Consider the following 144,179-nt stretch of genomic DNA (forward strand, 5'->3'; position numbering starts at 1 on the left):
ATTTAAAAAGCCTTTTTTCCCCTTTCTGTTTTTGTTTTTAAATTTTAAAACAACCCAAATTTTAAAAAATGTTCCAACTCCCAAAGCGGGAACTATGAAAACCCCCTAAAATAATTTAAAATTTTCAAATCCATCTGTTCAATTTTTAAAAACATGCTCGTTCAAAATATGTTGATTTATTTTTGGCTGTTTCTTGGTAATTTTTTTTTAGTTCCCAAAATTTTCAGGAATAGGTTTAAAATTTAAAACCCGGTTTTTTTGGGGCCCAAAACCCAAAAACTTTAAAATTTAATACGGGACAAAAAATAGGCGCAGATATTTTTTGGCAATAAAAAATATCCGAAAAAAGTTATACACGTTGAATTAAATTTTTTAACATAAAACATTTTGGGGTACCCAGGTACCAAAAGTGACAGAACAAAATTTAAAATTTCCCTTTTTAATTTCTTTTTGATTAAAAGAAACCCCAAGGGGTTTAAAAAAATCTCTTCCCGGGGGAAAAATTAAATTTATAAATTAAAAATTATTAATTTATTTATTTTCGCAGTTTTCACGCTTTTTGGGGAAAATAAGAGGGAGTCCCATTTGGTTTTTATTTGTTTTTAAATTTCACTGGTTTTAAAAATACACAAGAAAACAAGAAAAACAAATAAAAAACCTTAAAATTTTTTTTTTTTCAGGGAAAATTTTTAAAGGCCCCCTCGTCTTAAATTTCACATCCTAATTTAAAATGTTTTTCTTTTCCGAACCCAATCAAAAAAACATTCGTTTAAATTCAAAAAAGGGACTTTAAAAATTTAAACAAAAAAATCCCAGATGTCTTTTCTTTTAAATTGTTCGGCTGAAAATTTAAAAGTAAAAAGAAAAAATTATAAAATGAAGGGAGTTTTTCTTTTAAAAATTTGTAAATTGTATTATTTCGGGAAAGGGAATGAACGAAGATACGCACGATTTACAGGGTGGTTTTTTAAATACTTTTAAAATTCACGTTTTATGTGAAGATAAAAATTTCTTTTTTACCTTCATGATTTTTTGATTGGTGATAATAAATTTCGCTTTTTTTCGTACATTGGTTATGAAATCCCCTTTACGCTGTTGATCCCCTATAAGCAGCATATTGAAAAATTTAAAAAAGCAAATACTTGAAAATTTTAGGCATTTTCATTAAACCGGTTCCCCCCGTTAAACGAGTCTGTCCACCACCCTATCTATATTTTTAATAACATTTTTGTCGGAGAAATGATCAATTTTAAAAAGGTATACTGACTAACATGCTTTACGAACGCTTCCCCTTAAAAAAGAATTTGCGATTGGGGAATTCATATTTTGGAAATTAAGTGTTGAAATTAACGCCCTTTTTATTAACATAATTGTGTGTTTTTCCCAATATAAAGAAAATGGACTTTTTTCAGCATCAATGTATCAACTTTTGGGAAAATGGGAAAAATCTATGATAGCCAAGGGTCATCAATGGTTTGCAAAACTACACAACTATGGTACGTGAATATTTTCGTATTTGTTTTTTTTAATTCATTTTTGCCATGACTAGGTCAACACCAACAAAGTAATGGGAAACGTCATTACTGCGAATTCACTTATATTCGTGGGCATGAAATTTCGTGGTTTTATCAAAACGGGCATTTTCGTGGGTTCTTAAATTCGTGGATTTTAGTTTTCTTGTTAAAAAAAAAATTCAGTAACCTAATGCAAAGTAATCTTAAACTTAATCGCCGAACATTTTTACTTACAACATGTACATAATTATCTTTACTTGTCACACAGCGGTTGTCAATAAATTTAATCCTTGCCTGAGATCTGGGCATAACTTTAATATAACAACAACAACAACATTTTATTTGCATAAATGTTATAACAACATTATAGCCATAAAGTATATATAATGTTAACAGTGATACAAGTTCAAATATAAAAAGTACATAAAAGTTAGCACGGGAAGTATAAAAGAATTTAATTTCTCTGTCTATTACACGATGCAAAATAAACATATTTGCCTAAACCAATTAATTCTTTAGATGACTTTGTTAATAATAAATTTTCAAATTTTCTTAATGAAGGCCATCTACAGTAATAATGTTTTAAATATTTATTCCTAATTTCTGTGTGTTTGGGACAAACCAAAAGAAAATGATTGAATATAGCACAGTTACTGCCGATAATTGACTGCAATTAACACATTTATGTGACATGATATGCACCTCCATTGGACACACTGCCCCTGTAATTCGCCGAGTGTGTGTAGTTAATGCTTAATGAAGGTCCGATGTAAACATCGCATAATTTATACGACACCTGGCACGTTTTAACTAGCGAGTTTAAAAATTTACACCCTGAATTGGTCTTAACATATTTGACAGTAACACAGCGACTGTGTAAATTTACATGCATATAAATTATTCTCGGTAAATAACACGAGTATATGTGGATCTTGTAAAAGTCGGTGGCGTCTTTGATGTTTACGGAATAGCATTCGCACAAATACCGATTAAAATTCATATAAACTGGATCATTTAAAAACGACAAAGGAAAGTACAATAAATCTGTTTTAGCGATCGTATTTTTTTTATAGTTTTGTGTACTTACGACATTAATATCAAAGTCTTTTTTTTTTAAATTAATAAGAGCAAACTGACATTAGCGCTAATTATTGCACTGCCTGGGTTCCCATATTTACTCGATTATGTCAAGTATTCTTGTTAACAAAATCAAGTCTTAGTAGACTACAACGATCAAGTATGTATATGCGACTTTTGTGACAGTAAATTCAAGACATATAATCGAATTTCTTTCAAGTTTCTTAAATATTGCAAACGGATTTAATATGTCACTAACCTGGTTATCTGTCTGTACTACATCCATTTAACGAAATATAGGCCGGGAAAGAGCCGACGCATGTTTGTGATATATAGAACAGAGACAGGGAAAGAAGTATTTGTTGGGATAAAAGTTCGTCGGATCTTAAATTCGTGGATTGACCTACCCACGAAAACCACGAAAATTCGTGCCCCACGAATAATAATGATTTTTTAGTATTTGAAACTATCTTCACACAAAGACTTTGCATTTTGTTCCCGATTTTACAGTTTTTACCTTCATTGTACTTTTTTCAAATAATAAAACATTCAAATGTCCCACTCGATAATTGATACTTTCAAAGTCACGAGAAATCCACCATATAACCCGCCTTTGTTAAGACAACTTATAATATTTTATTTAGCAGAAAATTAAGAACATTGTGTTATGTTTTCTTGTCAACACAGTACATCTGATGGTGTTTCCGAAAGCGAACAACTCGGATGGATCGTTTTTTGGAAACGTACAGTACATTCATACAGACTCCATAATAGCGTCATTAGGTTACCCCTTTAAAACAATATTGGATAGAGATATACAATGGATTGTAAATTTTGAGCCACGTCAGTTTGCTAAACTAGTTTTCACTAACCTAACATTATCTGAGGTATGCATGACAATCACATTATATCTATCTTATACTTATAAAATTGAATCTTAATAAGTATGTTCAACAACATTTAAACAATAGAAAAATCCAAAGAAACAAAAGAAAAACAAACAAAAACACAGCAATGTCTGTGATAGTGTTTTGTGCCAAATTTGCAAGAAACATTTTTATTCGATATTTTACTATTTTTACGCTATTAATTTAGGGAGTGGTCATTTTAAATAATGTGTCTACAGTTTTAAATTATATGTTTTTAAGAAAACAATTTTAGTATAATGGACGATACCTGCAATAGTAAAAACAATTTAATTGATTTAAAAATCTACTTCTAAAATTACTTTTTCTAATTTGTCTCATAATGATTCCGTTAAATTTAAACGCGACACTTCCTCATTACAACACTAAACGAACACTTCATAGAATTATTAGATACATTTACACAAATGTTGTTTTTGCAGGTAGTTATATATATTTGAGATTGCTACATGATATTTTTATTCAAGCAGTGTGCACTTATTGTTAAAACATCACAAGAAAGCAACAGCAGATTCGCCATAGATGAGCTTTTTAACGAAGAAGTATTTGTAATAGAAACAAACAAAAATCTGTTGTTTTTATCAACTATTTCCAAATCGATATTGTCACCTACAATCAAATTCCGGGCAATTGTTACCGCTGAAGGTACATTAACATATATATATATATATTATTCAAGTTAAAATACATCAGTCATTATTTGAAATATAAGCTTTGTTGTTTTTACTCTATAATTGTTTTTATTTATGCTGAAAAATGACAGGCTTTCAAAAATTTATTTTGACATTTTCTGTCTGAAATCATGTAACTCCGTGGTATATTATATAGAAGTGCCATTTCATCGATGCTTTGTAATTATGTCTCTTGTTTTATAACGGATCAAAAGGAAGGAATATGTTCGTTTAGTGTAAGTATTATTCTCAACAGTGCAGTCAAAAGACTTTCACATTTCGCAATTACTTGGCGCAACTTTGGTTTTCACAAAGACTTTGTCATTGTAATGAATACAACCTTATTTAGTAGCACCTTTGTCATTTTTATTTCACATGACTGAACCTCTTTATATAAAGATCGTATTAAAGCATTTTTATAAAAACAAATCGAGTGTTATTAAAGACACCTAGTCTTCTTTTAAACAAGCAAGATATTTGAACTGACGTATCCTTTGATATAATATTTAATTGTGACGGATAAAACAGAATTACCATGAAAGCGCCCCACAAATATACTTTGATCTTTAACATTATTGTCTGAAATAGTTAATATACATTCAATGTTAGAAAGCTTTGTTGGTCCCATATTTTGTAAATTTAATGGTTATAATAAAAGGAGAGTCACATTGCTTTTAATATGATTAGAAAACTCAATGAACTTGTGTACTTTTGTAATGGTCATTGGGTTTACTTTTATGTGTTTATACATTTTGATGTTAAACTTATTTAACCTTATGTAACCATAACAACTTTTAGAATTTCACTTGGCGGTGATTCATTTTATTTACACTGTCACGTTCATAGGAACATGGTGGGGCTTGGTGCACCATTAACCGGTTTGAATTCCCCAGCAGTACTTGTACTGCTGACCGTTCAATTGCGGCGCCCCACTGTGTTCCTCAGATGTATGTCTATGTTATTTCATACTGTTTTGGTGATATTTTTGCCTGTGTTCCTTGTTGTTTTCTCGTCTATGGTTAGTAACTTCTCCTTTGCCCCTAGTCTTATTTCTTTAACTAACCACCCATTTCCCGGGTCTCCTGTGCCCTTTGACTTCGCGGGCGTTTTATTCAATCATATATTTGTTTTTTCTTTGAGTTCCTTATCACCTACAAATTATTTCCTATTATTCAATCATTTTTTTATCTTTGAATTCTTTATAAGTTACAAATTAATTATCGTTTTAGTGATTGACCTGTCCGTGCTCTGTCAGTTACATATTTATTATCATTTTAGTGATAAGACTGCGTGCTCTGTCTTGTGCCCTGTCCTGTTTTTGTTTGGGGTCCGCCTGGGCTCTTTGCCACTGGTTGTTGTTGCTGGGTCGTGTGTTGGTTGCGTTCAGTGAACGCCGCCTTTTCTTGTTGATCTTGTTTATCATATTTTTTGGTTACATGTAATTACAAACTATAATGTATTTAACCAAAATAACATCGTAAATGTACACTTTCAAAATATTTTTGTTTCAGAAATGTTTATCTAGAACTTAGCAATTATCCTACATCAGTTTTGTTCCATATTTAATTTCAAATACTCTGGAAGTAACTGTTTCAGACTGTCGTCAATAACATGGTTGTCATGGACTTTTTCCTTTCCTTCCAGAAACTCCAGCCTGCTTTGAACTCGATTTACTTGAACATTCGAAAAGACATTTCAAAAGAAGAAAGGAACTTTGCAAAGAACCAGTTATGTTCCTTACATCCCTGTCGTATTTAAATCTTAATCAAAATTTCGAAGAAATGTTTACAATTAAAGCCGGGGAACATCAAAGCATTGAACTTACCTTCATTGATTTTAACACACCGTGTTATTACGATCACGGTAAGTAAATTCGTAAAACAACTAAACGTTTGAAATTATCTTTTGATTGACAGAGGTCGAAAATATATGTAATAGGTAATAGGCTTTGTTCGATTATTAAGATCTTTGTGCTGTTCAAAACACACACGTTTTGTTTGTAGACTGTGGCTGTTTCTAAATTTCAAATTTCATTATCTATTTTCATGATTCACTATTGAATGACGCTTAATTCGGTGCTAGTGTCTGTGAACAGTATGTCGCACATTCCAGTTCCGTCCGTGAGCAGTCTCAATCAAATCGAGTCTGCAACATTTTCAGTTTATTTGATTTAGACATTCTTTTGTTGTTTTTCTTTCTCAATATGACCGATTTTAGAATTTAGAAATAATGCGAAGAAATTAAGTGATCACGGTTTTTCGTTTCTAATATATTTCGTCTGCGAATTATGCCCATCAACAACTGGTGCCTAGATAAAAGCTTTGGCATGAAAAATAAAAAAAATAAAACAATCCCCCACCCCCGAAAAAAACAACAACAAAACAAAAACGCACACACTAAACAACAACAACAGCACACGCACAAAATAGTAGACCAGGGCCTTAAAGAACACAACAAATTAAGAATGAAGATGAACATTTCCTATAAGGATGTAAACAAAACAATATTTATTGCATGTGTTACATTGTCTTTAAAGAGAACTTGAGGTTTACTGGTTTGCTTTTAGTTTGAAGTGAGCATTTCACACAATGCCATGTTATACCAATGAAACACACGTTCATTTCAATGTAATGTTACAACACAATATAACACGTCACCAACATAAAACCCTGAAAGTGCAAATATTAAAAATTCCATGTTATAATTAAATATATGGTATTATACATGCATTACAATTTCCTTAATATCAGTAATCCATTCCATCAACAGATATGTGAAAAGAAATAGTGCATGAACTATATCTATCTTATATGAATTATGTGGATATAAAATGCAAATTTAAATTCATTATCATAATATTGTACCCACATCAAATGACCATTTTACCGTTTACGTAACAATAAACGAGAATAGTACATATTGTACATTTAGTTTCAAAATATAAAATCAATAACCTATATGAACATAAAAGAACATACCAATTGTGAATCAAACTCTCTGCAAATACCCCAGTCACTCACACTGTGAATTTAACTGTTTGTACTCAAGTTACTGTAAATTACAAACACCAGTGCTTACCAAATAGAAACAGTGGTTTCTAGAAACAACTGAAAGGCGAAAATGTATGATGCTATCTTGAATGCATACACTTAGAAATAATACAAAATTGATCTAAATATCTTAATATATCTGCACCTGTTTCCATTAAAAATCAATGCTTAATTTATTGGCATTGGAACTTACAAGAACAAATGAATAAAACGTGCCAAATACCATTTCTCCAATCTTTAAGTAAAAATACATCTACTTTATATCAGAATAACCAACACATCTGATTTCTTCAAAAATTGCCCTAGCTTTTTGAGGGAAATAAATGACTGACTTGCTGCTAAAAGGGACATACATAATTCAAGGAGGCAGTAATTTCCAAGATATTAAGGCTGAGCACCACCGCCTGACTAAAATTGAAATAAACCTTGTGGAAAACTAGCATGTAATTGTTCATTTAACACAATTTTTAAGTATTGTAGCTCACCTGAGGACAATGTCCTCAAGGTAAGCTTTTGTGATGGTCCATTGTCCGTCGTCCAATGTCCGTCCGTGCGTGCGTGTGTCAACAACTTTTTCTCTTAAACCACTTGGCAAAATTTGTTGATTTTTTGCACAGATGTTCCTTGCATGACGCTCTACCAAAGTTGTTCAAAGAATAAAATTCGATAGAGAACTCTGGTTGCCCTGACAACCGAAACATTGCTTTACTAAATATCTTAAAACAAACTTGAAAAGAAACTATTTCCTGTAAAAAACCAAAAGAGCAAAAGCTAGATATTTGGTATGAAACATCTTCTAGCTGTCATCTACCAACCAAGTTTGTTCAAATAAAAGCCATAGGGTCAAAATTGGCCCCGCCCCAGGGGTTATTGATTTTCCTTACATGTATATAGTAAAAGCTTAAAAATGTTCTTGTGAAAATCCAAAAGAGCTTATATATTTGGCGTGAAACATCTTCTAGTAAATGTCTACTAAGTTTGTTCAAATAAAAGGCCTAGGATCAAAAATTACCCCGCCTCAGGGTGTAATTAATTTTCCTTTAATGTATATAGAAATAACTTACAAAATCTGTTTTCGACAATCCGAAAGCACTATAGATAACATATTTGGCATGAAACATCTTCTAGTGGATGTTTACCAAGATTGTCCAAATAAAAGCCTTAGGGTCAAAATTGGCCCCGCCCCATGGGGTTATTGTTATTCCTTATATGTGTATAGTAAAACCTAAAAAACAAATCTTCTTGTGACAATACAAAAAAAGAGGTAGAGCTTAGGTATTTGGCATAAAACATCTTCTAGTAGATGTCTTTCAAGTTTGTTAAAAAATAAGTCCTAGCGTCAAAATTTAAAATAAAAGCCCTAACGTCAAAATTGGACTCGACCTTGGGTCATTGATTCTTCCAGAAATGCATATAGTAAAATTTTATAATCATCTTGTGAAAATCCAAAAAAGGTAGAGCTTAGATATTTGGCATGACACATCTTCTTACTTGTAGATGTCTATCAAGATTGTTCAAATAAAAGCGCTTGGGTCAAAATTAGCCCGCCCAAGGGGGTCAATGATATTCTTTATTATATGTTTATAGTAAAGACTTTAAAATCTTCTTGCGACAATTCAAAAACACTATAGATTAGATATTTGGCATAAAACATCTTCTAGTGTTTGTCTACGAAGTTAATTCAAATAAATGGCGAAGGGATCAAAATTGGCCTCGAACAACCAAGTATATTACAACAACCAGAACAACTAATTGCAACCAATGAACCCTAACCAATTAAGCTAACCACAATTAAATTCAACTAACTTTAGAAAAACAACAAAACTCCCGTCAAAACAACATTATTCTCTTCTGTAAAACGCTTCACACATTAAGTGTGCCTTCCGATATGCCCCTAGATTTTTTTTTAATTTGGCCTTCACCTTCCCCAAATCTCGTATCCCTTTCCCTCCTTTACTTTGTAGGTCTTTTATCAATTAATTGTTTTCTTTTATTTGCTTGTCGGTTACTGTTATTTCTTTTTAAGTGATTAGCATGTCCGTGCTATGTCCTGTTTTTGTTTGGGGTCCTCCTGGGCTCCTTGCTACTGGATCTGTTACAGGGTCGCAGTTTGCGTTCATTGAAGCCGCCATCCCTTGTTGATTTTGTTTACTATATTTCCCTTAACCGATGTCAATTTCCCCCATCGCATGAAAAATAAAAAAATATTCGCAAGTATAACGATTTGACATTTACATGCAGAAAGAGTTTATACACCGCAAATGCGAACGGCAAAATGTTTGAAAATAACTGTGTATTGAAATATGATAGTTCCACGACACATTCGTGTATCGCTGTAGAAAGACATTAACTTGTTGTGAAAAAATATATATCTACAGATAAAATGTATGATTATTCTGACAATGTGAAACTTTTGTCTTTGTGTTTTATAACTGTATTAATTTGCTGTCTCTGTATGTTGAAATTTCCAGCACAGAAGAGAATAATAAAAACCCTTCGTCAAGGTAACAGTTATCTTTACTATTAGATAACCTATCGAGAAAATCAGTTTTTCCTTTTACAATACCTGTCACTTGCCTGTATTTTTTTTCTTCTTCGTTTTCTATCATCAACATATGAAAGTATATTACGAAAGCACATTAAGGTGACACAAAAGCCATTATCTGAAGCTTTTTGAACTTAATTGAAAAATAACTTGATAAAATTATCAAATCGGCATTGACATTAACTTTAAACGAGTACAGTTTGCTCTCGCCGTATTGAAACGACTCTGTAACAAACATATGCATATTCAAAAGATCAGGGAATACTAAAATAAGTGAGTGTTTTACGGCCAAAGGCCGTCTAAAATCGGTTTGAATCCATATAAAATTTACAGGGAAGGACTGAAAATAAAAAAAAATCATTGGTCATTTTAAAATAAACAATAAAATTGGCCATTCTAAAATCAAATGTTAAGGATCGTTCTTGCCATTCTTTAATACAACTTTCAGGATAGTTATCAAATAAAAATATTTCTTGCCATTACAAAATAAAATGTAGAGGATGGTTTCTAAAATAAATTTTACAGGATAATTTTTAACTTTCTAGTTAAATTGCTCTGATATTCATTTTTGCTCATCCTCTGTAGAAAAGTATGGAAAATACAACACAGATTCATTTTTTAGATCGTTTTCAAATTTATTTTACAAGTATATCTGTTTTGTTTCCTTTTTGGTTTTTGTTTTCTACGGTAAGTATCATTCCTTTTTAATTACTTTTTCAGTTTTGTATCCCCCTTCAAGTTCCCCGTCCCTTTGTCTCAATCCACCCATGATTTTTGTAGCCCTTTTAAGCAATATTCTTGTCTGGTGACCTTGTTGTTTTCTAAGAATTCTTATTTTGACACTTCATCCGTGACTTGCCTGGGCCCCTGTTCTGTCTTGTATCCTGTGGCTGGGATCATTGCCTATGTTCATGCGTTTTGTATGGGGATTCGTTGATTCAATGCTACACTTTCCTATTGATCTTGTTAGATGCAGAGAAAGCAATTTTTAGAACAGGATTTGCTATCAAGGATGCTGATGGAGAGCATGAGTTTTGTTCAACATTTCCACCGCCAGAAACATACAAATCAAAAAGTTCAGAGATTTATATACATTTTCGAGTTTTGCATGGAGTACGACTTGATGCTGGAGCAGTCAAGGGGCAAGATGAAGGATTTCGGATACAGTATAGAATATCAGACCATTCTCTTCAAAGGTACACAGATGACGAAGAAGAATATGGATCATCAGGCGTGTATGGTAATACTTTTTTTGTAATTTACAATTAATACTAAGAGGATATTTTTTCGTTTGCATGAAATATGGAATATATTTTTACTCAACATGATTAAATTCCACATATTTCACGAAAATCAAAAAAAAGCCTTCTTATTTAATTTCATTATCAAAGAAAAAAGGTAACGAATTCCCTTGTTTGCTACGCAATTGCAATTGTACAGCACGTAGTAAAGATGCGCCTTGTTTCGCACGCGATGTTTGGCGCTATATTGTGACGTTACGTAAACAACTTTAAACGTCTGTACAGTGTTAATTACTGAATTTAAGAAATTGGTGTTCGGAATTTATTTTCTTTGTAAGACCATTTTCTATATTTCTAAATAGTTTTCAAAACAAAATTCAACAAAAAGTGTTTTTTATTTATCAGATTTTTTTTAACAAAATGGCGAAGATCCATAAAAATAAATTTGATTTTGACACTTTCATGTTTATATTTCATATTTATTTTTCACAAATGTGAAACATATTTGACTGATAAAGCACCATATTTCATGGGTAAAATTAAATAAAGAATTATATTGTTTTATCTGTAAAAGAAATACTGTCATATTTAATACTTTTGAAACGGATATTTTTAAAGAAGATATTGGAAGCCTACCATTTTATAAATAATGCATAAGAATTTTTGAGAAAAAGAAATGTTACATTAATTGTAAAATGTATTTATATTAAAGCCTGTTCAGGGCATTTCCGAAAGTGCTATACAGTACTTTCTAAAGAGGTTTCATGGGACATAGCTAACACTGAATGCATTAAGCGCAATGAACATCTTGTGACTGTTACATCACGCAACGAAATGAATTACGTCCAATACTTACTTCGAAGTAGGTTACTAGTATATCAGCAAAATAGGACGGAAGAGAACGAAGCTGCTGATAAACAGAAATTTCTTAGAGCACATATTGGTATTTCTTCTTTATTTCCTATGGAATGTGATTCGTTAATAGTATATCTTTCGCATTCTACTTATAACAACAGGGCTTGTGCACATTATGCTTATGGTTTACTTAGTTGACTGAAGAAAAGAACATTCTATCCTGTCTTTTTAGCCATATACATATATTGTATCGTTGTGTATTTATAATACCATGTGACAAACACGTTTCAAATGAGACACTTTATAAGATTTTTTTAGATCCAGTAATACATATACTAAGCTTTTATAGGAGAGGACACAAAATTGTACCTTTGTATAACGGTAACAACACAACTTTTTTTTGTACATGTACTCTCTTCATATTTCAAATCGTGTATGGTAAGCTATAGACACTATTGGATTAAATTATATTAAGAATGTGAACACTTTTTTGATTTCTTATTATTATATCCTTGAAATACATCCAAAAACAAAAGTAAAATATGTTTGCTGATACATTTAACTTTTTTATGTTTTTCACTTCATAAGGTTTGAAAAGGGTTAAGGACAAACAAAGAAGGACGGATTTCATCTGGATTACCAACTTCAACGTTACTTTCAGTGCTTGGTAATATACTAAATACTCAAATACTCAAAATACTGTTTATCTGATATTATTACAGGGAATTGAATTAGACCTATTATTTGTGTTATTTCCTCCATCCCTCAGTCCGTCCAATCAAATGTTTTTACCGCGCTTTGTCTATGAAACTTTGTGATTCGCATATCATTCAGCCTGAGTTAATGGCCAAGGTTTATCTATATACTATTTGAAAAGGGTAACATTCATTTTCGCGCTGTTTGCAAGTGTCTACCTAGTGGATATTAATGAAAGGTTATGGAAAAGGTCTGTACCACCCAATAAAATGCGTATAATATAGACATTTTTTATTTAGATTAGATTCAAGTTGTCGCCTTTGGATGGCGTTATTGTGAGATACGAGGAACATTGTTGATACGACTTGATGTATTGATAAATTTTACTTAAGTCACTAAAGTTGGTAGATATTATGAGAAATACTGGAGAAAACAATCACAAGTCCTACATAATTCACCCTGCCACTATTCTATAGCTTGAGAACGAATTTTGTGATTGAAATTTCAGTGATTTTCATATCTTAGATAAATCGACAACTTTCTCCATAACGACTTTCTCCATAGCGTTAATCTGAAAAAATTGATTATTTATTGTCCTGATCCGTAATTTAATTATATGTATTTTTTACATAACAAATAAACGTATTATTATACATTTATTGAAACTTTAGATTAGCTCCCATTTAAACCCAGTCAGTATCGATCAACCCCTAATTTACGTCACATCCGGCATATTCTTATGGAAGAGCCTTTTTTATTTTGCTAGATTTTATGCCTGGTCTTACTTGATTTTATGAATTTGAGCATATATTTCCATGATTTGCTTCACTTTAATCCTATGAGTTTGAGCATAATTGTGCATAATATGCTACACATGAATCTTATAATTACAGTTATTGATGTTACAATTCAAATTCGTATGCAAATGGTTAATTGTATTTAAATTCATATACTATCATATCTCAAAAGCATATTTATATTGTCAGTGCTGTTCTGCTTGACACTTATTTTTGTGAAGTTAATAAGTGGAGATATCAAATTCATTGTAATTCGACTTATGTAGCACAGATTAATAAAACGCTTCATTCAAGTGTTTTATAATCTTACGGTGGCAAATATCACCTTAACGAAATGTGATTGTTTAAATGTAAATGATCTTTACGTTGTTTTTTCTGAAATGTTTTTCAACTTTTTAGTATTGCATACCATATCCATTGCTAATTACTGTATCAATTTATGTTTCCCACATGCTAGGAAGACTTATATATAATATGTTATTAACTCTGAGACTTGCTGTTAACTATTGCAGGAAATACGGACAACCTTCAACCGGGGATTGTACTTTGACTTCATTCGAGAATTTTAACGACAGGGAACTTTGGGAGACTCAAAATTGTTTTAATAATATAGCAGATTTTTACATCTGTGAGAAGCCATTTTCACCGGACAGGGAGAACCCAAAGCGTATATTTTATAATTATGTTGAAACATTTTTCGCAACTGGAATTCAGCATTGTCATGTTTTTCAAGTCTTACAAGTGTTACTATGACCGTTAATTATAACCTCTTATGGTATAATTATTCTTATCGTTGTACATATCGTTGTAAGTCTTTCCGGCAAACCGGAACATGTCACACACTTATAGTTGTTCAAGTATGACAGACGTTTTCTAGATTATATATCACTTTTTGGTGTTTCGTTTTTGCCTTACAATTCCATAAAGCAATTCCATGAACGACCAGTTACATCTTGTGAAAGATAGTAGTTATTAATAAGCAAATATAATAATTCCACTAGGCACGACAGACAAATAATGAATATGTTTTTTAATAAGTATGTTTGTATTTTAATTTATTATGCTTTCTAGATAAATTCAAGGAAGATGTGTGTAATGGTGTATACATGAAGAAAGACCTAATTGCGTCCCCACACTCTGGTAAATCTTGTCAAAATTGGCGAATGCTATCTGCCAAAGCTAAAAGTGATTTTAACACCAAGTTTTATTCTTCACGATACCATTTACATGATTCGAACATGTGTAAGGATACGTACGCGCAGGATATTATTTGGTGCTATGTCATTGATGCTGGCGAATACAGAAGGGAACCGTGTTTTTTGCACCGTAAGTTTACTTGTAATTGGAAATAAGTCTGAAAAATTTATTATAAAAAAATCGTGGACTTTGAGATAGAATTGTGCGTGTGTGTGATGACTTCAATTGAAAAGTAGATTCAATGTTAAAAAGTGCTCTGCATGTTTTGTATACGGAGACTCTAAAGTGATATACATATTTTTTTATTTTAGTCGGGTTATAACGGATACTTATTTAATTCTAGCCATTTTTAGTAACTTTTGTGATTTCTTTATTATATATAAATGATTTGCGCGTTGTAATGACATGTTATTAGGTATACACGGAATGACTTTTAGTGTAAACATAATGTTATCTCTGTTCTTTTTTAGTACATAATAATTCCAAAAAATGCTACGAAATAATATGTTTAAATTAAATGTCCTTTAAATAGCCGATGAAATTTTTATAGTTTGCTATCAATATGTTGAAACGTTTGATATTCACAAAATGTGTTCATGATAATATATGTTCTATTTTTACATAATTATCCCTCAATTGGAAAAAGAAAATGATTTGGACAAAGGTGTTATCAATATGACTGAAAAGATATTGCCTTTGGTAAATTGCTCTGATGGATCTTCAATACCTACAGTAAATTGGTGTGACAGGAATTTTGACTGTTTAGACTATACGGATGAACTGTCTTGTCAAATTTCTACGAAAGGTTTATAAGAGTTCAGCATACTATTAAACAGTTTTAAACAAATTAAGCCTAACTTAGTCTAAACTAGCGTTTATCCTGTTTTGTAAGAATAAAAATCAATACGTAAAATGAATTTGTTACAGAAGATGAATTATGAATTATGATGTGACAGAACGGCCACTAGAAATAATAATTTAGAAAACAGTTCAACTGGTATTAAGACAGTAAATTACATAACTTTCCTGACACTTTGCCTCTTTCCTTGGTGGGTTCAATAATACTTCTCATATTATATTGTCAACAGATCACAATCTCACGAGTATTGGCAGAACAATGATAAAGATTGATTTTCCACAAAAACTGCAACCAGGGGCATACTTCAACTGTGAAAAAAGCCTGGAATGGATATCTATGCTTGCTAAATGTGATGACGTCATTGATTGCCTTGATGCTTCGGATGAAGTCACTTGTTCTCAAAGCAGTATTGGTATTTTGCTTTTTGTAAACGACTTTTATGAACTCATCTAAAATCCACCTCTGAAAACTGACGAATTTGTTATCAAGGTGTCGCTGTTGTTAAAATGTGATCATGAAATTTTGTTACGGACCTTTGTTTTTTTTTGTTTTGTTTTTTTTGTTTTTTTTGTAAATTGCAATTTATCTCTAACCACTGATATAAAAATCAAGTTTGGATCAGTACCCAGTCACTAGTGTGAAAATCTTCATTAGTTTTTATCAAGGACAATTGATCAGTCCGTCGTCCGTCTGTCCTTTAACTTTAATTTTTAACGACATCTCCTCATAAACCGCTTAGCAAATTTCATCCAAACTTCACAGAAATGTTCCTCTGGTAGTCAACTTCTAAAATTGTTCAAGTAATTTAATTCCAAGCAAAACTCTGGTTGCCATGGCAACCGAAAGAAACACTTACAATATCTTCTACTGGAAAACCGAAAGAGCTAAAGCTTAAATATTTGGCTTGAAACATTATCTAGTCTGTGTCTACCAAGTTTGTTCAAATTAATGCCCTGGGGTCAAAATTGGCCAATCCCCAGGGGGTCGTTGATTTCCTTATTTGTATTAATACAAACTTAAAATAATCCTCTTTTAAAAAAAACGAAATAGCTAGAGCATAGATATTAAGCATGAAATATATTCTAGTAGGTGTTTACCAAGTTTGTTCAAATAAAAGCCCTGGGGTCATTATTTTTCCCTTTATGTATATAGTAAATCTTTTTTTTTTAAAGTTTCTTTAAAAAAAAAACATAAGAGCTAGAGCTAAAATATTAAGCATGAAAAATCTTCTAATGAGTGTCCACCAATTTTGTTCAAAAAAGAGCCCTGGGGTTAAATTTGGCCCCGGCATGGGGATCATTGATTTTCTCTACATGTATATAGTAAAAACCATAAAAAATCTTCTTTTAAAAGCCCAAAGAGCTAGATGTAATATATTAAGTATGAACTATCTTCTAGTAAGTGTCTACCAAGTTTGTTCAAATAAAAGCCCTGGGGACAAAATTGGCCTTGCCCAGAGGGGGGGGGGTATTGTTTTTGCCGATATGTGTATAGTAAAATTTGAAAATATTCTTAGAGATAGAGCTTAGATATTTATCATGAAACATCTTCAAATGAGTGTCTACAAAGTTTGTTCAACTTATAGCCCAAGGGTTTAAATTGACCACGCCCCCGGGGGGCTATTTAGGTGATCGGTTTCATGGCCATCATGGCCCTCTTGTTTTTTTTGTTTTGTTTTTCTTTTTTTTTGTTGTTTTTGTTTGTTTTGATATTAAACTGCTGTTTAGAAAGTTATTTTTATAAGAAATTGAATTGTTCGATTTGATACAGGACATAGTTCGGTAATGAGAGAACAATGCGATACATTCACCGTATATTTTAATGTTTACAACCTTGTTCTATGTGTGCAGCATGCGATGACAACACATTCTCATGTGATGGCGGAAATTGTATAAAATTAAGTCAAGTGTGCGACTTTATACAGGACTGCACGGATGGAACGGATGAATTGTGTGGTAGGCAGTTAATTTTAAATGATTAAAAGGGTAGTAAAATATATTAACATATAAGTTTAAAAAAAATAATTAAACAAACATTTATCTTAATGCATGTTCAATCTATTTATGTTAGTTTTCCGAGTTGAAAGTTTGTTGTCCTGATACTAGAAATTAATATCATAGAGACTTTTGTTAATTTTCCTCTTTTTGATAGTTTCGCTAAGGCATACGGTCATAAACATGTCATTCATGAGCGTACATTCAACACTTTAAAGAAAATAAGTATCATAAAAACATACATTATATCACATTTGATACATTCTGTTTTATGAACACATTTAAAACCTTTAGTTTATTTGATTTATACAGAATTTATTTTAGTTCGATTGTGTATAAAGCTTTATGCTTATAGACACACTTTCGAATCCGTTCCTGGAACCAAACAGTACTGAACAATGTGTGTCTCAAGGAAACAACGACTTGCCACTGACGGGGTTTGAACTCATGCGGCTAGCGATCATTAGATTACTAGTCCGACGCTTTAACCACTCGGCCATGCCGTATAAATATGTAACTATACGTGTATAAATTTAATATTTTGGTCAGACTCAGACTTCAGTAACTTGTTCCTGCATGTTTCATTTTTTTACGCATATTGTGTCTTTTACGTATACTTGAAGAATACCAATCGTGTGTTGAGGACGAATTTCGTTGTGAAAATAAACAATGTATTCCGTCGAAGAAACGATGTAATGCTAAATCTGACTGTTACGATAAAAGCGATGAACTTGATTGTGGTATGTATATGAAATTGTTATTGCATTTAAAATTTATCATGAGTAGTGATAACAGTTATCGAATGATAACAAACGCGTGTTAGCCATATATCTACTTTAAATGTCCATTGTCTATATGCCTGTTTCAAACGTATATTTATTAATCAGATGGAGTTTTACTTGATAAAAAATGTTACTTAAAATTATTAAAATACAAAAAGCTCTGTTAATGCAAAAGTAAAAGAAAACAGCAACAAATATAATGGTCAATTCAAATAAGCGCTTTTTGCGATCACGCGGAGATAAAAGCTTGCCCAATTGTAATGCCGCAATCCTTAAAGACAAATCCTCAGTCACAAAGGGATCAAAGAATGCGTGATGATAATAAACATTTGATATCTTACAATTATAGATTCCTGTAAAGAATCCTTTCTCTGTGCTGATGATTATAAATGTATTCCTCATCGACTGACGTGTGATGGCTACTCTGACTGTAGGGATAGAAGTGATGAATTATCTTGCTACGTCAAGCCTCCAGTTTCTGGAGATTTCAATAACACATACATATGGTTAGGGGAACAAAAGCTTAAATTAGGTAATGTAGGTGAGTAAAATTCTTAGATAAAATTATTGTAATCTCTTAATTCATCTTATAAAAGTGTCCAGAACAAAACTGGAGACAGCTAGTGTCGAATTATGAGTGTACGATGTGTATCAAAAGTATGACAAAAGTGTCCTGTATAAATAATAACGCGCTGTGTTTGTGAAGATGCCTTGTCAATTTTTCTTTTAGTGATATATTTGTTTTATTTATTAATTTTAATCAAAATGCCGATGTTCTTTAATAAGAAAAGCAAACGAAATTGAGTTTTTTTTCCAGGTTCCTTTGGAGAAATTGCAATAAATATGTCGCATTGTGGAAACTCCTTATGTGTAAAAATTATCTTTAAAGTCTGAGAAAAGGGTTTTCTCTCTTTAAATTATAATTTCATTAAATGGTATCTCATATAATTTTGTTTTTTATTTAGAATTATTAATGTATATCTCAAGAGAAAAACATTTATATTAAACGCAGTTTTATTGTTGCTGTTATTTTAGTCTGAAGTTTGTGCTATTTGCAAACTACTTTGATTCACGTTCAAATGAGTTCAAATAATTCTGCTTCACTTTCACAAAAACTGCCTAGAATTCGTTATTGTTAATATTTGTGCATTTCTGTTCTGAACATATTTAAGGTTTTAATCATTTCTAATTGTTTCTAATGTAAAAAAAATAACACCAGTTATCGATTTCAGACCATGTTTTGTACAGGTTTGGTTCTTTATAGTTATTTTTAGATTTATAAAGTATAGACTTTATATCATATGTTTACCATAAATACATCTGAAAAAGAAAGGATAAAAACCAGTGCCTGTTCAAGTCGAAATGAAAGAGGTTATGCTCTTCACAAAGCTATGGTCTTAGATCTTAGTATTATAATCAACGTGTCACTTAATTTATTTGAACTGTGTCACGCATGCCGCTTTTCACAAAACCACCTTTACGCCTTTATCAAATGCACAATTTCATTTATTTTAGAAAATAATAAGTTAAATGAATTGAGTTTAGGATTTAATTTATTTCAATTGACTTTAAATAATTTTTTTGAATGATTCTTAAAATTCAAGTATCATGTTTCCTTCAGCCCCAATACGACCATTTACCAGAAATAGCAACAGTAATGATGGAATACTATATTTATTTTCAAAAACTTTTTAAAAAACCTCTTATCCGAGGTATTTTAAAAACTAAAAGTATACTTTAGCTTCAACTATTATTGAGAAGTCTCGTTTCAGATTATTGTCTTATCCAGAGTTTGGATTTTGAATTTTGAAACATAGCAAATGAGTGTGTAAATAACATAGTTTCAGTAAAACTTAATAGTATTTAATTTATTTCTTCTCAATGACTCCGTGTGCACTTGAATAACAGCATCTTCCTTTCCTTTCTTATATCAATTACTTTGTCATCATAATTGTTAGTAACCAATTTTCATGTTCTAAATAAATTTAAATGTAACCTTCAAATGAAAATTTATACAGAGGTGTTCATTGTAATGAATATGTAAAGGGAACACAAGTTTATTCGCATGAAAGTCCATTTATCAATAAAAAGAAACTACAAATAAAAATTTTGAAAATGCAAGTCAGAGGCAAAATGGGCTGACTTCTTACAGACTTAGCATGATTGTGCTTCTCTGCCATGGACATTCTTTTCATAATTTAATACACTATGTTAACATTTATATCAAAAAATCAAACGTATAGTAACACTTAGCCTACCGAGGCGCTTGCACAAATGATTCCGAAGATTTTGGGCATAACTTTAATGATTCAGCCTCGGTAAATCACGGTATTTACCGTGAACCAGAAATGGTTTTAAATGTGGTATACAAGGACTGTTTACCGTGAGTTGCTAATTAGTCCCCTACCGGTTTACCGGAGGGGACTTTAGGTTTACCCTCCGTCCGTCTGTCCGTCCGTCCGTCCGTCAGTCCGTCCGTCTGTCCGTCCGTCAGTCCGTCCGTCCACAAACTGGATCCCCGATACGCAAAAAGTACTGAAATAATTTTAATGAAACTTGATATATGGATAGATGACAGTATGGAATTATGCACGTCTTTTTCTTTTTTCTTTCCTATTTGAAAAAATTTCTGGGTTGGGGTATGGGCAACAAAATAGACTGAAAAATATGGCAAATTTTAAACACATAAACCTGGAATCCCGCGATAAAAGCAAAAAGTACTGGAAAATATTTTTTATGAAACTTGGGAATATAATGGATAGATTGGGCAGGTCCTGGAGAATTATTGCCGTCCTTTTTTCTTTTTCTCCTATGTTTGAAAATTCCCTGGTTGCTATGGCAACAAATAGTCTGAAAAAATATGGCAAATTTTATCAACAAAACCTGGATCCAGTGGATAACACGAAAAGTACTGAAAATATGTTTATGAAACTTGACCATAATGGGTAGATGGCAGTATGGAAATTTTATGCCATCCTTTTTTTTATCTTCCTTGTTGAAAATTCTGGTTGCTATGGAACAAATATACTGGAATTTTCAAAGATTTCCTGATTCTAGTTTTTTAAGTTTTTTCAACTATAATTCTTTAATTTTCTTAAAGGTAATGTTTATTCAAACTTTTTAAATTATAAGTTTGCTTGTCATCAACCACATCATAATGTTGACAAGGTTTAAACTCTAGCACAAAAAATTTTCAGAAAATTACCTCCCCCTTTAACTTAAAATTTTCATGGAAAAAACATTGTTTTTTTTTTTTAATAACTTCTTTTTCTGAATGTATCTACTTCAAACTTCATATAAATGTTTCTTCAATTGTCCCTCAACATTTTGTGAGGTGTTCAATACTCCTAAGCGACTATTTCCAGAATTAATGCCCCTTTTGAACTTAACTTTTTTTTGAGAAATTGGTAATTTTTTACCTGGAATGTTTAAAAATAACTTTAGAGTGTCCTTCAGTCCGGTCTGTTTTGTACATAAAAATGTTTTCCTGTGAATCAAACTTTTAAAGAACTTTTTTTCAACCCAAATTTAGCTTAAAAATAAGGAACCTTTTTTAAGTTGGGAATGGGGGCCAATGGGGGCCCTTTCAGAATGGTTTGCTTTGGGCTAAACCGGTAGGGGGATTTATGGGTTGCTTGCCATACTAATGAATAATTGCTTGTTATTTCTTGAATTTCTCCTTTTATTATTTGTCATCACCTATCGTTTATAGAGTAATGCACTCCTTTTATAATATTATAATTTTTCATCACATATCTTTTAATAAAAACTACAAAATACTTTGCATCAATCATTCCTCTTTTGACAGTAAAACAAATTATAATATAAAAAGCAATTGCCACTATACAAGCAACAAACAATTAATACAATTACAGTAATGAACTAACCCAATTTTTGTCGTTCTTTTTTTTGAATTCCCGTGACCTTTCATTAGCCAATAAACGGGTTATAGCATTCTCTATTATAATTCAAATAAGTGTCTAAAACCAAATTTATGGGAACAAACAAGTGGCAACAACCAAGCATTTTGAGTAACTTACCTTGAAACAACGTCACAAAAAAAATATTTCAACATGAAGTAAATTTAAAAGCTATGTTTACCACTGGTTGTATGGTTTTTCTATGTAAGATCTGACTTTGAGTGAGATTGACAATTTCTAAGTAATAACGTATCAATGCATAATTTATGTTCAACATTCTCTTTCCTATTTAGATATTATTTGGAAGCTCACATCACTAGGATACGAATCTGGGAGAATCACCTTTTCAAGTAACTCGATATTTCTTACTGAAAACGAATTTTTGCACTCAGGATATTCTTGTTTTATTAAGGTAAGTTCAAGTTTGCAATTATTTGTTCATTAACTGATGTCTACACATTTGTAATAAAATGCATTTTTATTTTTGGTTGCTTAATATTTGAAAGCACTTTTCTCATGGCACATATCAATTTCAATCAAGCCTAAAAGTCTTATGGAAAGTCTTTCGTAAACAGTCAAAGGCACTTGCCATCTTATTTTTAATTCCTTTACAAATAATTTCAACTCACCAAACTAAAACAACTAAAAAGGTGTTAAAATCGGTATTAAATTAATTAAAAAAATATTGAACAAGAGGCGGTTGACGATTTTTATTCAAACTGAATGTTTTTCAACAAATAAATCGCCATGCAAAAATCAAGATCTAGCAATCGGTCAAAGGTATCAGCCTTAAAAGTCGGTAAATTAGCTAGCCCCCCCCCCCCCAAATAAAAAAAATAAATAAATAATTAGATAAACATTCACGTACACACACATATACGAGACATTAGGAAAATTTAAACACAAGAGATATTGTTTACCTAATTGTAATAAAACAACAAAAGCAATAATAATAATAATTATTATTATAATTGATAAGATTCGTTATTTGCGTCATGTACAAAAAAGAATGTAAGGTGTATAAGATAAAAAATAACCATAATGCATTTACGTTTGTTTTCTGGAGAATAAAGTTACATTGATATACTTCTAGAATATCATAGTGATTTGCAAGATAAGTCATATTATTGTACTATTTTGTTTCACAGTCAGTATGATATTTCTATCGCAGGTAAAAACAGATTGTAGTTTTAAGTTTCGTGAAGCTGCCCTTGTAGACAATGTAGACAGTAATGACTTTGCGTATCCGTTCTGTGACTGCACAATAGATACATTAAAAAATAACAGAGTTGAATTTGACAGGTATGCGTTCAAAACATAATTATTTCACTCAAAAACATCGTAATACATGAGATTTTGAAAATTTAAATTTAGCTTTATTAATATTTTTATCTGATTTGCTGATAAAAATTATCTTATATATTTTTGGTTGAAAGAAATAAATTGAACCTTTCCTGAGATAGAAAAGGCTAGAAAAAAATGTGTCATATTATTTACGAAAAAATATGATACTACAGGACATAAGTGTTTTTATGTGCTTATAGGCTCTCAACTGAAAGCAATGGTTCTTTAAAAGTGCTCACTTTATCATATTCTATAGATTTTTAAAAATTAAATCATGTGCAGACGAACCATAGACATTTTCAGATATGTAAATAACATATTTTTTTCTTTTTCAATGCCAATAATTATAGTAAACGTTCTTCTTTTGTACTTTCGTAACATTTCGTACGTTGTGAACAAGAAAGTTCAATTAAATAGGAACATGTGTGATTTGTTCAAGACACGGCAAATTTATTACTTCTAAATGATGAGCAAAGACTGATTTGAAACACATTTTTAGTTAGACAGTAAAAACAAACATGATATTAAGAATGTAAAATGATAAATATTGTAACATAAATTTCAGCTTTGATTTTGTTTCGGTGACAAGATGCGATGGAAGTGAAATAACAGACTTACATGCTGTTAAAGAAAGTTTTTATTCTAAAACACTTCGACATTTTAGTGTGTATCATCGTCCGACAAGTGCTTTCTTGCGCCAAACATATATACCATCGTATTGCACTAACGGTAAGAAAACCTAATTAAACGTGTACGAAATTGGTGATGTGTTTGATATTCACGCTGGCGTTCTGTTGCCCTTTCATCATAACTCATTGAACCTGGTTTAAAGGTTAAATTAAATGTCTTTTTGTACTTGTTCATAGTATATGTTAAATTTGATCCAACACATAATTAAATCATATACTCCACTATTGACCCAACAGATTTCGGACGCAACCAACAACGCCTTCGCTTTATTCATAGCGAAGCATAGGGTACACACTTGTAAATAATAAAATATATATTTTAGGATTTTCTGTGCGGCCGTGTTTTATATGAATAATTTTCTATCTGTTTACAAAAGAGTTTTATTGGTAAAATGTCATGAAAACGAGAGAACCGGTGTTCATGCAATTAATTTTTATACCTATATCTTCGAATTTAAAAACAAGCTATTTACTTAAAGTCGTTTCAATTTGAATTGATACCACATTCATGACGGCATTTATACAATTTTGTTAATCAGGTAACACATTTTACATTACAATAGATTGATTTATGAACTTGTTGAATTGGAAACCACTTTTCACAAGTAAAACTAAACAGGCTTGTTGAATTGAAAACAACTTTTCTCAAGCACTGTTGTAATTTCAGATTCATTTCTTGCGGAAACGACTACCACCTTCCACAGATTAACAATCTTAAACTTTTTTAAATGATAATGACATTTCCCAATCGATTTGTCATAAATAATTGCAAAATATCACATTATTTATGTGGAAACGTAAAAATATAATTTAGATTCGTTTAAGCATCAGTTGGCCGACGACCACGCCGTACATTTTCGACAGATTATTGGAGATGGGAAATATAACTATAACATCAGATAGCCTCCTAGAAAACTAGGATAGAATGTAAACATTTGCACGATCTTTGAAACCACTGAGCAGTACAATGAAAGCAATGCAACGCAATATGAAATTAGGCTCAACTGCGAACTTGGCAAGTGCTGCTTAGCGGCCTCGTTTTTCCTTGGATAGGGATTGTTCCTCGAATAATGAACAGGACCTGGTCAATTTTTTACTTGGATACATGCCAGGGGCAACAGGACTATAGTTCAAAATGGTTAAGTATTGACGACCATTTTCTCGATAGTGAGTTGACTTGTCTCTCCTGACAAACAAAGTGCTATTGTCACGGCAAACGGAGGAAAACTCTAAAAGTTTAATGACAAAAGACTGAAAAGTGTGGGAAACCGCCAGATTCCAACAGTTTACGAGCAATTGTGAGGAAAACTCAAGCGCGATACGAAATCGTTTGATTTCACATTGCAGCGATCACAATTATCTCTTTGTCAGACTATAATTCCAGTTCTCATAATGATGGAATTTTTCAAGAAACAAAATGTTTCAATGAGTTAAAGGACTTGACTGGTGACGCGTAAAATATCCTAGCTCAAGCAGGAGTAAATGCAAATGACGAAAGAAAAGAAAAAAATAAAGCGGGACTTATTGCCGTCAAACCGACCACTGTGCAAAACTATCAGCGACGATATTGTTTGATAGGATTCGAGAGGTGAAGGATTCCAAAACGAAACTAACGTCAAATGAAATAAACAAGAACCATTTTTTGCTCAAGTTGGGGCGCAGAACCGATCGGTGGAAAATCAGGACGGCTTCAATTAATTTTGAAACCAACGATCAATAAAAAAAGGAAAAGAAATCATGAATGTAAGTAGAATTTTTGTAGCACTTGAAATCAGTGTTTGTTTTTTTATTCGGGAAAACGGCGGAAAAATTATCAATGTGGGAAACTATCATGCCAGACAAATGGATTCCAAACATACTAACAGCTGTACACTTGAAGTGTTTCGGACACCAAGGCAACTGCATATTCCTACTCCGTTTTCTTTTACAGCAGACAAGAACTATAAACGGAACTAAATTCTTAGAAAATGTTGTCATTGAAAAAGTACTTTTTCGTGCTCTTCTACAATGTCGACAGAATGATAAAACCGCTTTTCTCTTATCATAGGTCAATTGGTCACACACGCACATACTTCTCTGATGAATAACGGCTTCATGCAGATACGTATTGTTCGTGTATAGAAAATGTCCGAGATACAGTACACTTACTCGATAAATTAGGCTTAACAGGAATGTTTTCAACATCTGTACTCGAACCATGCAGTACAATAGTTTCCTTAGAGTTTTATTTTGTATAGCGCTTCAATGACGGTTCGATAAGCAACACATAAATTTAATTGCATTGATATGTTACACACTAAACGTACGCCAATACGCAAATTTGCAAAATCTCATTGGAAAATTGAATGCCACGGACAACGGAGTGCAATGTTCAATTATCCATATAAAACCGCCGAAAAGTAAAAGACCATATCCTGAAACGTCACGGCGGAAATTTGACAGTTTTATGACAGTTCCACATACAATTACACCTTCAAAAGAGTGGTTGAGGACAGATACAAGCCAATTATTATTAAAGAACCTGGTTTAATAATCTATACCGACTCTTCGAAAACAATATACGGCATCTATTTCAAAACAAATAATCTGACACTAAAAGATATTGGTCAAGCGATGAACAAAAATTGCACATTAATATTCTTGAATTAAGATCATGCGAAATTGGTATATACACGTTCTGCAAAAATTTAACCAATGAACATGTCTGAATTGTTTCTGGTAATAGTACAAGCTGGGCGTTTATTAACAATTATGGCGAAAACGTGACATCACTAATCGCATAGTTCGACATCTGTAATTTTAATGCATTCGAAGAAAAATACATACTATCTCGGAGTTACTATTTACATGCTGATAAATTGAGCAGATCGGGCAAAAATAGCACAGAAAGGTCCATGCATAGATCAAAGGCTTTTTAATTAATTTCTTAAATAATTCCCGAATATGAGAAAAGATCTATTTGCTTCTAAGCTAAATGCAAAAGTTTTATTGTAAGTGTCTAGATATTCTAACCTAGATGCTTAGACTACATATGCCTTTTCATTTAAATTGTGTGATCACCAATATTATAGTCTTGCTCCTGTAGCTTACTTGGGGAAATATTACAAAATATTACAAAGATAGAAAAGGGTTCACATAAGCGATAATAATAGTTCCAGTATTGCGATCTCATTTAAGGTTGTCAATTCTTATATCGCTGACCAAAGGTCCATGTTATTTACTACCAAAAAATATGATAAACAAGATCGACAAGGAAAGGCGGCATTCAATGAACGCAGCCCCCACCAAAGCCACAAAAAATGCTAAAATTAGAACATTTATAAGTAAAATCGTATCCTGTCAGAAAAACAAGGCTGAATGCCTTTAATATATTTGGAACATAGGCACCACCTGAAGACTCACAAGTCCTTATCATCAAATCCTGGAGTGACAGCACGCGTAAGCGTAAGCACTATAACACATTTAATACGCAATTTTACCTTTTTGCAAGGAACAAGCAAATCCCTTCAAACCGTCTAACAGTATAGTAATAAAGAGTCTCGTGGATTTGTATTCACGAGGTAAGTTACACGACTATTAGTACTGCTCGTTCAGCATAGTTATAGCACTTTCGCAAAAATAACGGGGAAAACATTCATAACGATGAAATAATAAGCAGATTCAAGAAAGAAATTTTAAATCTAAGTCCACCATATCCTAGCTATAAAACAACACATACGTAGCTCAATCACTCTGTCACGGTTGGATAAAACTGACAATGCATAGATCAAGCATTCTAAGCATAGAACTAGGGCTGTTTTTTTCTGTCTGTGCATTCAGAAAAGGAATGTTATTGACAGGTGTCAACCAATATGCAGGGTGGAGTTTTGTATCAGTATTTGCAACATTAAATAATAAAACTTTGATAAATAAAAATCTATTTAATTTCAAAACAATGATCTAGAGAGCTAATGTGGGGATTTACCTTAGAGACTAAGAGTATATGTACATTATATGTATCACATTCAAACATGCTTATTATATGTTGGATATCATAAGGATATTACTGACAAGGACAAAAAATATATAATTATATTATATTTTGCTCTCAATATATTATTAGCAATATATAGTCAGAATAATCTGTGGGGCCAATAAGGGAGCTTATGTGTTAAAAATTATATAAAAAAATAAAATTGATTGATTAAGCGATACTTACTTTTGGAAAAGGGAAGGCGAAGGTGGATCATAATTGTATCCGACTCAAAACTCTCATATGGCTCATACACCAACCTACAAGCATTCCGTACTTGTTCAAGTTATAATCAATATTAAAGTATGAATTACCCAAGTCGTTTCTAACTGCGTGAGCTTAAATTATGTTTTGTGTCGGCTAAAATTATTTTCAACCTTCGCCTTTCATTTTCCAAAAATAAGTCCAGCTAAATCAATCAATTAACAAATGAGCGCCATATTATAGTCAATTGGTAAACATAGTTAACATATCTTTTTTCTTAACTCATATGATTGTATGTGGATTGTTTTGTACGGGACTTGCGCATTCATTCGTTGACAAGCATGAAACTGTTTCATTCAAGGTTTAATAATTAAATTTGCGTATTTTTTCTTATTTTTAAATCTTAAAAATATCGCCAAATTATGCGTAAGCAGCTTAAAATGCCATTAGTTCAGTAAAATCATCTTTCATCTGTCTTTAGATAACAAAGTAAACGATAATGCTGTTACATAAACCAGTTTTGTCCCCATTACCAGAATTTAAGTTCTGGCTTTATTATATTTAAATTATATTATATTTTTAATATTTTTGTTTTAAATAAATGCTTTTTTGTTTAGAGTACAATGCGACCGTATTTGGTGAATTTTTTCATTGTGAAAGAGACGGCAAAGCAATATCAGAGTCGTTGGTGTGTATTTATGCCGAAGACGAAAGCGGTTACATGACTGGCTGTAGATCTGGAGAACATTTACAAAATTGCGGTAATAAAAACATTTATAAGTTATCAAAATTAATGTATTTTTTCTAGATTTCATAATTGAAATGTCCGTTGTGTGTAATTGACATGTTTAGTTAGATTATCTTTGTAGCTAACATAATCTAGCAGAAATATTCCTTGGTTGACATTTGGTTAATTATGCCTCCTTTCGAAGAAATGATGGTATATTCAAGGAGGTCATACCATGCGCGCGCATCCTCAAAATTCTTATACCACGAACACTTTTTCAACCGGTATTTTGAACAAAAAAAAGTCATGTAAAGCAATCAGAATAGATTTGAATTTAATTTCTTTTGCAAAGAAGATGTCCTTACTTCTAGATTTGATATTCTAAATGCACAACTCTTCCCTTTCTCGTCAGTATTTCGCTTTGAATGCGATTTTGATTCTGGATACTGCGTACACCCGGCGATGAAATGTTACAGAAAATTGAGAAATTTTCGATTAAACTGAAAGTTTCACTCAACTGGAAGTTATTTTATTGTAGAACCTGTTTCATAAATATATTTTCAATCTTTGTTATTAAAATATTTAATTACAAATAATTGTAATAACGGGGCATAATAAAAACATCATCTGTCACAAATAAGACAAGAATTTTACTTACAAAAAATAATATTTATTGTTATAACGAGACATTAAAAAACATTATCTGTAACAGATTGGGAAAGACTTTTAATTACAAATAATTATTTATTTATATTTACATTTATTTATAGCTCATTTAAGAAAATAAATGTATGCCAATTATGTCGCGAATTCTTCTCCAAACAACATGATGGTTGATCTTTGTATAGGCATGTGCTTTTTTCTGAGTACCATTATTTGAACGCAAGTTTGAATGCCATAGTGGAAAATGAGAATTAAAAGAGAAATATTCCCGATAAATTTTGTATTAACGACCTCTTATTTAGGAGTTCAGTGCTTCAATATGCATTAGCAAACCACCGTGCACCTATAACGATTATTTATATTATATCAAAATAAACTATTCTAAACTAATGATTAATATTTCACATTACATCAAGTTGTTTATGAAGAGTTGTTGAATAGCAATATAAAATATTGATTTTGCCATACTCAGAATGCGTACGCACGAAATGCAACATCCCTTTCTATGGAAAACTTGTATCGTAAAACGTCCTTAATGCTCTTAGGCAAACAAGTTGTTAAAATTGTATGATAAGAATATTGTATAAAGTAAGGTGAGAAAGTAAATTTCAGGGTGGTTAAAAAAGGAAATATATTTTGGTTTTGAGTGTGCTATAATATAGCAGGGTATGGAGTAATATAATAATAATAATATGCATGTTGATGTTATCATCATTAAAAAGTTGCGAACGGCTGATGACGTTACTCACATTTTGACAACACTCAAACTAAAATACCCTATAACTTTAACAGAAAAGCTTTTCTGAAGGTATAGTTTGGAACATTTAATGATGAAATGTTGACGTTTACTATTTGTATGATAAAAGGATTTATTATCATGAGAAAATATAAGTTTTTGTGACTTTAATATAATGCCGCATCTCATCGGAGAGTGTCGAAATTCACGTGATGTAAAGCTTGCAAAGGGCCAGAAATTTATGAGCATGCTCCTTTGGATGTTGACTATGAATTCATAACATTGATTTAATCGAACACAGTTGGGATATCTTAAATATAGATGAATACTTACCGTCCGTCAATTGTGTTCTCTGCGCCGACATGTATATACTAGTACGGCTGTCGAGGGTTAAACGGCTCTCTGCCCATTTGATTGTACGGCGACATGTCGTTCAGATATCCGTAGGCCTACGGCCCTTATGATTATTTTACTGCACATCTAAACTCCATACCGTGTTATATTATAGCACAGTTGACTCAAAATAAAGATATATTTTCTTATTTAACCACTCATAAATTGTCTCACCTTACTTTATACAAGATTATAATCATACGAGTTTTAACAACTAGCATTAAGCCTTTTTACGATACGAATTTTCCATAGAAACGAATGTTGCATATCGTGCATACGCATTCTGCGTAGACAAAGGTTATAAAGAAAGAATATGTAATATCGGTATTCAACAACTTTATAAACCACTTGATGTTATTTGAAAGATTAACCATTAGTTCAGAATAGTTTATTTAAATAAATAAAATGTGCACGATGGTTTGCTAGAACATATTTAAGCACTGAACTCCAAATTAAGAGATCGTGAAAACAAAATTTATGGGCAATATTTCTTTTTCTATTCTCATTTTCCACAATGGCATTCAAACTTGCGTTCAGAGTTATGAAGTTTCGTATATATTTGATTCCATTATGAACATCATAATGTCTGTTTCCTGTAAATGGTTCATTTTAAGACATTTTTCGTACAAAGGAAAAATATCAAAGATTGAAAATATATTTGTGAAATAAATTCCACAATAAACTAACTTCCAGCTGTGTGAAACTTTCAGTTTAATCGAAAATTTCTCAATTTCTGAAACATTTCAATGCCGGTGTACGCAGTATCCAGAATCATTATCGCGTTCAACGCAAAATACTGACAAGAAAGGGAAGACTTGTGTCAAGGCATTTTGGACTTTTAAAACTAGAAGTAAGGACATCTTCTTTGCAAAAGAAATTAAATTCAAATCTATTCTAATTGCTTTTCGTGACTCGTTTTTGTTCAAACTATCGGTTAAAAAAGTGTTTGCGGTATCAGAATTTTGTGGATGCGCGCGCATGGTATGACCCACTTGATATTGATTTCAACATGTCGGTCGGGGTTGTCCGTTGGCCAAACGTTACTGATCAATCAATTAAGGACACCTAACCCTAGGAACTTCAAATTTGGTTATGATTATATCTAACGGGTAGAAATCTTCGTATCGACGCCCTTAAAATTGTCATGTCGTCGTGTCTTTGCCTCAAAATTTAAAAGGCGAAGACACGATAGATGGCCAATTTACGTGTCTTTCACTTTCGGCGTGAAGGCATGACGATACAAAGACTCGATACATAAGCTAATTATCATGTCTACGACTGTCAAACCGAAGACACGAAGAATCGATACATTTGGAACATCGCATTTTAAGGCGAAGACAAGACGACATGACAGATACAGGGCAGGATACCAATATTTCTACCCACCGACATGACAATTTACAAAAATAAAAAGAAATCTCGTGTCGTCGCCTGTTTAAATATCGTTATTTTGCCTAAAATATATCGTGTCTTCGTGTCGGCGCAATCTAAGGTCGAAGGCAAAGACAAGTTACGTGAGCATATTATAGTGTCTTCGTTTCTTCGATTTCGACGTTTGTGGGGCGAAGAGAAATAAGTCACCATAGGTATGAAGATTTGTCATGACCATTAATGACCAATAAATAAACCCTATCGTTTTTGGGTTTACGAGGGTGAATGTCAAGGTCACATAGACCTTTTCACAGGTTCATTAGTCTAACGATTTTATGGTCAACCGGTCAAAGGTCAAGGTCACATTCACTTTGTATGCAAAAACGGTTTCCGACTAATTATTCAAGAACCCATGAACCTTTGGCCCTCAAACTTCTCAGATGCATTGGTCTTGGTCAGTTGATAAAAGCTGTTGTTTGTGGGACCAAGGGGTTAAAGCTCAAAACAATTTTCTACCAACTCGACAACCTATGGGCTCCTCGCCCTAAAACATCAAAGGTGCGGTGGTCTTGGCAAGTTAATGGCATCCTATTGGGACAAAGGCACTGGTCACATTAACCTTGTTTGACAAAATAATTATCACCAAAAAATCGCCATTCCATGGTTCTTTAAACCGCAAACAGAGGCGCATAGGTCGTGGCCAGGAAATGATCCCTATTGATTTTTATGTTTCAGGGTCAAAGGTGAAGGTCACAATGGCCTTGTATATCAACATTGATTCCAACCAACTTTACAACAAATGAGACTGTGGCCCTCAAACTTAAAATAGGCATTAATTTTTGGCAGTTCATGACTCTTTTAGTATTTGGTCGAGGGCCTAAAGGTCAAAGTTGTATGTCAAAACCTTTTCAGCTTATATTTAAAATAAACATGACTTATTGACTCATCTTTCCATTCGTAAACTTTTACTTTACACGACATAACCTAATACATAAACCGCTGAGCAAATTTCATGTTTCTTTGGTGGGAAACTTTCATAATTTTTCAAAGAATTGAATTCCATGCAGTACTCTGGTAATGGCAACCGAAAGTAAAAATACTTAAATAAATCTTCTTTTAGATAAAATTTAGATATTCAGCATGCAACATCACCTACGGCGTATCAAATAAAAGCCTTGGGATCAAAAATAGTTCTGTCCTGAGTGTCATTGGTTTTTCTTTTTATGTATATAGTAAAGACTTTAAAAAAACTTCTGCTCAAAAACCCAAAGAGGTAGAGCTAAGCAATTTAGCATGAAACATCTTCTAGTTAGTGTCTACCAAGTTTGTTCGAATAAAATTCTTGGGGTAGAAATTGACTCCACCCCAGGTGGTCATTGATTTTCCTTATACATGTATGTATATAGTAAGAACAAAATCAATCTTCCTAAAAAAATCCAAAGAACTAGTGCTTAGATATTTAGCTTAATACATCTTCTTGTGGATGTTTACAAAGTCTTTTCAAATGAAAGTCCTGGGTTAAAATTAGCTCCGTCCCAGTTGGCCATTAATTTTCCTTATATGTGTATAGCTAAAACAAATAAAAATCTTTTTCTATATACATTATAGGCTTTAGCTTAGATGTTTGATATGGGACATTGTCTGGTGGACAAAATTCAAATTATAGCCTTTGGGTCCAAATTGCTTCGCCCCGGGGGAATAGAGATTTTCCTTATTTGTACATAGTTAAAACATTCTTCTCTAAATTTACAAGAGCTCAAGTTAGTTTAGTTATAATAGGAACCAGTAACTTCAATAGCAAACATACACTTTCAATAGCAACAAGTGCATCTACCATTGCATTCCATGGCAGGCACCGACTTCCAAGGAAACATTTTATTTTGATTGGCAACCAGTGACATCTTATTGAACTGTTGTTTTTTTCCTTTAGCAAAAGCAGCCAATAATGTTTATACACATGCACTATTTCAGATACAAATATGAATTTTGTGATATTAGTTTAAGATTTAGATTTTATATCTGCTTTTGATTATAGTTTACAATACTACTTGTTCCTTGTCATGGAGAGTTTTTTATTCAGGTGAGCGATATAAGGGCCATCATGGCCCTCTTGTTAATCTTACTTTAGAAAGGTGATTGTTTTCTTTAAAATTCTTATCATACAATATAATAGATAAACGGTTGTTTGCATATATGTGAAAACAACCGTTCAAATACTGCCATATAAACTGTCAAAAATCTTCATAAAGAATTTTTAATACTACAAACTTCCCTCTTTAGAGAAAAAAGAAAGAAATTTCTTTATAAATTGACAGAAGCTGTGTACATGTTAATGAAACGTCACTTTCATCCAATGAAAATGCGAAGTTTACAACCGTACAGTTTTTATTCATAAATACTTTACATGACAGTTTTTTTTCTCTATCAGTTATATAGGTTTTAAACATGTCATTCAGTCTTTCTAACGAAATGACGCATTAACACAAACGTTGAAGATGCATATGCAAGGATATCGGTAGGATAGTTCAAATGTTGATCCCATTAATGATAGCGTATATATGATGCAATCAATTTTTAAAACAATATAATAATTTTGATAAATGAGAGTTAATCAAATAGGCAGTTCATTTATGTTATTAGTAACGAGTTAATCAGTTAACAAAGAAACAATTTGAAATGACAAAAACTTTCAGTAATAAAACACTTCAAATGATTTGATTTTCAGAACAATTCACTTGTCCTGCAAAAACTGTCAAGTGTCCTGGAAGTTACTGTATTGAACAGAGATTTTTGTGCGATGGACATATTCACTGTCAAGGAGGAGAAGACGAACAAGATTGTAGTAAGTTACATTGATCAATTATTGTAGAACTAATTTACATTTTAATTGGTTAGTGCCACCTATAACTGACTCAATCAAACGAGCCACCTATTATTGGCGCAATCAAACGAGTCAGCTTTTTTTTCTTTTCTTTTTTGCCATTTTGTTCGTTCTAAGGAGTTTCGTAAATCTCTTTCTTCAATAGTATTTCTCTAGTATGTGATTGCTTCAATTTTCGAACAGTTATAAAATGTTTCCGGTTCATATTTTTTATTTTGAATAATTTAAAACAGTCAGAGAATTTATTTGTTTGTGTGATTGTATTTTACGTCACATCGACAAAGTATAGGTCATATTGCGACCTTCCAGTTGAGAAAGACCTCAGTTGCCTTTCCGTGCATTATTTCCGGCACACACAGGTACCCCTTAGTTTAACCTTCGGCGTTCCTTAATCTAGCTGAAAAACTTTCTCTCATGGAAGAATTCAAAGCCTCTGTCGGGTTTCGAATCCATAGCAGTGAGGAACAAGTGGTTTGAATTCAAAGATTTTAACCATTCGGCAACGGGCGCCCCAGTTAGAGAACAAATAGCACGAAATTGTCGTCTATAATGTCGTATAATTACAATGACGTCTTTTATATTGAAATGCTCATATGTTAATATGCAAATAGTCATAACATTGCTGATCATTAGATTTGTTTCCATTTTAAACATTTCTATTTTGGTCTAGATAAAATATCTTTATTTTGTATTTATTTTACTATTTTAGCTTGCATTGACTCGGAGAGAGAAGTAATCTTATTTGTTGAAGATGGAGATTCGGAGACAACAGAAGCAGCAATGCATTTGGCTAAACAACTATTCACTAGCAATTACAATAGTATTGTTAGATTATTTTATTTTAGGAGTCTGTACAGATCAATTAAATTTGACATTACATACAGATTGTTGGAAATAAAAGAAAAACACTTTAATCAATACCAGGTGCCTGAATGCAAGTATAAAACAATGGCAAGAGACCTTCTTAAACAATTGCACTTTTCCAAACCTGGAAAAAGAGCGATTATTGTGCTTGAGAATAGTGATGAATCAGCAATTGTCTCCAGCTTAGCATTATCCAATCTCTCAGAGCCAGAGTTTTCTATATATCGGGTTATTAAAGATTTCAGTTCTACACTTTATAAGGATAACAGATACAATTTTGTAAAAGATATACACATAAGTAAATGGAGTTCTCTATTTTCGATTGGATTCAGACGATTTCCAGAAATATGTACAGGTAAGTGAAAAAATATGAGGATAACGAAAAACCGGTGGGGACATTTCGAATTCCGACTTCATGAATTCACGATTTCATCTTCATGAATTCCCGATTTCAACTTCACGAATTCTCGATTTCAACTTCATGAATTCACGCAATTTCAATTTCATGAATTCACTTTCATGAATTCACGATTTCAACTTCACGAATTCACGATTTCAACTTCATGAAATCACGATGTCAACTTCATGAATTCACAATTTTAACTTCATGTATTCACCATTTCAATTTCATGAAGAAGTTGAAATCGTGAATTCGTGAAGTTGAAATTTAAGAAATAATAGATATATGTACATATAGAATTGTCTGATTCATTTAATTTATCTCTTAAAACATCAATAGATATGTTGCTTAAAATATTATATTTTGCTTCACTTATGAAATGCGTGTACTTGTTATTTTAATAGGATGTTTCAGTTTTATATTTACTTCAGTATTAAGTTTAAATTGGCTACGCGTTAATACCTGACACAAGAATGTGTTTTTTCCCTATTTGTAAGACTTCTGAAAAAACAATTATTAGGCAAATAAGCTTACACATTAATTTGTATTTGTAATATTCATTACTGAAGTGAACTATTAAACAATCTAAGTAAACGACGAAGATAAATGATAACAATGATAATGTAATATTTGATAATGTTTCAGATTTCATCCCTATTCATTTACGTTTCAGAGGCTTCATATATTCCGTGTGCTGGACAGTTCAGATGTTCTTCTAGTAAGCAATGTATACCACTTGAACAAGTCTGTGATGATGTCATTAATTGCCCAAATGGTGATGATGAGCGACTGTGCGATTCTATATGTCCTTTGAAATGTAATTGTAATGGTGATGTAATCAATTGCAGGGCCGCCGACATATCCATGTCTGATATATCATCAGCGACAATACAAGTTAGGCGTGCTGATCTAAGTAACAATCCAAAAATAAAAGAAATACACAAAGGACATTTAAGTTTCCCTTACATGTTACGACTTAATATTTCGTCATGTGACATTAGTGTTATTGATAAAGAGGCATTTTCTCACTTGAATAATCTGTTATCGCTAGATCTTAGCAATAATAAAATACAGAATTTACCTGATATGGTATTTAGCAAACTTCGTCATCTGACCCAATTGAAACTAGATAAAAACTTTGAACTGACGAAGATTTCATCAACAGCATTCAGAGGATTAAAAGCAGTAAGAAGTTTAATCATTTCAGGCACAAACCTGAGAAAGATTAGCTCACTAACATTCTCTGATTTACAATTAAACATTTTAGATATTTCTGACAACAAAATTGAAGAAATTGAAAATTACGCTTTTAACAACTCTATTATTCATAAAATAAACTTTGAAGGCAATAATGTGAGAAAATTCGGAAAAAATATGTTTAACGGCGTAACATCACTACGTGAGCTTCATACACCTGCATTTAAATTCTGTTGTATCCGACCTTGTTATGTTCCTGAAGAAAATTGCAAACCATTAAAGAATGAATTTTCTTCATGTGACGATCTGATGAGAAACTCCGTTCTTCAAGCAATTCTTTGGATAGTTGGGGTAGCATCGTTATGCGGAAATCTATCGTCAATCATATACCGTCTTGTCTACGATCGTGCAAGACTTAAGATAGGATATGGCATATTTGTAACTAACCTGGCAGTTGCAGATTTCCTTATGGGTGTGTACCTGATCATTATAGCAGTTGCTGATTCACTCTACAGAAACAGGTACTGATTAGAATTAATCACTGATAAACTATACAAAAGCAGTGATTTATTATGACTGATTCTCTATGCCAAAACTAATTTGTAACATTACAGAGTCAAGAAATTATATATAACTGATTCACTTTACAGTATTTGTAATAAAATTTGATTTATAACTTAATCATTCTTCAGTAAATCGGAGTAACTTAGGCTGATTTACTCATAGCTACAGACACATAACTTTTTTCTTACTGTTTAATTCTACGTACAAAATTTTATCGGAACTTTTCTCTCTTTAAAAACTTGTACAAAACACAAACTGTGTAATTATTTAGAAACAAGGACAATTTTCTAAGCAGTTCACTTAAAAAATAAGGTACTTTGTGTCAATTGATTCACTCTTTATAAAATGATACTTATTCTTAAATTGTTCGTTTTTTTTCTTCCTTTTTTAGCTCATTTGAGCACAAAGTGCTCAAGGATGAGCTTTTGTCATCACTCTGCGTCCGTCGTGCGTCCTTCAAAAAATGGCGTCAAACTTTTCAAACAACATCTCTTCCTAAACCACATGGCCGATCGCCACCAAACTTTACAGAAATGATCCTTTGGTGGTCACCTTTAAAAATTGTTCAAAGCATTTATTTGCATGCAGAACTCTGTTTGCCATGGCAACCGAAAGAAAAGACTTTAAATATCATTTTTTTTTAAACCAAATAGCTCGAGCTTAGATATTTGGCATGAAACGTCTTCTAGTGAGTGTCTACAAAGTGTGATCAAATAAAAGCCCTTGTGTCAAAATTGGCCCCGCCCCAGGGGGTCATTTATTTTCCCTATATGCATATAGTAAAAACTTAAAAAATCTTCTTTTAAAGAACTCAAAGTGCTAGAGCTAAGTTATTTAGCATGAAACATGTTCTAATTGATGTCTACCAGGTTTGTTCAAATAAAAGCCGTGGGGTAAAAATTGACCCTGCCCATTGGGTCATTGATTTTCCTTATATGTGTATAGCAAAAAATTAATAAATCTTCTTCGAAGAAAACCTAAAAAGCTAGAGTCTAGATATAAAGAATGAAACATATTCGAGTGAGTGTCTACAAAGTTGTTCAGATAAAAGCCCTGCGGTTGAAATTGGCCCTACCCCGGGAGTCATTGACTTTCCTTATATATGTATAGAAAAACTTTGAAGAAAACCAAATAGCTACAGTTTAGACATTAAGCATGAACTATGGTCTAGTTAGTGTCTACAAAGTTTATTCAAATAAAAGCCCTGGGGTCATAACTGGCCCCGCCCCAAGGCCGTCATTGTTTTAAACTATATGTGTTAAAAAACCCAATGAGCTACAGCTTAGCATGAAACATTTTCTTTTGGGTGTCTACCAAGTTTGTTCAAATAAAAGCCCTTGGTTAAAATTGGCCCTGCCGGGGGTGGGGTCATTGTTTATCATTATATGTGTAGTAAAACTAGACATCATGGAACATCTTCTTATGGGTGTCTTCCAAGTTTTTTCAAATAAAAGCCCTGGGGTTTAAACTGGCCCCTCTCCGGGGGCCTATATACAGGTGAGCTACCTCAGGGCCATCATGGCCCTCTTGTTTGTTGTTGTTTTTTGTGACTGATTTCTTTGTGTATAAATACCGACTCACTTGACACACTTTATACCACAACCAAATTATTCTACTTAAATATATGATATCTTTATTGATACTATATCCACGCTAATGATGCAGATCATAAATAAGTGTTTCCATTGACGTTTTTAAGAGATTGTTTTTAAGGTCATATAAATGTACTCAATCAAACAAAAATAATTCTGCATAAACGAACTTAATAAAAAAGGTGATTATGATAAAAGAATGGATGCAGTGGATGTCTACAAAGTCTGTTTTTAATGATTAAAATTAAGTAAAATCTTTATTTCAAATTGATTATTTATAATATGACACCATTAATTTTCAGATACATTTTTAAGGATGATCAATGGAGAAACAGCAATTGGTGTATTTTTGCCGGGGTTTTGTCTACAGTTTCATCTGAAGCTAGCGTTTTCTTTCTTTGCTTGATTACATTAGACCGACTTTTGGTAATAAAGTTTCCATTTGGTGCAGTGAGATTTGAACCTGCGAAGGCTTATATCTGCTGCGGAATATGCTGGTTTATTTCCATAACTCTGTCGATCATCCCAATTCTTTACACAAGTCACTTCCAAAACCAATTCTACTCTAAAACAGGAGTATGCATTGCATTGCCTTTAACACGAGATAAACCACCAGGTTGGATATATTCCGTTTCAATTTTTGTTGGACTGAATTTTTGCACTTTCATTCTTGTTGCCATCGGACAAATATCAATATTCACAGAACTTCGACGAGCAACATCAGTTATAAAGAAGACACAACAATCAAGAAAACGTGATTTGAAAGTTGCTAGAAATCTTATCCTTGTTGCAACAACTGATTTCCTATGCTGGTTTCCAATAGGAGTAATGGGTAAGGTCAAATGTACACATTGTCTGTATAACGATACCTTAATGAAATCTGTTTACGCATGTATGGCCTCAATTTACAGAGGTCTAAATGTAAAAATGAATGTGTTTTTATAAAGAATATTGTGACTTTCATTTCGATTAAAGTTATCCTCATAAAACATTTTAACACAAATTTTCCTAGCATATAACAATCCTTTTATATGAGAAGCAGGCCTTGGAATATGTTCAGTAAAATGTCATAAATACACTCTTCTCTCTTTAAGGTATTTTAGCATTGAATGGATATCCGATTCCAAGTGACGTATATGCATGGTCAGCCGTTTTCATATTACCAATTAACTCTGCCCTTAACCCGTTTCTGTATACAGTGACAGCTATAGTTGGAAAGAAGGTGGAATAATGATTTTGTTTTTCTCTTTTGTAAACGTTTAAATGTAACCTAATCAGTCATAATGTATTCATTATTTACCGTAGCTAATTGATTATTCTTTATTATTTGGTTTTGTGACAGCTGAAAACAATTACGGTCCTTAGTAGGATAGCAAACATTTCTGTTGAAAACAAGTTGTTTTTTTTTCCTATTTTATTTTAGAGTTTTAATCCAAGCATTGATGAGCAGAGTCGGACGATGGTCCAGAAAGGTACATACGTGTCATCAGTTTTGAATTTATCATCATTGTATTTTGTTTTTCCCTTGCTTTTTTGTATAGCAAATTGCTATAATAGTTAGGAATAAAAGATACATTCATTTGGCATTATTGTCTGAATTAGTTTCGAGAAAGAGCCGTACCTGATTATCTGGTAGTGTACTTTAAAGGTTGATTGTGTCGTAGTCTTGTTAATATATCAAATCAAAACTGTGAGCATAAGATATTGTTTCAGTACAAATTTTTTTAATCTTGAAATATAGTTAAATTATATTATTCCGTTAGGCATCAAACAATAATTCTCATACAGCATGCCCTGTGACATTCATTTCAGAATAGGAGAAATCTTTTCACCCTGACATATATTCACTTTAAGTGTTTGAAATATCAATATTGTTATTTAGTCATGCTATATATCTTATAGGCTAAGCACAACGTAGCAGATAAGTAACAATGGTATAATACAAACTGTTTCTAATGATGACCATTGAAAATATCGTACAATACTGTAATGTTAAGCTCAAAAGTACATGTACTGTTTTAGAAATTGGCACTGCAATTCTAGAATACCAGAAATTTGGCAGATCCGTGCGAATGAAAGGTGAACTCGTGCCAGTCGGAACGATGCGTAGTATTCAAGAAATACTTAATGACGACGAATGTATCTCAGTCAGTATTGTTATGGCAGTGTCTAAACAACTTGCTGATTATCTACGTCTTCTACATTCGTCTTTCATTGCCATCGACCAGATATGTGCTACAAACATTTATATTAAGGTGTATGAAGGAAAGGTACACAATTTTCAAATCAGTTTTCGAATAACGACTTAAAGAGTATGTAACTTGTCGGATCTCATAACGTCAAATGATGTGTAGTGGAAAAAGCTTCTATGCTCAACGTTTCTTTGCTTTTTATGTTAAAGGGAAAATGTTCAAAATTAAACGATTTATAGTCGGCATTTGAAATACTTAGAAACTGTGCATTTGAATAACATTTAAGTAATTTATTAATGCTATGTTTTAGCATTAAATGTTTTTGTATGAATCAATAGATTCTTTATCGATCTTTAAAAAATCTCCATTATTTTCACTGACGTTTTCATGGAAAAGTAAAGTTTGGAAAAAAGGTACTAAACCGCATTAATTTACAGTGATGATTAATGTATTTAATATATCATGTTCATACAAAAGAAAATAAACAGCATTTTACAAGAATTTATGATATTATTTTTTTTTAATAATTTTAATAAAATAATACATTTTGTATAGTGATAAAATTTTCGTAATTTTGTAAATCTGATTACTTTTTTATCATTCATAGATAAACAGACCAATTGTTGTAATCGACGCAAAAGCATCGATAGCTGTCGATGAAAAAGCTCTGCAAGAAAATATCCGCCAGTTTGGTAACCTTCTCCGAAAACTTGTTTCAAAATGTGAAAAAACAGGTGCGGAAATGAGCGGTATACTATGTATACAGGATAGGAAACCGAAACAAAAAGCAGACTCTTAGTAACAGATTGCGTTCTTAAAATATGTTATATAAAAAGGGGAGCAAAATAAATATAAATCTTGTTTTCTCTTATTTGAACATATAACTGTTACACATGTAGTATTAATGCATTCAGTATGTTTTTTTATGATATCATCAATATTTTGTATGTTTAAAATCGTTATACATGTATAAGCACAATTTCTGCTATTTATTTGAACATAGTTTGTCAATATTGTAATAGCATTTTTATTTATTTATTATTTATTTTTTTTATTTATTATTTATTTTATTTATGCGTAATGTGTGAAAAAGAAACAGTCACTGTGGTGTTAAACGTGTGTCATATGTTCGTAATTTAAGAAATGTTTCATTAAATGCATTCATGTTGTCGATGATGTAAGTAAACTTTAATTACTTAAATGGCCTTTTTTGTTGTTGTTTTTTATTGTTGTGATCTATAATTGTTTTGATGCTCTAATTACATGTTCTTTCATGAGATTTCGGATGTTACTTGAAACATTTAAATCCCGTTTGTCATTAAATGTGTTGCATGTTTTACTAGACTAAGTGTTGTTTTCCATTATTGTTGATGAAATGTTTGGTAAAGGATCGGTGGCATGGTGGTAAAGGTTTTTAATCGCCTCGCAGGAATCATAATGCTGTGTCCAATGGGCATAAGTATTCGTTGGTTAAAGGAGACGGAATCGGGAGCAGAAAAGATAGGAATCATGTTTTCATCATCGAACTGACCATAGATATTTTAAGTCCCATGTTGTGAAAACTTTTGATTACAGAAAGTGTGACTTTAACTCATTGTAACAATACGCTAAAACTAAATATATATTAATATATAATTGTTGTTGATTTGATTATCAAAAAGATTGAATTTGTAGTAAGAGAATTGACATTTGTTTTTTAAATATATATTTTGTGTAATTGTTGTTTTTTCAATAGTTCATGTATTTTTGAATGATTTTAAATTATAGTCATTTGTATTAAAGTTTATTAAATAAAGAAATGTACTCTCATTTACTAATTTATAATAGGATATTGTATTATGTTAAGTGTACGTATTCATCTTTTTAAGATATATGTAATAAGGTCCTAGATCAGACCACTTTTCAATCATGATGGCTCTATCAAAAGTATGTAAGAAGGCTGTCGTCTTCGTCTATGTGTTTGGTACATTGTAATTAATGATATCAAGTCTTTATTCGATGGAAATTAAATGCACTGGAAGCTTGGTCGTTAATGAAGTGAGAAGCTGTTTCCCGAAGGATCGATCTTCCTGTTTTCGATCATTTCTAATATAAAAATAAATATTGAAAATATAAAAGTGTAGACAATTTATTAATACTAGTGCTGTTGGTTTCAATTACCATACATTGCAATCCAATTTTAAAAAATGTATATATTTTAAGTTTATATTTTAATTGGTTTTTTTTATTGTTTTGTTTTACTGTATCGGTTATTCTTTATAGTTGATAAATCACATTTGTGTATGGTTTTTGATAATAATTGATTCGATTCAACAAGTTAGACAATTCCAAATTCATAACTAGCTCATGTGACGTATTTGCTATTCCATATTAAGTCAAATATTCTTAGAGTTGAATGTTTTTGAAACTTTTTGTTGACTGAACTTGAACTATATCGTGGCTGTAATATTTATGTACTTTTGTCATTTATTTTGATCTTATAGCTGAAAGATATCCTCTGTACTGATTTTCTTGGCTATAATTCTTACAAACTATGTTAAGAACGTATAAACAAACATTACAAAACTGTGTATATCTATGTATTAATTTGGTCATATTTTTCATTAAATATTGTACAGTAATTTCTTTTCTTATGTTTTGCTTGTACATACCTGTATACGTTTCCATTTTTCCGGCTTCAATAAGATTTGATAAAAACATAAACATTCAGCCACTTACTTAACGGATGTGAGTCATACTGCATCGTTATATTAACCCAAATCCAACTTAGGTTGCAAGTAACACCCTTTCATTTTCGTTTTCATTGCCCTCAATAATAACCTGTTAAATCAACAGCAGGTGTCAAATGCAAATCTTCTGAGTGTTTTTTTTCTAATTTTTGGGTATCAATGATTCTAATATATTATGATTCAAGACTGGGAATCAAAACTACGTCGTATCCTACAAAATGTAAACAAACGCGGCCATCTTGGAACGAAAAATGTACGTTTTTGTTTATAACTCTTTTTGTTGGAAATGACTGAAATATATGTATTAACAAGCTCCACTATTTTCCGCATCATTCGCTATATGTTACTTGTACAACTTTTTTTTGTAAAATTAAAGTTATAGCGCGCGGGCCAGAATCGTTATGAAATTTTGTGGATACGACGCAGTTCATATTGCTTTATCTTCAAATCAATTATATACTCATTTCAGGGTTTACCATAAACTTAAAAGTATAATTTTGCATCATTTACTAAAATTTCATTAAAAAGAGATGGTTATTTTCCAAGAAAATAATAATACATGTATGTACGGAATGATACGACGCAGTTGAAAATAAAATATGATACGACGCAGTTGTATTTATTGGCAGTCTTTACAACAGAGAAATTTTGGCAATATATGTATATTTTACTGAAAACTCACTTGCGCTAAATAAAAAAACTCAGATCATTCGCGGTTTATAGCAATGTTCTGATGCTTTTTATTATTTAGAATGCATTGTGTTATGTCCAATATAACACTTAATTTGAAAGTTTACATTGCGGAAGCTACTTTTCACTTGAAACTTGAACATGTTACTTTATTTATTATAATATCTTAAATAATTTCTTATATTTTCCTGTATGTTCAATTCAATCCATATTTTTGAAAAAATATAGAAGTCTATGAATTCCTTTTGGCTAGCTACGCTCTTAGTAAACTGTTGTTCTGTATGTTTAAGGTAATGACTGCTTTTTTGTGGTTTTATTTCAAACTTTAACTCTTCACTTTAGCTTTACTGGGGGTAAGAGTCTCAGGTGCGCCTTTGTGCATTATTTCAAGCAAAATGTTGCACCTGCAGAGAACCATCGACAATTTAAAAGAAGCTTGATAGGTTTTTCTCACGAAAGAATCAAAATTCCCTGGTGGTTTTCAAATTCACAGTGCAAGTGACTTGAAGTCAGTAAACATAAACAGCGCGGCCTCGGTTGGACACACCTGTCTGTTTGTTGGTATTTTTTGTAACAAAATTTGTTTACCATAGTCTTAAATGTAGCTGTACAAATAAGCAGTTTTTTTTATAAATTTCTGGCATGAAGTGTTAAGATCACAAATATCTAAATTAATTATAAAGAGAATAACATTTAAATTTGTTGCTGAAATGAAGCATTTTCTTACTCTCTGAGATCACTTTTACTTTGATATTTCGTTTAAAAAAGTGGTCAGTGGTGTGAATATCAGAGAAATTTAAAATGTAAACAGGGGGTTATCTTCTTTGAAGTCTGAAAAAATCTGTTTTATGAGTCAGGCAATTCATTATCAGATGAAAATCACATTTGAGTATGAAGCTATGTTAATATGCAATGTTTCTACTCTGACCTAAATTTTCTGACTCCGACTTTAATTCAATATAGGGGAAACTTCTTCAATACTTTTGAAACATCATGTCGCGCATGTAAGTGTAACAATTTTATCGGTGCAAAGCGTAAAATACATTTGCAAAACGGACACCTACTTTACAAAATTGTAGCTTTATCATTTGTAATACATTCCGGCCTGTTCTCATTGTCGATAACGAAATGCAATACGACAAAATCAGCGGTAATTAAGTTCCTCGGCGCTGAACATAAAATGACTGAACGAAACGATTACCTTACTTGCAGCTTAACCATTTATGATATACTTTTAAAAATTTAATGTTTAGAATACATAACCAGTTTTCCTAATCATGTATTAAAAGAAGATGAATACTTAATTTCAAACACTGATTTAAGTTTCAAATAATAAAGCTTATCTGTTCTCATCGATTATTAAAAAATTATATAATGAAATCGGCGCGTAAAAGACATTTTTAAAATGGCATTGTCGCAAATTGTTGTTAGTTTGTAAATAAGTAACAAAGGAAGCCATGCAATTTGAGCATATGAAAAAAGTAACCGACCCCATTAGTTTCGAACAGGTGCTAAAAATGCGACCGAAAAATTAAGCATTTATAGAATTTTATTACATTTTCGTACAACCAATTAGAGATCTCTGCTATTGACTTAAGTTGTTTACAACGTCACTTGTGTGTATTCATAATGATAAAAAGAAAGTAAACAAAAAGTGTTTTTACACGTTACTAGCATACTTAACGCATATTTTTATAGCTGAACAAATATACATGTATATGCAGCCTGCAATAAAAAATACACCTGCGTCGTATCATATTTTATTTTTAACTGCGTCGTATCATTTCGTACATGTTATTATTTTCTTGGAAAATAAACATTTCTTTTTAAAGAAATTTTAGTAAATGATGCAAAATTATATTTTGAAGTACAAATGTATATGGTGAAACGAGTCTATAATTAATTTTAAGGGAAAAAAACGATACATAAAGCAATATGAACGTTAATTTTTGCAATTTACTCCTAACAATTTGTTCTTATATTGAACATATATGCACATTATAATAAAGTTATTTCACCAGTGTTGTACGACACACCGGTTGTGACATTTCAACTTCTTGATTTCTCGTGAAATCACGAAGTTAAAATTTTGAATTCACGAAGATGAAATCGGGGATTCATGAATTCGAAATGACGCCTCCGATCTTTCTTAGTATTGCTGGTAACTCATTTCCATGCCACTATTGCCAACAATTAGGATAAAAGAATCACATTCAAAATTCTACCAGCTATAAAGTTGTATACAATGTTAACATTTTCTCATGAAAATGTGTGTATTTATATTGCCATTTTCCTGACAATCCGATAAAAAAACAACAGTTATTGCAGGCTTTAAGGATATCGATTCAATTCATATTGCACAGTTTAATGATATTTTAGCATGTATTGTACCCATAACATCAAGCTCGAAACTTCTTCATATTAATTAAGTCAGCAATTTTGTCTTGCAGTAAACTAATATTGCGAGGGACTGTTATCTGTGTCTTTTTAACTTCTAAAATTGACATTTACTACTACAAAACTACTACAGTAAAAACTCTGAAAACCGGACCCTCTCCGGACTTGACCAAAAGTCCGGTTTTCAGAGGATTCCGGTTTTCAAAGGTTTTATACATTTATTGATAATCATGATGTGATTGAACAATGACTTTGTTAAAAGAGTTTTTAGAGTTTTTACTGTATTACAATATCTAATTACTATAACTAAACAAAGCACGACACATCAACTTTCTGAAATTTCGTAGCATAAAAGATTTTAGTCTGTTTATCAAAATGGTTTCTTACATATGGGCTTTACGTTTTTTAATTTGAATTTTTATTTTCTACTGAAATATGTAACAAAAATTAGTGAGTGTAAAAGACTATGAATATTTATTTGTTTAATAAAAATCATTTTAAACATAAAATGAGTTTCCATGAAACGTGACAAAGAGTATTTCCCTTTTCAGAATTTTATATTATTACCAACTTTACAGAGATGTTCCAATAACACATCACTATTTAATGTAATATCAAGACATCAACTATTCAGTTGGCACTATCGTAGTGAAAAGCGTCAAGCAATGTAATTGCTGCTATAGTCCGAGCATGATGAACAGAACTTTCGTCAGTTCTAAAAATACCAGCACAGTCCATTAAAAGATAAACTCAGGTAAACATAGATTAACCAAATAATTACATTGAAAGTTATACAAATTAATTTTTATGAGATGTTATCTTTGTTTAACTGTATAGCACAGAAAGTAAGACTGCTTATTAATATGAAAGTGAATTAAGCTAGCGGGTTCGAAACCTGCTAGAAACTGTTTAAATTTTTATTCAAGTTTTACTTCTTTTTTTCTTAATTTCTTACTGTCTGACAAAATAAATATATGATTACATTACATATGCATACATTTATAACATGAAATAAAGGAGGTGAAGATACTTCGTTTAAAAAGTAATATTAATACATCAATAAAGAAATAAAAAAAAAGGAATTATCGTTATGTAGTGAAAAATAAAAAACAAAAAAAAATTAAAAAAACAATGAAAACAACTTTTTTGAAGCCTGTTAATCTCCTGTCAAGGAGTACGTTCCTACTGAACATAGTGCTCTATAAATTGATCTATTGCGACATTTATTTCTTACTTATACAATTATCAGTGAAACCTACAATCATTGAGATGTAAAACATTTCATTTACCTATAAAGTATTAAGGTGGACTGTTCCATAGTATAAATAAATATGAAGACAGTTCTGTTTATCGTGCTTGGATTATACCAGTTTTTTATAATATTCGTTATGAATCAGCCGAGGGCCAACATGCGACGTACCGCAAACGAGGAGGACGCACTACGCCATCACTGCGAAATATGCTACATACAGCCTTAAAATTGTGAATTGTTAAGTTTAAAAAAAAACATTATCCATCAAGTAATTCGGCACCATTCATGTAATGGTCAAACATAAGCGATGCTTCGGCAGGTGTATCAGTAAGCCCAGAAAAAGTACACTTTTATCTAAATGATCTTCATATATTGTCACATTCTACTTAATGTTTCATCGATTGTCCTTTAAAATATCTTTAGACACGTTTTGGCTACTTTTAATTGTAACAAACTATTTGAATAACTCAAAGTAGCTCAAAATACTTTATATGATAAGCGCAGACAAAAAAGATCTATTGGTAAATTATATCATTCACTAACTCTTAGGAATTTTCCCTGCTATAATATTAAACGTTAAACAAACATCTATCTATGGCATAAAGTAGTTTACATCAGGTTACAATAACGTATGAGTTGAAATATAACACAATATAGAAGTTATGCTTCCTATAAAAACCATTGTTAATAGATTATGCCTAATTTCACAAAAAAATGAAAGAAAATGTTAAGAAAACAAAGAATTTCTGTAAATCAATATATAGATAAAATGAGGCAGCAAACAGAAAGATGAATTAAAATATTGAAATTTTTGAAAAGTTTGTATAGGACATCGTTAATTTTCCAAGCTACAAAAACAATTGTTTTAAATCTATTGAACATATATACCATAATTTTGTTTTTGGTGACATGATAAATTCAACGGGATTACCAAAAATGTTTATGCTTTTTTAATTCTGAACAAAACAAGTTAATAATTCTGTTAATGCTGCTAAACTTTGATTTAATTGTATTTTTACTGAAGAAAATGCTTGTAAATAAGCATAAACTTCAGTGTTTACAAACTATACATGTGATTAATTGCAGCGCTATTGTAACATAGTAGTCAGTCTCTTTTTGTCTTGGAAGCAAATTATGTAACATGATATTGAAAATCGTAATAAAGTAAACAATTTGATTAAATGTCTCATATCACATGTTTTGTTACAAATTCATCAAGATCTCCAAGACACACAAATAACTACTATTTTCAGATGATGGAGCAATTCTCTAAAAAGTGGATAAACATAAAGTATATTGTAGACAAATAAATTAATTTATTTTTTACAACCAGACAGATTGTATTACTACTATACATAACATTTAAATTAAGAAAGATAACAATTTACATGTATTTCTGGACTAAATCGTTGAGTACGTGAAATTAATGAACATATATGTTTTGGATTTAAATAAAATTTCTGTGGATTCTTTTAGGGTCTTTAAATACGGCAAGTGGCTGGCCTTGGGATTTGGTTTCCTACTACTCACCCACACCTAAACCCTCGAACGATGTAGTACGAATAGGAGAAACTATGATCATAACTCTATGGTTTCGATGTTTTAGTATGAAATGAGGAGGTGAAATGTTTTTATAACCTAGATTACTTTAAAAATATTTTGCCTTACAAAGATAAATTGAAGCGTGCGATTGTTTATGGGGAATGGTATTTTACGGTAGATCTCTGTACAAGATTACCTGGTGTTCATAACAAATAAGTAAAAATATTTCGAGATCACAATTCCGAAATGTGAATTGATATATGTGTTATCTCTCACTTCGATAGCCTTTATTACAGGATAAGTAAGTTTTACTGTTTATGTGTAGCGAATTCATTACTATTAATACTATTAGATATTACATCTATTATTGATGCAAAATCTTCAAGAACACGTGAAAGAATTTTCCTTTTTGGGGCTGTGAAAAGTGTAAAGATCTTAGATCTATCCGAAGTGTCACAAGCATTTGTTACATGCACGTGTATGACTAGCAAATATGAAGCCATAACTTTTCGCCATTAAAATGTTTAGGATGTCTATATAAAAGTCTAAATTGCAGGATAAATACCGATTCAAAAAATCGTGAAAAGATTTTCAAGTTCCTTTTCACATTTTGAAAGTAGTTTATCCGTCACACTTATTACCATGGCACTTATGTAAATGTAAACCGAGTCATCAAAACATTTATTGTGGCAATGAATGTGTCTCTAACTGGAATAATGTCTATAATCTTCCGTTATTAATGTATAAGTACACTATTTAATAGAGGGATTTGCACTCATTCGGTATAATTACCATATATTTTGCATTTAAGTGGTGTCGTTACCATCAGATCATATTAAGCTTCATTAGAAAATGTATCTTTTTTCTTTTCAAATTGTCAGTTTGGAAAAGGAGACAAATAAATATCGTATTAAATGTTTAATTACATCACATATGACCTCAAAGTAATGCTAAAATAATTTGTCTTCCAGCTCCAAACAAAACTTCATTTCATCAGCATCTTTCACATGCATACTTATTTATCACTTTTTTGAAAATATTTGATTATATAAAATGCATCTTATTAGTGAAAAGTTAACACTATTATATTAATCTTTAACTAACTTTGTGTCAACATTCCTGAATTGTCTTAACTTTCCTCTTTGCCTTGCTTCGTCAGCCGGGTCTGTGTAGGTGTATTTCTTGCTGCTCTACCAAGAATCAATAATGTATTTGTAATTATTAGTGCTTCGATGAAGTAATTTAATGTTATCAACCCCATACTGTACTCCATTAAGCATTATTTTGACTTTTTGAGTCCTACAAATCCATATCAAAACCATATTGAATTCACATTAGATTTGTTCTCATTTTCAAAGTCCAAAAACCCGATAACAACTATTAAGTATGAAAGTTCTGTCAAATGTTAAAAAATGTTGGTGTGAAATGCAATTATTACTTTTGCTACAGACTTAGTACTATTTAAGTTTCTTTCATAGAAATGAATTCGCCACATTACTTGTAGAATGTTCAAGAAACAAAATGTGCCAAAGGCGTTTCTTTAATTATAAAACTAATGCTGTATTTCTGTGTTTGATTAGCAAGTAATACCCGTAAAAACAGGTTTAATTAAGTTTAATCAGAATAATAATCAGAAATTTAGATATATAAGTGAAACAAAGTAATTTTAGGTAAACATAATGATAAGAGGCCAAGACATTTTCATAAATTACAGTGCAAAAATATGAATACAGGAAAATAGACGATTAATTAACTGTAAGTTTAAACATTGTTGAATGAAAAAAATCTGATGATACTAAATAATTTTAAAACATATTTGTACCGACAAAAAAAAAATTATACTTCAAAATTGTTCATGAAGAAAACGACGTCATCTGAATATACATGTCTAACTATCATGCATGAACCAACATCTAATGTGTGTGGCAACCTTTAAATTGATTTTGTCATTAAGAACAGACAGATAATTGGCTATAACCTTGCAAATCTTTCTGAACAAAAGCTCAACTGAACTAATTATATTACAACTTAAGTCATATTTATGTCTCCGATTAGGTATTTAGGTTCTTAATGGTGTTGCTGAGTTTCTTTATGCTTGGCTTGTTTTCATGATAATAAAGCTTTTCGCAAAACATCTTTTTTGGCATGATCTCACCTTAATAGAAATAAATTATTATGAATGAATGAATTTATCTACAATAGGTAAATATATCAATTTTAATGTAAAGGAAACAAATGACTTTCTTTAAAATTAGCAATGCACAAAGCTACAAACATCAATGTCATTTAGGTCTTTATATTATCACAGAACCATCCGGATTTTGATCCTATGAAACAGGAAAATAAAATTTCCCCATAAATTTAATAAAATTTCAAATCATGTACATCCTTAACAAACATCTTTTCATTTTGATTGCCATGAAATAACTAATCATGTAGGTCCGTAACAAACATCTTTTAATTTTGTTTGCCAAGTGACGATTTAAAAGAATGACATACTTTGAAAAATAACTGTATAATGTGTTACTTCGTTTTGACATTTTCTCGAATATTGGTTTCAGCTCTTTAATTATAACTATTGTAATATAAATCATTACGCATAATTTGATATGATTGTATAGAAAAACAAAGTAAAAAGTACAGTAGCATTATTATTATATAAACATGAGCGTGACTATCAACTTACTTTTAACGGTAAACATTGATTAGAAGTAACGTGATGCCATACACGAGTACTAATAAAACCTACGAATGCAAATATTGAACAGAGCGTTTTATTCACAAATGTCACGAGATCTTCACTTTTAATAAGGAGACATTTAATCGATGTTGCCATTAATTGGTTTTTAAAAATTGTATGCTCGAGGTGCATTAAAATTACGTTCTTAGCAAATATGTCTTATATCAAACATCAATGTCTTTATCATTATATCCGTAGTAGAAATATGCACGCATTTGCTACAATTTTACCATAATTGTTCAGTGTTTCAAAATATACACAATTTGTAACTTTCTGTAAAGATAATCGGCTGCATTCGGATAGAAGAATCATTCCCAGATGTTTTGCATTTATACCAATGTCAATATATGCTCACAAATATGGGAATTTATGACAGACTGCTATCTGCAAAAATAAATACAAATATAGAATATATCAGGCAATGTCCTTTTAAGCTTTGTTTAGGCAAATATATAGCAGGCGGTACTCCTTACCTTTTTTGTCTTACGCAAATATCATTTAAAACATTTTTCAGAAATAAAACAATCGATTGAGAAACTGGTATTTTATCAGATATTAATCATTTATTCTTGTATAGAGATTAATATATTCGTCGGAATCGACACTTCGATCGTGTTGTAATTTACCATAAAGCTTTACTAAGAGTGTACCTATCACTAGATTATTGAATCATTTTTATTTGGTACTAACATGCTTTTATATTGATTACAAACTCACGTACAAGTTAGGCTATACTGCCTTCTATGTAGACCATTTTAACTCTTAGTGTCTCTTGCTATTGCTTTTTAGTCCAGTTAGGCTGTAAATCGATCTCAAACAAGTTTCAACAGAAATTGTGTTGCCTGCTATAGAAATATATAATGGCTATACTGCCTTCTATGTAGACCATTTTAACACTTACTGTCTCTTGCTATTTCTTTTGGCGAAAAAGATGTTAAAAGTCTCTCTGCCTCCTTGTGACATCCGATGGGTTAAAATGTAGACATATTTTACAGCCAACTAAGTTAAAGTCTGTTTAAAAATATTGAAAATACAGAAGTGCATATTCATTTTAGAGCCAAGTACATGTCAGCTTCTTGGTGTCCATGCACATATTATTAAACTTTCTGTAAACTTTTGAAATTCTTGAACAATCTGTCACATTATTTAATATGAAGTGTGATTTTCAATTTCGTCCATTCTTATTTATAAGGATAGTTATTAAGCTCAAGTTTGATTTTCACAAAAAAGCAAAGAAGGAAATACAGAGTTTCATTGTTAAGAGATGTATAAAAAAACACCAACGAGGGAAATTGCCTTTTTATCTTGAACTTATTTAAACATTTCCTTATGAAAATCTAAGTATGCAATATCTTGTGAATTTTATCTAATTGCTTAGATCATTTTCCACTAAAGCATTTAAATTGTTAAAATAGAATGATATAATTTTTATAGATATTTTCTCATGATTAAATGTTTAAAAGTTTAGGAATGTATTTGCCAAAGGCATTTGACAAATTGTAGCAAAGATATGTCTGAAAGACTGCCTGTCTAAATCAATAAAATAGGAAATATATACGAGAACTAACAAGTCCCTAAATGCTACTTAAAACATTAGAGATGCTCGGTTTCACTATATGTTAATATCAATATTCACATTTCTATGATTAGAACAATTATTGATCAGCTATGATATACCAATACAAGCCCCAAGAATTAATTCAAATTGAATCTTTGTTATAGAGAAGGAATTGACATTGAAGCTTAAGATACACATATAAAGGTTACTGCTCATGAAGATGAAAAATCAGTCCCAGTAAGCGCATTAAACATCAGAGAAATTTAAATATGTAGTTATTCTGACACCCCCGTGTAAGGTGAGATGCGTGTTTTAAATGACATTTTTTTCTGTGCGCCATTTATGAATAAATAATAGCTTTGAATGTCATTGTTCCGCCATTATGAATAAATTAGTAAAGTTTTTAATCTTCCTAATCAGATTCTAAATTGGTTTATTAGTCATATAACCTGACGAATGTATATATTGATCTGTATGCAAAGCTGATGTTTCCATTTTACATACGTATAAAAATCTTGAAACAAAGCGATCCCTCAGAAGCATTAATGACAACAAAATTACATAAGAATTGCAGACTCGGTTTGACTGAGTCTGTACATGAGGGATAATGAATAAGTGCAACATCCCTCACGCCCCTAGCACCGGCTTGAGCGGTACTCAATACTCAACACTTGCATCAGTTATTTCGATGGAACAGAAAAATATAACAACACTGAAGTGAAGAACGGGGCAATTTTTTACAGCTGCCACACAGCACTTGACACCTGCTGTTGCGAAGTATAAAAGTCTGGATACAAAGTGATCCCTCGGAAGCATAAATCACAACAAAATAAACATTCTGAAGAAAACTACAAATGAAAAAGTATATAAGACAAAAATAATCCAGTATGCACTCTATTCTCCAATCTATCGACTCTTGTCTTGTTACTGGAAGTAAATGCACATCATGATGTAGTAATTTTCAATAAAATTGCTATTAGTACATGTAGTATTATCAAATTTTATGTCCGTTTCGTCAACAATACAGATGAAAGAGTCAAATTTAAATTCTCCCAGTTTTTAACGTTGTACATAATGTTACCAAAAACAAATGTGTGTATTTACATTGCCATTTTCTTTACAACCCCATATGAAAAACAATAGTTATTGCAGGCTTTTGGGAAATCGATTCAATCAATATAGCACAGTTTAATGGTTTTCTAGCATGTATTGCACCCATATCATTCAATTCGAAACTTCTTCATATCAATTAAGTTAGCAATTTTGTCTTGCAGTAAATTGATATTGCGGATTATTGTTATTTGTGACATTTTTACTTTGACAGAAAAAAGAATTGGACATTTACTACTACAAAAAGATGTTTACTACAAAGTCTAACAGATTATAACTAAAAAAAGCGCATTGCAGCATCAAATTTATGAATTCGAACTTGATTAACTAATTTCTTACATATGGATCCTACGTTTTTAAATTTTGTACATTCTACCGGAATATAATAACTCAAATAAGTTAGTGAAAAAGACTATCTATATTTATTTACTAAAAAACCAATTTACACACAAAATAAGTTTCAATCACGCATAACAAACGAATCTCCTCTTTCCAGAATTTTGTATTTAAAGAACTTTATAGAGATGTTCCAGTAACATATTACACCTTAATAAAATACCCCGACAGGAACTATTCACTTGGCATTCTGGTACCGCGACATACCGCAAACGAGGAAGACAAACTACACAATCACTACGAAATATTGCTACATAAAGCCTTTAAACTGTGAATTGTTACGTAGGAAATAAACATTATCCATCAAGTAATTTATCATCATTCATGAAAAAGTCAAATATTGGCAATGCTTTGGCAGGTTTATCAGTAAACCAAGAAAAAGTACACTTTTACCTTAAATAATTTCTATGCTCATCCCATATAATAACTTTCTACTTAATGTCTCTGCATCATTCTGTTCTCCAAATAGTTTTCATCGATTATCCTTTAAAATAACTTTAGACACGTTTTGGCTACTTTGAAATGTAAACAAACTATTTAAATAACTCATATTACGGACTTAAAGTAGCTCAAAATACTTAATATGATGAGCGCTGACAAAAGAGATCTATTGGGAAATGATATCATACACTATCTCTTAGAGGTTGTCCAAAAACAAGCGGTTTAATAAAAATGTACCCTTGGTATAAGGGAGACTACTTCAAGTTACAATAACATATGAGTTGAAATATAACACATTGTAGAAGTGTTGCTGCTTTTAACGGGACTCCACTGAGGTTTTTTGACATGACGGAACTGGAAATATTTTTTTGAAATTATTACTCCATTTGATGTAGACCTATACTAATAACTTATGTGCAAAATTTAAGATCATTTGCGCGCTCCGTTTTTTCAGAATAATTAATATAATAGTGAAAAATGACCTAAAATTGAAAAGCGTTTAAACGCTATTCAATCAAATCAGACTGAGAATAGCACAAACATATGATTTTCAATGTATTTCTTGTATGTGTCTTGATTATATTTTATTTATATTTCTGTTTTAAGTCTTCCTGCTTATCTATATGTAAAATTAAAATTTAATGTTTTTAGGCTTATAAACCTCATTGGAGTTCCTTTAAAAAGCTGTTTTAAAAAGATTTGACTTAATTTCATAAAACTGAAAGCAAATGTTATGAGAAAACAGAATTTATTTAAATCCAGATATTAATGAAAGTAAAGCAAGGAGGTTAGTTTCAGACTGGGCTTAGTTGAGTCTCTTCATAGAAAGTGCTGGATCACTCCTTTTCCGAACTTATTTTATGTCTTTGCGAGAATTTGGACGTAAATTATTGGCGAACACAAGGTACATGAAATGTAGTATCCATTGCATTTCATCTTTGAAAGTAATATTTTGTTCCTTTATGATCATTATTAAACGCCTAATATTAAAAAAAAATATTTGGTAATGCTTTAATCAGCCTAAACGGTTGTGCGTGAAATATATTTTGTAAAGATAGAAAGTGATTCCAAAACTTATAACATTGCTTTTGTAAAATCATATCAAAATACAATAAAGTGACTTTAACATCCTTGCTCAGGTACCTGAGTAGAACCACAGACGTTCCGTAAGCTAAGTGACTCATATTAGCTTTCTTACTTGTAAGAATTCCAAACGCTGTTGCGTATCGAACCTACAGCAGTGTCAACGACCTTTATCAAACGGCCATGTAAACCCTAAAAGATATGTGCGAAAGAGTTTTTTTGTAATCAATAAATTGAAACAAAATATAGAGCTGTTACATAATTTGGGTCGAGATCATTGATAACAATATCTTGTGAGAATTAATATTTTTCATGCCGGCGCATGAGGGAATCAGAATACTGCATTTTCCGTCTGATTAACAGACTCGATCAAACCGATTGCTTTTGAGGGATTTTCTGCAAACGAAGTTTAATCACCACATTAAATCTTACATTTCGGATAGATTTCATTTTAATTGTTTGTCATTAAGGTCCGTTCTTTTACTTTCGCTTGCACGTTATTTGGCGTTAGATTTTAAGTAATGTCCAGCAACTGAAAAAATACTTTGTCGAAAACTTGATAGCACATCAGCTGTTTTGATATTTTTTCATGACATTGAAAATCAGTAAGACGTAACAGAAGTGAAACGCAAAATAAAAAGTTCCAAGAAAATAAATATAATTCAGTTATTTTACTTATATTTTATTTGCGTGCCTCTCTTAATACTTGATAAGAAAGCCTGTTTAGGAGATTATTTCTTTTTAGTCGCTAAAAGTATTTTACAAATAAATTATTACATATCTATGTATATTACGCAATTTTGTAAAATTGTGAAGCCTTTCTGATACCCTAAATAAATTATTCATTGCTGATAACAATACTAGCTTTTTAATCTATTGTATTGATTTATTTCTGAATTTCGTGATTAAATGATATTTCCGTGAGGCAGATAACGTAAGGAGTACCGCCTGCTATATATTTGCCTAAACAAAGCTTAAAGATATACTATGCTCCAATTTGATATTAGAAAATATTGTTATCTGCTAAACAGTTTTTTTATAAATATAAAATAAACATGTTTTGACTTTACACAAAGTGAATATGTTATGTTTAAAATCCTCCTCTCTGCAGGTGGTCACTTAAATATGAATATAAGGAGTCATTAAAAGACTGGCAGTTTTTAAAGCAAATACCAACTTTACTTGACCTGTTATATGTAACGAAGCTTCTGATACATAGTTTATTCATTCTTTGATTCATATTAGACATATTCCGTAAGAATTTCATAGATTTCAATAAATTTCTGTGATAAAAATATTTTACCCAAGGATGAGCATGATATATGAAGTACATTGCTTGATATAGTCTGGATGAGCATGATATATAAAGTACATTGCCTGATATAGTCTATATTTGTATTTATTTGTGCAGATAGCAGTCTCCCATGGATTCCCAGACTTGCGCGCATGTGATCATATTGACATTGATATAATATAAATGCCAATAATCTGGAAGTGACTCATCTCTCCGAATGCAGCCGATTATCTTTACAGAAAGTTACAAACTGTGTTCCCATTTTGCACTCTGAACAAATACGGTGAAATTGTAGCAAACTTGTGCAGATTGATTTCTGCTATGGATATAATGCTTAATACATATGTGTTTAGTTTCAGACATATTTTCCAAGAACGTTATCTTAATGTGTCTACGTGCATGAAAACAGTTAAACCCAAATAAAAGGAACATCGATCAAATGAATTTCTTCGTACCATTCGTGAAGATCTCGTGATATTTGTGAATTGAACGTTCTGTTCAGTATTTGCATTCGTAGGTTTTATTAATACTCGATACTTCTAATTAATGTTAACCGTCACATACTGAAGTTTATATATAAATACTGTCTTGATAGTCTTTGCAAAAACAATGTTCACGGCAACTTCTTGAACGTCGTTTTTTCACCCTTTTTTCTATATTACCATGTTTTAATTACCATCCGGAATTATGCTTCAAGAGTATAAATGGGTTAGAAAACTTGTTTTCAAAGCATGTGTTAAATCGTACTTCTGCAATCAAAATGAAAATATGTTTCATATGTCCACGATCTATATTTTAGAATTTTATCTTTTCAAACAATATTTTTGTAAATATCATATTGTGTATTGAGTCTATTGACATAATATTATGTATTGACTTGCTTGACAACATTCAGCATTCTCGCCTACGTTCTTTTGTTGATAAAATTTCAATTCTTTAAGACACAAACTAATAGGATTTTTACTTGAAAAAGACAAAAGCTAAGACGTTGAAACTTCTAGACCAGTGTCCTTTCTGTTCGAAGAAATATATACATAATAAAACGAGAGTCTTACTCTTTACCGATTTTGAAAGCATTTTTATGCAAAGATTCAAACACTCATTAATATTGTCAAATCCTAATAATTGTTCAAATAATAAATACAATGTTTTCATTTTATCATGATCAGATCCATTAAGTGCTTTATGCATTAAATATAATTATTATCTAACAAAATTGGCTTTTATGTGATGACAAAACATTGTTCCGAAATGATATATTCATTATACAAATATTGACATGTGGGCCATTCTAACGATGTGATATAGGCCACCAGAATATCATATTGATCAATCGAATACCACATCATATTCAATGGCTGACTAGTCTATAGCAGTATTATCAAAATATTGTTTCAGTAATTCTGTTTTTATATGAATAGCATAAAATTATAGAAATCAACTACATATATTATATTTGACGAATATCGTGATAAAAAAAGAAAGAGAGAAAAAACATGTTTCATAAACGTTTATAGTGAACCCGGGCACTAAATAACTTACGTTAACTTGAATATGAGTCTGATTCCTAAAATGAATCTTATAAGTAAATTTCAATTATTAATGTGAATAATTTATGTTACAACAAACAGGGATTACTGTTCTGACAAATGGAATGGAAGATATTTTATATCATATCAGCACATCAATTTTCATAGGGTAAAATAATGTGTTTATATATCATGTAGAACTAGATAACTATGTGTTTTCGTGAGAAAAAAGAAGAGTACTACATCTTTACCGTCCCGCTCGCTTACACCGGCTGACCCCAACAGTAGATTTATTAGACTAAGAAATATAAAACATGACACAAAAGTAATGGGCATATTTTACAGTTGTCAGAACTGTTGTAGTAAATAGAAATTTTCTTAAAATGAGAAATGAGCATAATATTACAACATTGTATAAAATGCATGAAAATACATTTACAAATGACCGAGAATAATATTTTCCGGGAAACAGTTCTTTATTTGCCAAATTATCAAATAATAACTCTTATTTAAATAAAAAATGGGAAAAAAGTCGTATTATGCAATTTTATAAAAAGAATAATGATCAAATAAAGATCAGTTACATTATTTAAAAGTGCTTTACATAAAATCATTTTTCGTGTATAAGCAATTTTGACCGGTTAAAGTATGAAGCAAACAAGACTAGTACTCATACTTTACTTTTTTATATGCTTTTTACTTTCTCAGAAAATCAATGTTATGTTTGCATTATACATATTGGTTATTTTCCACCATTTCTAATTCAGCCTTTTTATATAAATGTAACTTTGGTATAAGGGAGGCTACTTCAATTTAATACAACGTATGATATTGTAAACGTAATGATGTTTCATAATAACTAATGCAAAAAGATTTTGCCTTTTGCCAATAATCAATATTTATAAGACACAACAGTTATCTCCTTTTAATATTTTCGAAGTAGCCAAGAATCATTAGAAGAATAGAATTGAAGCGAGCTCGCGCATGTTAAGAAACTTTTGATTACAGCTATCAAATATTTTCCTTAGACATTGTGTTCACTGTAAAATGGTGTGTTTCCACATTTCATATATTAATTAACTTGAGATGATACAGTATATTTACTTTTATATCAATACAAAAATGAATATAAAAAATGAAAAATCAAAACTTCATTGCATTTGAAATACAAGTAAAAATGACTATTGTTTTCTTCCGATTTGCAATTTCCTTGTTTGTTATCTAGTTATAGAGACTCATAGGGAAGATTGGGCTTGCCTTACTATGTTGCAACTTTAAATAACGTCTTTATTATTAATATTATTGTTATTTTTATTGTTGTTGTTGTTGTCGTCTCAATTTAGTGTCTTGTTATCCTGACATTCTTATACGTTACCTAGAAAAAACACCTTAAGGGAATTAGATAAAAAAAGAGAAATGCAATTAAAGTGTGGGTTGTGTATGTCACTTCTATGTCACTATTACGCGTACTAGCAAACTTATTATTAGATACTTTTTTACGATTATTCACAAAATGCACCAAAGTTGAAGAGATATTCATTTGTTTAGAAATGCGTTTATTTGAAAGTGAATGTTTGTCTGCAGACAGGCGTATGTAATTGCACATTTCAAGAATATATCTTACTTCACTTCACATTTTTAACTGTATTTCTACAGCAAAATCTCAATGCATCTGCAATTTTATTTCCGAATTAGTTGACTATACAAAATATTGACACAAATTTACTCTGCATGCGGAGAAATGAGTCATCGTGAATAGTTGAATGTTTCAATTTCCAGATTATTGGCATTTATAATCTATGTCAAAATGATTGTTTGCAAAAAATCTTATATTCCATGGGAGACTGCTATACTGCACACTGCACGTACAAATACAGCTACAAAAACAACAACACCAAAAAATAAAAAGCACACTTTGTTTCAGAAAAGCAGTGAATAGAGTTTATTCATGGAGTAGATAAAAATCAGTACATCGTTGAAAATTAAGCAATTAGCTAACATTTTACCATTGCCATTTTTTAATTTATATTGGAAAAAATCGGTGACTAGTCTATTTCAGAACGCACTGGTTATCAAGAAACATATTACCTTCTCAAGTAATGACAAAAGATAGTTATTGAATTTTATTTGACGAATTAAAATAGGGAAGGATATGTTTTCTTTAAAAAAATGAAATTTGTCCATTTCTAACACCAAAATTGAGAGAAAATTGATAGACTTAAAGGATAGTGCATATACAACAGATTTTCATTTTCTTGTAATAAGCAATGAAAGCTTTTAATCCAAGGTAATTTAAATTACTTAAGATGTTTGAATACGAAGGGTGGTTGGGAATAAATGCAATTTTACTAAAATCTCTGTAGTATAAAATGCAAAATATTTTAAATCAAAGTCCACATTTCATCTACAAAGCTGTGAAGGTTATACATTATACTATATGTAGATATGACTAAAGATATACTGAAATATGCTCTCCAGATAAAACAAATATAAAAACATATTTTGTAAAAACATACAAAAAATATTATTACACTTAACAGTTTCTAGCTGAATAAATTATATTGATAGTAAGCGTCAATGCGAAGAAATATTCAAAATTGTCGATCCATTAAAGTCATATATATATCGAAAAGATAAGTGTTTTACATAACGCAGGTGGACTTGTCCCTTCGGCATATCAATGGCTATGATTAATTTCATTTTGAAAAAGGAACGTAACGCAAATATGGTTTGTTTTTTATTTTGGTAGGGTTTTATGCCGCACCAACACAGTAGAGGTCATACGGTTTGAGGACGACTTCAATTCCCCCTCCGTACATTATGTTACGCACCTGAGAAAAACCATCCACGTTTCATAAGGTAGCTGGAAAGCTTTCACATATGAATGAATCCGAATTGTCTGATTTGAATCGAAGGGTAGTTTTGTGAATCTGTTATACTGGTGCCGAAGCCTTTGCGCAATACTTTGGGCAAGTTGCAATTTAATATGGACTACTTAACTAACTTGAATTAACAAACGTTCGAAAAGGGTTGTACTGATAATTATATTTGATACAAGGTTATGGTTAGTTGTCCCGACATGACGAAATGTGCCCGCTAAGTATTTCATTTTCTGTAGGAATGTGTAACAACTGTTGAACACATATTATCGTAAAAGGCGCCAGAGTAAAGGTACAAGGATGCCTCATAACTGGAAAATGAAAAACGAGCTTTAGATAAAGTCCCTAATTCCCAAGACAGAGATCCTGGTGTTCATAATTTAAATATTAGTCAATTCTTAGGATCTTTAAGCCCTTGTAAAACAGTCAGCTCGGGGTTTTCAATTATCGTTTTGGAACAACGAGGCATTTAAAATTGGATTTACATGTTGAACAAGTGTTGAGGAAAAAACGAGTAAGTAATTTTATTTAAGTTGTAAAGAAAAAAATTAACAGTGTATGGTGTATTCATTCTTAAATACCCATTACATCAAACAATCTTTTAATTGGAAAGCCTTTCGCAATTTATGAATGCTACATACCTAACAAAAAACTGGTTTTCCTCACCTATTGTTTTTCTTCACTGACATTTGTGTTTCAATGATATTCAACTGAATGATATAACGCAAGGAATACCCACTGCTACCATATCTGAATATTTGTCTATATTTGTCTAAATAAAGAATAAGAGTACATTGCCTGATGTATTCAATGTGTGTTTTTATTTGACATGTGCAGATAGCAGTCTCCCATGGATTCCCAGACTTGTGCAAGTGATCATATTGACATGGATATGAAATAAATGCCAATAATCTGGGAATGGGATCATCCATTTTATTACAGGATGACTCACTTCTCCTTGTGCAGTCTTAAACAAATATGGTAAAATTGTGGCAATCGCGTGTAGATTTGTGCTTGAGATAATTTTACGATAAACGCGTAGGTGGTTTAAGACGCATTTGTTCAGAAATAAATATGTCTACGTGCACAAAAATATTCTACCACATCGATTCATTGGATTTTTATTGATCATCCATTTAGCTTCCGTGACATTTGTCTTGTTAAGTGATTGCATTCATAGTATTTATATAATGTTTATGGCATCATATTACAGCTCATCTGTATGGTAGTTCATGATTATGCTAAAGTTTTAATTACAAATAATACATTGATAATTATGGAATAAAATTGATTGATTTGTCGTTTTCATTTTTTTCCCTATTTTACGTTGAATACCGAACGTTGCTTAAGTCAGTACATTGTTTTAGTGTACGTGGACGGTAGATTGCACTTTACAGTACCATCAATGAACCTAGATCAATCAAACCATTGATGAAACATTTCCAATTATTTCGTTTTTGGCATTCTTTAGGGATTCCTTTTTTCTCTATTCTGGCTTCGTGAATTTTATTGCAGCAATATTAATGCAATTATTTTTAAGAAGTTTTTAAAAAGCTTTAAATGATATGATACCGGTATGCGATATCTTTCAATACATTAATGATATTATTTACAAGTTGTTATGCAGCAAAGGCACATTGATCAATACAAAACTTTGGCTAAGAAAAACTTTGATATACAATATGTTTTATCAGGTATTGACTTGATTGCTCATATTTATTTATAAAGGATAACAGGCCACTTCAGGATTCTAATTCTTTAAAACAAACAACACATTTAAAAGAAAATTTATCTTAAAAGATAAAAAGCGCGATAAACGAAAATTCTTTAAAGATTTATATTTCACGGACGATATTTGTGAATGCAAGCTACCGCCAACGCCCCTCGCACCGGCTTAAGTTAAATTCAACACTTTAAACATGACATTTTGAATTAAGAAATAAGAAAGAGATAGACACGTTAAGTTTGAAATTTATTTCATATTTTCGTATTCAGCTAATTATGCAATAAATTTCAGAAAGCACTATCGTATAGCATGTTTTAAAATAAACGTTATTTTTCTGGATATTATTTCGTTACTACCTTATAAAAATAAAGCATGTAATTTATCAAACACATTCGATAAACAATTAAAGAATGAGAGAAGTATGTGATAAACAGCATGTCGAAACAAATAAAATAGACACTAGAAAACATAAGATCCACTAGATCTATATGATTAACTTTAATACCATTATTTGCAATTCTATGTACCATTGATCAGTTATGACATACAAACACAATTTTTACAATCTGCAATGTGTAAACAAATGCGGCATCATTTGAACTATTTTTGCAGTTTCTTTTTTAAAAAATCCTAAAACCTATAGAAAAACAATATTTATTGAAGGCTCTAGGGAAATCAGTTTTATCAATATTGCTCAGTTTAATGGAATTCTTGCATGAATTGTACCAATAATATTATGCTCGAAACCTCTTCGTATTAATTAAGTCAGCAATTTTGTCTTGCTCTTGCAGTAAACATTTATTGCATAATACTGTTATATGTGAATCGCCTCTAGCAAAAAAAATTAGACGTTTACTACTAAAGTATTCTTACAAAAATTATAGTTATAATTTAACACGTCAACTTTTGCATTAGAAGTTAGATTCGGTACTTTCTACTCAAATGAGTGAGAGGGCTACATATAGTTTTTATATGTTATGCGAAAACATCAACGTAAATAGCAAATTATTCATCTGTTGTGTTGAAATGCTTTTAGTGTTGAGGTCTTTATACTTCTGTTTTGATAAAACCGGTTCTTTTGCGGGGGGATGGGGAAGGGGTGTTGGAGTTTCTTTTAGTTCTTTTTTTAGGGGGGGATAAGAGATTTAATCCAATTAATATTTAATTTGTTGCACAGAATCAATAAAACCTTGTAATTGTTGTTATTTGTTGCCAATGCTCTAGAAGGATCAGACCTTTCAAGATTTTTAAAACATATTTTTTTTTGCATTATCAGAGAGTGAATGATTGAATTTAGCGTTACTTTTAACAATGTTTTATTTGTATGTTTCATTTATATACCACTTACTAGATCAAATATATTGAAACGTAAAATAAAGTCGATAATATTTTCTTTTCTTCATTTTATTTTGACACGATTTGACTTCTGTGAAATTGACAATATTATTTAAATAGGTCAAACATGGAGTAAAGATTGCTTCTCAGGATGGACAAAACAGACCTATAAAGAAGCCACGATACATATATATCAACACCCCTCTGGTATTATAACTTAATTTGAATCGTAATATTTTAAGAAGCCGATTTTGTAATTTAATGATTCTTCATACATGTACATTCTTACCACATATTTTGTATTCACTTTAGTTTATTTAATATAATGTTCTTATGTGGTGTTAAATGACTTAAAGTCACTAAAACAATACTTGATAAATGACCTTATTTTCATTCATTACAAACGATATTTTATCTTAAGATATAATCATAGTTACAGATCCATTTTAATCAATGTGAAATGAAAATTTCAAAATAGTTTTGATTAATAGTGGAAGTACGTGTGAAAATCACACAAAGCCCCGAGAAGAATTTCAACGAGAAAGAAATAAAAATCATAATAAGATGTATTTAAAACAAAATGATATTTTCTACACAACAAATGAAAGGTTATATCGATCAAGTCCTAAAATAGAGAAAAAGAAGAATCCCTAAAGAAGCCCAACACGGCAAAATTGAAAATGTTGCAGGCTCGGTTTGATTGAGCCTGTTCATGGACGGTACTGTAAAGTGCAAACTACCGTCCACGCCCCCATAGCACCGGCTTAAGCAGAATTCAACATTTTAACATGAAATGGTAAAATTTTGAATTAAGAAACATCCGCAGATGTGTTCATACGGCGGTTATCATGGAACCTTCGATGTGACACAGTAGTGCCATTCCATGAAAAGCGGCGTATGGTCCCGAAGTAATAAAAAGCTTGTGCCCTAAACGAGAAAACAATGGGCGGAACTAAACAAAATGAAATTTTGTAAGTGGATCAGAAGTTATGAAGCCTAAGCCTTAGCCATTGTAATCACTTTTATTTCACAATAAAGGTTAGACAAAATTTAACAATAGCATAAGGAAGACTACTACAGTATAAACAATATATAATAATTGTTAACATCAACAAGAAGACAAAACATTCAAATTATGCCTCCTAATAGGAACCGATACATATTGCTCAAAATATTATAAAACTACAACTATGTGCTTATAAAATTTGATATTTCACAGAAATAACATAACAATTCAAATCAAACACGTGACTATTAAGGAAATGCGACATTCACTGGACGCAAGCCCTGGCAAAGTCCGGCAAAACATAACCACTGGCATGGAAGCAAGCAGGGTACAAAACAAAATAGGAGAGGGTACAAGGGCAAATTCAGCATAGGGCAAAATATTACTAGTACGTTTATCTTCTTTAGCATTATTTACTCTTCCCCAGGATTGGTTATTTACATAAATAAACATTCTTTTAATGACCTAGATATTAGCACATTAGAACACTTACATATTTATTATGATAGTATAATGAAACTTGCACGATTATTTCAAAATGTCATTTACTTTATACGGTGTTTAAGATCGATTTTGCATATTAAGGTTCTGTAAAGGACATATAGCGACTTTCCAGTTTCACTGATGAAAGAGGTGTAAGTCAAATACCTTAACTTCTTTGCCACTGATTCCCAATTTAAGACCGATGATGCACTAATCTAACTTACACATTGGCGTGTTTAGAAGTGCAAAGAAAAATATTCCTTACACCACCTACGCAATTTATCTTATTTCTTCAGCAAATAATTGCATGCATCTGCTATAGTATTACCATACCTTTTCATTCTGCAGCATATAGGCATGATTTTGTCTGCGTGCAAGAGATATGAGTCATCGTAAATAGTTACAGATTATTGGCATTTACGTATATTATATTATGTCAATATGATTGCTTGCAATAGTCTGGGAATCCGCGGAAGGCTGATATCTGCACAAAAAGACACATATGAAAAATATATTAAGGAATGTTTTTTTATGGACGAATGTTCAGATTTTGCATCAAAACAGCTGTCTCTTTTAAGAATGAAATATAAAAGTATGTATGTAGAACAACAGATAATTTAAATGATATACGAATATATCAAATGTGTAATAATTAGGAAATGGATATCAATTTTGAGCATTGTTCTAAAATAATTCACGGTTCAAAGGCGCAGGAATATGATCAATTACAAAGCATTTGAACGATACACTGTGCATTTGTTTATTCACATGAAAGAAAATTAATATCTATTTGCATTCTAATATACTAATGAAACAAAAAAAGAATTGATAACAATATATTGAACTATATTGAGCATAAAAGTATTTTTTGACGTAAACTGGTTTATCACACATCCGTTCTGCCTTTGCGACTCCGTAAAAATGGTATTACACGGCCGTGCATATATTTTGACGTGACGTCATTTGCGTTATAGAAACATAGCGTAAAGATGCGCTAAATGTTAGCGTTACACTATCTTTAGGTGCGTCAATGAAAAATGATTAGTTTTCATATTCAACAGTTTTACTCTGGGTATGTGATATATAGAATATTTTATTCGTTTAGGTTCATTACATACTTTCATGAACTCGTTGAATAAAATAATATTATGCTCGCATAATATAATTTTATTCAACTTGTTCAATAAATTCAACCGCCTCCGTGGTCGAGGGGTTAGAGTCGATTACTTCTAATCCAGTTACCTCTCTGGCGTGGGTTCGATCTCCGGGAGATGCTTTGGTAGTTTAGCACGGAGGAAGGTAGTCTAGTACTGGGGTAACTCTCCAGGAACGATGGTTAGGAAACTATCCCACTATATGACTGAAATACTGTTGGAAAAAGGCGTAAATTGAAACAAACAAATCAATAAATTTAGTATTGACCTTACACTCATTCAATATCCTCTATTTTCTATTTTTGACGTCATATATGACGTCATATGGTAAGGAAGTTGTGTGAAGCATATATATATATAAAGAATAAAGATAAATAAATAAACCAATCCATGATTTACTAAGAGTAAATCATAAATAAATAAGTCATAATAAGTCTTTAAAAAAAACAAAGTTAAAAAATGCTAAGGAAGAATATAGACTATCAATAGAAAGGGTAGAAATCCATATATCGGTAAAAGTAAAGTTAACATCTATGTTTTTCACCATTTTAATTTTGCTTATATTGAATTATGCTTGGGGCTAAGACAGTTAACAGGATTGATTAAGTCTGTTCATATAACAAAATGGACTAATGGTTACTGGAGTACACTATGCCCACAGACGAGACTTCAGATGTATAGAATTTCTATCAGGACTAAATAATGCGACATCATTAAAAGGAAATCTTATTTTATATTTTTTTTATTTATTCATACTTTACTGTATGTTAATGTCATGCAGTTACATTCACTTTCCTAGCTTATCTATTAGTGGTACGTGTTTAAATTCCTTGAGATACTCTTCTAAATACAATAAGATTAGGCTTAGCCTAGTGTTTCAATTCATAGGTCGATCCATAAAAGAGATACTTGCTCATTTGAGTATCTCCTATTTGCTGAACTGAACAACCAGCCGTTAACTTTCCAAAATTGGAACGTCAATTATTTTAAAAGATCAAAGTAATTTAACTTTCAATTGAAGTTCCTGTTGCATCTCAGTATCCAGATTATTTCCGATTCATCGGGTCATTCTTTTTTTCAACCGCTTTTAGTTTTGAAAGAAGATAAGCGCTCTCGTTTAGGCATGGGATATGCTTAAGAGTCAATTTAAGTGATAAAAAGTAATTTCAAAAACAGTTTCGATTGTTCTTATAAGCATGCATGCTCAGCTTCTATTAATATACAAAGAAAAAAGTTTGTAGATAATTAATGATCAAGTATGTTTCAGTATCCTAAAATCATTGATTCTAAGAGGTGAATGTACATTGTTGAGTACAATACGGAATTATGCTGCATAGGTGTCGAAACTATATTGGACGAGGTGCTAGTCGAGTCTGATATAAGTTTGTAGCTGTAGAATCATTCTCGTGTCTAATGACCTCTTTATTTTACACCACAATATTTTGGCATTTTGACAGAACTTTGTTCAATTACAAGAAGGATTTGATATGGATTTTAGACTGCAAAAATTTAATTGAAGCTATATGGGATGTGATATGGAATGACTTTTGGACTCTCAAAAATGAAAACGGTGTGAAATAAATCAGACAGATCGCAGTGTTTTCAATGTTAAATACTTAGGGAATATTATTTCTTACGAACAGACCCAGAGTGTCTTTTTATTTTTTGTTGAAATCGTTTGGGGATATTTCCCTGTAAAGGTTGTAAGAACACGTCATATTTATGATAAGATTAGGTTTTAAAAATTTAAAAGGACAATTCCGGGTGCATATTACAATCAACTTTGTAAAGTTTAAAAATCTTTTCTTATTTATTAAATTCAAAAACTTATTTTGTTCATCTATTGATTTATTTCCTAACTTTAAAGTTTCAATGATAATTACGTTCATAATATAATGCAAAGAACACCCACTGCTACCAATATCTGACTATTTGTCTAAATAAAGCTGATGAAATCATTGCCTGATATATTCTATATTTGTATTTATTTGTGCACATAGGAGTCTCCCATGGATTCCCAGACTTGTGCAAGCGATCATATTGACATTGATATGATATCAATGCCAATAATCTGGAAATGGGAACATTCAGCTATTCAAGATGACTCACTACTCTGCATGCAGCCGATAATCCTGTTGGAAATCTTACATTGCTCATATATTTTGGACAGTTTACAAATATGGTAAAATGTTAGCAAACGCATGTAAGAGTTCTGCTTAAATGATAGGACGATAAATGCGTAGGCGGCAGAAGATATATTTACGACAAAGGCACTATAAATGCGCCTACGTGCACAAAAACATTAAAACTCAATTATTTTCACATTTCCCAATCATCCATATAATTCCCATGTAGTGTGAATTAACGTTCTCTAAATAGCCTATTTAGGCCCCCCTAGATACATTTTTTTTTAATTTTCAAAAGCTTTTTATGTCCGATGTACTGTTACAGTTTCCAAACTTGTACTGTACTAGTACTCATTGGCTATTTGTCCGGACACTGTTTTGACTCTTTTGCGTTTTAGCCGTTCACAAATTCATACTGAATTATTATTTTGTATGAAAGTCAAATTGCTACAACTGTGTTTTAACTTAGCTTCTGAAAAACTATTCACATACAGCACAGTTGTTCATGTGATAAGCAACAAACATTTTCTCAATCGGATGAAACTATATAAAAAATACTTTCAAAAACTTTTTAATTTTGATTTCCTCTTAGAATATCTGGAAAGGTGCTCAATTAAATCAGTAATGAAAATACTCAAAGGCACATCAAGCCTTAGAAAAGGCTATAATTTTATTCTCAAGTACAGGCAATCATTTCTTTATAATATTAATATAACTTTAATGCTACAATGCTAATCGTTATACAAATGTATATAAGTTAGTAGTCATACTGACGTATATTTAAATGATAAACATAGTTTCGCTGTTATTATTAAAACGGCTCTGTGTTGGTATTTTATTATCAAATAAAACAAGGGTTTATGATAAACGTTATTTAAAAAAAATGGTTGTCCCAAATTTTGGATTTTGGTCAATACAAAACGCTGGTAAAGAAAGCATTTTGATATATGAATTCAATTTTTTGTTTAACTGTAATTATTATCATGACTCAAATATTGCGTATATACTTATGAAATATTAAACTCAAACATATTAACAAATTTGATATCATCATGTTCACTGAAAATGGAAAAAAATAATTATTGTCTTAATGATTAATGATCAATGATTTATATGATTCATTCGAAATACGGAAACGTGACGTACATGATTGTACTTTATCGTATTAATGCAAATCGTGTAATTGTTTGATTTTGTTTATGAACATGCTATACGTTTTTTGCACTGATGTTATTGTATTGTATTTTTTGCATGGACATTATTTTGAAGTATTTGTATGTATGTATTAATTTACTTAACTCTCAAGTTGCAATAATTGTTTATTTATCAATTCTCTCTCATCAAATGATATGGAAAGGGAGAGAGTAAATCTTCAGTTTACTTCCATATTGCGACAGAGTTGCCCCCTTTCTGATTTGAATAAATAATTTTACATTGCAAAAAATATACACACTTTGTTTGGAAAATCAAATTATGATTATAAATCCTATACTTGTTAAAAGTTATAAATACTACACAATCTTTAAACAGTACCATTTTTCTGATTTGTTTGTTTAACTGTTTTGTTCTTCATTGAGAAAGCTATGGACACTCGAGATATATTTATAATGTTGCGTCATAAGTTTTTCTTCTCCTCCATCTTCAAAAAAAAAATCTTCATATTCATGATTTAAATTGACAAAATTCATTTCAGTATGTAAAAAGTAAAATTTCATTTCCTTTAGAAGTCTGTCAGTTATCTTAAAATATATCTAGTGCAGTTATGTTAAACCAGGAGTACATATTTTTACTTTAGGCATTGAAAGTCACATTTGAAATACCACATAAAACATTTGATCTCATAAATATTCATTTCCGCCTTAGTATCATTGCATATGAATTCAATTGATCAATTTCTACAATCGGTTGAAACATATCTATTCTATATAATTACATTTTGTATTATGAACAAAAATTAAACAATACATTTTGGGATAAGGCAGCAAATTATGAAATTTCTACACATTTAGTGATGGCTGTGACTTTTTCTCCATCTACATTATCTTAAAAATGATTTTTATATCAAAACTATTATCTCTAATTAGTAATTTGTTGTGATTGTTACCAAGGTAAATCACTAGGCTTTGTTTGACATCATTTTATTCTGAAGTCCTTTAAGGCAAAAAAATGGCATAATGTTGTCTTACATTTATTTTGTAACTTAAATATTTAAACTGAGCAAATGTGAAAATTTACGCTATATTCTAAACTTTTAATGCCAACGGCAATTGTTTTATTTTTCACACATAGTTTCCGCTTGCTAATGTTTTCCGCGTTATGTAATTTATACAATTGTGTACGTAATAGTACAAGAAAATACTATCTTTCAATTTTGTAAAAATAAGAATGTATTATACTCACAAGAATCCCAATTGCTTTTGTTATAAAATGTACTTTCTACGGAATTAAGAATGTTTATATATTTAATATCAAATTCTTAATATTAAATTAAATTAAATGGTGCAATAGTGTTACTTAAATAACATAAAGAAACATTTTTGATTGTTGTTTTTTATGCAATTGCTTTTGTAATATGACATGTGTCATAATATGACTTTTGGTAAATATCTAAACAGGTATGTACTCTGGTATAATATAATGTAGGCACCAATCTAGATTTTTAACGACTAGTTTTGTTATGGAACAAGCATTATTTGCTTATAATTATTAAACACTATTTGAATCGAAAAAGTTTATTTAAGGGCAAATTTCTATCAGATGAAACATTGCTATTCATACAACAGCAAGTTTTAGTGTGTAAGCAGTTTGGTTAATATATGACATTGATTTATTGTGGAAAAAGTACCAAACGGTTAATGACAAATATTTAAATTGTAAGCAGGAATAAAATTATTCTGTACAGTTTCATAACAATCTTTTATTCAATTAAATATTTCAATTTTTTTGTTAAATACAAAATTGTACTTTGTCACCATAGTTACCAATTTACAAAACAGTATGCTGTTGTTATATGGCCATGTCTACAGCAATTATATTGTAAGGACTAGGTCAAAACTATCCCGAAACTCCTTTTTCAAAGGCATCTGTTCCTGGTACGGGGCATGCTAAATAGTAAATAAAAACCTAAGATGTAGTAATGTTTTTTTTCACTTGAAACTTTTATAGCAAGCACTTGGTAAATATTTTATAAAAACGTCTTACTTTTTATAATAAAATATGTAATATAAGACTGCTGGACCGCTGACTTGAAATAAACTCTTTGCTAATAAAATCGTATTTGTAATTTATATACATGTATTCATATGAAACAGAAGTCATAAAACCTGAATTTCTCCACGTGTAATATATCTGCGGCTGTGTATCGTCAACAAACAATTGTCCTAAACAGTTTTTGAGGTCGTCTTCAATCTGGGACCAAGGGATGTCATTCAACCTGATTGGTCCTTCTCGGATACCTTCGTTATTAGTTGGAGTATCACGTTGATCCTTTGACAACAAAATGATAAACTTGATTTTGTTTTGTATATTTGAATGACAATTCGTAAATTCTCACATCCATGAGTTAATACAGCAACGGTTGCTCCAGCCAAATAATGTTAAAACAAAAATAGTGTTTAGATAGATTCTCATCGGTAAAAATAAAAAATAAAAATGCATAATAAAACAGGTAGTTCATGGACCGGATTATGGAGTACAAATATCTTTAGGCAAAAAGGAATGCTTTCATTAAATCAAATAAAAAAACAGCTAACTCTAGTTACATAGGTTACCGGTTTTCAAGATCTAAAACTGATCCCGGCCTATGTTCTACTATCTTACTTAAAAAAACAACGTTCTTTTATCCCCTTTAGATTGAAGACCAATATAAAGTGAGCAACAATATGTCTTAGTAAAAGTATCTCAATAAATGGCCTTCCCAAAATATTTGACTAAGTATATTTAGCAACACGTCTCTCAGTACATTAAAGGACAAATATATATTTGATATTAAGCAAATAACCTTCTTTTATCCTCGTCAGTTTGAAGACCAATATTATGACACCGTCTATGTATTTGTAAAAGTGTCTCAATAAATGGCCTTACCAAAATATTTGACTAAGTAGATTTAGCAACACATAACTCAGTTTACTCACTCGTATTTGAAGACAGATATATCTGTATCATGTTAAAGAAATTCTTGAGAGTCATAAGTTGGCATTTTTAACTTTTCTTGCTTTTTAAAGTTTATTTTTGTAATGTAATTAGTTGGAAAAGATTACATATACTAATAGATATGCTCACAAAAATACAGGGAAGTAAAATGTCTTATAAAGCTTTCGTTATTATGTTACATGCAGATTAAATATTTTTAGAAAACAATACAACTTGTTACCAAAACTGTTTACCTACGACTTAAAGAAGGACTTTTCTTTTTCATCTTTTTTATTAAAAATTACCTTCGTTTTAAATACAAACTCCAGTGCTTCACTTTATAATATAATGAATGTGTTCACTTTGTATTTTTGTACATTCATAGTTTACAATCAATCGTTTAATCGTTACTATAAATTTGTGCAGACGAGATGTAAATAAATACCTTGGTCATTATATGTGTAAGAGTACTTGGACATCTCCCGTTTTCTATTCTCTGTGATTCAAAGCAAACGTGAATGATGACAAATTTCTCTGGATCAGAGCTCACAAAGTACACAATCATATTGTCTTAAAATATAAAGATGAATATTCAAATGAAAATTTTAAAGATGTTAATGAAAAGTTTGAGCTTAGCTAAGCTAGTTTTCGTGATAAATCAAGACTTTATTACAAAAATAGGCCTGCAAAATCAACCCAAGAATGTAAAATGTTTCTAGAAATAGCGTAATTATGTATCAGAACAATACCAAGTTTTACAATGAATTAAAGCTCAATAATACCTTCTTTCCTGAAAACTATCAACAAAAACAAATTTTATAGTTATTTTGAATATCGAAAAATACCATCTAGATAAAGAAGTGAAATGGTGAAAAACATTTTCGACCTTATACTGTGTTTCGTCACTTATCTACGCCTCAAAATTTGTTTCAAAGCGATAATATATAAGTATATGTACCTCCAAGAGGACCCTTAAGTATGACACGTGCATTGTCAATTCGAGCGAATAACCCATCAAGGAATACACATCGGTTTGCAGCGGTATTCCTGAAATGATAATACTAACAGAAAATGTTGGCAACTGTTACAATCATTTGATTTTCCCTCAGTTCTGAAATTGTTAGATGGTAATAGTTAAAACCTCGTTATCATAGATGTGACTTAACGAATATAAGAACAATGACAGCAAAGCTTTGCATTTGAATCAAGACGTTTGACATTTATTCCTATTCATATTTGGAAATACTACAAAGGTAACAATCTGTTTGTTACAATCGAGCATACAATATAGTATACATGGACTTTGGTGCGGCAAACGTTCTTCTAAAATTCAAAATTAAACAAACATTTTTATAGTTATACTATTATATACCATTGTATTATTAATTATTATATTATATTATAATATATTATATTTAAATTTACCAAGTACTTCCTCTTCTCCTGACATATGTATCATTTACTGAAGTCCAAAGTGCAGATAGCTTAAAAGATGTCCCTGGGACAACAGAATCGTCATTGTTTATTCCATAGATGTCTACTAAATCTCGCCCATCAATCTTTTCACCAGAATGAAAAATAAGCTTAACATACAATATTTTATGATACAACGATACGTACTAACACTTATAAAGTCTATGTAAAATGCATTATCTACAGTAAATAAAAGAATAAAAACATAGTTTGATTTCACATGAAAGTGTAAATTTAATACAACTTTTAAAGGAAAAGTTATTTTGATCACAAAGCTATATATTTGAATTGTTTTTATATCATCAATTCATAGTCTTTTATATTATCAATTCTATAAAACGTTGCTTTAAATCATATACATAGAGAATTTCAGAAATTCAAATTGATTTTTTAATCCAGCTGATGAATGAAAAAATGATAAAGAAATTAGAAACAATGCAGTCAATATACCTAGAAATATAGATTAAGATTTCGTTATACATCTATATCAAGAATACAAAAAATCCTTAAAAAAACGATACTAATAAAATTTAACAAAATTTACGTTACATGTTGTTTGAAATTGTCCCACGAAATGACACACTCATGTGATGGAACTTTAACACCTTTCTCTGCTGCTTGGACATCTTCCTCTTTATTAGGTTTAAGTATTTCTGGTGTGGTGCCTTTACTTACTGGCGTTGTAGTAGGTGAGTAGAAATTGTGATGTGAAAGAAAACGAGGGTAGAAGAGTCTTGGGCTTCTCATTCTAAAAGTTGCACCATAACAACATGCTTGTGAAAATAGTAGTATGAAACAAACCGCCGACCTGTTGGGTAAATAATTCTAGATATAAAAATATACTAAAAAAGCACTTAGCTGATAAAGATCTCGAACATGCTAATAATGAACATAAGATAACGAAGATTCACTTTGAATGTTTTCATAAACATTATAAGAGAAATAATTGCTTCCGTTCACTATTTCTTATACTAGCTTTAGAAGGATTTAATATTCAGAAAAGATATATGAACCATTTATTAAATTGCAATAAAATTGAAACCAAGACTTCTCTCAGAGAAGTCACTATCTTATTTACCTCTGATAAAACAAATAAAACAATATTTAAACAAGTTCGATTTATAATTGACCAAAGAAGAGATGGATTAAAGAAGTTGGACCACTTTAGCATTTATGTACATATTTACAAAAATCATAAAATTGTAATTTACAGATTGAATCGAACGAACAGTTCCACTAGTTTACCATATGCGTTTACCATAACACTGGTAAATACATTGGTATATCAGTTTGACAATGCTTGAACAGTTGAAATTATAATTTGAAAAATGATGGTTACAACTTCAGAGCAAAATGATTTTAAACATTTTTCAACATTTACTGATATAACTCAGTTCAAGCTTCTGGACTCGACATTAATTTATATTCCGTCTTTGATTAACATTAGAATGACGACATTCTGACCTGAGCTCACGGTCTTTTAAAAATGCAATGTTGAGATAAAACAAAATACAGAATAATTTTATTCTGAACCAATTTTCTAATTATAATTAGTCTGATTTACTAAAATGTTTGACGTATATTTTCGAAAAATGAATACAACAGCACCACTAAAATGATGAATTGATTACATATTTTATACGTATAAGTACATCATATTCTTTGATATTTTACTTTCACTTTGTTATTTGCCACTTTGTTTATAAAATTAATAATCAATTATAGTTAAAACCTAGCAATATTATCAAATACTTACCCTAATGAACATACGATTTATATTAGAAAAAGTAAATTAATTAAAACATTTAGCAACAATAAAATATACTTACATATTACTATGAAGATTCATTCCAAGCTTTTATTAGCTAGTTTCGTTTAAGAAAATTTACAACTACGAAATAAAGGCAAACACTTTAACCTACTTATTTTTCAAAACCGCATTTTTTATTTTTTGTACTCTCCCACTTTTACATTTGATTGTACTGTCCCACTTTTACATTTGAAAGTCAAATACTTTTAAGGAAAGCTACTTGTCAATCGGTAGCTTCTTTATTTTTTTTTTTTTATTTATTTATTTATTTATTTTTTGGTATTTTGAGTCATTTCTAAAAGGCCCAATTTATGAAGTTGGTGATTGTTATATTTATTAAGGCCAACCATGTAATTATTTAATAATTTTTGTGAGGAATATCGTTCAAATCTAGTCAATTATACATTTTATATTGTTGCGCTCTGGCCGGCTTAAGTATCTCTTAGTTGGTTTCAAAGGGATCTGCTCAAGTTATTTCTGGACAAAGTCGGGGGAGGGGTGGTAGTGTGGCTTTAATACGGCTAAGCTTAATCGGAAGTTTCTAACTTAAGGGTTAAGTTACCTATACCTTCACTTAAACTATTTCTTTTATAAGAAACACTAAGATTTAGTAATTTTTAATGTTATTATTTCTTCAGTATTTATCTAAATTATCATATGAGAAATAAATCCTATCAAAAAGTCAGCAAAACACATATGACATAAGCAAAATCCAAACACTAATTTAAGCAGTGCAGTATTTAAAATTTATCTGTGTTAAATTAGCTTAATGTAATTAAGCTCAAAATTGAGAACATATATGTCAGCAAGCCTTAGTTTAAACAATAAATTCCTTACTTCAAAATGAAAACTTTTACTTTTAAATGACTGATAAAAGATTTTTTTATAAATGCAAAAGAGAAAAAAAACACATTAAAATAGTGAAAAACAGAATCCCTAAAGAAGGTCAAGTACGGCAAAATTGTAAAATGTTTCAGGCTCGGTTTGATTCAGCCTGTTCATGGACGGTTATTGAAATTGCAAGTTACTGTCCACGCCCCTTAGCACCGGCTTAAGCAGAATTCAACATTTAAACACAAAAATGGTGAATTTTTTAATTTAGAAGCATCCGCAGATGTGTTCATACGGCGGCTATCATGGAACCTTCAATGTGACACAGTAGTGTCATTCCACAAAAAGCGGCATATATTCCCAAGTAAAAGAATGTGTGTGCCCTAAACGAGAAATTAATGAGCGGAACTAAATAAAATGGAATTTTGAAAGGGGATCAGAGGGAATGAAGCCTGCATATCAGAGATAAGACGTCAAAAGACAAATTTAAAAAGCAGGCAACATATCCTAAGGGTGATTATACAGTATTTATGTAGGAATACTGGAACCACTCAAAATGAAAAAGGCCAGATACAAGAAACTAAAAATACTATGTAAAATATATACACAACAATAATGTCGTGATGAACGATCTTCAATGATCAAAAATATAACATCGTTGATTAAATGTACGGGGAGACTTTTAACAGCCGCCACACGGCTCAAATAACACGGATGTGACAATAAAATAGTGAAAAACAGAATCCCTAAAGAAGGCCCAACACGGCAAAATTGTAAAATTAATTTAAGTCAATAAAGTTGACTTACAATTGCAGAAAAATTTACTTTCAAAACCCAAGTTGAAGCTCAAAATCTCGGCTGATTTTACAGAAGCTTATATACTCCTCAGCTGCATACTAAAATGATGTGTGCACACACAGTTTGACTGTGTGCACTCAATGGAACTCTGAACACAACCTAGAATTTTTGTGCAAAATGTACAATAAAACATGGCTGCCTGCTAAGAGGGATGCGCTTTACAAGCAGTTAAAGTTTGTACTTAGGATGAAACAATACTGTTAAGACATTATTAGTTCAGATGAATGCAAAAGTGAGTGTAAAAATGATTTCTTTAAAATTGTATGATGACACTCCCTGTACTTGCTAAAATCTTGACAAAAAACATGTGTTGGCATAGTTCTAAAAATAGCTTGTTTACAAAGAATAAATACGGGATGTATCAATATCTGGTGTATTCGCTATAAATCTCTTGTAATAGAAAACTATCACCGAAAACGTGGATAACTATTCAAGTCTATGTATGTAAAATACATTCTGTAACATAAAAGGAAACTTTGCTTTCCCCAAAGTATAATACTTTATTATGACGGTTTATCAACATTTTAAACTGTTAGAATTTTTCCTTATAGATTATAGTATTGAGGTTATTTTAGGTGTATTGATTCAATTATTTTGAAATAAGATTATATGTTTCAATTAATCAAAACTGATGAAACCTAAACTATGTATTTTCACTTTATTGCAGCAGGTTTTAAATGAAACATATCTAGATATTAAATTTTAAAGGCAAGTTAAAACTGTGGACATGGATGAAACAAGACTGGTATACATGAAGTTGTTTGTTGCGACAATGCTACTTCTGTTATGCCCTCATATGGACAATCTTTAATATCTTTAATTGACAGTCTGATCTGGGTTGATCGGCTGATACAAAGTTGCATGTTTTGCGTAACAATACTGTAAAGTAGATATTCAAAAGAAGAATTATCAATGTTATAAATTGCAAAAGCTCTTTTATGATTACCACAGCTTTTTGAAATTGCAGAAGTTTAACAGCTCCTCAATAGTAATGATGAGAAGAACACATTTTCCTACTCTCTGGAAAAAGATCAGTTTCTTGCAAACGTGAAAGCTTTTAGTACTGGTTAATAAATTGACAGCCTCCCCAGCAACGATGGGGTGGCTCTGATGAATTCAAAGTGGCTTACTGCTGTGATCCAGAGGGTAGACTGATTTTGACGGTAGACTACACCACCACTTAATAATAAAGTGATAACGACCCTTGAAATATTGTTTTAAAAACTAGAAAATCTGAATAATAGCTGTTATATATTAAACATTTGATAAAATTCAACATTTGTCTGCTCAGATAGTTTATAGTTGTAATATGCTATGTGCATCTTCCTTAATGTGTACTGTTGTATAATCACGTGCAATAAGTAATGCATTACATAATTCATCAATTAACAAATATTATTATTCATGAATCAAATACAGAAAATTATTTCTACCGTTTTTGTACATTCAAGTTCTTCTCTTAATATAAACAGCGATTTATACGTCTTCGTCCTCGCCTGATCATTGATTTAAAACTAGTCTTCTTCCTTTTGTTTCTTTAACAAATCTTAATTACGAGGAATTATCTATTAAAGAGATAAAATGCTTGTAGCAAGAATCTAACGGAGACATCGTGAGAAAATCAAAGTACTTTGTGGAAAAGATAAAGTAGTTGTATGAATGAAACCCTGAATGATGAATTATTTTAATGTGATTACTTATTTACATAGGTCTTGGGTCAACGAGTCATAAAAAACAGTTGATATCGATACACCTCAACTCAAATAGATAAATATCTGGAAAAAGTGATCCCTCGAAAACATTAAAAACAGCAAAATTACATCTTTACATGAAGGATTATGAAAAAGTGCGACATCCTTCAAGCCCCCTAACACCAGCTTGAGCGGTGAAAACTTTGACTTTGCAAAGATTTTGTAAAAGAAAAAGCCTGACAGGAGTATACGTATTTCTTTGTCTTATCGTACATTGAATATTTCATCCATACAATCAAAAGAAAAAAATATTTATAATCGGTTTATTTCCTTGCATGACATTGACGTCGTTGTCATACTATGATCATTTTTAATTCAACCTAACAATATAGAGGCGTATTCACAGTATTAATATGTGAGTAAATGTTACGAGTATAATTGTATATTCATATTTGTAACCAAGAGACTAATTTGTTTTTAATCATTTGCTGTATTTTCTGACACTTCTTTAATATACAGAGTGGACTCTCGCCGAATTTGGAATGTAGCTTAGTAAGTTATATTCTATCAAGTAATGAAGTAAAGCTTCCGAAATGCCAAGACTTTGTCTAAATACAAACAAAGACGTTTCTCAAGGCATAGCATTGTTTCGTGTGATGTATTTATATATATATGTATTTTGTTTCATTTCAAGAGGAATCTTTGTAAAAACTTCAAATATTGTCGAATGTTTGCATGTGCTTAGCTACAAAACGTTTTGGTAAGGCTAACAAGTTGAGAAATAACTCTGACTAGTCAGAAAACAAAACAACGACAAATGTGTTTGAATTTTATTCGTTCTTAGTCAAGGTAAAATGCTATACAAAATTTGACTTTACGATGATCGAAACTCAAAAGGTAAGAATGACAAGCTGAGATGTAGTGCTGTTGTTAAGTTTCTGACTACAGAAATTAATTGTGCGAATACAAAATTATTTAAGTGTTGGTTCAAAACTCAATTACATCATGGTTCCTTCTTCAAACTGTCGTGTGAGTGGTTTCGGACAATCTACAATGAAAATATATATGATTAAATAGATATATAAAAAATAAATCGCTTGCATTTTTTCAGTTCCTTTTACGTACCGTACGAGGTTAATGTAGCCATTTATGTCAAGTGTTTGTGTATACGTATTGTACATATCAAACCACTTAAAATCGAAACAAGGTTGATCGTATGCAGATGGAAAATGTTAGCATGTTTACTGCAAAAATAAAACTGACAGTCTGTTGTCTATTATTCGCATAAATAAAAGGGAAGCGGGGGCCTAGTGGTTAACGTGTTTGCCTTTACTTCAGGTTACCTCAGGGATGATGGGTTTGAACCCATTTTTCCTTATATAGCACCAGTGTGATTCAGATAAATTGCAGAAACCAAAAATTTCATATCTTTCCGGATACTGCTTGAAGTGTTAAATTCTTCATATCTAGCTGGTTGCTTAGACGGTACCATGCGTTAAACACTGCCGCCAACAGAAATCCCAAATCACACAAGCCTGCAACATTTCATAGTTTTGGCGACCTTCCAACTTAAGCGTTTTTAAATTCACTCTCTATTTCACTATCTAAATGTAATCATAGTATTTATTATACTTTACAGGAGGTATCCTTACCATCTTTGTCCCAGACCCAGCTGATTTGTGGTTCCGTTTCATCCACAAACTGTTGTCCAAGACAGTTTTTGAAAGTTTCTTCAATCAGCGTCCAATGGATATCATTAAGAATTATGTCACCTCTTCTGATACCATCGTCGCCAATCTGTGTTTCTCTTTGATCCTGATTAATATAACAACAATAGTGAGCGACTTTCATTGAACGGATCCTCAACATATTTTGCTACTTAAACACCAAACAGACACGTAGGACTGGGCCATAAGACACGTAAGAACGGAGCAACAAAAGGGAGGGGAATCATATAAAGAGAAAATAGATGAAAGCACAACGTTAAATCTAGATGGAAGACGATTAAATTCTACTGAGTTCTATAATGTCAGGCAACTAACGTTGTGTTTTCACTCCATATACATATACATGTAAAAAAAACTTCCAGATATTCAAGAGAACGTAATGTAGATATTGTCACTGTAGTCGATTAGAATTAAGTGATAACAGGTTGCTGAAGTTGCATGATTTCTACAATATCATAGCTTATGCAATGACAATGTCATAAAAGTCATTTATATCTTTTTCTTTATTTCAAAAAAATGGCATTAGGTTAAAACATAAGCACGATGCATGTCAGAAGAAAATGTCGATATAACTGCAATGTTTCCAATCTGACCACCGCCTATCACAAGAAAATATGCAGCCTTATTAGATGTTATGTTAGCTCACAATGTTTTTTGAAGTATATATATAAAATAAGTTCTAAACACTGCTTGACTTTGTGGGAAAAGTTACCTTGAGCAATAGTAAGATCTCTGAGTTTGGACATCTTCCCCTTATACTTTTGTTCGTGTCGTAACAGATGTAAAAGATGACGTATCTCGATGGATCAAAACTAACAAAGTAATCAACTCTGCCTGATGTCGCGAAGAGATTGCCTGAAGAAAAAAAAGATATTAGTGTAGCATTTAATATGTTACATATAGTCTTCAACAATTAATGTCAAATGCCAGTGATAAGAAACATTTGAACAGTCACGTATACGTAATGACTGATCATGCAAGAAAAATAAACTTTATAATTTAGTACGAGACGATTCATCCTTAAATTGGTCCTTATTAGCCAGGCTATCCGATACAAATCAATCTTAATGATTATTAACGATAGTTAACAGTTATTTAAGCGATTATGTTATGTAGAACCAAAATCATTTTCGTTTTATACTTCAAACGTTATTGATGTAAGTAAATACCTCCAGCCGAGGCAAAAATTGCCTTTTCATTATCAACACGTACGAATTCACCGTCCGCAAACAAACATCTCATTTCAAAGTCGTCCCTGTAAAAGACAACCATTTGAAATTACATTCCATACAATAACATTATGATTATCAATTCTTAGTAATTAACATTTATAACAAAATTGATTGGACCTTATAGCTGTATTTTAAAGATTTATTAATAAAGCTGTTAGACAAAAGTAAATTTTCACCGTACCTTAATGATAAAAAGACAACAGTAAATTTTCACCGTACCTTAATCATAAATTAAAAACGTTGGTCATGAAATATAGCAATCATTTATCATTTGCTTAAGATCGGCATGCACTTGAACAATCAAAATGAACAAATGTCTGACAACTTGTTAACTATGAAGAATCAATAAGCTTTAAAGTTTGAATATTATTTGAAAACATTATGTATTTAAATTTCAATGATTTTCCTCAGGTTACAATATTTACCACAAACTTCCTCTCCTCCGAATGTGTGTGGAGTTGACTAAGGAAAAGACAACGCTGAACTTAAATGCTACCCCTTTGTTAATCGGATAGTCATTGTCAATAGAGTACGGGGAGTGCCAGTCCATCTCAACAACCTAGAGCAACAATTTGATTAACATCAGCAGAGCCCTAGATATTGTTGATTAGAATACTTTTTACTTCAACTATTTCGCGTATTGTGTAAAATAAGAATATTTGATACTCGAGACATTAAGCTGAATACAGTACGAGAAATAGCAACATCAAAGTACTTCTATACGATTATAAATTGAATTTAAAATGAATTAATAAGTCATTCTCAAATAAAATAGAGAAAGTCAAACATTCTGCATGTACAGATTGGCCAAAGATGAATGCAACAACTCACATGTTCAACAAACTGGTCATATGAAATAACGCATTCTTTTGGCGGAAGTCTGACACCGATTTCAGCTGCAAAGAAGTCGTCTTCATCACTGATGGGCATGCTTGCTGGAGGTGCCGTGGTCGTCGTCATAGGCATCATTGTAGTTACTCCATACCCTGGGTGATATATTGGGAGTCTATTGTGTATGCGGCCGAGCTGTAAATGATTTACTATTCCAGCGCCACTACTGTATGACAGCGAACCAAGCAGGATTAACAGCGATAACCTGTAAAACATTTTTTCTAAGTTCAGTTGAATACTTTTGTGCTGGAAACATAGTAATAACTTCACGAGAGGACCTTGCAGTACCTCCGACATAACATAGATATGAAATATATTTTTGTAAAAAAATACAATTCAATTTCTTTTATTATCACATTTCCATGCCGCTTTTGCGACATTAAAAATGGCATTGCACGGCCGTGAATATATTTTGACGTGACATCATAGTGTAAAGACAAGCTAAATGTTTGCGTTATACTGCAAGCGCGTCAATAAAAAATGTCTCTGTTTCAACGTTTTCTTTTTGGTATGTGAAGAATAGAATATTAAATTCGTGTAAGTTCTTTACTAAATTTATTGAACTCGTTGAATAAATAATATCATTCAACTTGTTCAATGAAGGGTACAATTATATAAAATTATTCAACTTGTTAAATTAAAATCAATATTGCACTTACACTCTTTCAATATCCTCTATATGCAAGTCAAGTTAGAAATTAATCATATATAAGATCATAAAAATATTTTCTATGCTCTTTTTGGGGTTTCATATGGCTCCAAAGTCACCAACGTTCTAGTTAAACGTTTTATTCGAAGCCACAATTACTATTATGCCTGTCATTAAGCTTGTTACACTTAAATAGCTAGTATTCCCCCTTTGCCGACGTATCAAGCTTGATATTCGATCAGACCGACCAAAAATTCAACCAAATACGACTTTGAAAATAATCCTCAAATCTTATTCTAATTGAACTGTGCAACGTTGCCTGCTGAGATATCATATTTTTTAATTCTTTAGAAATGTCAAAGATGTGTTTTATATTGTTTCAATAATAAATTAAGATTAAATACTGAAGGAAGTAGCGATGAACGTGCAGTTATGTGTTGTAATGGTAACGCATATGTAAACAAAGCAGTACTTTGCAGCTCAATAACTGATGAAATTTTCAATTTAATTCTTTTATACTTTCATTCCGTATTTACATTATATGATCACGCCGTGATTATTTGTGCCGTGTGACAAGCTAAAGTCTCGCAGCCGTCATAAAAATGTTTAGTTTCACGCTTGGATGTAGATGAAATTATTGTTGTCTTTATATTTATTGAACTGTTGATATTTCTAGTTGAGGTGGTACAATATATAAAATATAATGTTAATTAACAATCAGATATTGCCTTCCTTTTAATGTCTTTTGGCAGTCAAGTTGATTACCAGGTTCATAATAGTTTCTTAAAAAATTCTATTTTATTTGTTGCATATGTTTCCGTAGCCAACGCTTTAATACTTGACAAGCCCTTCATATGCCTGTCATTAAGGTTCCATGATAACCCCTATGATTTTTTGAAATTCATACAAAATACTTATTCATTAATTATACCAATTGTTGACAGAGCAAATGCAGGATAAGTTAGTTCAAGCATATGTTATGAAAAATTTGTATAATTTTTGAAACTGTAACATGATAACAAAAAATATAAAGATATAAAGTTTTTGACAAACAATTTTTTAGCATGTCTTGGGCATAATGATTTCATGGTTCATTAGTTTTAAATAAAGTTGTACGCTACTAGCTCTATACGAAAAAAGTGTTACATGAAAACATTTGGTGTCTTTATTTATTTTGAACTTTATTAATTAATGTTGTTTCGCGAAAATCTCTATAGCCTCGTAACGTACCACCTTGAACATTTAATGTTGGAGCTAGATAATTTTGTTATTAAAGTTGGAAAGTTACAGTTGGACTCAAATTCATGCTAATTTTCATGAAATTTTTGAAAATATTTTTGAAAAGTAAAATATTGTGAAGAGAACAAAGAAAATAATTTACATATAACAAACAGCACTTGCAATGCACGTAAATTACAAAATAAGCAAAAAAGCCCTCACTGTCTTACTGCGTTATTAACGCAGTAGAAAGAAATATGGTGATTAATACTGCAAAAACAGCCAACAAACATTACAACATTTTATTAATATTTCTCTATATTTTGAAATTTGAAAGACTTGATTAACGTCTAGCAATAAAAAATGATATACACTTCATAAACTACTAACGAAAGGAAATTTTTGATAAATTATTTTAGTTGTTGGTTTGTATCCGTCATTTATTGAAGATTATTTCCTGGTAAACTTTATCATGTAACATAAAGATATAAAACATTTATAAAAAGGATTCAAGAAAAATTAAGTATCATATTGCTGTAAACACCTTAACGCTTCAGAGTTGTTCTGTTTCCTAGTACTTGTTTTATTACCAAATTTAAACGAAGTTATATTATTTTTACAAATTAATACAGAACATAAATGCCATTTATTATATACTTATAAATGAAATATTGATAAAAAGTGATGAAATGAAATGCGTTTTTATTTTCATTTTTCACATATTTTCACTGTATTTTTTTATTTTTCACTGCAGTGAAACATACTTCTGCATTTTCACTGGTGTCTTGCAGGACTGCTTTCTTCTAAATTCAGCAAAAACACAAAATTTAAGGAGAATTCTTTCGAATTGTAATGTCAAAAAAAGAAGAAGAAAAAATATAAATAATAAACAGAAAATACAAATTGTGGTATGAAAATTATCATAATTCACTAGTGGCTACTAGTTATATTTTCATATCACTCGATAAAAATGAATCTTGTATTAAGAACTTTTTAATTTCCTGTATATTTTTAATGCAATCCATTTTTATTTATACTCTTAATCCCATTATTTTCATTTCCTTATGTATTCATTGTAACTTATTTATCTCCTTAAATTAAAATTCTAACTGTGTAAGCTATGAAAATTACAGCAAACATGAAATAAACTAAAAAAAAAACCTGTCAACTGTCCAAGCTTTTGCAAAAAAGTCCAATTCCATTACTCTCTTTCATTCCAGTTATTCCATTTTTAAAAAAATCATTATATCATAATATTATGAAATATAAAATCTTAAGGAAGCAAAATTTTAGCCTACATTTTAAGTGCGTATCCATGCGCTCTTCGTATGTAAAGAGAATAATCGCACTTGCAAATCTCGATTATAAATATATTGCATTTCCTTCAAATCCATTTCCTTAAACCCTACAGCAAAATTATCAATATTACATGTACTTTAAATATTTCTGATCTTTTTTATTTTGTCTATAATATAAATCATGACAAATCGGATGTAGTATGTGGTTTAATATATATATGTTAGCCTTCAGGATCGGCGATTGTCGACGTCTTTCGTCTTTGTTTTATGCCGTCTGCAGTTGTTTTATATAATACTCACTCTAAAACAAAATAGATGATATACCATGTAATGTGTTTTACTTGTCTTAAATAATATGGGGGGGGGGGCGTTCGTTGCCAAAATTCCAGACATGTAAAGTGTCCCTAAAAAATAACTTTTAAAAATGCGTAACTTGTATGCCTACGACTTTTATTGTATCCGTGCAAAGCACATAATATGCCTCGTAATCCAATATTTTGATTGAAGGTTCCCGCCTTTATTTTAACAAGTTTACATATAGATCGTAACAACTTACCTAACATAAAAGACAACAACACATTTACAAGTTCGTTCTTTAATTGCATTAAATACATATGCAAGTTTACATCTATCTGTACCTGAAATATACAAATGAAATGTAGAATTCGAATACAGAAAATAGAATTTAAGGAAACGTGTTTACAATTGTAGAATACAAGAGTACGTTTACACAGTAACATGGTCAATATGACAAAAATAGTTCACAAAGTTTTGCGGCCGGTGCCTCTCCCCTAAATAAAACTGAAGGAAAACACGCCGCATTCGTCCTAACATATTTGTTGTTGCATTTGTTCGAAGTTTTTTCACAAGCTACATCCCTTGTAAACTGTTTATTTTACAAGTTATTTAATACAAAATGATTAAGATAACTTATGCACTTACTTATTATTTGTATGATTGTTTTGGGACCTTTCTGTCGAAAATGTGTCAGAATTAAATCGTATACATATACATAAACAGTGCGCACACTCCAGAGAATGCCCATTGATTGACTCATTTTTGCTTGGGTTTACTTATTCTGACTGCAGAGAAAGGGAACAATATCATATTCAGATGCTCGTTCATTGGTTACTGTTTTTGGGGGTTTCATATTGTGACAACAGAGAACGTGTTTTTATGTTTGACTGTGATACAAAGAGAATGAACATCAAAACACTCGGCAATCTTATTAATACTCGAGGGCTACGCTCCCCTCGTACAAATCAGATAGACTCATGTTCCGATGCTCTTTCTGTTACTACACCTCGTATTTTCCTGAGAAACATCGGCGATTTGGAAATATTTAGGGGGAAAATGACCATCTTTTTAGCGAGTAATTTTATTCACAATCTCAAATACAGCTCAATATTTTTATTGGTATCATTGAACATTGTTTTGGCACAAATTTCATTTTAAACAACAACTATGCGAGTATTTGATAAAACAAATAGGATTTTTAAGAGCGGCCACCGAGATTTCCTTTCCGAAATCAAGAAAGTACTTATCCGTAACACATATGCGCAATCTTTAATAAGGTATTTTGAGTATAAACAAATTCTTTTTTAATATACTTGAAGCTTATGGCCTTGAAGTATCTTATAAAGTCTTATAAAGTACCAAAAGGGGGTGCCGTGATTTTCTTGCCGAATATATGATAGCGGTTTTAAAAGAGAGAAAAACAACAAGTTTGAAACAAATTGTTTAATACTTCTACGTAATTAACCTGTCTGTACATTTTCGTAACATAAGTTCGTAAATACTCAAAGAGGGGACGGGCGTCAAGCATGACTTAAAATCGTTTAACTTTGTGAATCTACTTTTGTCATATTAAACAACGTACTCTTGTAGTTCTACAACTGAAAACACGTTTTCGTAAACTCTATTTTCTGTATTCGAGTTTTACATTTCGTTTGTATTTCTTAGGTACAAATAGATATTTATAAGTGTGATAACTTGCTTATGTATTGTATGTTATGGCAGATATGAGCTTGTAAATTTGTTGTTTTCCATGTTAAGTTAGTTGTAAAGATCTACATGTAATTTTGTTAATTAAAAGCGGGTGCCTTCAATTAAAAGGCACGTTATTTGCTGTGCAGGAAAACAATGAAAAATGCTAGACATACACGTTCACATTTTCAAGTAGTTTTCAAAAGAAACACTTTACATGTCTGGAATTTTGGCAACGAATGCCCTCCATAAACTTAGGTCCTACCATATTCATAAAATGGTTCTAGTCCGTTGATATCTATGTTACAGAACCACAAAAACGATTTTAAAAGCAAACATTCTAAATATCTGAAAAATGTGATCCATCGGAAGCACTAAAATCAGCAAAATAACATGAAAACTGCGGTTTGGTTGAGTCTGTACATGAGGGATAATGAATTAGTACAACATCTCTCAACCTCCCCAGTTTCGGGGGCACATGAGGGATAATGAATTAGAACAACATCTCTCAACCTCCCCAGTTTCGGGGGCGGTACTCGATTTTCAACATTTAAAATTGCTGGAATCGCTTCAAGCGTCTGGTCTCGGTGATGACATCATAAGGTGGTTAATGTCATATCTTTCTGAGAGACAACAGATTGTTGATGTGTCAGGTAGTTTTTCTTCTATTTCTGACAAGTATAACATGTGGTGTTCCCCAGGGTTCAATCCTTGGGCCCCCCTCTTTTTAATTTTCGTCAATGACATGTCAGCGGTAGTGAAAAATAGACTATTGCTATATGCTGATGACTCTAGAATACTTGTTTGTGGAAAAAGTTTATCTGAGGTGGAAATGTCTGTACCTGAAGATTTGTCCTCAGTATTTCAATGGTTAATTTAAAATAAGTTATCGTTGCACGTAGGTAAAACTGAGTCCATTGTGGTTGGGTCTAAACAAAAACTCAGGTCACATTCCAAATTAAACATAAATTGTGTTGTTTATCATGCAACATGTTTTCCTTTATGCCGAAATAAATCTATCTATCTATCTATCAATGATCTAAGCCACAAAACGACACTGTCTGAAGTTTTTGAACATTTCCAGGGAAAGCGGAGATTTAAACTTCTGGACTTATGAACCTAACATAAAGGCCAAATCGGTCGAACAACTAGATTGTGAAATCCATGAGAAACGCTCATCACTGTGTGTGCCAATTGTCGCGCCAAAACAAAATAGTGCATTGTGAAATCAAATTAATAGTAAAACCACTGCTCACCCCGCATTGTGACGGGAAATTATGACAAAGGAGTCACTTTATTTACATTTTTAGTTTTTATTTTAAGAAAGTCTGCTCATCAGAAACCAAATATGCATTTTTCTAGATATAAAATTATGCTTTGAAAAAAAGATAAATACACAATTATTACTTTGCTTGATCTTTTTGTTTAAAAAAATATCATGTTGATATGATTTTCGCTCATGTTAAGCTTGATTTTTTGGTATTTTTTTTATAGTTTGACGGGTGTATTGTATTGGCTGTAGTTGAAGGAAAGTTTATTTTGTCACATTTGTACATTTGCAAATATAAAGACCGGTAGAAAATATATAAGAAAATGAGAGAGCATTTTAAATTATTTTCGAAAATCTGTGCCTGTCTTATGTGATAAGAATGAAGGACAAGGGTCCAGTGTCAGTCGAAATCTCAGGCTTTGGAGACAAACGACAATTCACAGCCTGAGCAAATTCTGAGCAAATTGTAAATCAGATAAGGAAAAATGATCCGGATGATATTCAGACTTGTCAGCTTCCGTTAGGAACTTATTGCTAAGTGGTTAGTGAAAATGTATCAGAAAATAGGAAATGAACCTAATCTATTTATTTAAGGTTTCCGAGCTGCAGGCATTCTTAAGACATTGGATAAATTTGTTCCTCTTAACAAGACCTCAGATTCATTGAATGTCTTTTGGGATAGGAAAGAAATAACATATTTGACAGTAATGCATATGTATGTATTCGTGCAAAGAAATATGGATATATATACATGTTGTATATATATATATTGGATATATATTTCTCAAATACTTGAAGATTTCATTGAATTTACACGATCCCGAAATGAATACAATTCAATGCACATAAATCATTTAAAAAACCTGAGTTTAAATTTTGATTCCTTCTTTTGATTCTAGTATACCTTTAATTCCTACTAAATCTGTAATGATGGGTGCCGTTATGTTAAAACAATCTTTCACATATGCATTATAAATACAGTATAACATATCCAAGAAGGCGGTGGCTAATGGGCTTATTGTGTAAATTGTAAATATTTGCAATCTATACGAGTATATCTCTCTGGTATCCTTGTTGTGCGAAGACTGGATATCCGTCTCAATCGCATATCCCAATGTTGGAGTCCGAAGTGGGTGGGGAACCCGGGAGACGAATTTTCATCTTTTTATCATGGATACACAAACAAAAAAACGAAAATCGCAAGAAGATTCAAGTTGTAACATATAAGTTGATGGAAGTTTTCCCCGTTTTCTGATTATCAAAGCAAACAGCTCCAAATCACTCACTGAACTTAGCCCCTTCATTATAGAAAAACAACTTTCGGCTTGGTCCTCCTGGGCTCCTTGCCGCTGGCGCTTGTTGCTGGGTCGGGTGGGGGCTGCGTTCATTGAATGCCGCCTTTCCTTGTCGATCTTGTTTATCATATTTTAATTGTTACGCCTAAATCTGTCAAGAAACTCCACAATGGTGGACTCTTGATAGAGGTAGAGCGGAAACAACAAGCAGATATTACTCTAAAATGTACCAACTTTTTTGGAATTGATGCAACTGTCACACCACACCAGTCTCTGAACTCCAGCGAGGGCGTTATCAAGTGTTATGATCTTGCGGGAATGACAGAGACAGATATTGCTGAAGAGTTGCTCTACCTTATGCCCTTTCCTGTTTTCTTTGGGGTCCTCCTGGGCTCCTTGCCGATGACTCTTGTTGCTGGGTCGGGTGGGGGCTGCGTTCATTGAACGCCGCCTTTCCTTGTCGATCTTGTTTATCATAATTAAAATCGCAGCAGGTGTCAAATATGAAGCGCATTTATTCTACAAGAGATGGTAATCGAGTGCAAACGAATAGCCTTATTGTAACATTCTCCACATCCATTATCCCATCATCGATTCGAGTAGGTTACCTTAACGTTCGCGTTGCGGTTTACTCAATCAAACCGAGCCTGCAACATACTCAATTTTGCCGTGTTGGGCTTTCTTTAGGGATTCTGTATTTATCTATTTTACCGTCCACGCTTAAGCAGAATTCAACATTTAAACATGAAATAGTAAAAGTTTGAATTAAGAAACATCCGCAGATGTGTTCATACGGCGGTTATCATGGAACCTTCAATGTGACACTTCCGTGCCATTCCATGAAAAGCGGCGTATGGTCCCCAAGTAATAAAAAGCGTGTGCCCTAAACGAGAAAACAATGTTGAGAATAGAGTACTGCTCAAGCCGGTGCTAGGGGCGTGAGGGATCTTGCACTTATTCATTATCCCTCATGTACAGACTCAATCTAACCGAGTCTGCAATTCTTATGTTATTTTGTTGTGATTAATGCTTCCGAGGGATCACTTTGTTTCCAGAATTTACTACTTGGAAATATGGTCTCCTAAAAGATTGTTTCCAGAATTTACTACTTGGAAATATGGTCTCCTAAAAGATCTAAAGGATGCTGGACTTAAAGGCAGACTTCTGCGAATGTTTCTAAATTCAAATTTTACTATTTCATGTTTAAATGTTGAATTCTGCTTAAGCCGGTGGTAGGGGGCGTGGACAGTTACTTGCACTTTCCAGTACCGTCCATGAACAGGCTCAATCAAACAGAGGCTGCAACATTTTCAATTTTGCCGTGTTGGACTTTCTTTAGGGATTCTGTATTTACCATTTTATTAAGTACAAATAGGGGATCAAATTCTTCCACATTACTGAAATTATACAGAAGTCTTATCCGATCAAAATTAGATTAATATTCTGTTGTATATGGCTCTGCAAGAAAATCATATCTTTAAATGCTAGATACCATACATCACCAGAGTTTACGTTTAGCTTTAGGTGCTTTTTCGCACCTCACCTTTAGAGGTGAAATAAGAATCCTTAAAGAACACGGCAAAATTGAAAATGTTGCAGGCTCGGTTTGATTGTGCCTGTTCATGGACGGTACTGTCAAGTGCAAACTACCGTCCACGCTCCCTTAAGAAAGTCTATATGAGAACGCTGGGGAACCATCACTTCATGTTCGTCGAAAAAGAGTTATCACTTCAATATGCAACTATAATTTCATCTAATAGCAAAAATCCAACTTAAAATATTATTTTCAAACCAAGTTATACTGAAAAGTTTCTTAACAAACCAAAGAAAATAAAACCATTAGGTCTTCGTTTAAAGATGAAACCGAGTCTGCAATTCTCTTGTAATTTTGTTGTGATTAATGCTTCCGAGGGATCACTTTAGTTACCAGAATTTTTTTAGATAAACTTAAAATAATTCCAGACAGTATCCTTCAAAATGAGGATGAGGATGTTCCACCTTGGACTTATAATTCCCCAAAATAAATATTAACCTTTCAAATATAAAAAGTCACCAAATTCACCTGAACATTTCAAAGAGAAGTTTCTAGAAATTAAGGAAGAACATGAAGATTTTATACATATTTATACTGATGGTTCAAAGTAGGTGCGGTTGTGTTTGATCTAGTATGAGGTTACCAGATAATACATCGATAGCAAAAGCTATAGATTTAGCATTGTCATACATAGAACAGCAGACCCATGATAAATTTGTGATATTTTCTGACTCGCTGTCTGTTTTAATATCCGTTAAAAATAAAAAATCTGACAATATCATGATAAGGAAACTTCTTTTACGATTTCATGATATACTTAAAACAAAATCTGTTAAATTATATTGGATCCCAAGTCATGAAAGTACACGAGGAAATGAAAAAGTAGATGCTGGGTTGGGTGGGGGCTGTGTTCATTGAACGCCGCTTTTCCTTGATGATCTTGTTTATCATATTTTAGCAAAACAATCATTAACTTTTCAAAAAAACTGACTTATTGTCACCCGCTTGTGTTTTTAGACCAGCTATAAATAAACTCGTATCATCTGAATGGAAAGCAAAGTGGGACAATGCCGTTTTTAATAAACTTTACGATAACAAGATCAACAAGGAAAAGCTTATTTGTTCAAAATATGATAAACAAGATCACCAAGGAAAGGCGGCGTTCAATGAACACAGCCCCCACCCGACCCAGTAACAAGAGTCAGTGGCAAGGAGCCCAAGAGGACCCCAAATAAAAACAGGACAGGGCACAATACAGAGCACGGACAGGTTAATCAATAAAAGATAAATAATTTGTAACTGATAAGGAATTCAAAGAAAACAAATAAAAGATTGAATTATAGGCCCACAAAGTACATTGTTATTTGCTTGGAATGAACAAAGAGAAAAATAGTAAACAATTCTCTTAGTAACTATAGCCGATTTTTATTGATATATACATAATCCATGTTTAAGGTGACATGATAACTGACATAATTTGCTTGCTATTAAGTGCATAACACTTTATTAACAAAATTATCAATAGAGAAAGCAATCCTAATTGCGTAATTCTGAGGTACTTAAACAGTCACAACTTTTCAAAACTCAGATCATTGAATTTTTCAGTAAACATTATTATTGTAATGTCACTTGGTTGAGCCAATCTCCTTTTCTTTTCACGGCGCCAGTATGGAACGCCTGGACTGTCTTATGTTAAGAATGAATGATATACCTGGTTAAATGTATTTCTGGTGTGTCCAAGATACAAAATGCTGGGTGGAAATCCTAATGTGCTCAGTTATTGAAGTGCGATGTTGTGTGCTGACTGTATTTTATTCAGTCAAGTCAATGTATTGTCGGGTGCATAAGTCGTTATGTTCAGTTCTTAAAACCAACAGGCATGTGGTAACACAATTATGTTGAGTTAAAAAGATATGTTGTAGGGTGTTACAGTTATTATGATCGGTTATAATAATATGCCAATTGGTGCTCTTCTCATTATGTTCAACCATGAAAATAAACAGTTGAGTGGTACTATCATTTTCTTTGGCTGAGGCAGTGAATTATTGGGTGATACTTTTATTATTTTCAGTTGCAATGACATGCTGTTGGGTGCTTTATTTCTTCTGTTCAGTCGTGAAATAGAACTGTTAAATGGTACAATCATTATCTAAAATGGTACTATCATTATATTGTGTGCTGATTATATCTTCTTCAGTCAAGTCAATGTGTTGTTCGGTGCAAATGTCGTTATGTTCAGTGGTTTTTTGGTACTATCATTATGTTCAGTTCAGATGATAAACTGTTCGGTGCAGAGGTCATTATGTTCAATAGTGAACACAAACTGTTATGTGATACCACAATTATGTTGGGTTCATTCGGATATTTTCGGGCAACAAGATGGGAGCGACTAATTTCCATAGGCCATGTCGAGGCTAATGACCACTAAATTGCCAAAACAATTTTCTTCCCTGTAAATATTATCGGGGGCTTAAGATCGTTATTTTCATAAATTGGACTTTTAAATACCCAATGGGTATTTTATTTAGTTAATTCATGACTATACTATACTGTTACAGTCATAATGGGTACAGTATATAAAACTTAAAATATGGGTATGGGTAGCCTGTTAAAGTAACACATGACCACCGTAAATATAACTTAAAATTTATCTGTTTGGTAACCTATAAGAGTCACAAATGGACACAGCAAACGAAATTTAAAATATAAAACATCATATACAAGTAAAGGAACCCTTTTTGAGTCACACATGGCCACAGTATATGGAGCATATATGTAAGGGTAGCCTATTAAAGTCACATATGGCCACAGCATATGCAACTTAAAATATATGTGTTGGTAACCCATTTGAGTCACACATAACCACAATAAATGGAACATAATATTTAAGTAAGGGAAACCTATTTGAGTCACACATGGCCACAGTATATGGAACATTAAATATATTAAGTAAGGGTAGCGCAATAAAGTCACACATACCCACATTATGAAGGACATTCTATATAAGTAACGGTAACCTAATTGAGTAACACTAGGCCAAAATATATGGAACATTATGTTTAAGTAAGGGAAATCTATTTGAGTCACACATGATTAAAGTATATGCAACATTATATATAAGTAAGGGTAGCCTAATAAAATTAGACTCAAATACATTTCCCTGACTTCATAACCTCAGATCCCCTTTCAAAATTTCATTTTATTTTGTTCCGCCCATTGTTTTCTCGTTTAGGGCAAAAGCATTCTTTTACTTGGGGACCTTACGCCGCTTTTCATGGAATGGCACTACTGTGTCACATTGAAGGTTCCATGATAACCGCCGTATGAACACATCATCTTCGGATGTTTCTAAATTCAAAATTTCACTATTTTCGTGTTAAATGTTGAATTCTGCTTAAGCCGGTGCTAGGGGGCGTGGACGGTAACTTGCACTTTCCAGTACCGTCCATGAACAGGCTCAATCAAACCGAGTCTGCAACATTTTCAATTTTGCAGTGTTGTGCTTTCTTTAGGGATTCTGTTTTTCTCTATTTTAAACATTATGTCTACTAATATATTGTGGCCATGTGTGACTCAATTAGGTTTCACTTACTTATATAGAATTTTCTTTATATTTGGCCATGTTTGACTTTACTAGGCTACCCTTACTTATATATAATGGTCCATTTACTGTGGTCATGTGTGTCTCAAATGGGGTTTCCATACTTACATTTAACTTTCCATAAACTGTGGCCATGTGTGACTCAAATAGGTTTACCTTACTTGTATATTATGTTTCATATTTTAAATTTCGTTTGATGTGTCCACTTGTAAGTCTAAAAAGTTACCAACACATATATTTCAAGTTTTATTTACGGCGGTCATATGTGACTTGAACAGACTACCCTTACCCATATTTAAAGTTTTATATACTGTGCCCATTATGACTGTAACAGTATAGTATAGTCATAAATTAACTTGATAAAATACCCATTCGGTATTAAACATTCCATACGATCTGTCCAATTTATGGAAATAACGTACGTTCTTAACCTCTTGATGGTATTTACGGGGAAGAAAATTGTTTTGGCAATTTAGTGGTCATTAGCCTCGACGTGACCTATGGAAATTAGTTGCTCCCGCCCGCCATCTTGTTTGACGCGAAGATATCCGAATGAACCCAACATAATTGTATGACCACTCAGCGCATTGTCAAATGACTTGTGCACCGAACAGTATATCATCTGAACTAAAAATAATGACTTCTGCACCGAACAGTACATCATCTGAACTGAACATAATGACGGTATCACACAACAGTTTGTGTTCACAACTGAACATAATGACCTCTGCACCGAACAGTATATCATCTGAACTGAACATAATGACTTCTGCACCGAACAATTTATCATCTGAACTGAACATAATGACGGTATCACACAACAGTTTGTGTTCACTACTGAACATTATGACCTCTGCACCGAACAGTACATCATCTGAACTGAACATAATAACGGTATCACACAACAGTTTGTGTTCACTACTGAACATAATGACCTCTGCACCGAACAGTACATCATCTGAACTGAACATAATCACGGTATCACACAACAGTTTGTGTTCACTACTGAACATTATGACCTCTGCACCGAACAGTACATCATCTGAACTGAACATAATAACGGTATCACACAACAGTTTGTGTTCACTACTGAACATAATGACCTCTGCACCGAACAGTACATCATCTGAACTGAACATAATAACGGTATCACACAACAGTTTGTGTTCACACCTGAACATAATGACCTCTGCACCGAACAGTATATCATCTGAACTGAAAATAATGATAGTACTATTCAACAGTTCTATTTCACGACTGAACAGTCTAAATAAAGCACCCAACAGCATGTCATTGCAACTGAAAATCATAAAAGTATCACCCAATAATACACTGCCTCCGCCAAACGAAATGATAGTACCACTCAACTGTTTATTTTCATGGTTGAACATGATGAGAAGAGCTATTTTAACCGAACATAACAACTGTCACACCCTACAACATATCTTTTTAACTCAACATAAGTGTGTTACCACATGCCTGTTTGTTTTAAGAACTGAACAGAACGACTAATGCACCCGGCAATACATTGACTTGACTGAATAAAATGTAATCACCACACAACATTACACTTCAATAACTGAGCGCATTTGGATTTCCACCTAGTATATTGGGATTTTGACCAAGCATATTGTATCTCGGACTTAACAGAATGACATTTAACCATGTATATCAGTCATTCTACACATAAGACAGTCCAGGCGTTCCATACGCCAGTGTTTTATTGCTTTTCGTTAGGGAAGTCATGTACACTTGGGCCAGAAGATAATTAATTAAAAATGTTTAACCATAAGACCATACGCTTCTTTTCATGGAATGGCACTACTGTGTCACATTGAAGGTTCCATGATAACCGCCGTATGAACACCTCTGCGGATGTTTCTAAATTCAAAATTTCACCATTTTCGTGTTTAAATGTTGAATTCTGCTTAAGTCGGTGCTAGGGGGCGTGGACGGTAACTTGCACTTTCCAGTACCGTCCATGAACAGACTCAATCAAACCGAGCCTGCAACATCTTCAATTTTGCCGTGTTTGGCTTTCTTTGGGGATTCTGTTTTTCTCTATTATTTGGTGATCTTGGGTAAGGGAAGTTCTGGCTTTGGTTCAGATTCGGTTTTGAACTGAATCCGCGTTCACAAGCAACAATAGTTGCTGGGAAACACATGGCTATAGTTACTAACTGTGAAGTCATAGGATAATCCTCTTGATGCCGCCTCAACAAGACCTTATGAAATTCCCTAAGAGTCAATTGTTTGTATGAACCATGCATTAATGTTTCTATTCCACTAAATTCCCTTTCAAGCTCCATTTCACTTATTTTGTAGAACTAAGCAAATTCCTTCAAGTTGTCTGATGTCTCAAATGCTGAGAGAAGGTCAAGACTAAGGGGCTAAAGAACACTGAAGGCTTTTAATATTGAAGTAGTCATTATTATGCTGCTGACCGTTCCAAGGCGGCGCCCCTCTGTGTTCCTCAGATGTATGTCTATGTTGTTTTATCACTGTAAAATGTTTTTTTTCAATGCAGTGAAACATATTTTCCGTATTTCCACTGGTGTCTTGCCGGACTACTTTCTTTTATTTTACAAGTACCCAAAATTTAATGGAAAGTCTTTCAAATTGTAATGTCAAAAGAGAAAAATGTATATAATAACAGAAAATTCAAGTTTTTTCTATAAATACATGCGTGGTATGAAAATAAATATTTCAAGAGTAGCGGTAGCCACGAGTGAAATATGAGATTTTTTATGCCACAAGATGGCGGTCAGTCTGTTAAAGACAGTGCCAAATGATACATGTAAGTGTGACGAAAGTTATCGAATAAAATAAAATGAAAATTTTCACTAGCCAGCTCGGATGTAAGTCAGACTTCGGACAGTAGTCAGACTTTGGATCAATTGCAATTTTCGGCCATTTCCATCAGTCTTCAGATAAGGACTAATGAATAATCGTCGAGTTGTTCCAACTGTTGACGCTCTTATATTCCATGCTCTATTACGGTAACATGCTTATCATAGGGAAAACATATACTATGGAATTAAAAACGTAAATCATTCGATTTTTCTGATATTTATTGTATTATTAAAAATAAAGTTGAAAATGAAAAGAATTTATATTCAAAGTCTTACGTCAGGTCAGGCTTCACAGCAATATGTATCTGAAATTATAAAAATGGTTGTCTGATACATTTTATTTTTTTAGATTTTTTCGGAGAATTTACTATTATTATTATTATTATTATTAAATATACATGATTAAATATGAAAACCTGTTCCTAATTGTTTTTTTTTACAAGAGGTCCAAGTTTTGCGTGATTTTCCCTAGTTTTGTGTGATTTTCACTTAATAAAACGTTCTCAGAGGGGTTTATCATACTTGCAGTCTCCCAGGAAAGGACCCCCTAACTCTCAACCCCTATGGTAAGGCATGGAATACCAAGCTATGTCTGTTGTAAATAAATGTTCTAATACAATTTATAATTGTCATAGCACTATTGGTAGCCAGTTGCAATGCGAAATTATACCCTTTACCCCTCATCTAGTATGCAAACAAAAGAATGAAAGTCAAGCAGGCAACTGTTATTTTATCTTGTTATTGTGATTTAAAAATTTAAACTAACTATACCTGCGTTCATATATTAATTTGATTGACGACGAAAAGGAAACAGTCCTTCTAAAGTGACACACTATAATAATCTGAAACAAAGTTTGAGTAACTTGCACACGTGTATGTATGTAAATATGATGTAATACTTACTTTGCTTAGGTCAAAGTGTAGATCACTCTCTATATAGACATCCAAGATGCCAAACAGGTTATCATCATCGTCAAACATGTCGTTGTCGTTAGTAGATGTATCAGTAATGTCATGCCTAGCTGCTGTTATATCCACTTCATCTTGATCTTGGAGAGCTACTGCTTCGATGTCTACGATGTCATTATCTATTTCTTTTATATTTACAATATCATCATCTGATTCTTTAATGTCTACGATGTCATCATCAAATTCAATATCTAAAACATCATCAAGCGTATCGCTGTCTGACATTTCATCATCTGTTGCTGTGTATATACTTGCATCATCAGAATCTGATGCTATACTAGTATCAAGAGTGTCATTGCTAGTATCTCGGTCTGACATTATCTGATCTGGTTCTAAGTGAATAACTGTGTTACTTGTTTCGCTGTCTGGCATCAGATCAGGTGGCTTCGTGTGCACAATTGTCTCAAATGAATCAGTGTCTGACAATTCGTCATCTATGTTTTCAATCGGGTAAGGTGCATCACTTTCATCGTCTGGTGCTCTTTCTTCTTGGTTGGGAATGTATTCAAATGGTGTGGTATTAGATCGCACTATTTTGTATGTATCAGATTTGGTTTCAAGACTTTCCAGGCATAGACTGTCATTATTCTCTTGAACTACAGTTGGCATTGTGATTGCATCTGCGTGTAAACTTCCATTTTCTTTCATTTCAGGCTTGTCATTCACAATATCCATCGCTTGAAGCTCTGTCTCTGGGTCAACATACTATAAATCATTTGTTTTTAATTTCTTTTTCATATGTCTAAATCATAATCATTGCAATGTGAACTATCAATGTTTTCTTCATTTGGTATCTTCAAAAGTGTGACTTCATCTTGTATGTATGCTCTGGTATCGTGTACATGCACCAAAGCATATCTAATTCAAATTGTTTAATGCAGTGGCAGTGTTAATACTTGACTCTTTTGGCCTTTTACAGTCATTTGTTGTGTCTGATTGCGTAAGTTCAATAACTTCCTTTTCATGTTTCTCATCTAGTCTTAAAAGACCATTGATGCTATTGGACATTGCTTCTAACGCGACTTTAAGGCAATCATTGTCTTTATTAGTAATTTCTGAGTGTACCTGTTCAGGTAGTCCAGTTTCTGACATTATTTCTTTTGGCCTTTTTATTTTCCAATGGAGCATTGCTGTAAAAGGAGCTGTCAAGTTGTGACAAAAAGTCTTTCGACGTCTGTTTCATTTTATATGTCTTTACGGAACTTTTCGTCAGACTCGACAACATGTTTCCGGAAATCTCCACGTTCTTTTCCTGTGGCATCTTGGCCATTGTAGAAGTGTGTCTTGTATTTTCGGGTAGCAAATTCTATTGAAGTGATTAACGCCTCACCATCTTTCACAGGAGGGTTTTCTATGGTTACACCGGACCGGATAACAAACACCAGAAACCACAACGGAGAGAATATCTCGATGAAGACTGCATAGAAGTCCAATACAAAAATGGGTAATACAGAGGAGAGTCAGGAGGGTAGAATCACATTTTGATTTTCTTACAAAATTCTATTTTTATATAACCGTTAAAAAAGTTGAAAACTTACCCTGCTATTAACCTTATTACACATTCACATCTGAATGAGCGAAAATTCACATATACATTCTACCGATGCTCAATTTTGAGATTCATATGGGGATCCACCCCCGTGGAAAGTGACATTGGCCGTTTACCTAATGACCTCAAAATCAACATAGGACATTTATTGGCTGTGAGTACTAAATTAAAGAGGCTTATTTCTCCTCATGTCTATCATGTTGATGTGGCATTGACCTTCGACATAATGACCTCAAAGGCAAAAGGCAGCCTATACTGGCCATCGACATGAGCTGTCCATGTTTCTTACACCTTGTGATACTCAAATTATACATGTTAGGCTATTCTTCCTTTTTAATAAAATGAAATGATCCGTTTTGGGTATCGTCCGTTTACAACGTCGCACTTAATGTTTACGGGGTCCTATTTTGGGCGTAGTATAAGGTTCATGAAACGGGTCGACAAAAAAGGGGGCGGGGTTAACTATAAGCCGTAACAAATGTTACGAACATAGAAAAAAGATCATACGCAGTATTTTTGCTTGCGAAAAATTAAGAAACAGATAATAAATAGAAATAATAACTATTTTCATATAGCTGGCGCCTATCTTATATGCCATCTTGGAATTCTCAGCAAACCCTTTAAGCTTAACCTATCCACATAGAAATAATGTTATTTTTAGTCATTTAGCCAGTATCAATCATTTCAAACATAAGAAGTGAAAATAAAACGATGAATGCAAGATATTTAAAAAAAAACAAAAAAAAAACACAAAGATGTTTAATATTGACAAAATACACGTATAAAGATAGCATTTTCGATGAAATGTGGCAGCCATCTTGGATGCCGTTTTGGGCACATATAAGGGTATTTAGAGCAACAAACCAAATAAATAAATAAAAAAGATGTGTTTACTACTTTCAAACATTTCAGTAAGAAAAAACAATTGTTTTTTAAGAAATACAACAAATGAAACATATATTAATATCAATTTTGCCAAATTAGACGCCATCTTGGGCGCCATCTTGGATTTTTTTGTTTCCCGGGAAGGAACTTATATATTAAAATGTACAAACTATAAGCTTTCAAAAAAAAAAGTGTAAATTCTGTGCAAATTGTGCCTCGGTATACTGATTCCCAGCTACATGAATCACAGCTAAAGTAATCGGCATGATTTGCGTATGGACATACAGACTTAAGACGTGAGTGTCTCTTCTTTATTCGGGGCTTGAACATATTTGCAAAAAGTCCCGAGAAAAGTAACAAATTTACATGCAGACATACTTCAAGAGGCAGTTAACAGTTTTTTGAAAAAAGTTTTATTCTACTTTTCACATCAACAAAATATCTTGATAGTTTAAGTAAGCTCTATTTGCACGTTTATCATAAGTTTTGATCATACTTTAATATGCATGTATATTGCTAAAAAGATGATTATGTTATTGAAAACTCATTTAAAAACTTGTATTGTGACAAAATTTAATTTGAAAGCCTTAAAATATGTTTTTGGAGTTCACAAAAAATTTGCAAATAATGTTATTCTTGGTGAAACTGGAAGATATCCATTATATGAAAATATTATTACGCAGTCACAAAATACTTTAGTATGCTTTAATATTAAATTCGCTGATATACTGTGTATTTCAAGAAAAATTTTCCTTGCATGCAAACAGCAAAATAGCTTAGTAGTAAATATGAATTTTGTTTGCAACCAAGCATCAGCATTATTGTAAGAATTAATCGAAAATTGTTAAGTCAGTTTAAAACCAAATGGGCAGAACGATTAGATAGATGTAACAAAGAGCATGGAGCAAAATTGAGATGTATGAACCTTATTTGGATGTTATTAAAGATTTTGTTCTTGAATCATTTCTTTTCGACTCATTGCTCATAGACGGGAAGATTTCGAAAAATATTTGTCTTTGATAGAATTTGCAAATGTTGTCTATTACAAGATATTGAAACAGAAAAACACTATGTTGAGATGTAATTTTTACGATGTTGATAGAACTCTTAATTACTCATATATCTGAAAAGGTATCAAACTTTAAAACTCAAAAAATGTCAGAACGGTTTGTGTATATGATGTTTAGTGTGAATGTGTTGTAGCAAACTTTGTCCATGAATGTTTTTCATCTAGACACGGATTTCTAAAAGATGAAACATCTGTTTCGACTTATATAGTGAACCATTAAGCTTACTAGTATTTACATTATCTTTCTTAGTCACTTTTGTCATTTAATATGCCTTTGTTTCTTATTGTTACAAAGTATTTTGTTAATTGTGTTCAATGATTATAATTAATATTATTACCGTGTGATTATATGTCTGTAAAGGCCAATAATTGGATTTAAAATCTGTTCTATTCGTTGATAATAAATGCTACCATCGGTTCGGTAGATTTACCGAAGTGAATAATTGTCTGTTGATAAAATATTTTTCTTAACTGTACATACTTATTACAATGGCATTTTAAAATAAATACTATAATTTACTAATTCTTCAAAACTGAGTACTTTTAAAAGTAATGACGTTTGTAACAACTTTTTATATATTTATTTTGCGATGTCATCTGATGAACATCTGTTGTTGTTTTATTAGCCTGTTATTACTTTGTTATTTGTAATTTCACTGTATATCGGGCATGTTCCATAATGTATCTCTTGTAAAATTGTGTACTCAAATAAGATGTGAACAGTAATCCATGAACTTTTTGAACATAACTCGTGCATGTATATCTCCTTTTAAATACATTTAGAAGTGTTTTGGACAACTTTACAGTTTCACAAATCTTTTTTTAACATATTTCGTCTTTTTGTCAGACACTACCATGTAGACTTGTTGTAGTCTCATTTTACTATACATTCAGACCTTTACTTGGTATTGAATCCCCTTTCTAGTTTCACTTCAAAATTGTGAAATGGCAGATTGTTGAGATGATAAAAGTTAAAAAAATGATCCAAATTAGGAAAAATGTGTACCCGATCGGAAAAATCTTTAAACACCGAAACATTTCCTCCCTGAAATAGAGACGACAAGAATTGTTTCAAAGTCACATATTTCATTATATGAAGCAATTTAAATGCCAAATTTTCATCAAATTATACTTAAGGTTATAAAGTTGTAATAACTGTTATGCATCAATATTTAACCAGACTTACCTGCTGATATATGCGGAATTTCTTGATGCCAATATCTGTGGAGACACACAGTTTCTACAAAAAAAAGATTGAACATTTAATATTGAAATAGAGTCCATGCATACAAGTACTATATGATCATGTTAACTAAAACATGGCAACAAAAAGCATTTAGCTTTCAACTCATAATGCCTATATTATTAAAGCAAAATGTTTTTGTAAACCAAACACCTTTACAAATCAACGAATCCGATAAATAAAGTTACATTAAATTTGTATGTTTTCAATTAAAACCTATAATTATTTCTGCAGTGAAAGTCTATATACTTGGAACAATTAAAAAAAACAATTTTCCGGCCGGTTTTATACAGGAACCAGACAAAAAGCAAAACAAAGTAACATATGAGATAGTGATAATAACTTACCAGATCAGTTCCTGTATCATAAGTCATAAATGTTCCGGCTGGTCTTTCTTTAAGATTTCTGAAATAATTGGAAAACGTTCCTATATATAATAAACAGAATCTAACCTTCTAGGAAATGAAAAAAAACACACAACAGTGAATAAACATATATATCTATACTCCCAATTCTTAAGGGAATTGTTCATTTATCAAAACATCTAATTTCAAGATGTTAAATTCATACGAGTGAAATAATGAGTCTTATTACTAATGTTTATTTTGAATTTACTTTACAATATGCTCAATCTGTCAATATTGTAACTGTAGGTATGTATGTGCGTAGGTGTAGTTAATGCTTAATGAGGGTCCATCCACCTTTTCAGGCACTAAATGCTAAGGCTGTCGAGTACGGACCCAGGACATGTCACAAGTCATGCCCGTAAAGAGTTAATTGTGAAGCACAAAGTGGTGATATTTTACCTACATGCATTTCCACGAAGTATTAGCCACAGATATTTATTTTGACCCAAAAGTAGGTCACTTTAAGGCGGTCAATGAAAACCTAAATGTAGAGTAACCTGAGGCCTGCCGTTCAAGCTGTCTAACCGTGCTAGGGGCTCACGCACCCTAGCACACCATCTTCGTCGACTCAGAGCCTACTTTGTAGGGCCACTCCCCTCGGCTTTAGTCAGGACACCGGGAGCTAACTTCATGCACGCTCAAATATGATAAACAAGATCAAGTCGTGCCGCCTTAAAAGTAACCCCGAGCTGTAGAAAACATGCAAACTTGCCGTCTTACTCTTACACGAAGCATTGGTTCTTCAATCATCTGCCGATACCCTGTGTCTTTTACCCTATATACTTTTGACGAACTTACCTTTTATCGCTTTCCTTTCCCTCGCAATAATGGTCCTGTTTTTGAAAGAACTGTAAATTAAATATGCATTTTTAATTGTTTGCCTACAGAAATATTTGTTTTATATTTAACATTTTTATCAAGATACATAGTAAAGAAGTTTTACAGCCTCCGTGGTCGAGGGGTTAGAGTCGATGACTTCTAATCCAATTACCTCTCTGGCGTGGGTTCGATCCCCGGGAGATGCTTTGGTAGTTTAGCGCGGAGGAAGGTAGTCTAGTACTGGTGTAACTCTCCAGGAACGATGGATAGGAAACTACCCGCCTATATGACTGAAATACTGATGGTAAAAGGCGTATAATGAAACAAACAAACCAGAAGTTTACTCGCTAATGAATAATGCAAACATACTAGTATTCAAAGTGTATTTTGTCATTTGGGATTTAAAAGTAAAAGATCTGACATGATAATATACAGTGTATTTTCTTTTTAAATTTGACATAAACAAAAGATCTTTAACATTTGACTTGCTTTCGTATTTTCGTAGATTGCATCCTCATCTGGAGTTTCACTTTCCGTACTGCTGAAGCTATTTGCACTAGGAGTATTATGTATGTTACAGTTGGTACGCTCATCACTTTCATTTTTCCTTTCATTACCATCGAAAGGGAAATCATCTTGTTCTATGTCTTTGGAACATGCTACATTTGCATAAATATTATTTCTTTCGACATCATTTGACTTTTGTTTGTCTGTATCAGGCTCTGACAAATTGCGTGGTGAACTGTCTGATTCTGTAGGGCCTGTATATATTGCAAGATGTGAATCAGGCATACATGGTTGAGAACTATTTACATCATCATCGTCAGGTGGTTTCCGCTCGTCTTTGTCAAATTCTGTTAAAATACTTGACTGAGAATATTTCTGTTGATCAGGCTCGAATTTATGCTTTCTTGAGTCCTTGTCATATGCAGGATTTCTCTGCACCTCTAAAGATTTTAATGTGTTTTCTTTTGTTATAAAACAGTCTGACTTTCCGTCCCTGTCAGTTTTTCCTATATATTTTGATTTCGAATCAAAACTGCATGTTTCTTGTTCAACTGAATCAGATATATCTGAGCAACCATCAACTCTCTCAACTGCTGATAAACTGTCGTCTCCCCTTACAGATAAAAATTCTTCGCACTCCTTGGTTTCTTCTGAAAGATTATTCTCAATTTTGTGTATCTGTCCAGAATGCGTACCTCTTGTTAATGGTCTTGAGACAGGTAAACGGTACGATTTTGGCAATGTTACATCTTCCGTTTGACCAATATTAGAACGTCTTGTCGAAACATTGGGAGAGCCTTAATAGATGGAAAAAAATGTCAAATACGGAATATTTAGTAGATTTGCTTTGAAATACGTTTATAGTTTGTAATATGTTATAACACAATTTAAGAAACAAATACCCATTGAGGTTGAACATCTTCTGTTTTCTTGCATGCAGACCGATAATAAAACAAAACCATTTCACGTTCATTTCTCCTTTTTTGTTTGAAAGTCCTTTTCTTCAGTCGATGCAAAATTTTGTTTTCTTTTCATTTTTTATACATTTGATAGACATTTCTTTGAATTTATTTATGTCATGTATAAAAGGTGTATTGAAGTGAAAAATAGACATTTCTTTGAAAAAATAAATTGAGGAAAGTGTGCCGCCAAAGTTAACATTCGCATAACAAAGTTCAAACTTTTCATGTTGATCAGAATTAAAGGACTTTTATAAGCCAATCACATCTTCTAAAAACGCTTATGTTTGTAAGAGATGTTCTATCTGTACCGGGTAAGATTGCCAATTTAACCAGTGCTTTATCAGCTATTTCATTATTAGACAATTTGAAAATGAACATTTTTCCTTTTGTTAAACGTATATTATTTTTAAGCACATTGAGGTGTATCGTATTTGTTTGTTTAAACCAACAAAATAGGATCGTCAAATGTGATGTAAGGTTCCAGCAGCTACCTATGTGTTATCAAAATCACTATGAATTGACTTTAAAAAGACTTATAATAAGTACATAAGCATAAATGCATAACTAAAACGGTCACAACGATACAACTTGATTGAAATACGGGGAAGTATACATATAATAGAAACCAAGCGAGAATTAATTGTCTTACATTTAGTTTCTTGAACAGGTGACGACAAAACTTGTTTTACGTTTGTTTCATCAGTTTCTCTTGTATATTCACCAGAAACACCTATAATATACTGTGAATAATTACATGTTACAAACCAGGGAACGATGCTGATAGGCATTGCTTGATTCTGATATTTGTGGAATGGATGATTGTTGTAACGATATAAACAAAAAAATATACAGAGATATTTAGCATTTGAAATAATAAAATAAATATACATTGCTATTCAGATGGTTTGTATCGCCCTCTTGATGATCTAAAGTTTTCTCACGAGCACTAAGGTCAGTGAAAATACAGCTTTATGCAGATATGAGCGGTACAATTAATCAAAAAGCACATTGAATTTCATGCAAGTTTCTTTGAATTTAATTTGAACAAAACGTAATAAATTGCCTTTTTTGCCTTTAATAACTTACGTACATAAATGCGTTTGAATACACATGACGTAAAAGAGTGCGTTAATCTACCTGTCATTTAAATAAATTGTAACAATATTTAAAAAAAGCACTTGATTCAGACTTTGATTATAGAATAGTACAGATTTATACTATTTTTATATCACTTTATCATGTCATTCATGCGTTTTTGGCTTCCTATCAATGTTGTCTTATTTTTGACAGATTTTTTAAAGAAAACACTTGGGTTTTACCCCCAAGCGTTAGAAGGTTCCGGAAACTATAAAATAAAGGATACTATTACGTGTAAAATATAAGAAACTTTTAAATTAATATTAATTTACCATTGGTTGCAGGTATTTGAGAAAATGACTCATATAAGCCGGAAGTTTCACGAGTGTTTAGATTGGCATCCTTTTCTTCTGCCGGAAATACATGTTCAGCTGAAACCGATAAAACAAAATATGTATTCTTGTTTGAGATTGTGATTCTTTTTTTCGATGCAGTTTGTTATGCACAATTCTTAAATATTTTGAATATTATAAAAAATCTAACCCAGAGGAAAATGGAGTTTAGCAGATTAAGCAGACTAAGATTATTTTTCTACTACAAGTTCCAATATTGTTGCATTAACTAAGGGAAACATAAGTGGATATGAATATTATGTTTCTCTTCGTTTGTTACAAAAATACAGTAACCAACGTCCGAGATACCGTTTGACCCTACATAAATATCGTTTTACAATAAATGGGTAGATGTTATACTCTCATATTATCTTATTCTTTTAGCTGCATTTAAGTGCAATGTCTTGAAAACTATTAAAGATTTTTTTTATAGTCTGTTACCATAAGAATAGAGATTTCCATCTGACTCCGTTGTAGGTTTTCCATCTGATTCATTTCTGTTTTCTAAATAAGAATTTGAATTCATTTTCAGTATTGTTCGTATCTATTTGACACTATCTATATCATGTCAAAATATTATTTGTTTGTTTTTTAATAAATGTATAAATCTATTTCTTAATAGGAATGAATTTTAATTTCATGCTGACCATTAAAATCCTTCTCAGAATTAAATAGCAATACTTTACATTTTATGATGCTTATGGATTGTTTTCACTGTACGTATCACGTATATTATAAGTAAAAGAACGGCTTTTGATTTTTTTTTCTGGTCCTTCAGGATCATTGATTTCAATACTTTTATTTTGCTGACGATTGGATAATGCTAGACCCGGTGCGAGGGGGAATGAGATATACTGTGCGTTCCATTCTCTTTCATGAATGCACCAAATTAATTCTATAATTTTTACTTTGAACTTTAATTTCATTGGCACCAAAGGCTTTAAGTTTTTTTCCAAATTTTTGTCATCTAGACATTTTAGAATTCCGAAATTATTATTTTGATACGATTTACGTAAATAGCTATGAATGTAAAATGGACTCAATAGGGCAATCATTTCATGCATTTATGATATGGTATGCTACTTACTTCCTATGACAGAGCCGCCGCTTCCAAAACCACTGTCACTGTATAAGGATATAAACATATTTTGTTTATTAATTAAAACAATCAATGATGTTTAAACAAGGGTTGTTTCTTTGTTTATCTGTTGTTTTGTTTTATGTCACATATGTGGTCTTTTCCTGGCAGTCAATTAAGAACAATTACCGCAGATGTTCAAAAGGTGTAAAGTAACACAAATGTGTAAGGAAAAAACATCAAACGATCAGGAGTATTGTTTTTCAGTAGTTTTACAATGCCTTACAAATGTAATTTTCTTATTCCTAAACAAAAAGAGAAAAAGACATAAAATCTACCATGCAGTTTCGCTTATTAGATACAATATGTTTTCTTATAACATATAGATAAAATATTAAAATAATCTTACATCGACTATCGGTTTATGTCTAGGGTATCTGTTCAAGCGGTTACGAAGATCTGATGGGTTTCAACTTAACAATATATTCCTTTTTCCGCGATAACCAGTATTTGATTATTTTTCTGGCATAATACACAAGTGTGGTACACAAAAATTACGAGAACTAATACATGTTTTTTAACAATCCCTTTCAGGATGAAAATATAACAACATTGATAGCATGTACGGGGATACTTTTTGAAGTTAATCTAGCTTACGGAACATCGGTGGTTCTACTCAGGTGCCCGTTCGTGCCTGAAATAATGCACGGAAGGGAACCTGAGGTCTTCCTCCGCCAGTAAAGCTGGAGCATCGCCATATCCCCCGTATATATAAATGGTGTATAAATATATAATAGCAATAAGAAATAAATTAACTTTAACAAGTCTATATCAAGGTAAATCAGTACTTACGCAGATAACGGCTGACTTTCTGCATACGCTTGTGATAACATCGACATCCATGTCTTCAAATGATAAAAGCCAATTATTTATGTTACAGCAAAATTAAAAGCTTTAATATGATTGTGATAATTTCGATACCATTTTGTAGTATCTTATACATTTTACAATCGTTACAAGGAACAATTGACATATCTAATGAAATGCATTAACAATTATCCTGATATAAAACTTATTTGGGAAAAATAAATAATAAATGTTGAAGGGCAGTTAAAACACTAATAAAACAATACCGCCTAGCCTAATTCAAAGAATTGAATTTGTCCGTCTAGATGTTTTATTTCTGTTAAAAGATAAAAAGATTGCAAGACTAGAATTATTTGGCGATTGGTGCTAATCAGACTTTTTTAAAGGCAAGATTAATGTCCAAAGGCTTTGTAAGAAGATCTGCCATATGTACACAGTTTATGCGGTTGTAACGCATGACTTTATACATTGAACAAGTCAATTTTAAATCTAATGGTACAAATTTAATTCAGTATCTTATCTGGAATCCATATCAAATGTTTGAATATGTTATGGTTTGGTTGTATAGTTAGTGCCGCTGTAAAACATGACATATTGTCAATAAAAAAAGTGAAATTTAACTCGACTGGTACAACACTAAGTTGATCTTGAATGATAATGTTTGGGTTAAATTACAATATCTTTCATCCGTTGTGCCATTTATAATACAAACCAATAAGGTATACAATGTTCTTCAATTACTTTAAACAGTCTAAAAATGTATCAGCGATGTTTCACAGATATATTCACAGAAACACAAAAAATAAAAAAAGTATCATAAAGTGTACATAACATGTGGTCTGTTGAAATAAAACAGAAAGCTTGTACCATATGATTTGACAAAGAAGATGTGTTTTCTGTATGTTCATATTACAGGTTTGCCCAACTCTTAATAAAGTTGTAGCATTGGTGTCAGTAAATGAAGCGGTGATTTTTATATAATAACTGTTACAGTATCCTGAACACCAAGAGTAAAAAATTACTTAAGTTTGAATAAATTTGGCAGCCCGTATCATTTAGGTTTGCAAGATTCCCCGCCTTATTATCAAACACTTACCAATACAAATATTTAAGCATTTATAGAGTAAAATTATCTAAGATAAGTCTGTAAAATTAACTAAGCGAACGCTTTTAAAGTGTCTATGACATCTAAAAATAAACAAATAAAATCTAGACCGTACCTTCCTATTCTTTTCAGTATCACATTTCAATATTATATCCAGTCTTTCGTGATCATTAAATATAATTCTTATCCCCATGAAGTTATTTTCACTTGCTATGTCATATTCATGAATGCTGAAAAAAAAACAGTAAAGCAATCTAAGTAAAAAATATATATCATAAAATAGAGAAAAAGAATCGTCCAAAGAAGGTCCAAAACGACAAAATTTAAAATAATGCAGACTCGGTTTGAAATAGTCTGTTCATGGACAGCACTGGAAAGTGCAAGCTACTTTTAAGCCCCGAACACGGCTTAAGCGGTATTCAGCATTGAAACATGTATTGGTAAAATTTTGAATTTAGTAACATCCGCAGATGTGTTCATACGGCGGTGATCACGGAACCTTTAATGTGACATGATAGTGGCATTCCATTAAAAGCGGTGTGTGGTCCCCATGAAAAAACATGCGAGTGCCCCAAACGAGAAAAAAAAGGGGAACTAAACAAAATGGAATTTTGAAAGGGGATAAGAGGTTTTGTAGGGCGCATATCACATATAAGCACACAAAAGATCAATTTAAAATTCAGGTCACATATCCAAAAGGTAATTATATAGTATTTTATCATGCAACTGCTATGGTGACTGCCCGATAACACTTGCCTGATAATTATTTTTGATATCAGGTCAGTAACCTGATATCAAAAATAAGCCCCGCCCATTTTAACGGACTTCAATTGCTTATATTCTCATTTTCATCAGCATGTGAATTCTACAATGTAATCTAATATCCTTACAAGTCTTGAATCAAGATGTGATATTTATTTATTTGTTATTTCGATTTCAATTACGAATGAATTAGATAGCGAATAGTTTTAGTACCAACTAAATGAAGTGACGTCATCATTTATATTGCAAATGACATCATCAATGTTCATCAAAGCCTCGCCCTTTCTAGCCCATATCAGCCTCGCCTGATAAAATTGATATCAAAAGACAGTAGCATGTTATTCTCTATCAATCAAGTAAGTAATACTTGAACCACCCAAGTAGAAAAATGTTGTTGAATGTAAAACGATCGATCTTTTACTCTGCATCATATTAAGTATCATTTTCGCTACATAAGCTTAAAGCAAACAAATTACACTCCGAAATTGACAAACTAATTTACAAACTAATGACTGTTCAAATGGCCATTTGTAGGAAAGATATTCAAATATTCACCATTTTGTTTTATTTTTGTATTAAAGTGATGTCTAAGTCATAAATGAGGCGTTGTATCCAGTTTTCGTGTAGTGTATCTATATGAAATAAAATTGGAAATAATAACGCCAAAAAAAAAGATTTACCATTACCAAGAAACCATTATATTGTAATAAAGTTTATTTTTCAGTAACTTTATTTTTGTGCAAGTCATATTGATTTTGCACGCGACCCGCCTTACAATGATGATAGCTGCCTCATGCTGTTTCATTTCTTTTTTCTCTTGCTTAGAAAGCGTCTTATTATTGTCATGTGGTGTTTCCATAGTATTTTGTCGACTTGTCTAAACATTGCCTTATTATGCGTTACAGCAGTCTTATCTCTTCAAAATGTGATGTGGGCCTGTCTTAACATTGTTTAATTATTTCAAACAGTAGTGTGATAATGTCAAAATGTCGTTTTGGCTTGTCTGAAATGTGTCATATTGTGTCAACTAGTCGTGCTATTAGGTCAAATTGTGGAGCTGTTTTGTGAAAAGACTGTCTGTCTGATCATTTGAAACAGTAGTATTCTCTTATCGAAATTTGGTGCTGACCTGTCAAAACACTACTTTATTTTATCAAACTGCTACGTTATTTTGTCAAAATACGATGAAAAAGCCTTAACATGTCTAATTGGGTGAAATAGAAGTGTTAATTTGCCAATGTATACTACTGAATTGTCTAAGTATATCAAATATTCACATTATCATACTGAAATGGGGTGTTGACTGGACAAAATCATGCTTTATTATGATAAACTTTATGTTATTTTGTCAAAAAGCGGTTTTGACTTGTTTAACTTCAGTCTTAAAAAGTCAAAAGATTGCGGTATCTTGTCGAAATGTTGTATCAACTTTGATAATGTGAAACAGAAGTGCTATATTGTCAAAATTTCATGTTTTCTTGTAAAAATACTAACACCGTCTTATGATGTCTAATAATTGTATTATTTTGTTCAAATTCAATTCTGTTTTGAGAAAGCGCTGTCTGATTTTGTTTAACAGTCCCGTTATATTTTTTTGCTTTATCTGCCACGTGACGCTCTGGTCACGTGATAGACAACATCACATCTGGACAGGATAACACGATTATCTGACATAATCGGACGCTATTTATTCAAATTAACGGTATTTAGACAAGTAAATGTAATAAATTGGCATGTCAACACCACTGTATAACATAATGATATTGTGTTTAAACAAGAAAACACTACATGTGAAAAGGAAAACAATGACACTTCGCCATAAAAGGACGATGTTTAGTCTAAATAAAGGGACTCCACTGTGGTTTAAAAGCCAAATATTTCTTACACACATGAGCTGCGGCACTTTAAACAGAAAAAATATGCGAATATAGTTAAGAAATATACTTTATATATATATATATATAATACATGCTTTTCTTAGTTGAATTGGAGTAAAAATCGTTTAAACGCTTTTCATTTTGAGTCATTTTTTACAATTTGAAAACTACTCTGGAAAAACGAAGTGTGCGAATGATCTCACATTTTGCACAATGATAAGAGGTCTAAACCTACATTAAATAGTACATTTATCATGTTTATCTGGAAAAAAATAATTTCATACCCATCATGTCAAAAATCCTCAGTGGAGTCCCTTTAACGTCGAACCTTGACAAAATAAAATGGCACTTTGACAAAAAGATCATAATTTTATACAAGTCATCACCACGTTTCGACAAGATGATATGACTATTGGACATAATTAGACGAGTCTAGACAAGTTAATTTGCATTTGGACATAGTAGCGTGACAGTTTGGCATACTTAAATAGCGATTCAACAGTTCATAACCATAATTTGTAAAGATACCACCATTATTTCACATAATAAGACAGTGTTAACGTTTAGATAGGTTAACATTAAGTTTGTACAAAACAGCATGGTGATCTGAGGAAATAAGGTAGTGTTTAAACATATCAATACCATCTTTCGACAAGTCTACAATACTGTTTGACATAACAAAATAGCGTTTACGCAAACACACATAATTTATTGGCAAGTCAACACTTGTATTTCAAATATTAAGTATATTTTTAGACAGGGTAACAAAAGTTTTAGACAAGAAAGCGTGATGTTTTGGCACAATAAGACAGAATAACACCACCTCATACAAACACGCCCATTAGCCCCACCGCCCGCCATGGGCGAAACTGTAATATGACCTGTGGTTCAAGCGGGCGTTCCGCGACTTTTTCTTGAAAAGAGAATAATATTGTATTCAAACAAAACTCGGCCTTCAGTCATACTGCTAAAATGACCATTAACTTTTACAACAAACGCACAAAGTGAATTACGTAACTTTGGCAGAATAATGGATGCCAAAAAGCCCAGATGCAGCTCCTATGGACTTTGGTAAATTAGGTATACTAAAACGTAAATTCATACAATGCACGGTCTTAAAAAGACTCTCAAAGATGTATGGAGCAAACTTGGCAAAAAAGTAGAGTGTTTAATATTGCCATTGGCCCGAGATTGAGCATCTGTTGCAATAAAACACATGCTAGTAAACAGAGTAATACTAAATAATTAGGCAGGTTTTAAAACTGTTTCATAAAAAATTGAACACGAGTCTGCAACTGTTTGGTTTCTGTTTGTTGCCACTACTTTCAAGTAATATCCTTTTCATGAATTTCAGTATTTTACTTATTACGTGTGTACATTGTTGCATAATATTTAAATAAATCCATGTGCTGATTAAAGTTCCTTTTAAATCATCAGCTATTAACAGCATATACCTCTTTACTTCTTGCATTGATATTGACCAGTCTTGTTTAATTGAATCACATTCCTTAAAGCAGGAAATGCTCCATACGCAGTCCTCTTTAGCTCCTTTCGAGATGACGAAATATTTCAAAACCCCTGTAAAAGAATAAGTAGTGAATAAGTCGGACAACCATTAGTCTTTAGTGATACTAGGAGTCTTAAATATCATTCTGCTGACAAGAAATCATAAACAATATCAGTGTATATAGGAAATCAGAAATAAAGTCGGCTAAAACGTCTAGTAAACAGTTTCAAGTAAATCACATGCTGAGAAACTATAGAGATTAGCGTGATGCTCATGGGTTAACCTAGAAATATTGCCCGAGCCCTTTGCATTTTTTTGTTATCTTCAAAACGAACGTATTTCATATTTTAAGGCGTCGCCCCTTTGTGTTCCTCAGATGTATGTCTTGTTTTCGTGAAAGAAAAGCAATACTTGTTGTCACTTCATCTTTAGTAGTTTAGTATAACCTTGATTGTGTCACCAAAGTCACAAGCTTTGTTGTTACAACAATAAAAGATAAGTTATCTGAAATGAAATGTCAGATAACTGCAATATTATGTATTTGATAATTATCCTGTAGAATTTCAAGGTACGAGAGTGGATCAATATGTAAATGCAAATTGTTATTTTCTAATTTTGCTCGTGATAATTATGTTTGCATAAAGAATGCTATGCTTTAAAGCATCTGCTTTTAAATGATTCAAACAGAATGTGCGTAGTCAACCGATTAAGAATTCCATTCACATTTAAAAATACCTTACACGGGTATCTTCATATAAGGTATGTATGGTAAACGCTCACTCAAAATGGTTACATAAATGCTCGAGCAAAACCAGAAAAGCAGCTATAAATACTTATTACATGTATGACATTTGTAATATTTATGGCGGCAATGAAGTATCTTATAAAGTTTTTTCAGGTTATATGCATACATAAAAAGGGGCAAGTGTCAATTAAAGAAAAACATGATAAACAAGATCAACAAGAAAGGCGGCATTCAAGCCCGTATGTAAATAGTTTCTGTTATTGTTATATTTACGGCCACCGGCCCATACACAAACAGAATACCGTTCAAAATATCAATGTAGAGTGTAGAGCAGTGAACATTTACAAAAATACATTGCAATCATCATACTAATTTGTGACATTTTACACGGTAAGGTATAACAACATTTAACATACAATCACATTCGAGCACTGTAAATAATTGCAAATAAAAGTAAATATACACAGATAGATGCACGTTTCTTTTTTTGAAAGCATGATAAACATATATTGCTGAGTTTCGGAAAGTGTTTATATCAGAACATGACATTAACCAGTAAAAAGACTGCCAAGTTGGAACTTCAAAATACTTGGCAGGTAAATTCTGAATGCGAATATCTGTGTACAAAAGTCAAGTCATTACAAAATCAAACTCATCCACGATATACATATATGTAACTAACACAAACATGTTCGATATTCTCTACAGATACCAACATATCTACCCTGCTCAGTCATCAAGGTATGACTAGAGCTTCAAAACAAAACTGAACATTTTCTAAATTTCAAAATATCAATGTTTAATATATACTGTTCTGTTTTATAATCAGTTTTATAGTTTACATAGTGAAATAACTTTTTGTTTTCACAACATTTCGCATACCAAAACTGTTTATATTGATCTAAAAGTCGCTGAACATAAATTCTTAAAAACAATTGGTCATCATCTACATACTGGTTTTTCCATAAATAACCAAATCCATTTTCATATAAGTTTTGTCTTACAAGTGATGCCCAATCTTTATGATCAATTCAAAATAACATTGCATATCATAGTATAAACATATATATGTGTTATGAGACAAACGTAATAAACGTAACCAAAATTTAATGCAAAGGTTCGCAGCAAACATATTCAAAGGCAATCTTCCTGTGTCACCAAGGATTGCATCATTACAAGCATTAGTATATACTTCTGAAAACAAGCATAAATATGTAGGTTTTCAATACAACTTGAATTTTTTAGACCTCATAACATTGCACCATGGAATAAAATTGAACAAACTTTAGTATCAAAAATCTTTAAAAAAAAGTTTTGTATGGAACATTCATCGTATTAATTAGTTAAGCAGCTGTACCAGCACCCTTTACCCTTAATACTTGAAGTTAATAGTCATATTTTCATACATCTTGTATAAAGACAAACGGCCAGTGAAATATACTCTAACATATGTAAAACCATTGACAATTTCAAGTGAATGATTATCATCAAACAATTTCTCATTTGATGCTATTCGATCACCCAAAGACCAATATTTTTGTTTTATCAATATTTACATTTAATTTGTAAGTATTACATAAAGTACATAATATATTCAACTGTTTTTGCAACCCAGAAATAGTACCAAACATTAATTCAATATAATCAGCAAACAGAAGCATAAAAAATTCTATATAATTTTGGAATAATTGTATCCCTTTAATATTATTTCTAGAAAACAAAGAATAAAGTTCATTAATAAAGCAAGAAAATAAAATTGGACTCAAATTACATCCTTGACGTAAACCAATAGTTCAGTCGAAATTATTTGTAAAACCAGCTTGTGTTCTTACTTTGGCTTTAACATGTACCTCAGCATAAATTGATGCAATAGCTTTATATAAATTACCGTTGATTCCATCATTTCTCAAAATTTCAAACAACATATTTCGGTCTACAGAATCAAATGCTTCCTGAAAGTCAATAAATGCAACATATATAGGTTTGCCTTTTGCATTCAAATATTTATTTACAATAGAATGTAACACAAATGCATTATCCAATGTTGAATAGCCGGCTCTAAAACCAGCTTGACATTCTCAGAATCTGAGAATTTTCATATGCATTGAAATAGAAAGTAACTCGTTTTGTTAAAATTGATATGTATATCTTGCTAATTGTATCTAATAATGCAATGCCTCTATAGTTGTTAGGTTCATTTATATTACCTTTCTTATGAAGTGGTATAATAATAGATTCTGCCCATTCACATGGAAATTCACCAAATAAAATTAATCTATTGAACAGTTTGACAAGCAGTAGTATTAAAACATGAGAACCATATACAATATGTTTAGGAATCAAATCTCCACCAGTTTAGGAATCAAATCTACACTAGCTTTATAAGTGTTCAAAGATTTTATTGATTTAAAACATTTTTTCAGAAATTGGGTCATCAAAAAGTATGTCATTTATATCATCTAAATTTGAGTTTGACTCAGTGCAAGTGTCATGCAAAAGACCATCACACACATGTATTTTACAGTCATTTTCAAGCAATTTACTAAAATGTATATGCAAAGTATCTAGGGAAATATTTGGGGTACTTTAGTCATTTTTGAAAGTTTATGTATTTCTTTCCAAAAAAAAAACTAAGGGTTATTTACACACGGGGAGGAATCACGCCGTTCGTTACCCAAACAAACAAGATGGCGGATGCGGCCAAAAAGAAGGTTTTTCCCTTTTTTCTCTGAAATTCATGATGTTCTTGTATAAAGGTACATATAACAACCTTCTACACAATTTTCCTGGCACACAGAAATTTATTTCATGGTGTTTCATCCCGTACTTCTTCTGAAATGCGCGTCACCAGATTCGAAGCGAGAGAATTCTCCACCGGTTTGATCGTGGTAACGTACGGCTTCTTTACTCAAATTCGCTGTTTCTTTTACATATATGTATATTAACTGAAACCACTGACTTTAAAAAGTTGTAATATGTTGTCAAATAATTATTTATGCCCATTTTTGCTAGATTAAATGGTGTAAATATTAATATCGGGGCATTTTCAGGAAATGATAACGTATGGCGCATAAAATATCAATGATAACGTACGGCGCATTTTTCTACTTTGTGCATTTCTATTTGTCCAGTCAGCTGATAATAAATTATTTGTATGTAGGAAATGATAGATTTTTGAAAAAAAGTTTGTCATTTCAGAAATAAATTATTGAACAATGCTGCACCATCGGGTATCAATATCTTTCTAGCTGGTGGCATAATAGATATTCGTTGTAAATGTACCAAGTAAAACACACGTTTACAGTTTGAGAATATTTTTGTATAAAAAGCAGAATGGAAAGAAAAGCCTCCACTTTCAGGAAACATTTGTGTATTGTTGTCTTCACATTAAATTTCGCCAGTGTTGTGCGATAATTATGGTCTTATCCCCTTATTAAAAAGAAGAAATGCATTCACCAGAGCAAAAATGTTAAAATGGTACGGAAGACTTGATATATTTTCTTTTCCAAAATTACTTTAACAAATTACTGATAAGAAAATCTTAATATTTGAACCACGTCAAACATAAACAAAACGATAAGTGATTGCGACTAGCTTACACCCAGATGAGATAAGCCTGTGTTTATACAATCTGGTCGCTCATTATTGAATTAGTTAGAAAATAATGTTTTGCGAAAAAGTTCAATAAATTTATTAAATAAGAAATTTCCAGTTTTTTTGACGAAACGTTTTCTATATAGCGTGACGTTGTGCCACTATGACGTCACATTTTTTGCACGACATATCCGTACAGTTTTTTATTATAATTGATTTGATCCCAATTCATAAATTTGCCTATCATATTTTGGCGTTTTTCTCGCAAACGCCCCAACCATAACAATCAATCTCTTACAAAATAGTATTGCAAGTATCAGCAATAAAAGAGTGTCATTGAAATTTGCGGTAAACATTTTACCGACCATGATAAAATTTCAAATCGGATTTGGATTTCGATGTTTTATCCATGTCCGAGAACCCGTCTGAAATCATTAAAGCTAGACCGCTCATGAATGCGCTCAGATGACGTCATTATCTTTATGAAAGAACAGCTGTAAAAATTACTACGCTACTATGATAATAGTGTTTACGAAGTATATGTTAGTAACATATATACATTGTACTTCGTAAACACTATTATCATAGTAGCGTAGTAATCAGTTAGTGTTCATCTGTGTTGTTCTACAGAATTTAGAAAACTTTGACTTGAGCGATAGTGGCCGGAGAATGTTTCTTATTTCCGTAGAACAGCTACGGATGAATACTAACATACTTAGTGTCAAGCTTTATTTGGCTTCATCAATATTTACTTTCTTTCGTCACTATACTTTTCTTTATACGAATACGGTTCTATTAAGCACTATGAAAAATAAAAGTTTATGTAGTGTCCAAATTTATTTCTCTCCCAATGAAAGCGCTGTATTGCTTTAAAAAATCTGTGCGTTAATTTTCATGGAAAAACAAAAGACATTAACTTTATTGAATTCCGTTCATAGTTGATTTCTCATTTTCATAATAATTCATAGAACAGCATAGTGACGTAATAAAGTGCCAAAAAAGCTTGACACTTAGTATGTTAGTATTCATCCGTAGCTGTTCTCTACAGAAATTAAAACATCCTTCTGTCGCTATCGCACCCGTCAAAATCCATAATTTCTAAAGAACAGTACGGATGAGCACTAACATATACATAGATATTTGAAATTTGCGATCAAGTTTCACTTTTGACGAAACTTTAAGATCACCAAAGGTGGAAAAGTTGCTCTATATTCGACTATGATATGCAAGAAAACATATCACTCGTGATTACCTATCGATTTTAATATCCATCGCACTGGCACCTGCACAAGGGCTTAAGTTAGCAAGCATCGTTACAGCCCATTGCGAAAGAGCCCTCGCTTAGGATATTTCTATCCGATACAAAAACACATGACAGATATTATGCAAACACTAAATAATATTCAGTTTCTTTATTTGGTTCTACACATCCTCTTATGTCTGGTAACTGGTAACATACCTTTTCTCTTATATAGAAAATCAATTAAGCAGACAAAAATGCGCCGTACGTTATCATTGTTATTTTGTGCGCCATACGTTATCATTTCCAGAAAATGCCCCGATATAAATATTTTCAGCGGTTATTCTAGCCAGAATGGGCATGAATGCTTAGATGCCGACATATTACAACTTTTTAATGTCAGTGATTTCAGTTAATATACATATATGTAAACGAAACAGTGAATTTTAGAGAAGAAGCCGTACGTTATCACGATCAAACCGGTGGAAAATTCTCTCGCTTCGAATCTGGTGACGCGCATTTCAGAAGAAGTACGGAACGAAACTTCATGAAATAAATTTCTGTGTGCCAGGAAAATTGTGTAGAAGGTTGTTATATGTACCTTTACACAAGAACATCACGAATTTCAGAGAAAAAGGGAAAACCCTACTTTATGGCCGCATCCGCCATCTTGTTTGTTTGGGTAACGAACGGCGTGATTCCTCCCCTTGTTTACAACATTTTCTAATTTATAAGCAATTCCAATTCTAATATCATATTCAGCTTGCTTTCTTGTGCATAAGGTTTTGTATTCATTCTTAAGTCTCAAATGTTCATTTAAATAATGATAATTACGAAAAGTTCTAAAATATTTTAATGCAAACCTTCAACTATGTTTCGCTTGCCTACATTGTTTGTCAAACCAAGGTTGAGAATTAGAACCACAACTTGCAGTTTTTTGCTTTTTATAATGCTTTGAGCAATGCAAATTAGAGAACTCAATTTCAAAAAAAAACATTCTCAATAGGTATGGAACTGTTATCTATCTTATTTAGAACGTCACCAAGATTCCCGCAGTTAAAGACTCAATATAAATAACACAATTATCATTACTCAAATTATAGAATGATGAATTATTAATTTAAAGTATTAACTCTTTGATCAAATGTAGTACACAATTATAGATCAATATGTACATGAAAACTAACTTCAGAGGATAATATTTCAATATTTGTCACAAATTTCAATACAGATTTCGTAGCTATAAAGATATCAATAACCCTGCACCCATTTTGATTCATAAATGTAAAGTATACAATACCATCATCCTTTCCAAAACGTCCATTTAAAATAAAACACGCATAAATTTCACAAAAGTTTAATAATTGTCTTCCAAACCCATTTACGAGGACTGTTCGAAAAGAATTGCTTATTGTCCTCTATCTCGTGATCCACGTGGGACACGATAAAAACCAATACATACCTGTATAGGGTAATTCAATACCTACACAACGGTGTATAAATGTACATGTTAGACTAAGTGTAAGACATACAATTTGCCATTTAAATACATGCAGTCATTAACCACTGTAGTAAAAATGGTTGGTAGAAGCGTCGACAAAAAAGTTGAAATACTGGCTTACATCAAAGCTCGATCAAAACTGGGTTGCTCTTTGAAGCAGTTGATGACTGAACTCTCTATTGCTTATGGGCCTTCTTGTGTGTTTTATGTCACAGTTTGGCGATGGAAAAAGAAATTTGATTCTGGTGTAGAGTGCATCAAAAATGCACCACAATCAGGTAGGCCAAAATCTGCATCTCGTAACTAAATCGTTTCCAAAATAAAGGATATCATTGAAGGAGATGCCAAATTTACAGTTCGTGATATTGCACGAAAGGTAGGCATAACACTATCAACGGTTCACTTTATTTTTTGAAGAAGTCTTTGAAAGTCAGAAAGATTTCTGCTAGATGGGCGCAATATATGTTGACCGGTGAGCAAAAAAGGCAACGGGTTAGGGTGGCCAAAACGGTGGCCAAAAAGCTGCTTCAAATGTTTCCAAAATATGACACAAAAAAACAGTTTGCCAATGTCGTCACTGGTGATGAAACTTGGGTCCATTACTTTGAGCCCGTCAGAAAAGTTAGCAACAAAATCTGGGCCACTAAAAACAACAAACGCCCAATAATTGCCAAACGGTCTTTGAGTGCAAAGAAAGTTTTGTATGCAATTTTTTCTCTTGTAAAGGAGTCGCAATAAAAGTGCCGGTGAAAAGGGGCAAAAGTATCACTGGGAAGTGCTACAAAGACATAGTACTTAAGAAACTGAACAAGGGTGCCATAGTCACAAAATACGCCCGTTTACGAAAGCTTTAGATGGAGATGGGGGCATTATGGATAAGTGTTATCTAGCAAGCAAGTTTTTTTACTCTTGGCACTGTGTTGTTAAATGAACCTTAAAACAAATCAGTAGGGAAGATATGCACAGGATGTGTGACCTTGACCTTAGTCGCAGGGACCTGAATTTTATGCACGGCACTCAGCCTCACAATGATGAACATTTGTGCCAAATTATATTGAAATCCCTCTATACATGTAGAAGTTTTCCTACAGACAAGCGTTTTTCTATGAGCTCTAACTGTGACCTTCACCTTTGACCTAGAGACTTTGTTCATGTGCAGGGCACTACGTCTCATGGTGGTGAACAATTCTATAAATAACATTAAAATTCCTCCATGCATGTAGAAAATATGCTCAGGACAACATCTGGATATTTAATCATCTCCAGTGACCTTGACCTTGCAAATATTAACCTAAATTAAATGTGTCACACATGTGGTCATGATAGTTACCATTTGTGCTACAATCCATCAATAAATGATGACTAAATGGTCCCTATACACATCTTCAAATTTTTATCTGAACTTTGACCTCTATGTGTAACCTTGACTTTGGTCGCAGGGATCTGAATTTTGCGTGGGACACTCAGCCTCACAATGGTGAACATTTGTGCCAAGTAATATTGAAATCCCCCTATGAATGTAGAAGTTTTGCTCCGGACAAGCGTTTTTCAATGAGCTCTAAGTGTGACCTTGACCTTTGACCTGGAGACCTGGATCATGCATGGAGCAATACATATCATGGGGGTGAACATTTCCATAAAGTACATGAAGTATTATAAAAATTCTTCCATACATGTAGGAGATATGCTCCAGACAAAATCTGGATATTTCACCATCTTTAGTGACCTTGACCTTGCATATATTGACCTAAAGTACATGTGTCACAGCCGTAGTCATGATAATGACCATTTGTGTTACAATCCCTCAATAAATGATGATTAAATCGTCCCTATACACCTCTTCATATTTTTATCTAAACTTTGACCTCTATGTGTGACCTTGACCATCCCATAATACGTCCCGTTTTTCAAACGGGCGTATAAAAAGTATTATAAGAAACGACGCCCTGACACTGGTTTTAAGCATATCCGTCTTCTACACGACAATGTCCCGCTCACACGCTCAATAGTTTCGGCGTTTTTGAAAAATAAAGAAAAAGTAACTGTTTTGCCTTATCCCCCCCCCCCCCCGTATTCTCCAGACCTTGCCTCGTGTGATTTATTTTGTTCCCGAAATTGAAGTCCTTCCTTGCTTGGCGGAAATACAAGTCCCGAAAGGCACTTGGATCTGCCATTCATCAGTACCTTATTACTGTGCCAAAATCAGCGTACCGTGACGCCTTCAAGAAGTGCATACACCGGCTGAAACTTTGCATTTCTAGCCACGGGGAGTACTTCGAGGACATGAAATGAACACTTTTGAGCTAACTTGAAATTTGAAGTCTTAAGATAGAAATAAGCAATACATTTCGAACATCCCTCGTACAACTTTATCTGATGAATATCACTGTATGTCTAGGAAATCGTTTAAAATATCATTTAATTCTGAAAGTGCTAGTATATTCCTTGTACTTTCAAGAAAACCATTTTCATTTCCAGTCCGTGAGTTCAAATCTCCATTTAATATCAATTCAAAGTTATTCAGATTATTTTCAATAAGAAAATTTTCTAGACATTCAAAGGCTTTCAATTTAACGATGTCATTATATTAAGAACCATCAGGAGGAAAATATACAGATATATACAGTAGGTCTTTTTCAAGGTTCAATAATGATTTATCAATAACTAATACAATACCAAATAAAAAGTCATGGCAAATTCTTGTTACAAACTGATTAACTTCATTATACACTAATACTGTAACACCACCCTCTAAATTTTGCATTACAACTAAAACATTTTAAGAGTGAAACAAGATTGCATTTGAGAAAATGCTATGCTACCGCATTAATACAACACTAAATAATAGTGTAGGAACAGAAATTTTCAACAGGTGAATCGCTATATGCCACCGCATCGCAGATGCTGTGGTGGCATAAAAACTCGTAATATCATTAGAATTAGTGATCCAAGTTTCTTGTAGACTGATAAAATCATAACATTTAAAGAGATTAATCAACGCGTTTAATTGTAGTTTATCACGAAGGCCTTCATTATTCAACGTAATAAATTTTAACGATCTTGATTTGCAGGGTCTTTGGCCACATCCCTATTCATTGTTTAGTTGAGTTGGGTTATTCCTCAGGTCAAGCATATCAATACAGGATGTCGACTCCATAGTCTCATATATATTACTGGTATCAATCGATCGATTAGGCTGTGCACCATGCCTGACTACTCGTGAATTTATTCCTTCTTGACCATGTTTTTTTTTTTGGAAATGATACACGTTTACCACCTTGAACGTATCCATTTAATCCCCTGTTGTTCAGATCCTTCAGTTGCTGACGATATAGGTATGAAATGATATTTGAAATTCGTATACCACGTGATCGAAGAACTCCTCTATATTGAAAGAGCATACATCCAAGATTTTTAATTTTACAATCACAAGTCTAGGCTGATTATCAATGGACTTTCCAACTCGATGAGCTTCCACAAAGTATCTGCATTTATTCCCTCAGAAACAGCTAAACCTTACACCTGCTCCTGACGAGTGATTTTAGATTTCTAGATTTGTTTCTATTTCTGCTAAACCAAATACTTTCAATGACCCTCTAAGTCTCTCCTTTTCAACAATATTCAATTGTCTCTCTATGTTATTTAACTGGTCACAATCATTTTCATCCCGAGTTGCTGAACAAACCATATCATTATTCAAAACTTCAAAATTTCCCTTTAGACAGTCAAAGTCTTTCTGTAGTTTCTGCAATTTGTCATCACAAACAGTTTGTTGCACGTAAATATCATCAACATCTCACAGATTTAATTTCTTCTTCCATATTTTGTAGTTCAACTTTAATGCCTATCACTTCAGTTTTAACTTAACAAATTTCATTTCTGGCTTGGTCTATGTCATGTTTCATTTCTGTTATAGCTTGTAGAATAAATTGGGTATACTCTGATGGTCCTGGGTCTTTGTGAATATGCGATAAACTGCTCTTCTGACATAGTAATTGACATATCATGGTAATGCTAGTTATTATGGAATGAATGACCACTATACACAGGTGTATATGGTTCAGCATATTTTTGGATTATGAAAGCATGTCCATAACGGATTACATATAAAGAAGTTAACAGAAGTAACATGTATACATTCATAGCAAGACTTCTTAAGTGTGGCTCTTTTAACGACCAAATTTTCCTTTGCTTTGCATGATGCTATAAACAGTCCAATGCGTGCACGATACACCAATAAGTCTACACCCATTGTCAAGTGTGTTAACAATAACAAGTCATTATTTAAAAGCACAGCTTGTTGTAACATTTAATAAAAGAATCCAGTTATGTCATGGTCAGTTTGTTTTACACCTGTTAACATCTAGTATACATGTACACTACCCAATTTTATACACTACATACCGGTATGCAATGGGTTTAAAAGTTTAACAATTAATCTCTCCACTATTCTATAAAATAACTACTTCCAAATATGCCTAAACTATTTTCTGTTAAAAACACGTTTTACTGTTATGAAAATTATTATTAAACTATAGTAATCCAATTTTCGTCAAAATAATAGTTTGTTGGGACCACATTTTTCACTGCTCTACACTTTACTACACTTTACTTTACATTCATAAAGTCAATTAAGATGCCAGATGTTCACCTCATATCATATGAATATCAAAAGGGCCGGCTCATACCATTCTGAAGAATCACTTGAAAGTTAAGAAAATAACTGCCAGTTTGTATCCTATCAGCAAACATCTGACCAAAACAGGGAGCGAATTAAAAGCGCTCAAATATTACTGAAAATGTTGCCTATTTTATCGGCTGTAAAATTTCTCCGCGTACATTTAATTAAAGATGATATATGATTGTTTTCGATCCTTGAAAATCGTTCAGCACGACATTATTGTTGAGTTCATGTTTTTGGTACTTTAAGTTATTTCCCATTTGGTGTATTTCTGGTAGGGTGGTTCCGGTAATCCACTCCTTAATACTGTTTAATCACCCTTAGGATATGTTGCATGTGTTTTCATGATCACATTGAAAGTTCTATGATAACCGCCATATGAACACCTGCGAATGTTTCAAAATTCAACAGTTCATGTTATATGTTGCATTCTGCTTATGCCGGTGGTGAACATGGACAGACTAAATTAAACCGAGCCTGCAGCATTTTCAATTTTGCCGCCGTGTTGAGGTATATTGAGGAAGTCTGTTTTTCTCTATTTCGATATGGCACACCGATTTTTTAATAATTTGATTGGTCATGAACACTGGTTCACTATTTTACGCCAGTTTGCAAGTGTTACAATAAGATTTGGCCACGAAAAATGTTTATCATCCATAAATTTCCAAGCGATTGACAAGTGTCAAGAATTTTGTGTACGTTTTTTGCTCAATACCTCTGAAACTGTTGCATATTTCCTGTTACTAGAGGTGGTTTCGTCACTTCCAAGTATTATAGAGATGTCGTGTGAAAACTTGAAAACACTTCAATAAAGTGCATGCTTCGTTTGATATGAAAGGCCTGTATTTTCTGTAGGACAACGTATACAAATGAGCCGTTAAACATAAATCTTCTAAAGACTTTTCACCCTGTGACTTTTACCTCTTTTTTTTAGACTGCAAAAGGAATTTTACGGGCCGAGGCTACAAGAGTAGAAATGGAAATGGACTTTGGTCATCCACCTAGAAAGGTATACCTAAGGAGGGCTATGTTGAAACTGTAAAAGTATGATTAAACGTTTAAAACTTTGTATTTCTGTATGAGATTATGGATGCTGATTATCTATTAACAACAATTACAGTCCCTGTTATCTTATACTGTTATTAAGAAATTGTTATATATAAGAGACAAAGCAATATCAAACTTACATGTTGTCTTTTGCCAAACAAGCCATTTTTTCTCTTTCTCTTCGTATAATAACATACCCGTATGCATGCAATTAAAATGATTTCTCAGCATTTTTGCACCTAGCATAAACAAGTTTAAAATATGTTATTTCTAGTGATTGTTAAATAATTATCATGTGCAATTTAAATACAATAATTAAAATGAAATATATTCTATTTATTTATTTCTTTTAAAAAAAAGACAGAGTAAGGCTTCTGGGATTAAGCATCGTACTTCTTAGGTATTTTTCTCTATTAATATATATGCTAGTGCCTGTTTACAATCGTCGTTCTAAATGAAAGCCATACACAAGTCATCATTGTAATATCTCATTTGATTATCTTGTAAAAGTTTTATTTTTACGTGTAGGAAATATTTCATTATCAAATAGTTAGAAAGAAGCATAGCTTATCATTGCCAAAGTCTTTAGACTTTTGTTACATGTGAAAATTCTACTTCTACAGCAAATAAAAGATTTCATGTAATTTGAATATAAATTGAACATGTATGCTTTTACTTATGATATCTGGTACTTTTTTGTCCGCCATCACACGTCGTTATTGTATCAATTAAGACTGCACTCAAGTCTGTCAAAATAAAATTAAAATAATCAGAATAAATAATATTTAAATATCTTGTTTATTCGATTTGAAGCAGAAGTACAGCCAATTATGAACTTTTGCAAAACAGATATTCATGAAGCTTTTAATCTACAGATATTTTAATCTCTTAGTATATCTTTTAAGGGGTGAAAAAGTAGGATAGCAATATTTATGACGTGTTATCAGTTATATCAAATTTTACAATACAAACACGTCTGAATTACAATGTATAAACATTTGTTAGATGTTATTGAATAATTTCAGTGTCACAATAATTATGATGGATGCACACTTTGTCTGTATCAAATCAAAGAATGACTGAAACACGAACAGTGAACAATTCGCACAAAAAAAATCTATAATTTTTTTATTATTCTTAAAAATAGTCATTTAATATAAAACGTTATTTTTTCATCGTTTAATCTATACTTATACTGCAATAACTTGAGCGATATACGGGGGATTAAAATAGAATTATATCTATGTGGATAGCGAGCGCTTACCAGTAAATATGTATAGTGTTGCAACTTATTTTCATCTCTTTTTTTTTCAACAAACAAAAATAGAGAAAAGAATACTAATTAGCTTAACGTCTTAACATTTTATTGAGTACGTCACAAAAATCTTTTTAATTGTTTCTTACACGTATTTTCACAGGAAGTTATGAAACAATGGTATGTTGCATACACATTTCTTTCACTTAGAAAGATTCTATGTTTAAATGACAGTTTACCTAATTATTAATATATTGATTTGTTAAATCAAGGAACGAATTTTTATGTGTTTATAACTGCAAATCACATGGCATTACGTTAACACTTTATGTCGTCAATGTTTAAGGTGATTAGCTGCTGACTAACATGTTTAAGTAGTATTATAGGACAATTTTAATTTTTCGTTAATGTTTATTATTTAAACAATGTGATTTTATTGCAGTAAATTTCCTCGATCAACTAACTAAAAACTTACTATTTAAATGTTTAGCTTATCTAAACGAAAGGCAGATAAGAAATAACCATGCATATATGATATAAATTGGGAGAAAATAAACGTTCATACAGTGCTAAAGTATAAATACACGAGAACTTTCGGTGTATTATGCTGCTATGCATGTATAATGTGCACACAATAGAGCGCACATTCTCTATACGTGTGTACTATATAGTATTAAAAAATTGAATTGAAACATCGCCACTAGAAAAATCAAAGCACTGAATGTACTGATGGGGAGGCTATGAGAGAATGTTTCAGACTTATAGTTTCTTTTCTTTTTGCTTAAAATATGCTACCAAAATAAAAAGATATGCACATTGCGCTATTTATCCTTACTGCTGTGTTCAACCATTCATATATATGGTTAATGTGGTTGACTATTCATTTTGTTAATATTCCAGAACATTTCATTGAGGTCTACATTCGAACTGTTAATCATGCAAATTTTGAAAAACCTAAACTGTCAATAATAAATGACATACCAGCAAGCATGACGACTGTTCATTATCAGATAACAATAACATTTTACAACTGACGGTTCCTTATCAAAATATTCTAGGACTGTTCATCATAAATACTTTATGTCATTTTAATATTATTGAATGATAATAACAACTGCAAGTGATGCAACATTTTTATTGAACATAAAAATTATACACGTTTAGATGTACCATAATTGATATCAATAAGATACTGTTTTGTGATGAGTATTAATATTCATGCTCTACGGACAGAAGGTTGTCTTCTCCAGAAGCAAATCTCGAATAAAATCACGTTTCAGAAAATTATTCCCATTTCATTACTGACGGCGTCGGATAATATTAAAGCTAAATATTTCTTGAAAAAATACATATCTGCAAAGCTTATTCAAAACTGAATCAACCTAAGTGAAAATTGATCAGGAAGTTATATATCTTCTTTTTTTACCGCCAACACTCAACCAACTTATGGTAGTTAATCGATAGATTCTACGTGTATTTTTAAACCTCACTAGCTTGAAATATATACTGCGGAAAATCTGTTGTTAACAGGGTGTGCGGTTATTACGTAGGGTTTTCCCTGTCGACCATTTCCCGCAAATAGATGAGAACATCGAAGCCGTCAGTGCTATGAATGGTGTTATAAATGGCGTGTTTTGGAAGTTTTTGTTGAAACTTCTCCAAATCCCTCCAGAGGCGTGCACGTCGCGGAGAAGGCACACGGAAGGTCATAGTCAAGTCAGCATAAGTACCAGAGGTGATTGGTTGACCTGTCGTGACTTACTCTGGAGGTTTGGCGCTAATAGATGCCGTTTTTATTGTCGTCAGTCAGAAAGTTGATGCCTTGACGGTATTGTCGTCTCCTTTACCACCAAAGAACGAATAATGGGCTTCCAGGAAGAATCTGCTTGAAAAAGACGTCCCAGATGCTATAATCTCGGACATATGGTTATTCCGGCGCCGAGTATAAACAAACTTAAAACACACACACTTTGGTTGAAAACAAAACAAAAAAACAACAACACATTTTCTGTAGTAATTTTTCAAGTGTTGTAAAATGAATAAGAAATTCATTCTATGCCGCCGATTATTTTTAGAACACAAACATATAAGTTCTTTTTTTTTTTTTTTTTCAAATAAACATTAATCACTTCAGCGCGCGCAAATATCGTTTTCAAATTAAAGTTTCGTAAGATATGTTAATGACTTCCCGATGCTCGACTGTAAGTAATTTGTATATGTATGCGGTTTTTTGTTGTTTTTTTTTGTTTTTGTTTTTTAATTAAAGCTTCTTATTCTTTAATATTTTTAGCTCACCTGTCACAAAGTGACGGGGTGAGCATTTGTGATCGCTTTTCGTCCGGCGTCCGTCCGTCCGTCCGTCGTCCGTCCGTCGTCCGTCGTTCGTAAACTTTTACTTTAAATGACATCTCCTCATAAACCACTGAGCCAATTTCATCCAAACTTCACAGGAATGTTCCTTTGGTGATCACCTTTAGAAATTGTTCAAAGAATTTAATTCCATGCAGAACTCTGGTTGCCATGGCAACCGAAAGAAAAAACTTTAAATATCTTCTTTTAAAAAACCATAAGAGCTAGAGCTTAGATATTTGGCATGAAACATCTTCTAATGGGTGTCTACCAAGTTTGTTCAAATAAAAGCCCTGGGGTCAAAATTGGCCCCGCCCCGGGGGGTCATTGATTTTCCCTATATGCTTATAGTAAACACTTAAAAATCTTCTTTTAAAAGACCCAAAGAGCTAGAGCTAAGATTTTTAGCATGAAACATGTTCTAATGGGTGTCTACCAAGTTTGTTCAAATAAAAGCCCTGGGGTCAAAATTGGCCCCGCCCCGGGGGGTCATTGATTTTCCCTATATGCATATAGTAAAAACTTAAAAAATCTTCTTTTAAATAACTCAAAGAGCTATGGCTAAGATATTGAGCATCAAACATGTTCTAATAGGTGTCTACCAAGTTTGTTCAAATAAAAGCCCTGGGGTCAAAATTGGCCCCGCCCCAGGGGGTCATTGATTTTCCCTATATGCATATAGTAAAAACTTAAAAAATCTTCTTTTAAAGAACCAAAAGAGTTAGAGCTAAGATATTTAGCATGAAACATGTTCTAATAAGTGTCTACCAAGTTTGTTCAAATAAAAGCCCTGGGGTCAAAATTGGCACCGCCCCTGGGGTCATTGATTTTTCCATATATGTGTATAGCAAAAACTTAAAAAATCTTCTTTGAAAAAACCCAAATAGCTAGAGTTAAGATATTAAGCATGAAACATCTTTGAGTGAGTGTCTACAAAGTTTGTTCAAATAAAAGACCTGGGGTCAAAATTGGCCCCGCCCCGGGAGTCATTGATTTTCTTTATATGTGCATAGCAAAAACTTAAAATCTTCTTTGAAAAAACCCAAATAGCTAGAGTTTAGATATTAAGCATGAAACATCTTCTAGTAAGTGTCTACAAAGTTTGTTCAAATAAAAGCCCTGGGGTCAAAACTGGCCCGGCCCCAGGGGTGTCATTGTTTTTAAATATATGTATGTATATAGTAAAAACTTTTAAAAAAATCTTCTTTTAAAAAGCCCAATGAGCTAGAGCTTAGATGATTAGCATGAAACATCTTCTTATGGGTGTCTTCCAAGTTTGTGTAAATAAAAGCCCTTGTGTTTAATTGGCCCTGCAACGTTGGGGGAGATGTTGGGGGGCCTATGTACAGGTGAGCGACCTCAGGGCCATCATGGCCCTCTTGTTTATGTATCTCATAATACCCATATTACACATGGACTATCAAATTATGATGTATGCCCTAGAATTGAATAAACTTTCTAATTACACAATACGGGGTCATACTGATCTTTGCGTCTTTCTCTGAAATAATTATTTTCTTGTTAAAACATATTTGACCACATATTTCTGTCAATTAACTGTTCACTTTACTTCCGATTTTTGTTGTACAGAAACACATGTTTCTATTTGTGTTTTCTAATCAATTCGAATCTATAATCAGTTTAATGGGATGACCACCGGGTAAACGACTACTAGGTACTTTGGTCATGTTTTTTACCCCAAATATTTGAATGTTTCTATTGGGATTAAAATGAGCATAGTTAACTAAACAACTGGTTGTATAAATCCCTGACGTGTCTAATTCTAATTATGAGATTAGTGAATATATAAGACTTTCACTACAAAATATTTCTAAACAAAAGAGCACATGTTTAAATTTATTCCTATACAAATAAAAGATCAGAGTAGGGATCTGTCAATTGCCAAAGATACTTTTATGTTAAAAGTTTGATTAATGAATTATGTAAGATGAAAATATAAGTATTGCTTTTTTAGTTTTGCTAATGTAAAATGTAATATTGTGCTGGAATTTGTCGGAGGGTCCTTAGGGGTTTTGTAGTTAAATAGTTTTTTTTTCGGCGATTATGGTTCAAGAATATAATGTTTTCAAACTATATGTTCATCACCATCAATGAATTTTTAGTTAAATGTATGCAAAATATTTACTAACAGCTATATGATATAGCGGTTTATGAGCGTTTTCCGCGTACAGCCTCCTGGGGTGTACTAATAAGTTAGTTTTCCTTAGTTATCGCGCAAGCATGATCCATGTCTCTGATGTAAGCGACAGTTTACAATTATTTGTCTTTAAAAAATATTAAAGACTATTAATGGTTTATAACAACAAAAGAACATGCATGATATTGAGAATACGGTGTTGCAACGTTCTAGTTAATGACCCGTCATAAACAGTTGGTCGCTGCGTAGTAATTGGAAAATTGTTATCAAAAATAATAAAGAAATTTGCACTAAATTAAAGCATTTACTTATAAATTTTCATTTATGCTTTTTTTTTAAAAAAATATTGATAAAGTTATTATTTTGAAGGTTTTCATACCAGAACTTTTATTACAGACGAACGTATGCCTAAACCTGATTACCGCGGCAGTATGACCCGTCACGGAGTAGTGATTTAAACAAAAATAAGAATTTTTTCAGAGAATTATTATCTTTACAAATTGCAGATATGAAATTAAAGAATGAAAATATTTTCATATTGTAAATGTCTGTGATGAGTGATGAGTCAGCTTAGAAAAAATCAAGGTACTATTTTTTGACCTGATTACCGCGGCAGTAAGATTTGACGGACGGTTATTAACATTGGGTCGGCATAGCCTCCCCAAAAATCGCATTGATTATGAAAAGACCGTTTTTGAATAGTCATTGTTGTTATACTTTACAAAAGAATAATGTAGCCTGCGGACAATATGGTGAAAAGTATATTAAATATCGAATTTTAGTGTACTTAATACTTTTTTAACAAACTTTAAAACTGCATTTATAAAGGCGTAAATATGTTTATTTACTTAACGTGAAATGTCAAGTTCTATCAAGTAGGATATTTTATAAAGTAGACGTTAAATGCTTTCAACACAAATGACAATAGATGAAATGCTCACAGGCACCGAAAAAGGGTGCCTCCCCGGCTCCGCCTGATATTGAAAGAATGTTATCAGCAATTTGCCTGATATAGGCGAAAAATTATGTAAAAGTTAGTCTTCAACATTCCAATTTAATAACGAATTTTATAGCCAAATAAAAAAGAACTGCTATGAGAAGGTAGCTTCGACTTATGCAACACTAACGTTAACGATTGACTACTTAGAACAAAAACTCAGGTCAAAAAAAATTGGATTAGAATCACCAATTCAATTTCAATTACTCTGGAAAAGATTGCTTGATGACTGTTTCAACAAAACATGAACAAAATCAAAAGATTAGATGGACACACTGCATGATTTAATAGCTTGTACGAATATATAAGATTCACCATGGATGTAAATGAGACACAACTACCTGTCATCGACTGCATGGCTATGAAAATTGAAATACTATTGAAACAGATATATTTTTCAAAACAACAGACAGGAAAACGAACCTTATATTCAAACCATGTCATCCAAAACATACCAAAGTCAGTATACCATTTTCTCTAGCAAGACGCCCTAGGACAATAATTTCAAATGGATATACCTTTCAACAACGAGCAATGGAACTCGAAGAATACCTTGTATTAGACAATTATCAAACGTCTTCATTATCCTCCTGACGATAATGTGAAACCGATAGGATTATTATTAAATTACATAAATAAAGCATAGGTTTGTTATTTTAATTTTTACTGTTATATATAAATATATACATGTATATGAAGACATAATACGCCGAAAGTACTTAGGTATTTACTATTTATACTTCAGCACTCTATGAACGTTTATTGTCTCCCATTTATTGCTATTCTGTCTACGTTCTTGTGTCCTTCTTACGATCCAGAGTTTTTGAAAAGTATTATCTTGATATAAACATTTTCACAAACCCATAATATGAGTTTTTATAAAATATATTATATAATTGTATGGCATATATTAAATATTTCTGCCGTCACAATATGACTTGACAAAAAAAAGCTGCAAAGACAAATGTATAAAGAATTCTTTTCTGGGTTATCCCGTTGCAAAATTGGGTTTAAAAACCTTATTTGACAAATATAAAAAAAGGGTTTTATTTTTCTTTAACTGGCCCCCGTGGATTCTATCCCAAATAAATCCCCTCGAGTCAATTTCCAGGAAAAAAAATTAAACTCTTTGTGAAAACAAACTTAAATTGTATATTTAAGTAATTTGGATAAGTAAAATAGCAACTAATTTTAAAAAAAACTGAAAGTCAAGAAAAGGGAAAAAAAAATAAGAAAATAAAAAACTGTTCCTTAAGTACACTGAATCCAAAATGATTTTGTCAAATTTTACTTATAAATACCCCCAAAAGAAATTTTGTCAAAATAAATTTTTTTCCCTAAATGAGTATTCACAAACTATTCATAAATGCTTACCTAATTTTTTGTCCAACAGTTAAATTATAAGGAAGTAAAATAAATGACTTCTTGTTTCAACTTTTTTATCACTCAATAAAGAAAAAAATCATGCAGCAATTAAAAAATGACTGACAGTTTTGCGTATATTTGAATTTCTTTATTATGATGCATTGAAACATATATTTAATTTAATTTAATGTAATTGTCGTAAATATGAGTAAAATTGTAACATTTAAAGCGTGATTCGTTTATATCGAGCCCGCTCGACTTGGTCGTCATTTTTTGGCGTTTTTTTTTTTTTTTTTTTTTTTTTGTTGTTGTGGTTTTTTTTTTTTTTTTTTGTGTGTGTTTTTTTTTGTATATGCGTCTGCCTGTATGATAGGATGGGGTAGATGTGTCGCACACAAAACGGTCAAGGTCACACTTTGGGGTCGGCTCAAAACCCGTGTTCGGAACAAAAATCTTAGACCGCTCATACTTTCAAGGTTGGAATATGAATAGTCCATTTAAATAGAAACAAAATGACGGGTATCCACTGCTCATGTTTTTCACTCAACAATCATTCATATTTTTATTTTTTATCACTTGTTTTAGTATAATTAACACATAAAAATCATTATGTTTTTCTCTTCTCTCTAACGACAATAAACATTTACATGCTAAACAAAAATAATACTGCTTTAACATCTCATTAAGCAGAAACGCCTTAAACTGACTCTGGTGAAGTTAAACCTTATTCAATATTATCATCTTAAGATTCATTTCTTAATTAAACTATTGTGTATGCAGCATGATTTTGTTTCATTATAATAAAGATAATATAAATAACTTTTTAAAAGCAAAATTGAAAATAAACTTTGTATATAACTATGTTTGTTTGAATTATTATGAGATTTTAAGTGTCCTTTAAATCATAAACTTCAGGAAGTATATTTTACTCAATGATGTCATTAATCTTTTGAGCTCTTATCAAGGAAGTATTTTTATCGTCTCTCTCTCTCTAAGTATATACCTAGTAAGTTATTCATCAAATACTTTCTTTTCTTTGCTGTTAAAATGTTTGAATACATTTTATGAAAGGTAGTGCGTAGGCCTACATTAAGTGTACAAATCAAATGATATTAAATATTGAAAAATATATATAATAATGTATTTTAAATAATTTGTTTCACCAGGAAGAATATATTCACACCGGTAGTGAAGAAAACCTCATGAATTTCATTTCTTTAGACATTATCTCTCTAGTAAACGAGTAATCTCAATAAAGTTTAAATCTATTTATTTCTTACCTGTAGATCTCACACCCACCGAAATTGCTTCGCCTTCATTATGATTCGGATTTCCCGAGCAAGCTATTTTTAGCCATGCAATCAAACTGGTTTTTAGTTTTTTGGGTCGTCAGACCAAACAAATTATGGTAGCGAAATTTCAGACCCTGATGCTGTTAATTGCAAATGCCGAAAGTAGTCCGCTATTTTGAAGAGGTTACTTCCCTTTATATGTACACTAACGCCGAAAAATTCAGGGGAGATCACTGCGTAAAGATGGTCAAATGACAGGCGCATTAATTTTCAAGCAAAATAGTTCCCGAATGGTCGAAGATTTCTAATATTGTTTTATTCTTTATAGATATACATGCTTATAGTAAGCTCCATAATTATTTACATCTGTGTTTAACAACAGTTAGCGTCCTTACAAGCCCTAATTTAGAATTATATGGTTTTCTTCACGCCGTCAACATATAACTTCATCGTGGCCGAAGGGTTTGCGCGCTCGCTTAGAAAGCAAGAGGTCTGGAGTTCAAATCCCAGTAAAAGAAACTCATATTTTTTTTTTTTTATTTTTTTTTGAAATTGTTTAAGTCAAATTTTTTTTTTTTTATTTTTTTTTGAAATTGTTTAAGTCAAATAAACATTGATTTGAATATCAGTGTTGCAATTAGTCTTATAGCCAATTTACTACAATTAAAACGCTGGAAAGCATTAGTGGCACTATACAAAAACAAATTGGTTTATAATCTCACAACCTTCACCTTTCTGACATTCTGAGACCCAAACAATTTCATCGCCTTCTGTGCTTTGATTACAGATAGGCGTTAGAAGAAATATAAAAATATCGTATTCTGTGGAAGTAAACAAATTGTTGATTTTTGTAAGAAAAAAAATGTTTGAAGTAATTTGCTACAAGTAAACTTGAATTAATAGACTCTTTTAAATGGGCAAGATTTTTTAGCCAGTTTTCTAGCTTAAAGTGTATGGAGTAAAAAGAAATTGAAATATTGTGTAGGTAAAAATATCATTAAATTTCATTTAGGTTCTAATCTTTCAATCTCTTGATTACCTCTTTAACGTTTTTACCTTGCTATTGAATAATTATGTAGTATATTATATGCTAAATTACACAGGTGGCAGTATCAGTGTTTGGACACCCCACCCCTATCTGCCCCTGGACCCCTACTACAACCCTGAAAAAAAATAATTCAACACTCTAAGGCTTACTATAAGGTACCAAATACACAACCACCGATAAAATCATTTAAAAAAAAAATTTCCACTATCAAATTATAGTTATAGAAAGGTGAAAAGCCTACTATATGTTCATTTGCCAAACAATGTAGAACACGGGAAATCGTCGTTTCGGCGACTGAGGCGCATTCCGAAGGCATTTTGCTGCATCATTCATTTACATCAATAAAAACAACTTGAATTATACAGCTTACTTAATTCAAGTTTAACGAATATCAATATTCTATCGATTTTTCTATTTACAATTATTTACAATAGTGTAATAACATACCAGGATCACATTTGGACAAGATAACACAAACTTCCGACAAGATAACACTACTGTTTCACATGATAAGACAATTTCAAGACAATTAAACACTACATTTAAACAAGTCTGTGTTCAGACATATTGAAATCTTAATTCGAAAAGATGGCGTTACAAAAGGTTTACATAAAACGTTGGCAAGCCAACAGTTCTTTTATACATAATAAGATGCTTTTAGGGAAAAAATAAAACGAAATGTAACAACATGAGGCAGCTATGGCGTTCCATACACATGTGTGCTTCAGTGGTTAGAGGTATGAGAAATGTTGCACATTTCATTCGTCCATGAACATGCTAAAACAAGCATTCCACCGTCCGTTTAAGGTTAAAGTTCCTTTTCTATTAAACTGTATAAAAACAAGGCTCGCTTTTATTTGCATAATGCATGCCCTTTCTCCTTCGAATGCCAAGCGACAATTTTTTTCAAACAGAGCAGAAACAATACAAAATTCTAATTCTAACACTATCGGAAATTTTCCTATATAGACAAAGAAGGCCGCAAGCGTGCATTATTCTACAACAATGCACTCGCCGTTCTTATTATCTCCCTGTATATTTTCACATTGAGGGCGCCATTTTGTTTAAAAATCTGATAAATAAAAACAATTTTTTGTCGAATTTTGTTGTGAAAAACTATCTAGAATGATAGAAAATGGTCTAACTAAGAAAATGAATCCGAACACCAATATCTTTAATGCAGTCGTTAACGCTGTACAGACGTTTAAAGTGTTGTTTACGTGACGTCACAATGTAGCGCCAAACAGCACGTGCAAAACAATCAAATCAAGTACGTTATTTTAATATCGCAGACGAGTTAGGTTTAACATTTATTTCACTTTTAATAATTTGTATCTCGCTTGAAAAATTATAGAGTGAAATAAAAATGAACAAACAAAGTTTTATCAACGTTTTCAAAATTCGTTATTCTCAAAATGTTTCTACACACAGTAGATTTAACGACAGTTTTTTTTTCAACCCACTGGAACAGCTTTAAAGAACGTTTCTATTGGAAACTCTGAGGCGAAAACAAATTTAACCACCAAACATAAAGTCCAACTTTATAATAATAATTATACTTTTTCTTGACGTGTTAGAATGGAAATAGATATTAATTCTTCGTGCATTATTTATAATAATGCACGTTTTTCGTTCAAATGCCTTGTAATTAATCACTCAGGCCTATCGGCCTTCGTGATTATATTACTACGCATTTGAACTCAAACCGTGCATTATTCTACAACAATGCACTCAGAATTGATATCTATTTCCTAAACAAACCAGATATTAAAATACGAGTACGAAAGGTTTTTTGTTTAAACAATTAAATAGACTCACCAGGGAAAAACGTTGAGCAACATATTTCTATTACAGAGAAGCCAATTGTGGTTTACGTTGAAGTGTCAGGCCTTATTGTGAATCTTTTTATACATTTTGGCACTGAATAAAGGTTCCTCGGGACACGGTAGCGGAATAAACCTTAGTGAGAAATGTAGTTTTGTTATAATGAAATACCTTTTTTTTTACAAAGAAATATGTTATGATTTCGAGCAATTAAATGGATCTTCATAGCCAGCTTGTC

The 144,179-nt window shown here is 31.9% G+C and overlaps 6 protein-coding genes across 7 annotated transcripts; 3 read left to right on the forward strand and 3 right to left on the reverse strand.

The window, feature by feature from the left end:
• Positions 1–1,438: 1,438 nt before the first annotated feature.
• On the forward strand, positions 1,439–14,805 carry LOC132755562 (uncharacterized). Of its 2 annotated transcripts, none has more exons than XM_060746448.1 (9): positions 1,439–1,496; positions 3,279–3,478; positions 3,985–4,162; positions 5,833–6,051; positions 10,754–11,023; positions 11,737–11,967; positions 12,468–12,546; positions 13,885–14,039; positions 14,444–14,805. In XM_060746448.1, the coding sequence occupies exons 1-9, from the start codon at positions 1,451–1,453 to the stop codon at positions 14,722–14,724; spliced, it is 1,659 nt and encodes a 552-aa protein (XP_060602431.1). In that variant the 5' UTR covers positions 1,439–1,450; the 3' UTR covers positions 14,725–14,805. The 2 variants fall into 2 exon arrangements, with proteins under 2 accessions (XP_060602431.1, XP_060602432.1); XM_060746449.1 differs by having other exon boundaries at positions 3,988–4,162.
• A 187-nt stretch (positions 14,806–14,992) lies between these two features.
• On the forward strand, positions 14,993–41,322 carry LOC132755567 (G-protein coupled receptor GRL101-like). The gene is made up of 15 exons (XM_060746453.1): positions 14,993–15,374; positions 15,658–15,840; positions 17,279–17,383; positions 18,046–18,162; positions 18,554–18,745; positions 22,418–22,536; positions 23,296–23,426; positions 24,034–24,197; positions 28,991–29,134; positions 34,989–35,105; positions 35,854–36,363; positions 37,082–38,126; positions 40,064–40,593; positions 40,856–40,983; positions 41,185–41,322. Exons 1-15 carry the CDS (start codon positions 15,176–15,178, stop codon positions 41,320–41,322), a joined length of 3,822 nt encoding a protein of 1,273 aa, XP_060602436.1. The 5' UTR covers positions 14,993–15,175.
• A 329-nt stretch (positions 41,323–41,651) lies between these two features.
• On the forward strand, positions 41,652–44,561 carry LOC132755572 (uncharacterized). The gene is made up of 2 exons (XM_060746457.1): positions 41,652–42,031; positions 42,561–44,561. Exons 1-2 carry the CDS (start codon positions 41,717–41,719, stop codon positions 42,750–42,752), a joined length of 507 nt encoding a protein of 168 aa, XP_060602440.1. The 5' UTR covers positions 41,652–41,716; the 3' UTR covers positions 42,753–44,561.
• Positions 44,562–74,477: 29,916 nt separating this feature from the next.
• LOC132755568 (uncharacterized) lies at positions 74,478–77,837 on the reverse strand. Its single transcript, XM_060746454.1, has 6 exons — positions 77,577–77,837; positions 76,980–77,113; positions 76,513–76,601; positions 76,000–76,124; positions 74,747–74,909; positions 74,478–74,527 (listed from the first exon to the last, which is right to left on the reverse strand). The coding sequence occupies exons 1-6, from the start codon at positions 77,772–77,774 to the stop codon at positions 74,478–74,480; spliced, it is 759 nt and encodes a 252-aa protein (XP_060602437.1). The 5' UTR covers positions 77,775–77,837.
• Positions 77,838–83,035: 5,198 nt separating this feature from the next.
• LOC132755573 (uncharacterized) lies at positions 83,036–89,306 on the reverse strand. The gene is made up of 7 exons (XM_060746458.1): positions 89,233–89,306; positions 86,008–86,272; positions 85,602–85,735; positions 85,114–85,199; positions 84,657–84,799; positions 83,870–84,032; positions 83,036–83,265 (listed from the first exon to the last, which is right to left on the reverse strand). Coding segments are annotated over exons 1-7 (843 nt in total). The 5' UTR covers positions 89,235–89,306; the 3' UTR covers positions 83,036–83,215.
• Positions 89,307–105,627: 16,321 nt separating this feature from the next.
• Positions 105,628–131,894, reverse strand: LOC132755563 (uncharacterized). Its single transcript, XM_060746450.1, has 13 exons — positions 131,794–131,894; positions 118,793–118,916; positions 114,815–114,929; positions 113,580–113,632; positions 112,737–112,774; positions 112,091–112,153; positions 111,590–111,688; positions 110,830–110,910; positions 109,201–110,015; positions 108,691–108,740; positions 107,833–107,890; positions 107,429–107,482; positions 105,628–107,287 (listed from the first exon to the last, which is right to left on the reverse strand). Exons 1-13 carry the CDS (start codon positions 131,882–131,884, stop codon positions 107,141–107,143), a joined length of 1,788 nt encoding a protein of 595 aa, XP_060602433.1. The 5' UTR covers positions 131,885–131,894; the 3' UTR covers positions 105,628–107,140.
• Positions 131,895–144,179: the final 12,285 nt, after the last annotated feature.

This window comes from Ruditapes philippinarum, unplaced genomic scaffold, assembly GCF_026571515.1.
Source record: "Ruditapes philippinarum isolate M1 unplaced genomic scaffold, ASM2657151v2 ctg2146_1_1_1_1, whole genome shotgun sequence".
NCBI lineage: Eukaryota > Metazoa > Mollusca > Bivalvia > Venerida > Veneridae > Ruditapes > Ruditapes philippinarum.

Excerpts from the sequence above, each read along its gene's own strand:
- LOC132755568 (XM_060746454.1), bottom strand. The coding sequence starts at position 77,774 with ATGAGAAGCCCAAGACTCTTCTACCCTCGTTTTCTTTCACATCACAAT. Across the intron at positions 76,602-76,979 it reads AGGAGAAGAGGAAGTACTTG|GAATACCGCTGCAAACCGAT; the intron begins GTAAATTTAAAT and ends TTATCATTTCAG. Across the intron at positions 76,125-76,512 it reads ACTTAAGGGTCCTCTTGGAG|ACAATATGATTGTGTACTTT; the intron begins GTACATATACTT and ends TTATATTTTAAG.
- LOC132755562 (XM_060746448.1), top strand. The coding sequence starts at position 1,451 with ATGATAGCCAAGGGTCATCAATGGTTTGCAAAACTACACAACTATG. Across the intron at positions 11,024-11,736 it reads TGGATCATCAGGCGTGTATG|CCTGTTCAGGGCATTTCCGA; the intron begins GTAATACTTTTT and ends TTTATATTAAAG. Across the intron at positions 12,547-13,884 it reads AACGTTACTTTCAGTGCTTG|GAAATACGGACAACCTTCAA; the intron begins GTAATATACTAA and ends TAACTATTGCAG.
- LOC132755572 (XM_060746457.1), top strand. The coding sequence starts at position 41,717 with ATGATGACCATTGAAAATATCGTACAATACTGTAATGTTAAGCTCAAA. Across the intron at positions 42,032-42,560 it reads TTAAGGTGTATGAAGGAAAG|ATAAACAGACCAATTGTTGT; the intron begins GTACACAATTTT and ends TATCATTCATAG.
- LOC132755573 (XM_060746458.1), bottom strand. Across the intron at positions 85,736-86,007 it reads ATGACCAGTTTGTTGAACAT|GTTGTTGAGATGGACTGGCA; the intron begins GTGAGTTGTTGC and ends TTGTTGCTCTAG. Across the intron at positions 84,800-85,113 it reads AATTTTTGCCTCGGCTGGAG|GCAATCTCTTCGCGACATCA; the intron begins GTATTTACTTAC and ends TTTTTTCTTCAG.
- LOC132755563 (XM_060746450.1), bottom strand. The coding sequence starts at position 131,884 with ATGCTGAGAAATCATTTTAATTGCATGCATACGGGTATGTTATTATAC. Across the intron at positions 110,911-111,589 it reads TCAAATACCTGCAACCAATG|GTGTTTCTGGTGAATATACA; the intron begins GTAAATTAATAT and ends AGTATATTATAG. Across the intron at positions 110,016-110,829 it reads ACCTGTTCAAGAAACTAAAT|GCTCTCCCAATGTTTCGACA; the intron begins GTAAGACAATTA and ends CCATCTATTAAG.
- LOC132755567 (XM_060746453.1), top strand. The coding sequence starts at position 15,176 with ATGTTCTATTTTTACATAATTATCCCTCAATTGGAAAAAGAAAATGAT. Across the intron at positions 22,537-23,295 it reads GATATTCTTGTTTTATTAAG|GTAAAAACAGATTGTAGTTT; the intron begins GTAAGTTCAAGT and ends TTTCTATCGCAG. Across the intron at positions 29,135-34,988 it reads AGAACATTTACAAAATTGCG|AACAATTCACTTGTCCTGCA; the intron begins GTAATAAAAACA and ends TTTGATTTTCAG.